The 144,179-nt window shown below is 42.3% G+C and overlaps 1 protein-coding gene across 1 annotated transcript; it reads left to right on the forward strand.

The window, feature by feature from the left end:
- Positions 1-282: 282 nt before the first annotated feature.
- On the forward strand, positions 283-87,985 carry SLC7A11 (solute carrier family 7 member 11). Its single transcript, XM_014595654.3, has 12 exons — positions 283-1,010; positions 4,529-4,655; positions 9,842-9,957; positions 22,083-22,208; positions 28,066-28,165; positions 31,940-31,984; positions 68,753-68,876; positions 70,219-70,322; positions 70,800-70,896; positions 72,507-72,656; positions 77,176-77,353; positions 83,054-87,985. The coding sequence occupies exons 1-12, from the start codon at positions 734-736 to the stop codon at positions 83,119-83,121; spliced, it is 1,512 nt and encodes a 503-aa protein (XP_014451140.1). The 5' UTR covers positions 283-733; the 3' UTR covers positions 83,122-87,985.
- Positions 87,986-144,179: the final 56,194 nt, after the last annotated feature.

The raw sequence follows: 144,179 nt of genomic DNA on the forward strand, positions 1-144,179 counted from the left end.
AGGTAAAGAAAATAGATTTTTAGACAAACTAACTAGACCTAACAAAACACAACAGTTGAAAACCCTGAAGTATACGGTAGTGAAAAGATAGTATTGAAAAAAAGAATTGGAGAAGACCCAAAGATGACGTATCCTGTTTGATTTTTTTGTTTCTGGCTGAAGGGCTTTGTATTTTGAAACAGGCTTTTGTGTCTCACTACTAGTTCTTTTAAATACTTGGGAGTGTGTTTGAATGTGTCGACATTAGTGTACTACTGCCTGATAGGTTAAGGTTCCTTTTAAGTGAGAGCTTTGTTCTTCCTAAATAGCTCAGGTCAGTTGTGCAACATACCCCTACCGTTTAAAAAAAAAAAAGAAAGAAAGAAAGAAAAAAGTGCTGAATAATCCCAGATGGCTGATGCAAACCTGCAGAATTTGCATCATCATTCAGCACGAGTAACTTGGTATGACAGGAGCTTAAATACAAGTCCACGCGGAAGCAGAACTGGTTTCCAATGACAAGGCAGCACCAGCCTGTGCTGGGAGAGTTCAGATGTTAGGGAATAGCATTTAGATTTCAATGAAGAGTAAAAATACACCTTGAATGGTTTACCTGTGTGTAGGAACAGCTTGGAAGGCATTGGAAAGGCACGGAGAGCAATTAACTACTCACAAATAGAGGAAGAAACCTTGAGCGTCTGCCACAAAGTTTTTTTTTAAAGTTTTGTTTGTTTTGAGTGTGCTGATTGCTAGCATGTTTAGGAAACCTGCTGTACCTACAATCACTAATGGAAGCTATGTGCAGGGGCAATCTAATGGCAGGTTGCCTTCTATGGACAGCAAAGAGCCAGTGAGGGAAGAAAAAGTAGTGCTGAAGAAAAAAGTAACTTTGTTGAGAGGCATATCCATTATAATTGGTACTATCATTGGAGCAGGAATCTTCATCTCTCCTAAAGGAATTCTGGAGAACACCGGCAGCGTGGGAATGTCCTTGGTTGTCTGGACAGTGTGTGGTATCCTCTCACTGTTTGGTAAGTTAGTCAAAGTTTATAATTGCTCCTTTGGGACAGCTGGTGAATTCTTCTCTTCTTATTTTTGCTAGTGGATATCAAAGATCAATCTGATGCTTGAGGACCAGTAAGGCTATGGATACTTATTTGCTATTTGATGGGCTCTCTCAATGGTACAGTTGTGTGCAATCAGTATTGCCTCTATCATGAGCATTATGGCATAAAACTCTACTGAAGGGCTGTATGAAGACCCTAGACCAAACAGTGTTTTTAATGCATCCCTAATATATCAGGAGAGGGAAGTATCCATTACTGTATTGTGAAGTGTGGTATATGTTTGATGTTCTTGTTTTAAATGTATGGATTAGTTTACAGCATGCTTGCAAGCTAGAGAGATGGGCTGGTCATTTTGAACACCTGTGAGATGTTTAAACAGCTTTTCTCAGTTCCCTGCTCATCTGATCCAGTTCTAAGATGAATAACTTCTGGACAAAAACAGTTACTGGCAAGAAATTGAATTAAATTAAAACTTTCTGCAACTGTTTGTCACTTCATTTATCAGTTCACGATATTTTATGAAAAACTGCACCCCCAAAATTGAGGAATTTCGAAACAAGCACATATTGTGAACTTTGTCTTCTGGAATGTATCTGGCTACAATATTTGCACATTTTCATTAGTAAAAGTATTAGAACTCCTTATGAATGCCAGTTTATTTGTCTTGTTGTATAAAGAGCTGCATTCACAATGGATATCAGCACCCTTGATTATGTGGAACAGAAGGTCTATTGACCAACTTAATGAGTTAATCGCAAAAAAGCTGAGCAACTGACACAAATATTGGCTTTATTTAAAATCCAGACTACTTGTCTTCTGGCATGTGGTAAAGAGGGAAAACACTAAGTAGCACGTGCCTGCTTAATAGATGGGACATGTGAATTTTGCCCTGGGTAAATTGGCCAGGATCATTGATTGTTTTGAAGAAATACAAAGAATGAAAAAGAATGTTGAAAAATGTTACTGCCCCTTCTCATCAGAGGTTGAATTTATTTAATTACAGGCACAATATAAGACACAACAGTAATTTGCCATCGAACTCTGAAGGTACTGCCTAAGACCCAAACCTTTTTCTTGAAGTAAACACAATTTGGCATCCAGTTATATGCTGGCCTTTAGATAAAACTAGAGACACACCTTGCCTGAACACAGGATATTTGAAATTAACCTTCATAGTTATGTGGTATACGAAGAGTGATTAAATATAGTACATTCTGATTTTTCCCCTCTGCCTTTACATGTTGTGATAAGATGTCATACATTTTTTCACGTCATACACACGTTGTAAAATGTCATACATTCATGTTGTGATAAAATGTCATACATACTATTTTTCATTACCAGTGGTCTTGGTGATGCTCTCTATGAAATACTGATTACAGCATTACAACAGCTTCTTTCAAACTGATTCTGTCTTACAACCTTCCAGATAAATTGGCAAGAAAAAACACATCAACAGGTTTTTCTAAATGTGACTCTCCAATCACTTTAGGTAGAATATCAGTTACGTTCATTAATACCACACAAAGACTTCAGCAGGGCCCCAAATCGAAGCAAGTGCGATATGCATGGAGTTCTTAATAAAAACATGTTTTAATGGCTGTAGAATACATCCCTATCAATGAAAAAAAATGTATATTATGTAGTGCTTTCTCTATTGTTAGACTATATCACATGCATGTATGTATGTGACCAAAAACACTGGGCATACGAGTGGTTTTGAGTGTTGTGCTGCTTTGAAAAATGTGGTTTATACCTTAAAATGCTATAGCATTATTTACTGAGGGACTGCATCCTTGACCACTGCATATATATCACCAATCATAACACTGCAAGCCATGATTTATTAAAACCATATAGTTCTATTGATTCTGTATTCCTGCATGTTACTAAACCATTTATAACGGTATTTATGAGATACACCTCTCCTTAACTGATGTTGTCCACACATGGAGATGAGAACATTTTATCCTCCTGGCTAAAAGACTTTGCTCTTCTGCAAAGTGGCCATGTCTACATGAGATTAATGTGTGTGAATGATTACTGTGCGTTAATTTAATACTTGCATAAAAAGATAATAAATGTGGAGTAACCCAAGTTACTGTACAGTGGTGCTAGTGAATGCCTTCTTTGTGATGCTACTGTGCCTAATACTACTGCGCAATAGTGTTGCATCACACTTTTTGCCATGCAACACTACAGTGCACTAATATTGGGCTACTGCGCAGTCAGGGTCTCATGTAGACATGGCCACTGATTGACAAATTTGGACAGGAAGACTTATGACTTTTAGATCAGATTGGAAAAGACTGCCTTTCTCTGTAGCATGTGGTCTGGTCTCCTTCTTGTATTCATCCAAATGCATGTTAAGCAATTACTTCTGTGTCATAGCATTAGCAGTAGTCTAGGTTCCTCTATTTTTACTCATGGGATGTTACAGGGTGTTTTTTGGGTTTCTGGTTTTGTACTTTGAAATTGTTTGTGAGGGTTTGAAATGGTCATATTGGGAATTGTAACAGTTTGCCTGAAAATACAGTGGTCCAGGAGACCCCTTTCAGTTCTTTGTTCCTATACTCCTAAGTCCTTATAGTGGCTATCTACCGCCAAATGCTGCATGAAGGGTGAAGAAAGCAGGTGGCAGTCTTAGTGAATGCTCCAGTGGTATGGTACTATTTTTCTCAAATTCATTTAAAAAAGGAACAACCATTCTTGACTTTTGCAGGAACAGGCTGCCACGACACCAATATTGTTTTATGTTTTATTTTATCAAGTGTAAACATGTTGAAGACTGTATTCTCTTATTCTGTTGAAGAAGAGTCCTCCTGTTAAGGGGGCATGAAGGCCCTCTGTGTTTAAGACAGAAATGCAGTTTAGGAGTGCATATCAGACTGTGAAAGTGTTGAAAAATTTGATTTTGGGTGTTTGTTAGCCAGTGTGCATGAGGAATTCATAGATATTAGGGTCGGAAGGGACCTCAGTAGGTCAACCCCCCAGTACTAGCAGTAAATTAACAGTACTAGCAAGTAAATTCCTGTATCAAGAGTGCATGCTTCCTGACATTGTCTCATCAATATGTTTCACAACAAGGGTTAAAAGTGTACAATTTCCAGGCCTTTGTCATTTCAGTAGGGTCTGAACCAATGATGTGTCATCCTGACGGGACTTGTGTGATAGGTAACCAGGCCAGTTAGCATGACACAGCAGTTTCATTTACCTGGTCACTATGAATTGGTTGAGCAATGAAACATTGTATCAACAAATAAGTTATTCAGTGTCTTAGGATCAAATGTAATTGAATACATTACACACACACATTATTTGAGGCTGCTTGTATTAATGAAAAAAAATGGAAGGATATCTAAGATTTAACCAGCTCTCCTATTTACCCTGTTCCTACTGTTTGTTATAAATATTCTGAATAATCCCCATTGATTGATTATCTCTTGTAGTACTACAATGTAATATAAATACATTTTTCATAGGTGCACTCTGTTATGCGGAACTAGGAACATGCATCAAGAAATCTGGAGGCCATTACACATACATCCTGGAAGCCTTTGGACCATTACCTGCTTTTGTTAGAGTCTGGGTGGAACTGCTTATAATACGGTGAGTCTCCTGTAGGTTTTCTTAACCCTTGTTGTTCCAATGTCAGTACATTGAAATGCAGCAAAAAAAACTTGATTGGTGATGGACAGAGATAGTCTAATGCATTTTGACCCTCAGACTTAATTCTGTTCAGATTTCTGCTTCAGAACTGTTTTCTGTTTGGTTTGCCAGCACTGACATTTTGGCTTGCAGACTCTCTCTGTGTCTTCTGGAAAAAAACCCAAATCAAACTAGTTTTCATTTAAGGTCAGCTACAGTACTTGGTTTTACAGCTATGAAGGTACAAGGCTTACCCATATCAATAATATTTCAGGTACCCATGTAGTAAATAATAATAATAAATAATAATAATAATAAATTCAGATAGGACTTCTCTTTGTATCCCCTCATGTGTTTGGAACACATGACTATGAAACTTACTATGGAAGCATATGATCCCCCTGTTCAGCTTTTAATATTTATGCCTACGTCACATAGCGCAGTAATTCGCAACCTTTTTAGATCTGAGGCACCCCTAAACAGACTTCAGGCATCCCTCTGAAAATGTCAGCTCTTAATTTTCGCTTGTGCTTTTTACAACAGATAAATACTAGAATGATAATTCTGTTGCAAAGAACTCAGAAAGACCACAGCAGGGCAGAATGTTTTTGACACTTTGGATTCTTATTTGAAATCTTTGGGTTTATCTTGTGATTTGCACACCTAACAGTATTAACATTATGTGGCACCCTGTGGTACCTTTGAAAGGGTCTCAAGGCACCCCAGAGTGCCATGGCATACTGGTTGAGAATTACTGACATGGCTAGATACAATAAAGGATGAAGAGTCATGAGGGTACATGATCTGACTCCCTAGTGGTAAGGCTCAATTATACCAGATTTATGCTTCAATATTTCCACTTCTTGTTATGGTCAAAACAAGAAATAGCAAAACTGCTTGGAAATTTAAATGCAACAAAACAAAACAAATTAAATGGTAGACTCTGATCCTGGAAAAATGGTGTAACTCTATAATTGAGTTGGGCCAAATCCCAGATTCCTGGAAAGGGAGTATTATTGTACTGATTTTCAAGAAAGGTTTGAAAGATAAGCCAGAATCTTATTGCCCTATAAGTTTGATAGACGTTTACGCTAAAATTTTTGGGTGCCATTTGTTATATCATCACATAGCATTGGGTGAAAGGGGAAAACATATTACATGAACATCAGACCGGATTTAGGGACAGATATTCCACTATTGTTAACATTTCATTCTTCAATTTTTGGGACATAATTTATACGCAAATGCACAAATCAGCACTGTGTATTGCATTTGTAGATTTGTCAAGAGCCTTTGATAGTATAGATAGAAGTAAACTTTGGGAAAAACTGATAAATTATGGGATTGACCCTTCTCTTTTGCATTTGTTGATAAAATATTATAAAGATACATGGGTCCAAGTTAGGTGGGGCTTGAAGGGTGACCTCGCACAAAAAATTCACATACAAAAAGGGGCTGGACAAGGATGTATTTTGGCCCCTTTGTTATTTAATCTTTACATGAATACTTTGGGAAATATGCAGGATGCGTATTTTCATCCCCCAAAATTATAAGCAACCCTGATTCCTATTTTAATGTATTGCAGATGATACTGTTATACTGTCAAGAAGTCCTATTGGATTACACAGAGAAATTACAACTTTTGAGCATCTTTGTGAACAAAATAATTTAAAGATAATTTATGATAAATCCAAAATAATGTATTGAGGAAGTCATTTGATGAAATATCCATGGAATATAGGGGGAACCAAACTTGAAGTTGTCAAAACCTATAGATATCTGAGTGTCTTATGCACAGATTCTCCATCATGGAAGCATCATATACAGTCAGCTAAAATTAAGGCAACCAATTGGCTGTGGCTATAAAGAAATTTTATGAAACCACAGCAGGGCGATCAGTCCAAGCTCTTATATACAAAGCCAAAGTTACCTCTCATATTTTATGTGGCGCTGAATTATGGGGTTATGCCTCTAGTAATGATGTAGACATACCGCTCTTCTGGCTCTTCCTCCCTCAACTCCTGCATCTTTTCTGAGATTAGAGATGGGAATTGATTCTATTTTAACTAATATTATTATTAGAATGGCAAGATTTTGGTTTAAAATCCTTCCCCTTTTACCATCTCATCTGCTTAAATTACGCTACATAGAAGATGTTAATTATCCCCCTCCTCTCCAGTCACCTGCGTTAGCTTTTCTTTCCCGCACTTTTCTACTTTCTGGGATGGGATACTATCTCAAAGGTAATGAAAGATCTTTCTCCCCCATAGAAAAGGTTCGAGCTTTCCACAAGATACGACATATTGCCAGGCAGAATGATTTTGCAGTGGCTAGGGCTACTCGCATTGCCCCTTTATATACTCTTTGGAAATTAGATTAGGGGGGAGAAAGGTATCTACAGTTGGATCTCAATAATAAATGGCAACTCTCGTTGACTAGACTCAGGACCGAACAGATGCCCACAGCTGTTTTGGCTGGACGTAGATTTTCCATCCTAAGGGCTAAAAGATGTTGCCCAGTCTTGTCTAGGAGTTGTGGAAGCTACTGTCCACTACGTATTACAATGTTCCTTATATAATGATATAAAAAGAACCTATTTATTACCGTACTTGCAGAAATTGATACACTTCTCAAACAGAGATAAATTAATCTGGATTTTGCAGCAAACAAATCCAAATGTAATAAACTGTCTCACAATTTTTGCTTACAAGGCTGAGGAGATTAGAGCTAAATATCCTTTATTACTGATATGAGTGATACATTTTAACATTAGACTTGATTTTATTGTCTCAATTGTGGATCTGTGTATAGCAATATTATAGATCTATGTCTTGATTTACTACTATATTTATATTAATAAAATGTTTTTATGTTGGTGGGCTCTATTTTTAGTATAATATTTGTAGTTTGGTTACTTTGTTCAAACTTGTTTATATTATGGGTGTATATGTGTTATGTCATTTTTGGGAGCATGGCATTTAGCCAGAATCCTAAAATAAAGATTTGGTTCAGTCCACAAGATACATGGCAGTTTAGGCTCTGTCATATTTAAACTGATTCAGTATTTCTACAACCAAACTTTTATAGAAAATCTTGTAATGATGAAAGCCAGTAGAAATATGTTAAAGTTAAATAGGATTATATGCAAATTGCTGGAACACTCAATGAAACTTCACAGAATACCATCCTGTTGAAAGAAACTAAATTGCCCCGTGGAATTTAATATAAAATATTCTAGATATAAAATTGTATAGGACAATTTAAAAGTTCTGTGGTAAAGTTACTAATCTCCACAAAGTCTTTTCCAAAAGGGAACTTTGTCTCTGGAAAGAAAAATATTTTCTTAACATTGCAAATCAGCCAAAACGTCACACATCATGTTGGATCAGACTGCAAGAGAGTAAATAAAACTATCTTAAGAACATTTCTGGGTTAGCTGAATATAATAACACGCAGTGCCTGCTTCTCCTCTCACACCAATTCAAACCTGGTATTATTTTAACTGCAGCTAATACCTTATTTACACAGGTGTAAAGAGAGAAAAATAAAGCTCCTAGAATTTAGATGGTGCACCCCCCCAAATAAGCTTGCAGCGGCTCTAGAAAAGTCTTATGAGCTTTCATTTTTTCTGGGGCCTTTGCAAAGAGTTGCAATCCACAAACAAAGAAATCAGTGGATCAATGTTACAGAGCTTTTTTTTTGCATTATATGAACAAAAAGATTATATGAAAAAAAATCCAAGTTCAGAAGAGCTTTTGTTTTCACTAGCAGGTATAAAAAAAGGTTAATACCTTTTGATCAAGGTATAAATAGCATGATACCATGTGAGTGGAAACTTGTAATATGCTGCCAGCACATACCATTTTTCTAAAAACTGGTGCAGCTGGCAGTATGTTCTTGTTCAACTTATGACTGAAAGCCTATTAGCACCTACCATCTTTAAATGCTGTGGTGACTTCTGCATAGTTTTAAAGCTTAGTGGTAACATGGCTCTAGGGGAAAAAAAACTCCCTAATCGCATTAGTGAAGGGAAGAGTACTAGTGAGAAATGTATTTAAACATGATGGTTGGTAGGACCGTTTAAATGTCTCTTAGGTTTGTAACAGTTCCTAAAATGATTGTGAGGGGAGGAAAAGTTTGTTCCTAATTGTGGCTGCTTCAAGAGCTTGTGGGTGTGTTAACACTGCAGTCTCTTACAGGGAAAAGGGCTTAGCTGAGAAAACTGTGCGCAACATTTTTGATTAAAAGAACTAATACACTTACAGGTCTTTAGTTCTCTCAATGGCAGCCAATTAGTTTACAGCAGTGAGAATCAGAAATACAATTCTACACAGAAATTTAGCAATATGGTCCTGTCTACAAGTTATAACAAGTCTGTTCTCTTGGCTGGCTTTCAGATTTAATGATTCAGGGATGTTTTGACATCATTCTTACTCTGTGTTAATATTTATTAGGTGTAAGGCCGGTCATGATGACAACAAAGGTTCTCATGACATCAGTGGGATATTACTTTTAAAAGAAAACCAAAGTTACTTGGTGTTCTTTCTGTCTTTAACCATGTTAGTGCACGCTAGAATGTGTAAACCTTATGCAATCCATTATCAATTCACACGAAGCTTGCACAACAGTGACTAATTTGCTGGTTTGAGAAGTAGGAGGAAACGAGACCTGTAAATCATATTTGACGTGAACGCACGTTTTTGTTATTGTTTTATTCTGCTTTGTTTGTAGGTGAATTGCTTCACTCTAGAGGTAACAGGTTCCCCATTGTCACAGGCAAAGAGTTTCTCACTGTCACGTAATGCTGCAAACACATTCCAAGTGTCGGGGGAGTACATTTGTATTTGATATCTAGTGACTATTTAAAAAAACAATTCCAGTCTCCATAAGTTATAGCAGCTTGTAGATGCCCTAACTTGTTCCAAGGGCCAGCCCCAGCATTGAGGGATGTAGCAAAGTAGCTTCCTGTTTCAGCTATGCTGAGTTTGAGCAAATTTCCTTCCCCAAAACTTTTATAATCTTAGGTACAATTTAATCTGCAATCACAGTCCTGAGATAAAGCAGCACAGTGTTCCTGTATATATGTTGTCTATGCATTGCTATAGATTAACCATCATTTCTTGATTATTTCTTTCTGTCTACTTTAGGCCTGCTGCTACAGCAGTAATATCCCTAGCATTTGGACGCCATATTTTAGAGCCATTGTTTATGCAATGTGAAATCCCAGACCTTGCAATTAAGTTTATTACAGCAGTTGGCATCAGTAAGTATCAAACTTGGGGTTGCAGGGAAGGGTAAAGGTGTTAAAGTAGAAAATAACTGTACATGAATTAGATGATCAATTGATGTGAACCGTTACAGAATTACTTTGCATTCAGGGCCTGCGAGGGTGCGCGCGTGTGTGTTTCCGTGTGCGCATGCCCATGCCCATGGACACTATTGTGAACAAAAAGTATCATGTCATAGGAGTTTCTATATCAGGGCCTGATCTTATTCCAACTTCAGTCAATGGTGAAACTCCTGTCTACTTCCAGTTTCACTCTCTAAGGAAGTAAGTGAGTAAATGGCAAAGAAATGGAGGAGTGATGCCAAGTTGTCAGTGCTCTGTCCAGGTTTTAGGAGATAAGAGTGCAAGAGGGAGGCCAGGAAGCAACAGGCTACTTCTGATTGGTCCAAAGGCTGCATGAAATCATCAACACTGATCCTGCTCACTCCCAGTAAAGCATTCAAATCCCATTACTTTCTCTGCACTTTAGCTAAGTGATGAATCAGATTCTTTTCTTTCAGAGCAGGTGTTTTGCTCAGTGCAGGTATTAAAGAGTAGTATGAATACACAGTAGGAAAAGCTCATCCTACTCTTTCTTATTTTGCAATTGGCACCTGCATTACAGAACTCTGGTTACTTCTTTTGGAATCAGGGTGCTAGCTCCTTAGAAGTGCTTTACAGAATAACTAGTTTGGCAAATTCCTAATAGAAACATAACTATACTGGTAAACCTATGCCTTGTGCTGGCATTGTAAAATCAACTTTCAGCAAGTGAAGCAAGCCTTTATGGTGGTATGCAGATGAGCACAGACATTTGGTTTCATGGGGACAACCAGCAGCAGCATACCTTGTATCGCTGCTACTGTCCCCGGGGAATGCCTGTGCTATGTGCCCTCTGGCATGTGGCAGGTTACCCCGGATGGGGTAGGGGAGGCTGGGACCAGCAACTGTGCTGACCCCTGCAGCCTTACCTGGGATCCTGGGGGCTGGGGAAACTGTGTGCGCCTCCTGCCAGCCAGGCTCCAGTTTTGGGCAGTGTGCGCTGCCTCCACGAGCACCACCCTGCTTTTTTCTACCTGGCTTTTTTTGACCCTGGGATCTCCTAAAACAAATCTCCCCTTCCCCTGCTTCCGGCGCTGCAAGGTAGCAGTGTGGGAAATGCCTGAATCTGCAGCGTGTGGCGCTGCATACTTGTGGCGCTACATATTGCATGGCCACACTCGTTTGGACGCAGCCTATGGTGTCATAAAAGTACCATTTTGCTGGTATGTAACGTTTCATATTTCTACACAAGGGATTTCTGATGACCCAGCCACGTCCATCAGGCATCACACTTCTTTATTCATACCACTGACATATCTACGCTGGCAGAAGTCTATAGTGTAGACTTCCGTTATGTGGCCCTAATAAAAGATTGTTCATTTTAATTTGGGAGCTAATATTTAAGAAACAAAAGTCCTAGAAAAGGGGAATTGGGGTGTGCATAACAATATAAGCCATGCAAAAGGACTCTTATTTTACATAGGCAATTCAGTCAAATAAATTTATTTAAGGTGTGGGATCTGGGTTGACCTTGACAATTCCAGTCTCCAGTGTAATGAAATCTGTCATTCGTGGAAGCTCTTCATTGTGGACATTTTCTCCACCTGGTAAAACCACCCCTCCCCCCCAAAAAAAAGAAAGAAAGAAAAAAAAAGAAAAAAATCCCAACATGACTACCATTGTATCTGTTTTAATTATGTAGAAACCATGGGTTTCATATGGGTAATTGGATTAAGGGCTTCGATGTTTGAGGTTAATAACTTTTTATAGTTACATATGCCTAAAATAGTTCAGGAAAAGATAAGAGTAAAACAGATGTTCAGTAACTTTAAGGTCATTTAGACAGAAGGAATGTTACGTGGGGACTCCAGTAGAGTGTTTTGTTAAGTACATGTAATTGAAGCACAATGAGTGAACAATTTAAAATACAATTTTTATTACTTTTCATTTAATTGAAAATCTGTGCAATAAGCCAGGATTTCACACAGTAATTAATGAAAGATGCAGCTTTGCAGGAGGGTGGAGTTATACTGAAATAATTACGCCCTTAAGGGAAATAGGAGTTAACAGAAAACTGTTGCTATAGTAACTGAAAAAGAGTTTGTGTGGAGCCAGGTAGGATGAGTTTCTCGCTGAAACTAGAGATTCCTGTAGAAAGTCTTGTCAATATGAGCAGTAATGTCAAGAGACACATTGACGTGTGGGATTTAGTTTTTAATTTTGTTCTTTGGATTACACCCTACAACACCACAGCATTTCAAGGTGTGCATAATATGATATGATAGACATGTATAAGGGTCTGATTGCAAGTGCAAATGTATATAATTGTTCTTTATTTTGTTATTATTATTAGTTGCTCTGTGTTTGCAATATAATGCTAGCAGTCAGGATCTTCTTGTGCCATTTTCTGCATTCACTTGGAGAAGGACATACCTTTACAATGGAATTTAATGCTGGAGAAAATAATCTCTGTTTCCATTCAAGAGTATAATTTAGTCTAAGTCAAGCAACAAGTCAGCCACCCTATCTTTTGCCTTTCTTTCCCACTTCTTGTCATTTCTTTTTGTTTGCTGTGATGGATGACGGTGGGTAATAAGAGTGCTTTCTGCAGATCTTGTTAGAAGCATCATTAAACTATGTGCTGGTAATGAGAGAGATTTTGTTCTGTAGCCTTGCCGCATTGGCTTTTGATCTCCTCAGCAAGCGTGATTCACAAGATAAGTAGGGTTGGGCCGGATTAGTACTTGGATGGGAACATTCCCAGTAAAGCTAAGAACTGTGTTAATGATTCAACAAGTGACACAGTTTCCTTTGAAGCAGAAGAGTGCCTGAGCATTGTGTAAGGGCAGGGGACATGTTATTGATGAGAGACAAAATGGACTTCCTAGGCAAAGTGTCCCTTAAAAAAATCCTATTATTATTATTTTACAAAGTACACATGAAATTGCCTTTCCTGCCATGGAAACATTTAAAAGTCCTTGAAGCAAATGTCCTGCCAGTATAATCCATTCCTGTCTACATATTGTGCCCCTACCAGTTGGACCTATCATAAGACTTTAGTGAGGTGATACAGCCTAAACTTAATTGACTCATTATACATCAAAAGTGTATGCGTGGGGATAATCTTTAGATTCCCTCCAAGTCTTCTGCCACAGAAGTGGAGCCCAGTTCCTTATTTCTTTCCACTGTCAGTATCATTTTATCTCAGTTTGTAAGCCACTGCAAGCAAGAAGCCTAGAAATACACATTTCTTTTTAAATGAAATGTAATCTCTTCTCAACATTTATAGGATCCCCAGGTCTACAGTCCCTTAGCTGCAGGCTTTGCAAGACCGTAAGGTCTACATTTTAAGTGGCTTAAATTAAATATCATATTTTTTGCTATGTCCACACAGTGCCTAGTGAGGTGATTAATGTATATTAATATGCTTGGGGATGTATTGCATTGTATAGGTATATCAAACTGTATTGTTGCCATGTTATCTGAGTGCCTATACAGTTTGAATGGAACAAGCTTAATCAGTTCACTGATTTCCATATTAAGCGAGAGAATGTAAACAGGTTTCAGCTGCACCAGGTTGAAAACAGGTCAACATCTCATATATGATTTACGAGTTTTTAACATGTTTGGGTGTATTACTTTGAGTATTTAGCACTAGAGAGAAGACTCAAATTTCCCTTGCCCTTGTGTTCTGTCACAAGAGCAAAAAGCACCAGTGATATGAGACTAGACACAGGCAATTTTGTACTGAGGAAGTGCAGTCAGCATTGCCCTGAAAAACTTCCAGCATTTGCTGAAAAAAACTGAATTTTTTTGTTTGGCCAAGGCAGAATTTTGCATTAATTCAGAGCTTACTTGCAGAGGTGTAGCCAGCTGTTTCAGCACTCCAGGGAGAGGTGATGGGTGAGGAGGGGAGTGCTACTGTCACTCCAGTGGCAGCTGATTCTGCTAAAGCTATGGCTGGAGCAGCATGGGTTTGCATTGCTTCTCCTGGGGAAAAGGCAGCCACATGGGCTCCCTGGGGTCACTCCTGGTTTCTTGTTTGTTTCTTCTCCTTTCCCACAGACACAGGACTGTCTCCCATCTGGAAAAGCCTCCTAGGAGGTGTCATTCTACTCTCCCTGCCCCACAGATATGCTACTGGACCTGGGCCTGTGCCTGCCTGGCTCCTACAGATATGGGGTGCAGGGCTGCCTCTGCAGTGGTTAAGACACCTGGAAGGAGGGAGCCATTCTCTCTAAGTTGGTGCCTAGGGCTGATGCCCCACTCACCAACCCCTAGTTATGCTACTGCTTATGTGATTCCAATTAATACCTTTTTCTCCAGCTTGGTAATTGCCAGTGCCAGAAGTTATGATGCCAGGTATGTCTACACAACACATTGCTGAGTTACACGGATGTACCTGATCTGGATCTGAATGGGCTAGCTCAGGTGCCCAAGGCAATATAGCTAGCGAAGTAGTCTGCCTGGGCTAAAATACTATGCCAACTAGCCTGGGTGGAATGCTGTACTGCATGGCAATAGAGCTTCTGATGCCTGGGGTAGCTCAGATACACTGCATTGTACCATATAGGGTAAGTACAGATAGTCAAGAAGCCTGAGACTGAATTGATTCAGTCTTTGCATGTTAATCTAAGGTGCAGAGATTAAATTGAAACAAAAGTAAACAGACTTTTACCTTTGATTCAGGAAATGCTGCCACATGCCTGCAGCGGCTCAGGTCAGAAGCCAGGGCATGTTAGAGCATGGCCATGGCTCTCTGGCTGTGTGTTCACTTCCTTTTCCTGTTGCCCCCGAAGTCTTTGGAATTTGCAGTCCACAATCACAGCAGCAGGGTTTTGCAGGGTTGCTCATCACTTCTTCCTGCTTCCAGGTACTTCTGAGATTTGTAGTCCACAGTTGCAGCCAGCAGTAATTTTGAGCGGGGGAAGGGGTATTTAACATCCCTCCCTGGCCCCTGGCCCCAGCCCCAAGCCGGGGTTTGCCAGAGGGGGGCAGTCCCTCCCCCCACAGACTGGGCTGCATCCCCAGCTGTGCTTGCCCCCACACCAGCCCTCACTGCTCCAGCTGGGAAGCAGAGGGGTAGGGCCAGTCCTGCTCTCTGGAGCAGACAGCACAGCCTAATCCAGGGCTGAAAAGCATGTTGGGATGCTGGGGGCCTGTGATTTAACTTGAACCAGGAAGGGGTCTGGGACAGAAGATCCATAAACCAGTTTGACCCACATCAGTTAAGTTTGATACTATATTCAACCAGGTTTATCTTAAACTAGGACTGTGCAAAACACCATCATTTCATTTCAGTGTCCATTTCACCATTTTGAAGGGACATTGTTTCATTTCGTTATTTATTTAATTTCATTTTGAAGCACTGTCCTGTTTTGTTTTGTCAAAACTGTTTTGCTGTTTTGACTCGTTTCAACGTTTCACCTATAAGCTATAATGGGGAATCATGAAAATGCCTGAAATGTTGTCATTTGTTGCCTAATTCAGATGCAAATTGCAGGAATGGTAACCCCTTCTGAGGGCATGAAGCCTGCCAAGTTTCAAGGAGATAGGTGCAGAGGTTGCCCAGAAAATACACCTCAAAGTCTTGAAGGCAAAATTTGTGACACTTGCTGGCAGCGACAGCCTCCTGTCATTCAGCATGGAGATCCGGGGGCTCGTACGCCTGGGAGGGCTGTGGGGCTGTGCCGGACTCCTCCTGGGGGTGTGGGCCCCCGGATTTGTGCTGAATGACAGGAGGCTGCTGCTGCTGCCGCCTGGGACCGGCACTGGCTGCAGCCCATACCCAGCCCGGGGGAAGACTAATGCTGCTGTTGGCCCAAGGCAGCAGTGGCAGCCTCCTGTCATCTGGGCACAGATCCGGGGACCCACACCCCCAGGAGGGCTGCAGGGCTGTGCCAGACTCGTCCCGGGGGGTGTGGGCTCCTGGATGTGTGCCGGATGACAGGAGGCTGCCGCTGCTGCGTGGACTGGTGCTGGGCACAGCCCGCACCCAGTGCCGGGCTCCATGGAGTTCAGCCTGACGGCAGGAGGTGGAGCACAGCCCCAGCTCTGCCTGCCTCCTGCCACCGGGCTGCACTCTGTGGGGCTGGCGAAGCCTATTGGAGAGCAGTCCAGCAGTGGGAGGTGGGCAGAGCCCAGGCTGTGCTCCAATTGTCTCTGTCAGCCCCATAGAGTTTAGCTCAGTGGCGGGAGGTGGGGAGAGCCAGGGCTGCGCTTCCCGCTGGGCTGAGCTACATGGGGCTGCAGAGCTGTTCAGAGCGCACCCCAGCTCTCCCGTCTCCCACCATTGGGCTGCTTTGAAACTTGAAACGTTTTTAAACTTTTGAAATGTTTCGAGTGCCCTCATTTAGGTTTGAAGCTGTTTTGATGCTTTTTGTTTTGTTTCTATTTCGCTGTTTCAAGCTCAAAATGGGTCAAAACAGCTTCCAAACTTAACACTTGGTGAAATTTCACACAGTCCTATCTTGAACCAGTTTCAGCCACTTTGAAACTGGTTTATGTGCACTGAGCTTCTGTTCTGTTACAGATTTAAACCAGTTTCTGATCACTTAACCTGGTTTATGCAGAATTTCTGTCCTTAGCCATAGAGACACTCTAATCAGTCCTCTCTGGTAGATTTCAGATAAGATGTATAAAGAGAGAGTCCACTTGGATGTTGGAATTGCAAATCTGATTCTTTTGCATAAATAATCATGTCTTCTGTGTCTTCTTTTGAATTGGTGCACACAGTTATGCAGAAGGGAAGGTCTTTTGGATTATTTCTTATCGCTATCAGTTAGGTCACAAAAGCTGGCAGGGCAGGCTCCCTTCTGTACCAATATCACATATTTGGCTCCTTGCTGGAAACTTAGTCATGATTAAACTCTACTGCTCTTTATTGTGTTGGGATCTATTATACCTTTTATATTTATGACTGTGTGAAGGATCAGGTTGATGAAAGTGACTGGACAAACATGACTGTAGCATTTGACTGTATATTCATTCTGGCCCTCTTGCATTCCACAGAAACCTACTGTCCTGTAAATGTCTGTTCTACCTGCTGTGACACTACTACTTTGGCTTGCTTCTGATCATTATGTTGATTCTGAAGCGGGCCCTCTGCAGTTTGTGTTTCAAGGTGTCTCTGTAAGGCTGTGACATCCATCTGATGCTCACTTAAATCACAAACTGTAATCATGGTGGCAATGATGGGAGGATGCATGTGTAGGTACAGATCACTTTGGTGCTATCATGAGCTTGATCTTGGACTTAGGACATATCCTTATTGTCTCTGGGCTGTATCCAGGAGCACTGCCATGAAGTGTGCTCTGACCACTTGCTCTCTCTCCATATGTGCCAGATTCTAGGAATGAGACAATGTAGCTGCCTTAGATATACACTAATAAGGATGCCCAAGCCAAAGAGCAGCACTTCTATGTTATGGCGTCTACAAGTGTCTGCTACACCTGCTGTGACACTAGCACTTACCCATTTTGGGGAGTGGGTATGTACTGAGTGAGAGTGTGTGGGGGGCAGTGCTTCATAGTGGATTTCCCAGGCACAGTGCAGAGGTAGCATAGATATGCTTAATAGTTTGCACTGGTGCTATATCTCTTTTTCCCTCTTACTCAGTGTTTTTTCCATGACTCTTCTTCTCTGCTGCCTTTCACTGTCTCCTTTCTTCCCTCCTGTAAAATTATGCCTGTGTTAAAACATACATGCAAATATGAATTCCTATAAACATATCAAAGTAAGGGGTGTGCACCAGTGCAAATAGTAAACATTAAAAATAGTTTGTAAAGCTACATAATTGGTTTTACTGTTGAAACCTAAAGCAATTAAACTCCAAAACCAAAAAAAAAATAAAAAAAAAATTACCTAATAATTTATGTTGTTTATGTATTTAGCTGGCCACACCATTTCAGTTTTTACTTTGGCTGAACTCAGTGTTACATAGTCGACATACAAATATCCATGTGAAATTTTACATTCATAACACATGAACTGCTTATGAATTTATAGCTTGTAATTTGTGCATGAACTGGACTTCACAAGAAAGACCACAAAATGCTGTGTGAACCGAAATTAGCATTCTCACAGGGCTATTTCTTGCTGTTTTGTTATGTGATATCTCATACATTTATCAGGAAGCTGATTACTACATTATAAAATAGTGATTATAGCAGAGTTCTCTTTAAGGAGATGCTTGTGCTACTCTTTCCTCAGTAAGGTAACCAAATGTTGGGCATTCAAGAAAACTTGAAATATTTGGATACTGCCACTAGATTTCTTACATAGTCCTGGAAAATCAGCAGTTTAAAATATATTTTGTTGAATTTTGCATTAAATGGCAATTACAAAATATTGATGATCTGAATATAGTAACACAAACTAAGAAATTCAGATAAATGTAGGGGTCTGCAACTTGATTTAACACAGTTGTGCCAGCATAGGCCCGGAGGAACTTGTGATACTTAAATTATATTAAACCAATTTAAAATTAGGGCAACACAGTGGTGAACCAGTCACATAGCTTTTTCTATGTATTTCCAGTTGTACATACATACACAAGAGCAATACATTAAAGACAAAGTATTCTTACCTTTAAGGAGATTTTGCCACAAGTCAGGTGGTTTTGATTGTATTGTGGCTCAGCAGAACCTGTCTTTATTCTGAAGTATGATGAAACAAAGAGCTGGGTGAAAGTTTTGACCCAAACCTTTTTCATTGAAAAATGCAGATATGGGGATATTGAAATGTTTTGTGAAAAGAACATTAAATATTGCTGTTTAAATCATTTAGAAAAAGGCAAAACTCATGAAATTCAAAAAAGCCTTTTTGTTTAGAAGTTTCCTATAATTTTATTTTTATTTAAAAAAATTGTAAATATTTTAAATGGCCTAAGTTTGAAATAAAGTGATGTATTAAATCTTGTAATACTTTTCCATTTGCCAAAGAAATAATTTTGGGATCAAACTGCACTGAATATATCTTGGACTTTACAGTGAACAAAAAATCAATTTTTGGCTCAGCTCTAAACCTTTCTCTATTTTGAGGCCTAAGCGTCATCCTTAAGCTTAATTCCAGCTTGTAAAGACATTTGATGAAACAGCTGTCCTAGCTACCTGAAAGTCTGTGCTGAGCCTAACCTGCAGCACCTGTGCTGGCATTTTCTAAGCTCTAGGCATCAGATTCTGGAGTTGTAATTTTATGAATCTAGTGGCCTGTGAGATAGCTGATTATACAGATAAACCATTGCTGTTAAGGAGGTTTTGAAATACAGAGGGATTCTGATGTGAAGCTGATTCATTAGTTCTGCAAGATGGAAAGAGAGAGATCAATTGACAGGCTTATGCTATCACATTTAACTCTTCCTCCAGCCAGGGAATAACAGCCATTTTCTTCTTTTGTCTGGCAGTGCATTTCTTCACATTATAAATATGCAGTTATTGAAACCTCTTTACATCCTCTTTTCTTTCAGACACATAATTTATATAAGCTAAAATAATTAGGAGCAAAACCAGATGACTCATTGTTTTTATGTTGTGTCAGTCAATGGTCCCTTAAGAGCCACTTTCTACATCAAAATCTATGCCTGAATCTTGGCAGCTCCACAGACTTCTGGAACCAAAAGTAGACTACACCACTTTGGGTTCTAGTTATTGTCCTCTCCTTAACTGCCAGCAGGTTAATTAAGCTTGCTGAGAGAGAGAAAGATTGCTAATTGGCCCAGGTGTAGCATTTCATGAATGTGGCTTTGTCCTGAATGAGAAACATTCACATTGACATGGTGCAAAGGAAGCACTGTGTTGCCCCCTTTCAGGACATACAGCAGGAAGCTACCAGTTATTGTGAGAGTGTTGGGATGTGTGGGTAGGCAGACTAGGGTCAGGATTTCCAGGATCAGTTTTTCAAACTTAGAACAAAAATATCCTGTTTCAGGGCTCTTCAGATACGCCAGGACACAGCCCCCAAATTTGGGACTGTCCAGGACTATTCAGGATGGTCTTTGCTTTAGCAAAGACCCTTCCTTTTCACTTGTGAATACAAGGATTCTTTGCATTTAGGAAGAGTGCTGTAATCTACTGGGTATCATTACCCCCTTGGCAAGGTACAGATGTTTAAAAAGACCAAGGAATCGATCTAACTTATGTGGGCTTCTGTAAGTGGCTTAGGTTAAATTGGTATCTAACAGAACACGTTTGTCTTTTGGGGACACACGGACTGCCTGCAGTGGCTGAGGCCAGCAGGTTCAGGGTGCTCTTGCATGCCTCCCAGCAGGGCTTGTAGGCCCCCCAAGCTGCCAGAGACTGCTAAGCACTGCTGAGCACAGCTGAGATCGTGGGCCACCCCTGATTGGCTACCAGGCACAGGCAAGCACACCCCCAACCTCCTGCCATGTCAGTCCACACCCCACCTACTCCTGAAGCTTCCAGGGGCATCTGCCTTCTTGCCCTAGCTTGGATCCCCCCACATACTCTTAGTACTCTGGGACCCTGTATTCTTTTGACCCTGTGGGTCATAAAAGTCTTATAGCGTCTCAGGTGCCCATGGCCCAGGAAGGCAGTGGCTGAACCATGGAGGTCACAGGGTTGCTTATGTGCAGGCATAATCCCAATGTTCTGCCCCACTGCCACCCCAACCCACCAGAGGTGAGAGCCCATACTGGCTTCTGCTTGGGGGGGTGGGAAGACATGCTGGGGTCCAGGTGGCACGGTACCTGGCTCTAGCCACTGAGATGTGTTGTGTGGGAGCCAGGCTTGTGGTCCATGGGGTTGTGCTTGCACACAGGGGCATGGGATTCCCTGAGTAGGTGTGTAGGAGCCAGGGCTGTGGTCTGTAGAGCTGTGCCCAAGCACAGGAGTTCTCCTGGACTGCATGTCAGATCTGTGTGTACATCATGGGGTGCTTTGCAATGGGGTGTGGGTATACAGTGTTGTGTCCCTATGACACTATAATGCGTCTTATACCAGGCACAAAGTTCAAACCCAGGCCTGAAGGCCTCCGGGTCCCAACAATTGCCTAAGGACACAGGTACCCAGGTGGAGAGGGGCACAGGCACCTCCCTTCCTTCCCCCTCCCCACTGCCTGCCTGCAGCTGACAGATAGTTAGAGGCAGGGCTGCAGAGAGTGTCTGTGCTGACTCTGGGAGAGCTTAGTGGCAGGGCTCCCTGGGTGCTCAGCCAGAGCAGTCAAGTGCTAGTGCACCTCCCTGCCAGGGGGGACAGGTTATGGGGGACTATGAAGGAGCCTGGGATGCCAGAGGACAATGATTTTATTTGAATTGATTGGTGATCTGGTATGGAAGTTCAATTTACCAGTCTAAGCTAAATGAATTAAGTTTGAGTGCACATTGATCCAGGTCTGCCTTAGACTGGGTTCCACAATTTTTAGACCAGTCTATGTGCGCTGAACTACAGTTATGGGTTTAGATCCATTTCCAATCACTTAGCTTGGTTTATGTGTAATTTCTGTACCTGGCCCTTGTTACTGTTTCAATAATGATTCAAACAGAGATTACTCAGTGAGTAGCAGAGTAGGTGGAAATTATATCACTAAGAACAAATATATGCAGTGCTAAATGAGGAATAGAAACTTTAATTTTACTAGTAATGATTGTTGTTTTCCAAAAATGCAAATCGGCAGTCAAATCGACATTCATATGGTGGTCTCAAGTGACAGGAGTTGCTCAATGAAAAATTTAATCAAAGGCGATGCTATAGCAGTTCATCAATTTCTAACAGTTAACAATTCTTGTGCTGAGTAAAAGAGATGCTTTAGTTTTATGCAAAAGGAGCTAGGAGGTAATGAAGAAACTAATGGTCAAAGCAGCATGCCCAGAAGTGGACTCAGACAGGCCTAGAATGTGGCTGGGGAAATCAGAAAAGCAGACAGTAACAGGAGAGAAAAGGTATTAGCGGGTCGTTGTTCCTTTCAAGCACCAGAATCCATTGTTTGGATGATGGGATGCTGGGGAGACTGTGAGTTAATTTGAATCTGGAGGGGACCTGGGACCTCTCGGGCTCAGAGTGTATAGCTTTTACTGCTTTAGCAAGATAAGCACTTTTATTTAACTTTTCCTTCTTCTCTTACAGCTGTGGTAATGGTCCTGAATAGCATGAGTGTCAGCTGGAGTGCCCGCCTTCAGATTTTCCTTACCTTTTGCAAGCTTGTAGCAATTTTGATAATTATAGTCCCTGGAGTTATGCAGCTAATTAAAGGTATGAACTGAAAAGTAAATGCTTTTTAAGTGCTTTTTATCTTTGCCCTCCCACTCCCCCCAAATAATGCTTATACTAGCAAAATCTCTTAATTAGTCTATGACTGTTTAACTTAAGCTCTGTACTGTCATGTAATAGATTAAAAATGGAACTACACTGAGATAAACTGGTATTTACAGTAGCATGCCAATGAGGATATTGAGACCGGACCCTGCATTTTAAATGAAGGAAGACAGAATTGCTCCTCTCAGCATAAATTTTGTTCAGAATGAAAACTCTTGTGAATGGGACAAAAACAGTGTCAGTGGCAAATGGACATATCCTGTTGTTCTGTATGTTTTAATAGACTGGACATTAGGGCTAAGTACAGATAGTCAGAAAGCCCAAAGCGGAATCAATTCAATTTTCACAACTTAGTTTAAGCTGCATAGCTTGAACTGATAACCAAATGAACAGACATTCACTTTTGATTCCAGAAATGCAGCCACATGCCTGCAGTGGCTCAGGCCAGAAGCTGGGGGGTGCTAGATCACACCTCCCTGCTCAGCTGGAGCAGACAGTTAGGGCCAAGGCTAGACTTCCCACCCTGTGGAAGGGGAGGGGAAAGCGGGGAGGAAGGGTTGTGGGAGAGGTACAAAGCGTGCTGGGATGCTGGGGAGACTGAGTTAATTTGAATCTGGAGGGGACCTGGGACAGAAGTTGAATAAACCAATATAAACTAAATCAGTTAAGTCTTATACTACATGCATCCAGGTTTATCTTAAACTGGCTTTGGCTATTTTGAAACCAGTTTATTTGCACTGAACTTCTGCTATGTTTCAGATTTAAATCAGTTTCTGATCACTTATACCAGTTTATATGTAATTTCTGTCCTTAGCCTAGGAATTGTCAGCAAGAGCAAATCTACTCTTTATTGCCATTAACATTTAGCCCTGTTCCATACCGTATTTTTTATGAAATAGCACAGGAAGTTTTAGAATTTTTAGAAAGTCATGAGCATGCGAAGACAAGTGTAATAATGGGAACTAAATTATCACTTCAGCGATGTAAATCACAAATGCTACAATGGGGGTAGGCAACATTTTTTGGCCGGAGTGCCAAAAAACCCCACAATGCCTACCTTGGAAGGTGCCAGAGTGCCGGCATGCCAAAAAAACAAAATGAGGGCAGGGGGTACATGGCAGGATGCCCTGCTTGTGCCCCTTGCCCCCCCACCCAAAGCCTCATGCCCCCCAGCCCTGCTGTCCTGTGCCCCCCACCCAAAGCCCATGCACCCAGCCCTGCTCATGACCCTTGCTTCCCACCCAAAGCCCCTGCCCCGAAGCCCCAGCTCTGTGGCTGCCAGCAGCTAACCAGAACTTGGGCCAGCAGCAAACATCTGCTGCCTCTCTGCCCCGGCCCCAGCCCAGGGCCTCAGGGAGGCAGCACATACTGGCAATGCTCCCTGCTGTGCTGCCCTTGCCGCTTCTGCAAGGCAGTGTTGGAACCCACTGTGGCAGGGCACAGTGCGGGGCGCAGAAAGCTGCCTGCTCCCAGCTCTCCGCTGCCCTGCCATACTTCCCCCGTGTGTACGGGAGCAGTGTGGGCAGCAGCGCAGGGTTGTGCCCCTCACTGCAGACCCCTGTGCTACAATATATGATGCATGTAGTACTTGAGGGACAAACTTAACTGGCCTTTCCAGAAGTTAAAGTAGTACGCTAGTATCTGCAATTATTTGATGCTCACAATTCATGCACCCCTTACACTTTCAAGGGGAAGAATGAACATAAAGTTAGCAGTTTGGGGGTAGTACAAACCTAGTACAAGAAATTTGAAGAGTTCAGGGGTTTGTTAAACAGTATTAAACAGTAACACCAGGAATCAGAGTCATTCAGTGTAGGAAATAGAGGAGCTGCTGATTTTAGTAAGCCAGTAACAGATCCTATCTGGCAAATATTCTAGTGTGCCATTGTGGGGAAGATGGTTTTAAGTTATTTCATATAGCTTCAACTTTGGGTTAGCAAGGTGGTGGCACGTGTACCCCCTCCCTACCCCCTCCCCTCCCAGTAGATCCAGATTTTCTCAAGGTTCCAGATAGCTCAACTTCTTTAATTCTCCATGGTAAGCAACAGTTTCTTAAACAAAAGTCTCCCTTTGTAGGACCCTGATCCCCTAGAAAGATTCTTGGTCTCATATTATTTTAATCTTTTTACAGATGTCGTGTCTCCTCTCTCACATTCAGGCCAAATCCTTGCTCAGGGCTAGATTTTGCCACCCTCTACTCATGATAAATAGTAGGTTTCTCAATATGACTGTCAGCCAGCCTAATGTCTCTATGGCACTGCTGCCTGGTATGCTCAAGAGCCAACAGTCATGATAAGCAGTACTGTTTGAGTCCTTGCATTACTGCTCCTTTTGTCTTTATGCCCTTGTAGCCCCCCAACACAGAGACACCAAGAATCTTGCCTTCAGTTGTTGTGTTTATTTCTTACTTGAACACAATTTCAGGATGAGCGGGAATTTTGGCAAAGGACCAAGTGAAAACTAAGGAAGGGATTTATAATTTTATCCTTAGTTAATTAGGAAGCTGAACAGAATTCTGCTTATAATTACCATTATTCTGCACAGGCTTACAGCTTCCTAGAAAATCTAGGATATAACCGTTTCAGCACAAGCTACTTTATTTCTTATAAAACTACAGCAGAGAGAACAAGAGGACCCCTACTTGAGGGGCATTGCAAAGACATACAACTAAAGTTTTGTGTTCATTACAGCATATATCTGTACTGCCAGATTTTCCCTCCTAGCAGATTGTGTTACAATATTCCTGGCCAGATAGGAAAAAGATATCTGTAACCAAGTCTTTGTTTCACTGTGGAAATTCTTCATAGAATCCTTCAAATATGAAGGTTTATGATATGGGTCGTAAGAAAACCCAACATTGCTAAGATATGAATGTTGATGTCCCTACAGAGAAAATTCTCATATTTTCAATCTCTCTCTTCTTTAACTTTTCCCCCCCTGTAAATTAGCAGACATGCATTCAAAACCATCTTTACAGGAGATTAATTCTACAGGGTAAAGTACTGGAATGATTTGTTGGAAATACAGGCTCATGCTACTTATTACTATATGTAGCCACCTCCTGGGCACTATTTTCAATATATTTACTCCTAAGTGTTTTAGCTGATAGCTGAATAATTTTTGTTTAATATAATGTGATTCATGGATATGAATATTATTCAGTAGGAAATCAGTGGGTGCTAATAGCTTAAATTGTACCAAGATTTTAGCTATTAGGTTGCTTTTTTTTTAAGTGCTGTTTATGAGTGAAATGCTAGTAGTACTCTGTGGGTGTGTTGACATGGTAATTAATGTGTAGTAGTTACTGTGCATTTATTTTAGTACTCGCTTAATGAAGTACTAATTAAATGCTCAGTAACTACAGTTACTGCACACTAGTACCAGCACACGTTTTTTTAGTGGTGTTTACTGCGCAGTAAACTAATACTACCGCGCAGTAGAGTATTAGCACAGTTTTTGCCTGGCACACTACTGCACAGTGTTATTAGGCTACTACGCATTAAGCGTCTCATTTAGATGCGCCCTGCGTGATTTAATTTTATAATCTAAATATATAAGAAAATTAAAAATATTTGGACTCTATTCTCAAATGCAATGGTACAAATCATTGCTGAGGTGTGTGGAATTGCAACAATGAGTAAGCCCAGAATCAGGGGCAGAAACAAAATTAGGATAAACATAGAAGGTCAAGCTCTGTATTTGACTGTACACCTCCCCTTGAAACTTGTTCAGGAGTCATCAGAATTTGGTTTTAAAGCCCATATATTTCAAAGCCATCTCAAAGCTGAGGTCTAGTTAGTTGTGGGTGTTTGATTAACTTTGTTTCTGGTAATGATACAACATTTTTCTCCCTATGTTCATAGGAGGCACAAAGTTAAAAATAAGAACAATAACAAAAAAACAGCCTCTTGATTATCAGTGAATGTGTAAAATCAACAAGAAGAAATACAATTGATCAGTTTAGATTGTACATTCTCATTTAATAGAAATGCGTGAATAATGCATATTCTGTCATTTCTTTGACAGTGTTTGCTTCCTTTTCTGTTTACAGTTTGCAAATACTTTTTTTTCCCAAGCTTCTTTATTTGAAATTGTTCAGCAAAGAATTTCTCAAGAGTATTCCTGGGTATAGCTCGTTGTGACTACTCCATATACTGTCTATATTAGATACATCAGGAAGCCCCGTCCTGGCAAGAGGGGGCTTATTTCAGCCACTGGCCCTGAGAACAGGCCGAGCAGCAGCTGTGGCTGGCCTGGGCAGACCCTGCTACAGTGCCAGAGGCTGAATAAGGGGAGGGGGCCTGCTGGAAGTGAGCTTTTCCCAAGCACAAAAAGGCCACAGTGGGGTCTGCCAGGCCTGGCTGCTGCTGCCGCTCTGTGTTTGGGGTCAACTCCCTTCTGACAGGAGGGGGCTTATTCAGTTGCTGGCCCCAAGCACAGGCTGAGTGGTGGCTGCACTGTGGTGTCAGCAGCTTTTCTGTGCTTGGGGCCAGCTCCCTCCCAGTAGGAGGGGGCTTATTCAGCCATTGGCACCGCAGTGGGTTTGCCCGGCTCGGCTGCTGCTGCTCTGTGCTCGGGGCCACCAGCTGAATAAGCACCCTGCTGCCGGGAGGAGACTGGCCCTGAGCACAGAGTGGCAATGCCCAGGCCAGGCCGACCCCACTGTGGTGCCAGCAGCCTCTCTGTGCTCGGGGCAAGCCCCCTCCTGGCAGGAGGGGGCTTATTCAGCCGCTAACTTCTAGCACCACAGCAGGGTCTGCCCAGCCCAGCTGCAGCCACTGCTTGGCGTGTGCTCAGGGCCAGTGGCTGAATAAGCCCCTTTTTGCTGGGAGGGGATTTGCCCCGAGCACAGACTGAGTGGTGGGGTCCAAGCCCTGCCCCTGCCCGGAAGCTGGAGCAGTGAATAGTGAGTGACTGTGATGGGCAGCAGTGGGGCTGCTCTGCGGGGCCAGCAGAGCTGCTGCAGAGCATGGCAGCGCAGTGGGGGGCTTGCAGGGCTCTAGCCTGCTCCAGACCCCGGTGCTGCCACGCGCAGCCCGCCACAGCTCTGCCAGCACTCACTCTGTAGGGCCCTTGTTGGGGGAGCTTCTGCCCCCAACAAGGTCCCTGCCCCTTCCTGCTGCAGTGGTGGGGTGGAGGCATGGCTATATGCCAGCCAGCAGGGCCCCTTGGGGTGGGGGTGGGGCAGGGACAGGGATTATTCCTTCTCCCTACATCATCCAGCAGGGTGCCTAATCCGGGGCAGGGAGAGTGGCGGTGATGGCAGGTAGACCCAGCTGCCAGTGGGGGTAGAGGGGAGACTAACTCTCCTCCCTGCCCCCCTTTGGGAGAGTGCCCGGCAGACCTGGCTCTAGTCTCTGTCAGTGGGATAGAGGGGTGGGGGTGGGAATTAAACCTCTCTCTGGCCAGTTCAGCCTGGACTGGCCATGCCCCCCCACCCCAGCTCAGCACAGCTTCCCTGCTCCTGGCTTGAACAACTGCAGATATGTGCTTGCATTGCCTCAGCCCAGAGAAAATGTTTGTCCTCTTTCAAACTGGTTCAGCCTAGGCAGGTTAGACTAACCTGCAAAGGTTGAATCAATTCAGGCTCTAGCTTTTTGAATGTCTGTCCCTAGCCCTTGAGACTAACGGTAGAATCTGAATTCAGTGAAACTTCCCCATAATGTGATTTATTTATTTATTTATTTTGGAAAGGGGATCAGGAAGTCACAATCTAGCCCTAAGCAAACATGATTAAATCTCTAAGGAATGTTTCAGGAGTTAGGATTCAACATAATTTCTATTTACATTGCAGGGGAAATTCAGCACTTTAAAAAAGCATTTGAAGGGACAAATACCAGTGTTATGGGACTACCTCTTGCTTTCTATTCAGGAATGTACGCCTATTCAGGCTGGTAAGTTAACCAAAGATATTCACTTGCATTAAAGATTGTACTGGAAATGAACATTTATTTTGTAAAAAGCTATTTATTGAGGCAGTAAATTGACTGGCACATTCTTAGTCTTGTTTGGAACTACATCTATTCAGGAAAAAAAATCTGCCCCTCTTAGTTATTCTGTAGTTACTCTGGAAGTAGCCACAGTGAAGAAAGAGAATCATACTGTAGGGACAAGAAAATAAGCATGGCAGAATCTGATCTAAATAATCATTGGTTTATATTTTTGGCTTCAAAGCTAGAACTGAAGTGAACAACAAGGAAGTCATTTTAAGTTTTATGGCTATTCTTAGAATATATATAATACAAATTAAAAAGCTCTTTAATGAAAGCATTCCTTTTGTTAAATAAACGGATAATTTTCAAGAAAAAAATGTGGTCCATGTGGACTTGAACATCTACTTCATGAAAATAATTACTAAGTGCTTAAATTTACTAATAAATTTGAGTAGGTCATAAAGTAATGCCATAAGAGTAAATTCTATTTTTTTTCTTGCTGGGCACATCTACATGAGATGCTAACAGTGCAGCAACTGAATCATACTGCACAGTCACAGCACCAGCAGTGCTAATATGCCACTGTGCAGTTTTAGTAGGCTACTGAGCAGCAGCAACCCTTAAAAGTGTTCACCAGCACTACTGCGCAGTAACTCCAATTACTGCACATTTATTTAATACTTGATTATACAAGTATTAAATAAATGTGCAGTAACCACTGTTCAGTAGCTTGTTGTGTAGACATGCCAGCTAAGTAGTAAATTACTTGATGGGCACATCTACACGAGATGTTTACTGAACAGTAAGCATTGTGCATCTACATGTGCGGCCTTATTAGGCCACAGTAAAATAACTCTGTAGCAGGATAATACTTGTAAATGCAAGTATTACTGTGCTGTGGAGTTACTTACTGTGCAGCAATGCACATGAAGACACTGACCTGGTTACAAATTGTGGCTGGTCAGCCCAGCCAGCTGGGGGCCACACTCCTGTCTGCTGCCTAGCCAAATGACTCAGCAGCTGCAGCAGCCTTGTAGCCAAGCCAGCTCCTCTGCCACTCAATGCAGTCACCGACTGCCTGGGCCTGACCCCTTGTGCCCCCTGCCAGCCTGGGGCTGACCCCCAGACCCTGTGCCACACTGCTGCCATCAGCCAAACCACGGGACTGATCCCCATGCCCCCTGCCAGCCTGAGGCTGGTACCTGGAGAGCTGTGGCCAGAGCCTGGAGCTCCCCTTGACTGCTGCAGTGAGGCAGAGCAGAGCAGGAGCAGCCCTGGCCTAAAATGCTCCTCCCTGGCTCAGTTTGCTGCTGTCCCAGGTGCACGTGTAGATGCTGCTCTCAGGAGCAAATTGCTTTGCAGTTTAGTCATGCACATTAATTGCACGTGTACACATGCATGCATAAGTAGTTAACATTTTTTTCTATAGGAGTAATGTACTATTCAATGTGAACTGCAGGTATCTTCCTCAGCAATTTTCTTTTGAGTTCTTTTCCCTCCTTGTAACTAGCTCCACAGTTGCTGGCTTGGAACAAGTTGATGTTCTGAGATTCTTCCTTACCATTTATTCATGTCTAGTCAGTGCTTCCCTTGTGCAATACAAGCATACTTTAGATAATACTACAATATACAGACTGGATTTAGTTTGAGAGATCTTTATTTGTTAGCCTTCTTTTCCTTTACAGAGTGTCCCAGGTAGAAGAGCACCTTATTTTATATAAAAGATTAGAACTGAGTGCTAAGTTTTATTTATTTATTTATGAAGCAGTCATGTAGTAGAGTTCTCTGTTAGCCTTTTATTCCTCTGTTGCAAGGGAATTACAACTTGCACTGTGAACAAAACTGTTTTAGAAGTTGTACATGGGACATCCAAGAGGGTTCATGGCCTTTGCCTGTTACTTTATAAAATGGAGTTAACATCTTTAATTAGAGCAGCTATATATTTGCAAAACAAAATTCTCCATTTTCAAGCTTTTGGGCACACTTGCCCTTCCTCAGGCATAGGAGAATGCAGAGATTGTAAAATTTCTCCTAGGTGGAAGTGAAAATTCATATTTCACAAGAGAACTGAAGGTGTTATAAGGTCTCCTGGTTTGAATAGTTAATTTTGTTTTGCAAATATCTAGTTAGTCTAATAAAAGCTATCACCTCTGCTGTGAGTTCTGATTCCTTTTCCATGTAGACCAATATGGCTACAACCTATGTCCTTAAAATGAAGGTGGCATATTGACGGCTCAGAGAAATCTACCTCTTTTATATAGAATTTCTCTCATGAGGGCACATGTGTCTGCACACACACTCACATATTCCCTCTGAGGCATATATATGCAATAAGATTAAAATACATTACATCTACATTAAAATACTTTGTCTTACAATCTATTTTTATATGTAATGCCATTTTGAGAGTCCCTTGGTTCTGCTTAGTCAGTACTGGAGCAGAGATTGCAGACAGTGAAAGAGGAGGTCTAAAAATATGATTTTAGTCATGCTCTTTTGTTCCATCCCAGACAACACACTGATCATCTTAAAACTTATGTAATTGTTTTTAATATTGAGGTTTGCCCTTCTCACTTACAAATTTTCAGTCCAAGTTCCTCAATGGCCATTTGCAAAAGTAATTAAGATCTAAAGATATACAACTTTTGGCAGTGCTTCTCCCAACCTGCTTATCTCTCTGTCACCAGCTCAGATTGATTGCTTCAGAACAGGACAGTCCACAGCACTAAATAGCATGTCAATAACTTTGTTCAGTCAATTGCTACTTTAAGGAGCACAGAAAAATGTTGTGCTTTGTTTCATGTTACTGGCAGAATTTAGCATGCGCACTATAACGTAACATTAAAATAAGGAACAAAAATAACAGGGATATTTATTGGCTGTATTTGTGGTTTATGTAGCAAGAGCAGTGTATATAAGTGCCAGGTAGAATGTGACAATTAGGAAAAGAGTCTACATGAGGAGACAACTGCGTAGCAGCAGGAATAAGACCTAAAATATGAGCTTAAATGGCAGTGCCTTACTAGTCATAACCAGTATCCCCACCTCACTTCCCCATCCCTGTTATGCTCTGCATACTTCAAAGTATAGGAATAATTACCACTTAACTTTAAACTTACTACTGTTCATAGCCTTGCAAATAAATATGCACCACACTGCCTTGAGTGCAGCCTGCTCATTGGTCATGCTGACAATTGTGCCATAGCTTATGGGAAGAACATCCTGGGTTGCTGGTTCTATACCTGATATTGGCTGTAACTTCCGGTATTGACTAAAATTTTAGATGGATTTTTTTGAGATTACTTTTAACCTGGTCTCTGTGAAGCTGTGGTCAAGGTTACTGGTGTAATCTTTTTATAACATTACATTAAATGCAAGCTTAAGGTCAGGGCCTAAGTCTTCAGACCTAAGGTAGTTGAAAAGGGTTTTTAGCTACACTTATTCAGTATGTGATCTTGAAAAGAACTTAAAGCACAGTGACACTGTGCCTAGAATTTTGTGGTCTGTTTTATGACAGATAGAAAAGAAAATCTTCCCTTCCAAAATGTAAGGGAGAAGAGTGACCAGGTGTGATTTGTTCTCTTAATATAACTGTAAAGGTAGGGCTATAAAGTGTGATAATTGACTGGCCTGTTAAATGAACCAAAAATACCCATAAGACTCTTTGAAAATGAATCTAAAATGAAAATGTTGTTTTAAAACAAAACCCTTTATAATATTTTTTTCTGCTTCTAGGTTTTACCTCAATTTTGTTACTGAAGAAGTAGAAAATCCAGAGAAGTACGTATGTTATTTTTTCTCCTTTACTTTTAAAAACAAATGTAACAGTCAAAATGCAGCGAGAGAAGCAGAGATCTTTGGAAATTCTGCATTCTAGTCAAGTTGCTTGCTTTTCCAGCAGATCTGGTATCTATTTGAATTGCTACTGCTTGAAGATTTGCTATTTTTGGCCTGTTGTGACCTTGTTGTGTATTCCGCTTTTATGTGCACAGAAAGCAGAAAAGTAAGTAGGTCTCTAGGGTTCTGATTCTCTGCTTCAGGATACAAGTAACCATCAATGGCTTCATTCTTGTAGTCTTTCGGGGAAAATCAGACCCAAGAATTTTTCTGACTGCTCCATTATGTGCAAACTTTATTATTACTTAAATATTGGTCTAAATACCTAATTCTTCTTGTTTCAAAGTTAATGATAACTCATGACTTCAGAATCAGGAATGCATCTAGATCAACTTATTAACTGACAAAGGTCAGGAGAGCATGAGAGCATGACAGGAAGGTTCGTTACAGACCTTATATAGGGGAACATAAATTACCCCTTAAATACCTATTTGTAATGCGTGTGAAGGAAACTTGGAAAACTTGCGGAACTTTGGTTTGGGAGATGTATGCTCTAGGTCCCAGTAGTACCTCATTAGAGTTTAAGTCTGGTGGATGACTGAAAACAGGTTTCATCAAATAAACACAAGTTCATTCTTTGAGGACAGTTTAAAAGTTTACTTGATAAAGATATAATATGCTTAGACTTCACTAAGATGTTTGACTTACGTAGTGCCAAAAAATACCGATAATTTAGAGCTATACAATATCAGTATATTTCATCAGTTAAGGACTAATGGACCATGCCCTGATCCCTGTACCTGGGGCCCAATCCTGGCACATGAGGGCCAGCGGAGGCCATGCTGGGCCTGATCTGTTCCAAAGACCAGCCCCCATATCACTCATCTGGCCTGTACACCCTAAAGATTGAGCACCGGTGATCTTGAAGCTTTGCAAATTAACATGTAACTGTCATTAGTACATATGCGCTGTTCTACACAAATACACAAGTAGTAACTTAAGAGTAAGTTACTGATAGTTTTTGTTTTGGAAATCTTTGGAGGGCAATCCTCTCCTGTTTATACCAACAGAAGTTTTCTGCCATTAACTTAAATGAGTGCAAAATCATGTGGAAACCTACATATTTTTGAGCATGTGGGTACATGCAGACATTTGCCACACCTGATCTACAATTATGTGGTTTACTTTAAGATGTGTGATTGTAGATCCCAAGCAGCTTATGACCACATTTGCTAGTACTGGAAGCCTCATCGGGAACCCAATCTAATAACTCAGGGTAGGGGGAGTGGTGGATGGGATTGGAGGAGTCAGTGGGTCCACAGGGAAGTTTGGTGGGTGGGGGGAAGGGGAGGTGTTGGGATTGGGAGCAGTTGCCAGGTTGGTTGGTGTGGGGGGAGTTGTTGGGTGTGCAGGGTGATTATCCACCTGGAGGTGGGAGGGCCAGGGGGCTAAAAATAATCTTGTCAGAATGGGTGGGTGGGTGCGTGCAGATGTTTGGTAGATCAGGCTAACCCTTTCCCAGTCTAACATAGTCAACTGCCCCAAACATCTGCATGGATTGGCATGTAGAACAATCTAACCCTAGTTAGCTCGATCTTAACGTAATGTCCACATGTACTCTCCAATGCTTAGGACATATGAGCCATTGTTTTTATCAACAAAGTATATTGCATTACATGCTCTGGATTATATCCTCATGTTCAGCTGAGATGTGTTTAGCACACCTGGGGAGGAGGTGAATGCCAAGGTGGCTTGTAAAGCTGCCTCCCTTGGGAGTATCCAGTCTAGGATTTTCTTTATCAAAAGTGAGTGCTTAGAGAGCTGGTTGAACTGTCTGTCTGCACTGCTGGAGCATATCCAAGAAATGTGAGAGGTATGCTACTTCAGATATGCAAAATAGCAGGGCCCAGATAGCCCATCAGATTCAGTGTGTTCCTTTAAAAGGTGTTGTCATAATTAAAGGCTCTTCCTTGCATGGGTAATATTGTTTCCTCTTTACTACAAAGCTGTTGAAGCTTCAGTTCATCACTCTTTCTGTTTAGGATGCTGATTGAGAGGGAGATAAAGGAAGATGCCCTGTGTTTACAGTGCATCTGAGGACACATTCTTCAGATAAAGGGAGAAGTGGATAAGAGATCAAGGTTTCCAATGCATTATTTAATAACTCACAAAGCATAATTGGACTGAACGAATTATTACCTGCTATGCTGAATGAGACCTTTGTGCCACCAATAAATCAGGTTTTCGACTCCATTAAGCAGTCCTGAAAGAGAAGCAGTTAAATAAAACATTGGGCATTTTTTAGTTCAGTTGCTGCGTTCAGGTTCTGTTGGAAAGATTCTGCTAAGGCAGATCCTGAGAGAAATTTTGCATTATAATAGGAATCTCACTGGAGTTAGAGCTGAAACATAAAACTGCCTAACTAGTATAGCAAAAAGGACTTAAGGATAGCATAGACTAATTCTAATAGGGCCTAACCCAACTTCCACTGAAATCAGTAGGAGTCTCTCCATTAATTTTAATGAGCAGTGAATCAGGCTACTAAGTGGCATTGGTGAAATAGCCATTTAACAGGCCTCCCAGTAACATGGAGATTCTTTGGGTTGAAATACTGACTTTCCTTTTCATATGTATTATGTTAAAGAACTCATATGGTAAAGCTGTGTTAGATTTCAACAAGAATTAGGGAAATTGCCCTAACAGTTGTAACTGCTCCAGGTACGTAATTTGTAATATTTTGTAAACAGCTGTAGATGCAAATTCCTTTGAGGAGCCAAGGAGTATGTAAAGATTCCTTCTGCATTATGATGTGTCAAGGCATGTGTTTGCTTCACAACCCATTACAGTTGTACATTTGCAGGTGTGTTGCAGTATATTAAATAACTGGCAGCTGGTACTTAGCTGAGTGATCAGATGATTCTCAAACAGCTTTAAACCAGTCTTCTCCAAACCCACAGTTAATATGTACTCAAAAAGTTAAGTGGGGAATATATTTAATTGCATCACTGGGGATGCAGAGATGATCTATCACATAGAGTACTTGCAGCAAGCTGCCAGGTGCCCATCTTTGTTGAGACTTGTTTACTTCCTTTTTAACCTACTGAGCCTCTGAATCCTTTTGCTCAGCTAAATTGTGAGGGGTGATTAGTATGGGCAAGTATGCTAGAGATTGTGCAAAAGAACACAAGGGGAGTGTCTACATGAGAAGCTAAATGCGCAGTAGCCTAATAATACTGCACAGTAGCGTGTTATGGTAGAAAGAGTGCTAATATGCTACTGAGCAGTATTATTAGGCTACTGCACAGTAGTGTTATTAAGAAGGCATGTGGCAGCACTGCCGCACAGTAATGCTGGTTACTGCACATTGACTTAGTACTTGGTTATATAAGTACTAAATTTAATGCATAGTAACTACGGCACATTTATGAATATGTAGACATGCCCAGGAAGATCAAGACAGCCACTGGATTGTCTCCTATACTTTTAACTTTTCAAAGCAAGGTTGGCTTTATTTTAAGTGTGCCATGTATTAGGAATGCTGTGGGGGTGTAAAAAAAAAAAAAAAGAGTAGAAATGCATTGTAACTAAGAATAATAAATCAGATAATACATAACTCAGAAAACTGAGCTCCACAGCCCTGACCAGCTAAAAATGCTGTGTGTCTCGGTGAAAGTCTGCAAGTATCCTTGGTTGGATTGCTGCATCTGCACAAAGAGCCTTGAAGTCACCAGGACTCCATGTGAATGCTACAGAAGGCCCAGGCACAACAAACTGCAGGATCAGGGCTATAAATAGGGAAAACAGTCTGGGGATCAGGCACTCAGATGCCATCCTGATACAGAAAGCTAGAACTGAGAGAGAATGCACAGCTGCTGAAAATAAGTGGAGGAAAAAGAGGCTATAGGACTTTTGGGGAAAAGGCAAAATACAGAAGGGGGAAAGTCAGAAAATGAAGGAAAATGTAATATATGTTTGAAATTGTATTGCCTTTTGGGAAGATGGCTGAAACCTGTTTTGGATATGATACAGTCTTGTCCAGAAAAGTGTTTACATGTATCACAGTTTATCATAAGTGTAAGAATAACTGTGGGTCTTCTACTAAAAATCTCTACATTGCCTCATTCTCATGTTTGGAATTAATTTCTTTATTTCTTGTAAGCACAAACTTAAAGAGAAGATATTTTCAAGTACTAATGAGGCTTGAAGCAACGTGGAGGTTAATGTTAGTTTCTCATAGATTTGAAGGTTGCAGAGTTTAGCTGCTTTGGTATGCAATTTTTTTTAATAACCTGAAAAAGGTGTTACTAAGCATATATGCAATTGCAATGCAATACAGTAGTCATGTTTTTTTTTCCAACTCTATAAAATTAACTTCTACATATGCGTGGTTGAGTCGATAATGATTATTATTCAAGAAGAAATATTTGAATAACCCTTAAAGCAAAACTTCATTAAAATGACTTCATGTAGTCATGCCAGTTGGAGCTTTGATCTTTTCAGTTCTCATACATTATTATAAGGATTAGGCCTTGTCAGAACTTGGATGATATGATGTATTGTCTGGAAAACAAGTTAATGAGCTAACAACCAGTAGTTTGAAAGAAAGAAAATAAGTTTGAGACTTTGGGCAGCAATATCAGGATGTGAATAGAGACGACTGGAACTGAGTTCACTGAGCTTTCACACTTGTTTCTAATATATAGTCTTTGGATTTACCCTGAGGTTCAGGGGAATTATGTTGCCTCACTGTCCTTTCAGCCAAGACTACAATAGCAGTTCTGATGTACCTGTTATATCTTGGCTTCTCTTGAGCGTGGATCAGATTCCAGGATTGGGACCTTAGTTTGTAAGGAATATTTAGGATCCCATCGTCTGAAAGAAACTGTATATATTATTCATAGATTCATAGATGTTAGGGCCAGAAGGGACCTCAATAGATCATCGAGTCCAACCCCCTACATAGACAGGAAAGAGTGCTGGGTCTAGATGACCCCAGCTAGATGGTTATCTAACCTCCTCTTGAAGACCCCCAGGGTAGGGGAGAGCACCACCTCCCTTGGGAGCCCGTTCCAGACCTTGGCCACTCGAACTGTGAAGAAGTTCTTCCTAATGTCCAATCTAAATCTGCTCTCTGCTAGCTTGTGACCATTATTTCTTGTAACCCCTGGGGGCGCCTTGGTGAATAAATACTCACCAATTCCTTTCTGTGCCCCCGTGATGAACTTATAGGCAGCCACAAGGTCGCCTCTCAACCTTCTCTTGCGGAGGCTGAAAAGGTCCAGTTTCTCTAGTCTCTCCTCGTAGGGCTTGGTCTGCAGGCCCTTAACCCTACGAGTGGCCCTTCTCTGGACCCTCTCCAGGTTATCCGCATCCCTCTTGAATTGCGGCGCCCAGAATTGCACGCAGTACTCCAACTGTGGTCTGACCAGCGCCCGATAGAGGGGAAGTATCACCTCCTTGGACCTATTCGTCATGCATCTGCTGATACACGATAAAGTGCCATTGGCTTTTCTGATGGCTTCGTCACACTGCTGACTCATGTTCATCTTGGAGTCCACTAGGACTCCAAGATCCCTTTCCACTTCCATGCCACCCAGCAGGTCATTCCCTAGGCTGTAGGTGTGCTGGACATTTTTCCTTCCTAGGTGCAGCACTTTGCATTTCTCCTTGTTGAACTGCATTCTGTTGTTTTCTGCCCACTTATCCAACCTGTCCAGGTCTGCTTGCATCTGTTCCCTGCCCTCCGGCGTGTCCACTTCTCCCCATAGCTTTGTGTCATCTGCAAACTTGGACAGAGTACATTTGACTCCCTCGTCCAAGTCGCTGATGAAGACATTAAAGAGTATCGGTCCAAGGACCGAGCCCTGCGGGACCCCACTGCCCACACCCTTCCAGGTCGAAACCGACCCATCCACCACGACTCTCTGGGTGTGACCCTCCAGCCAATTCGCCACCCACCAGACTGTGTAGTCATCCAAGTCACAGCCTCTTAACTTGTTCACCAGTATGGGGTGGGATATCGTATCGAAGGCCTTCCTGAAGTCTAAGTATATGACATCCACCCCTCCTCCTGTGTCCAGGCGTTTTGTAACCTGGTCATAAAAAGTGACTAGATTGGTCAGGCACGATCTGCCTGCCACGAACCCATGCTGGATTCCCCTCAGCATAATTTGTCCTGCCGGGCTCTCGCATATGTGAGCCTTGATAATTTTTTCAAAGATTTTGCCAAGGATGGAGGTGAGACTGACTGGCCTATAGTTGCCCAGGTTCTCCTTCCTCCCCTTCTTGAAAATGGGGACCACATTGGCCCTTTTCCAGTCCTCCGGGACTTGGCCCGTGCACCATGAGCGTTCAAATATTCCCGACAGTGGCTCTGCAATGATGTCAGCCAGTGCCTTCAGCACCCTCAGATAGAGCTGATCCGGGCCTGCCAACTTAAAGGCATCCAGTTCTTCCAAGTGACTCTGCACCATCTCAGGGTCTACGCATGGAAGTCTGGCACCTTGCTGCTGCCTCTCTACAACCCCAGTGAGAGACTTGTAGTGTCCCTCGCTTAGGAACACTGGGGCAAAGAACTCGTTGAGGAGTTCAGCCTTGTCCCCCCTGTCCGTCACCAATTGTTTCTGCCCATTTAGTAGGGGTCCTATTCCTCCCTGGGCCTTCCTTTTACTCCCTATGTATCTAAAAAACAATTTCTTGTTGTCCTTTACTTGGGATGCCATCCTCAGCTCCATGGTAGCTTTGGCCCGTCTAACTGCCTCCCTACAAGCACGAGCAGAGGAGGTATATTCGTCTTTGGTGATCTCTCCCTGTTTCCACTTTTTATGTGCTCCCCTTTTGGCTGCCCTGGATTTCTGCGGTCAGCCAGGGAAGCCTCCTGGCCCCTTTCCCTCTTTTACCCCGCTCGGGGATCATCTCACTTTGTGCCTGAAGGATCATTTCCTTAAGGCACAGCCACCCTTCTTGGGCTCCCATCATTTCAAAACTCCTACTCTGCAGTGCGTCCTTGACTAATCGCCTGAGTTCACTTAAATCAGCTTTCCTAAAGTCTGGTACTTTCACCCTACTAGTTACCTTACCCACTTGACGTCTTATGGTGAATTCTATTATTAGGTGATCACTGTCCCCCAGATGGCTACCGATCTGTAGTTCCCCTACCATGTCATCCCCCGTTGCCAATACCAGATCCAGTATGGCATTCCCCCTAGTGGGACCGTGTACCTCCTGTGTCAGGTGGAGGTCTTGTACACAGGTTAGAAACCTGCGTGAGTGGTAGGACTTTGCCGTCTGTGTCTCCCAGCAGATGTCTGGGTAGTTTAGGTCCCCCATGACTACCGCCTCTTTAGCTTTTATGGTCTCCGTGAGCTGCCTCAGGAGCCCCACATCTATTTCTTCCCCTTGATGTGGGGGTCTGTAGCAGACCCCTACCACCAAATCCCTTTCTCCTTGCCCCCCATGTAGCCTAACCCACAATCCTTCTACTTCCTCATCCTTGGATTCCGTCATGATGAGGGTTGATGTATATTGCTCATTGACATACAGTGCAACCCCTCCCCCTTTTTTCCCCACCCTGTCCTTTCTGTACAATCTATAACCCTCAATATGTACCGCCCAGTCGTGGGACGAATCCCACCAGGTTTCCGTTAGCCCTAGTAAGTCGTAGGTGTTTTGTGCAAGCAGGAGCACTAGTTCATCCTGCTTGTTCCCCATGCTCCTAGCATTAGTATATAGGCACTTGAGCCCTGCGACTGGTGCCTTTGATGCCCCCCCGTTCCGAGTCCCAAGGGGCCCCTTATTTCTTACCTTCTCGTTGCTTACCTGTGCTGTGGTGCTGGCCGCCCCATGGCTTGCAGGTTCCCAATGTTCTCTTTCTTCAGGCTGGGCTGTCCTTGTGGATGCGACATGGTTTGCTGGTCCACAGCTTCCTCCGCCCTCATCTTCCCCTCCCCCTGGCGAGCCTAGTTTAAAGCCCGCCGGAGGAGATCCGCCAACCTAGAAGAAAACACACGCTTACCTTTGGGGGACAGGTGAAGCCCATCCCAACTGAGCATGTCCCTTGTCGTGATGTGCGGGTCGTTGTCCAGGAAGGTCATATATATATTAGTAGTATATATATTTACATTATAGTAATCCCTTGAAACCCAATAAAGATCAGGGCCCTATTATGGCAGATACTGCTCAAACATCTGATTAAGGCAGACCTGTTGCAGCTGGGGACTACATGGTGCATAGGTCAGGGGTCCTGGGCGGTCCACCATGTAGGCTGCATGCCATGGGGGCTGCCTGGGCTTCCCAGAACTACCACCATGTAAAGTCCCCTTTTCCACACATGTTCCCCCACTCCAGTCAAGCTGGAAATTAAAGTCATCTTAAACTATACCTGGAACTCTTGAATCCAGGTTTAGGCACAAAATTATCCCTGTTCTCTGGAAGTATAAGCTATTTTTTGCTGTTATTCTTACATTGAAGAAACAAGTCTAGTGTAATGCCAACATAAAATGATGAAGAAGAGATATTTTAAAAAGATGTAAGGTCTAATAACAATTTATACAAATGTCTGAAGGTGGTAAAATCTCCTGGTACTAGGAAATATTGTTCCTCTGAAATGGTACTGTTAGAAGCTGTGATTAAATATATGTGGCATAATCTCCTTTTTTGTAAATGGGGTCATTTTATTTGCAAATATTCTGTTTCTGTTTGTAAAATAACTTTGGCCCAACCCAGGCAATCTATCATTGTTTAAAAAGTTACACAGTGCAAAGAACGTATTATTGAGATGTATAGTGTTTATTAGCCTGGTCTCAGATTGATAAATCATGTCTTGTGCTGTTGAAAAGCCAAGAAATGAATTGCTTTGCTATGACCTTGGGGTCTGAGATTAGTCAGTTTGTCTATTAGACTTTTCCAGTGTTCTTCTCACTTCATTTATTCCTTCTTTTCTAAGGCTCATAGCAAGTTACCAAGTCTTGCAATCATCAGTCATTTTGGAAAAGCAGGGCATCTAACTGCTTTGTATGATCTGATATTTCTTTTGTATTGGGTTTAAATAATCTGTGCATCATGCTTAATTGATGTATTGTCTGCTTTCAACTTATATGAATTAAAAACTGAATGTCACACTTGTGTCATGAAAGCTAAAAGGGAGAAGTGCTTTGTGTGGGGAAAATAGCCAGTACTTTCTGAGCATGATAGGGATATAAATGAATGCAGAGACAGTACCTCAGGAATATCTGAATAATTCCAACATTTCAGTGGTTTGTATTTTTTTTTTCCAATTTTTGGCATTTTTCAATGGAATCCTGATTTAAATCAGTAACTTAAATCACACTGTCACTAACAATTCAGATTGGGATTCCAAATCTGTCAGTCTGCCTGCTAACAAAATATTCATGAAAATGAAAATATTCAGTGTTTATGATCAGGAAGCAAGGCAGCACCATTGCTGTATCCTTGCTGCTTTGTTTATTTCACTATTTGATGCTCCAGAGACTAGTTCTGCTTCTTGAAGGAAAATGTACATATTATACATATTGCTTCTGCTAGTTATCAGAAAATGCATTAAGCTATAACTATGACCTGAAAAAAAATTCTAACATAGTTGGTATTTTTGAGTCAAGGATAATAATGTTGTAGGTAAGGCACTAGGTTGAACTGGCCTTGGTTAAATTCCTGGCTTAGCTACAAACTTCCTGTATAAGTAGAAGATATGTTATTCTTTCTTTTTCCCTGGATTGATTTTCAGATGTGGTGATGTCATTTAATACATTTAAGACTGACCCTTGGCATCAAACCCAGAACCTCATGACATAACTGCATGAACCTCTATAACCTGAGCTACAAGATACAGTATGTTAGTGCAAAGCTACAATGGCCTCATAAACCTTAGTCTTGTCCTGCCATTAGAATGTGACAAAGCAAGCATGAGTTACAGTAAGCACCCACTGGGAACTGTGGCTGCCCAGAGCTGATGAAAACAGGATGCTAGAAATTCATTTAAGTGCATTTGATTACTGTACATGTGCCCTGATTTAAACATTTGGGTCTTACCTTCTTTGTTCCTTAGTTTCCACTTGTGGAAAATGCAGATGATAATATCTACTTCAGGTTTAGGGCTTCAGTCAAGTTCTATTACCTTGAGATCCTTAGATGGAAAGTGTGTAGGAGCAGAAAATGGGGGTGGGGGGGTGTTGAATAGCTTCTAACTCTAACTTTGAAAACATAATTTGTATTTACAAGCATTATTTTGTAATAGTTCAATGGAAAGAGATGCCTTTTCCCTGTTAGGGCTCCAGTCTGATAAAGATTTACACAGGTCCTTATCTTTATGCCCTATTAATGTAAGCATCAATAGGACATAAGTATGTAAACATGCATGCAAATGAGCAGAATCAGTGTCTAGGACCATTGGCATATATGAAATGGGTCAGATGTATTCCAAATGTATTTCTAAGCAATCTGTCATCTAGTGCAGTTGGGTACTGGTATTTTTCTTTTCTTTAGAAGCTGCCCTAGACTAAGGCATTTTGCCTAAAGGAAGACGTAGAGCAAATACCTCTTGTTCTGCTTCATGCGTACCTAAAGAATACATTTGGCTTAAAGTCAATTTGTTCATGTAAGGCCAAATTGCCAAATACGTGGTGCGTAAATTATAGGATTATATTGTAATATTTTATCTGGAGATTATCAAAGGTGAAAAATATTAATCCTTTACACGTTCTGCAAAGATTATTTGCTCATGTGAATTTATAAGGTTTGAACTCTCCTTAAGTAAAATAGGAAGTAACTGAGCATATAATTTTTTCTCAGTGTAATTTGTGGTTCCTTGTGATATTTTTTATTTGAATATTTTTTCTTTAAAATCAGAGTATACATTTTTAAAACAACTATTTCAAAATAACATTTTTCTAAAAATCTTATTCCTTCTAAAATCTAGGGTCACAGACGGTAATTAGCATCTTTAATGCTCATTATCTCCTACTGAGCAGACCAGGCTATTGGAAAACCCTCCTACACAGTGGGCAGGGCAAAGCTTTAATAGTATCTTAAAAATTCTCTGGATAAAAAAGATTCTCTGGACCTTAAAAAATTCCAGTGTTGGCATGACAGAGATTATTGCTCCTTTATGCACAGTGAGTGAAAATGTTATATGTAGAGTTAGGACAGTGCTCAGGTTCCACTCTCTCCATGGCCCATGAAAGAATGGAATAATCACGGAGCTTCAAAGACTCATAGGCCATGTCCAGATGAGCGTGGATGTTTGGTTCCCCGAGGAGAAGTAGCAGCGGTGCACCTTGAGCCACAGCTACTTGTCCCCAGGGAATGCCTGTGCCATGCACACTTTGGTGCACGGCAAGTCACCCCAGGGGCAGTGGCGTGCGCTGTCCGTGCATGCACTGCTCCGTTTTCTTTTTCCATGGGCTTTTTTTACCCCTGCATATCCAGATTCCAGAGCCCCCAGGGCCTGCTGCACCTGCATTCTTCTCCTACACGCTTAGGCTGTAGAATTTGTAGTAAAACCTGGGGTCATTTGACCCTAGCTGACTTTCTGCCCCTGTGGCAGGGGGCTGGACTCAATGATCCGGTAATTCCCTAATCACGAAGAGAATGTGCTGAGCATAGAAAACAAAGCAAATTAATTTACCAGGTAGAATTTCCTGCTTCATAAAGTCTCTGAAACTTCAATGAGTAGTATTCTGTAATACACACATATACTATGCGTGTGTGTGTGTGTGTGTCTGCACTTGTGGGTGGGGTAGGACGAAGGGAGGCAGAGAGAGAGAGTTGCTAAGCCCATAGGAAGTTGCCTTGCCCATACAAAGATTTTCCTTTATAAAATGAATGTTCCTGTTACCTTACTTTCATTCAATAAACATGTCGATTTTTCGCTCTGCATCTCTCTAATTAATGATATGACTTTCCCTTATGTTCACCTTTTATTTTTGGTGATTTTTTTTATAAATTGCCAGTACACTCCTTTCTGAAACCTGGCCCCTCAGTTTTGGACAGATATTTTTTAACTAAATTTTTGAAGAATAAATGTATATGCCCAGATCTTTGACAACTGAGAGTGCAATTAAAACAATCATTATTGCTTTCAGGAGATTTTTAGAGCTTCTGCAGCTTCAAAATAGTCTCGTTATTAAGCCAATAGCTTTCAGGTCTTTTAATCTAAAATGCATTGGGGTCCCTTGGGTATATGGGAAGAAATCAGCTGAAAAACAACACAGTAATTTTTCCTTAGTAGTTTGCTGGCCATTTGCATGAATTCTAATTAGTCTGAACATGATCTTTAAACCTTAGCATATAAAGGGTTACATAGAGAGCCCAGATTCCCTCATTGTTGGATGAATGATCTGAGATGGGTTCTGCAAAAGAACAGGGGGAAAAGAGTTCCAAAGGGAACTGTTGTAGAGAATGGGCCTGTTTCCTTCTTTCCCTGCTTCTGCAGCCTGGAAAAGCCTCTTGATGATGGTTCTCTGAGGACAGGAACAGATGTTTCCTTTCATCACCTTCCTACCACTATAAAAATGTTTATGATGGCATAAAGGCCAGTAGGACATCCATGCCCCTTGTTGCACAGCAAATAGTGGCTGTAACAAAGGTGGTATTGATTTGTGCCCCTATTTAGCAGTGGATGTCTGTTTACTTTATGATGGAAGCGTGCTGGTGCCTGGAGCTGCCCATGGTCTCCATCCACCCCAGGCAGGTGCTCCAAGGGCATGAGGGGTTGTCCATTGTCCCACAACATCAACAGGTGGGACAATGGATAACCTGTGGTTTGCCCTATGAGGCTGATCAGCTATGCTGGGGGACATCCCAGCACAGCTGATTTGCTTCATTTGGTGATGTGTTACAAATTTGAGCCAGTTCCTGACAACTTATACAAGTTTATGTGTAATTTCTGGCCCTAGCTGTGGTGAAAACATGGAAGCCCTGACTTGGATTCTGTTAAAGTTCATTGAACCAGAAGTGATTCAGACAAAACATGTTGGCTAAGTACAGACAATCAAAATGCCTGAGGGTGAATCAATTCACTCTTTGCAGGTTAGTTTAAACTAGGTTTGAACCAAGAAGCAAGTGAACAGACATTCACTTTTGATTCCAGAAATGCAGCCACATGCCTGCAGTGTCTCAGGCCAGAAGCTGGGGGGTGCTAGAGCACACCTTCCAGCCTTCCAGCCACTGCTAAAGGAAAGGGAGGGAAGCTGGGAGGGAAGCTCTTCAAGGCTTTTCCCCCATCCCTGCATGAGCTGGGAGAGGGGAAGAGGGGCATGGCCAGGCCCAGGCCAGCCCACTGAGTATGTTGGGGGGATGGGGTTTAAACCCCACCCTGACCTGCATGAGCCCCAGCTGGGGTGTGCTGGGTGGGTGGGGGAGAGAGGAGAAGCATCCTCTGCAAGGTTTTTCTCTTGTTCCCTGCTCAACCAGAGGCCTCACCTGGGCCAGCACATGGAGGGGGGAGGAGAGAGAATGGGTTTAAGCCCCAGCTGGGGTCTGCCTGGCAGGGGTAGAGCAGCCCCTGCCAGACTTTTCTCTTACTCTAGAGGGGGGAAACATCCTGTCAGGGGCTGCTCTACCCCTGCCAGGCAGACCCCAGCCGAGGTCCTATCCAGGTAGGGGAGGGGGCTTAAACCCTCCCTCCTCTCCCCTGGTGTGTCCACCCAGCCCAGCATCTGGCCTTGCTCCTACTATTCACTCAAGCAGAGAGCAGGGGGAAAGCCTGGCAGGGGCTGCTCTGCCCCTGCCAGGCAGATCCCAGCTGAGGTCCCCTTCCCCCTCACCTCAGTGTGTCAGCCTGGGCTGGCATTTACCTACCCTCCCCCCAACACTGCTTCACCCCAACTATGCAGGCCCCAGCTAGGGTCCGGAGCCAATTTTTCCCCCTCAACCCCTTCTCAGCCAGCCAGAGCAGTGATAGTGCTCTGGTTTGGGAGCAGAGGTGGGACCAACCCTGTTCCTCTGGAGCAGACAGTACAGTTCAGGGCTGTGACATATCCTGGGATGCTGGGGGACTGTGAGCCAACTTGAACTGGGAAGGGGTCTGGGATAGAAGTTCCATAAGCCGGTTGGACCCAAATTAGTTCAGTCTGATACTATAGGGGCTGTCAGCCAGGGATACTTGAGAAGGCCCTAGGGGTTACTTGCGGGTGGGTGGGAACGAAGCACTGCCAAACACCATCCCATGCAGGTGTCACCCACCCAGCTGGATGTGGGGCAGGGGAACCTCGCACATGGCAGCTGCCATTGATCTACATCTGGCCATGCGCCACTCCCCTCCCCCCGTGCCAGATATGGCCACGTGTCACCCCCCTTGGTGCCTGGCTGTGTACCACCCCCTCACCCTTGCCTGCCCCCCTGCCTCCTCCCCCCCTCTGCATCTGGCTGCTGGGGATACACTTCTCCGTGTCTGGCTGCCGGAGGTACACTGATTGAAAAAGATTGAAAACCCCTGTGATGCTACATCCAACCAGGTTTATCTTGAACCAGTTTCAGCCATTTTGAAAGCAGTTTAAGTGCACTGAACTTCTGTTGTGTTACAGATTTGAACCCTGTTTCTGGTCACTCAAACCAGTTTGTGTAACTTCTGTCCCTAGCCTTTTGGGTTTAACAAACTGGCATTTTGTTGAAAAATTTCCAACCAGCTGAAGGTGAGGACAAGAGAACTTGATTTTATAACTCAGGTTAGCAGCTAGAATTCAAGCCCAGAGGGGAATTAGCTGTTTTGTTTTCATTGCTATTTTAATTAGTTGGCTAATTCAGATTACCTAACCTGAACAAGAACCCTTTTCCGTTTGCAGTGAGGACTGTTGCACCTGCTGAGGTCTCTTGGAATACTGGGTTACCTTGCATAACACCATCTGTTTTATCTCCTACCTACAACATGGCTAATTGGCAATGTAGACTCAGGCCTCTAATTGTAAATTTCTTTAACCTTCTTTGTTTAAGGCAAACCCCTGATACTAGCTATAAGGGACATGCCCTTCTCCCTCCACTGTGGGTATAGTAGGGTTGTTGAACAATACGGGTGAAGTGAGACAATATGGGAGAGACAGAAACACTGTGTACCTGTCTGTGTGAGAGGTACAGGCCAAGTCTCAAAGAATCTGATGTGCAAAGAGATTTTCAGATTTGTAAGTCAATTCTGTGACTCCTGCATATGACACATGTGCTTATTCTGTGACCAAATATTGATTTGAGTACAACTGAAGGGTCTGTTGAAGGAGTGAGCGGGGCAAAGAACAATGAATCAGTACATGGGTTCATTTGTCACCTGGAGTAGGTGAGAGCAGTGTAGGCTGCTGCATCTGAAGGAGTGTACAGTAAAACCTGCAGATTTGTCGGGGGATAATTCTCCCTTTTCACCTCCATGGAGAAACCCAGAATGCCCCGGTTTGTTTGTGTTTTCCAGGATGTGCCCCTTTTTAAATGCTGCACATTTAGAAATAGACTATCCCAGAACTATCAGCTCAAACTCAGTGTCTGTAAGAATTCCTAATATATCCTCAGCATGGTATTTCTTTCCCCCTCCAACTTTTTTTCACCTGTTGAAACAGTCTTTTTTTTAATATTTTGGGAAGATACCTGTACAGAGAGTCATTTGCTGTAATGTTATACCATGGGAAATAGAAATTATCTCTCATTGAAGTTTAAGGCATTTGTAATCTTTGCCACGGGAAACTGCTTTCCGAAAACCTATCTGACTTTTGAATTGGTTTTCTGAGAAGACAATCCAATAGTACTTTAAAATCAGATGACTTTCTGGCCTCCTGTCTCCTATTCCCATAGCATTGTCATTCTATTTTAATGTAAAAATTACAGAAGTGTGAAGCTCCATTTAACAGGTTGGCTGCCGTGAAGAGCTATCTGTGACAAAGGTTGAGCTGGTATGCCAATCAATGCATGTGTATATCAGTCAGGAATGGAGCTGATCTAATCTGTAGCTTCTATAAATGCTGCAGAGATATATTTTGCCAGTTGATTAGGACAATGACGATGTCTCACAAAATTATGGTAAAAAGGCTAATGCTTTAATTCACTGTGAAATAAAAAATATATAAGGTTTCATCTACAGTTATAATGGGGCAGAATCCCACAACCGTATCTGGCTACCCATACTCACACAAATAGTCATATTAAAATCTGTGCATGGCAGTACTCACATTAGTAAAAACTGCAAGATTGGACCCTGAGGCTTTGAGAACAAACCAGACAAAAACTTCCTTGGCGTAGGCTTTATATTTGATTTTTGTTTTTGTAGTAAGAAGTACTATTCCTGCACAGTTGATGTTAGAATTAGAAACCCTTTCATATCTGGACAGCAAAGGAAGAAAAAAGGTAAAAATTGGAGTGGGAAATAAAAAATAAATACTTTAGCTCAGGATTGTCTTTAGCAAAATCACTGCCATGAGTGTACAAGTAGTACTAAATTAATACAGAAGTTTCAGCAGTTTTTTTTTTTTTTTTGCTTCATCTTAATAGGCTGCTGTAGTAACTGATCTTAAATTATGCTAGCTTGTTAGGCTAATATTCTTTCTTGTTTTAAGAAGGTAGCAAAGATGTTTTAAAAGGGTGTCAGCACAGGAATAACAAAGGTGGTCACGTATTGTACGAATAAAAAGGGTGTGGAAATTATAATTGGCAAAAGAATAGAGAGGGAAGAAAGAAAAATTGAATTGCTGTGGGAGAGGCCATAACATTATATAGGTGTAGGCCAAGATATAGAGTATGTAGTATTTTTTGGGTACTCTTGGGTTTTAATTATCTGCGTTAGCGGCTTCCAAACTACAGTTTGCTAACTTTTGGTAATCTTTGGCATACTTGATTACGGTTCCTTCACGGAGAAGGAACAATCCTGGAGATGAGATGTTGCTACCTAAAAAGAAAGGGAAGAATAAATGGAGGTATTCAGTCTAGAGCAATTCCTTGTGATAATTTCAACTGTGTTGCAGGGTGCCACTCAATGTTAGCAGTTTTAGGTGTGTAAGCATGATTCACAAGATAAAGTAAAGGATTTCAAACAAGAACCTGTAGTGTTCAAAACAAACTGACCTGCTGTACTTTTTCTGAGTCTTTGCAACAGAAGAATTGCTCTATTATTTTTCTGTAGTAAAAAATGAGCGAAAAATAGGAGTGGTTCCTCAAGCCTAAACATGTTGAGAACCACTTGTTTAGAAAAACCATGGAGAATAGAATCAGTTGCCTGGGCAACATGTCTGGGTGGAAAAGGAAACCTAAGAACTGAGGAAATGTGCAGAATAAGAGAAGAAAGTTATTTGCTGATTCAAGGAGGAGAAATCTGGTATTTCATAAACACAACTAAAAGTCTTTCCCAATCTTACCTTCTATGTTAACAACCACTTTAATTACCAGAAACATGTTGTGAGATTGTGAATGAGTGGAAAGGTGAGGAATTCTCTGAGAGGAGATAGTCCATGAGATGACCTCTCAGCTAATATATGGTCTATATTATGAAAAGCCTTAAGAACCAGGTCCCTCTATATGGGTGTATCTACACAAGACACTACATGTTGCTGCTACTGTTCAGTAGCATCGGAAATGACCTGAGTGGCACTGGGACTGCGCAGTACCAACTGCACAGTGGGAGGGATGCACGTGTAGACATGCCCCTATGTTTATATATCATCTGCTGCTAAAAGTAAAGGGCCTAAACTGAAATATGAACATGGCTGACCTTGCTGGGAAGTGGATTCTGAAAACAATTCAAACTTTAGAAATTGCTGGCACTTGTAATACAGACACTTAAATCAGATGACTTTCATTTAAAGCATGAAAGTTTCACCAAGGTACTTCTCATTGGATGGGAAAATGTGTTCCTGGTGGTTGACTAGTGCTATCAATAGCCAAGCAAGAAAATACAGTGTGCTGACATATGGATATTCTGTTCCAGTCAGATCAGATACATGGCAAGTCCAGTGTCTTGCACACTACAGTTTTCCATGTGGCTGTTCCACAGGAGTTGAAACAGTTTGAAGCTGCCAGCATGTGCCATGCTACCAAGGGGAAGGTGGGGATAATCAACAGACATGATTTAGTTGGCCACCTGTGAAGATTAGAGAAGGAATCCCGATGGGTTGTGGGAGGGAAGAAGCGGGGTGGGGAGGGAGGGATGAAGGGTATGGCTCTTTCCCCTTACTATGGAACCCAAAATGCCTTTCTTATGACAGGGCAGAAGACAGAAAACTCACTGAATGGAAGTTCATAGTTGCCTGTTTCTCTGTTTTCACATGAGTTTCTGTGTGGGAAGGACTAATCACATTCTAGCTTTGGAGCTGCTAAAGCCACTTGGAGGAAAAAAGTTTACACTGAAGTTTGTGGAAGACTTTTACAGTGCTTTGCTGGTTTAGTGGCTCTGTGTCTGAGCATCATGTTTTGTGTATTTATTGTTCGTGCAGTTGTTGGGAGTTGACAAATATGGCTTATCTCTATAATTCATGTTTTGTTTGCATGGTCTGGTGTTGCACTGCTGTAGATCAGGTTACTTTGTATCAACCTTGAGCACCTCATCTAGTGATGTGATAATTTTTTGAGCGCGAGGTGTGTTTGCTTTTTGCTTTGTTTATTCCTATGAGTCATGGTTAGTAGAAATCACCTTGCTCAGAGAGGATTTTGCTCATAATCCACCTATTTGTCAAGATTTTCATCTCTGCTTTATGTCACTTCAACACTTAACAATGAAATAATATAACCCACCAGTCTCCACCTCCTTTGCTTCCTTCTCACGCATCACATTAGTACCTGACATGCATGACAATATTCGTGTATTTTGACATTTTTAAAAAAACCTTTCACTAGCGTATATACAGTACTGAATCTGTAATAGTGCTTTTTTAGCAAGGAATTTAGTGGCTCACTGGAACTTACACTGCAAGGCTGGAATTCTGTTGCAGAATAGGTAGAAAGTTAAAGTTTCAGGAATGTAGGAAGTATTTTACTTGAAAGGTCATAGGAAATATATTATTTTACTTGAGAGATCATGGCTGCTACCACCACATTGACCATGGTGGTAGGGAGGTCTAGTTTAGCCTGTGGCACAGGCTGTTGTGGCTGCATATCGGATAAGAGGAGAGATCAGGAGTCATAGTCACTGTCTCAAAGATGGCAGAGGGACTTCTAGCTTCCCGTGCGTGAAGCAAATGAATGTGATCAGGCCAGACACACGTAAAAATGAATTATAATACTTTTGAGGATTTGTCGTCTTATGTAATGAATCTTCATCCTGAATGTGAGAATGAGTCATTGCACAGGGGTCAGTCACTCTGGGCAGCGTTTTATACAGAGCAATAAGACACTGGTGGGTAGGAACAGCGTCTTTGACCCAGGAATCAGAAACATAATCTCAGTTTCTTGGTTAACATTTACTGCTGATGGTAGCATATTGGTAGTTAGGTTGGAGAATGTAACTGCATTAGTGTGTTGCCTGTGAGAAAATCTCTCCATTTCCTTTTCCCCTCTTCAGCCTTTTAATAGGGCAGAACTGAGCCCTAGGAGTAGTCAACTGCATAACACTAAGCAAGCACCACTCTCGTATTATTATGAATGATATTATATAAATTGCTATTGTTAATTTTTACAGCATGACTTAGAACTTGCTCTAGGTTGCAGCTTTGTGTTTTGATGGGGCAGAAATGTGATGATTTTATTATTTAAAATGATAAAAGCAGTCGAGTGATGATTTAAATTTTTATTCAGTGTAAAACACCAAGGATGACATGAACTACAGAAACAACAAGGACAGCAGGTTTTCTATTACACATACTTTTATTTTGTTCAACAAGGAACTCTACACAATATGAGCCAGTAGTTGCTACCAGGTCTAGTGCTTTCAGGCTGAGAGTAGCATCACTGACGTAATACTTTCATTATGATAGTAGACCCAAAGGCTAAGTACAGACAGTCAACAAGCCCAAGTCTGAATCAGTTCAATCTTTGCATATTAGTTTAAGCTGCACAGACTGAATCAATAAGCAAGTGAACAGACATTTACTTTTGATTCCAGACATGCAGCCACATGCCAGCAGTGGCCCAGTGGCTCTGATGAAGCAGACAGCCTGGGCCAAGGCTAGCCTGCCTACCCTCAGAGAGGGGTTTGCAGGGAAGGTGCAAAGCATCCTGGGATGCAGGGAACTGTGAGTTAACTTGAATCTGGAGGGGATCTGGGACAGAAGTTCAATAAACCAATTTAACTTAAATTAGATAAGTCTGATGCTACTTCCTTCCAGGTTTTTCTTAAACTGGTTGTTGCCATTTTGAAAGTGGTTTCTGTGCATTGAACTTTGGGGCTACGTACAGACAGTCAAAAAGCCTGAGGCTGAATAGATTCAGTCTTTGTAGGTTAATCTAAGATGCACAGATTAAATTGAAACAGAAGTGAATAGACTTTTTACCTTTGCTTCAGGCAATGCAGCCCCATGCCTGCACTGGCTCAGGCCAGAAGCCAGGGGGCACCAGAGCAAGGCTCGCTGTCTGTGTGTTTACTTCTTCTTCCTGCTGCCCCAGAGGTCTTTGGGATTTGCAGTCCAGACTTACAACAGCGGCTGGACTCTGCAGGGTTGCTCATCACTTCCTCTTCCTGCTTTTAGGTGCCTCTGGGATTTGTAGTCCACAGTTGCAGCCCACAGTAAATGTGAGCTGTGGGGGAAAGGGTGTTTAGCCCCCCTCCCTAGCCCCAGACCCCAGCTGGGGTTTGCCCGGGGCAGTCCCCCATCCCCCACCCCTATAGACTGGGCTGCATCCCCAGCTGGGCTTGCCCCCCCCCCACACCTTTGTCAGCCAGCCCTCACTGCTCCAGCTAGGAAGCAGAAGGGCAGGGCCAGCCTTGCTCTCTGGAGCAGACAGCTCAGCCCCGGGGTTGTAAAGCATGCTGGGATGTTGTGGGACTGTGATTTAACTTCAACCAGGAAGGGGTCTGGGACAGAAGTGTCATAAACTGGTTTGACTCAGATCAGTTAAGTCTGATGCTACATTCAACCAGGTTTATCTTAAACTAGTTTCAGCCATTTTGAAACTGATTTACGTGAACTGAGCTTCTGTTCTATTACAGGTTTAAACTAGTTTCTGACTGCTTAAACTGGTTTATGTGTAACTTCTGTCTCTAGCCCTATGCTACAGATTTGAACTGGTTTCTGATCACATATACCAGTTTATGTGTAAGCTCTGTCCCTAGCTAAAGTGTCTATACAGAAGAAAAGGCACCTCTGTTCAGCCTGGGTCAGCTAATGCAATAAGTTATTCAAAACATTTCACATTTCTGTTTTCAGATAAAATATTCAGCAAATATGTGCTCTGTATTCACTCAGCTTTAATCAATAGTTAAGCAGCACTGTAGTCATGACCAGATTGCAGTCAGATCTAAACAAATATTATTTGAGCTAGTGTTTTCTGTTTTTAGATATGCCTATACATTGTGCATGTGTGTTTACTGACATTTTATAAGCAATCAGCTTGCGGTTAGACCTATACTTTGGTATTTTTTGTCTTAGAGAGTACAAAAGCAGAAGAACTTTAAATCAGGAAAGGTTATTGCTAACTAACATTACATAAGGGTTTTCATCATTTAAATGACATTACAGTCTGTATCCATGAACTGTGAACTAAGAAGATGTATATAAGATTATAATGGTTCAAGCACAGCTATAGAGTGAATAATCTGCATTTTATATATTTTGTGACTGTGATCCATTATGTCAGCTCTTATTCACTTCTGCAATTTGTTGTTGTAGCAGTGCTATTGCTTACATCTTTATCTTATCATTATTGTATTCATTACACAGATGTGTAAAAGAATGCTGTTTAACTACCACAAGTATAATGTGAAAAGGAGTTCTGATTGGTGCCCATCTTGAAAAGGGATACAACAGAAAGAATTGACAGATGGGTAATGAGAATGATTAGGGCCTGGGAAAATGCTTATATGAAGAGAGATTGAACTCTTGATTGGTATTGTTTCTCTTAGAGAGGAAACGTATAGTAGGAGCATGATAAAAAGATACAAAATAGGAAATGTTATGGGAAAGGTATATTGGACATTTACCCTTATCTACATAGTACAAAAAAATAGTGTAACTGTATAGTCACAAGTTCAAAGCTGATGAAAACAAATACTTTCCCACACAGCACTCAGCAAATGTACATAACTCCTTGTTTCAGGATACCATTGAAAGCAAGAACTCCATATAATTCTGAAAAGAATCAGATAGTCTTATGAATATGAACTCCTGCTCCCATCCTGGGCCATCAAAATAAGTATTTTTTTTCCAGTTTTGGAAGGGAGAAAAACCTCACGTTTCAAACAAAGTTTACTTGTACTATCTAACTGAAGTAGAAACTCTCTAAATGTAGCCATAAATTCTCTCTAGAAGCAGATTATTTCACATGTACCTGCTGCAGGATTTCTGAAATTAATTTCTGAAATTTCTGGTATTGGTCACTGTTTTAGCCAGGATACTAGTTAGATGAGCCATCACTGGTCTGTACCCGAATGACAATTCCTATGTTCCTATGAAAATGGTTTTCCATACCAAGGCCCCAGTCCTGTGAATCTGTTCTATATGTATTTGAATTCCTTGAGAAGAAACTTTTTGTTGTTTTCTGTTTGCTGGTTCATGCACTTCTTTTAACAGACTTAATATTGAGCAAACTGTACATCCTAAAGTCAAGCAGAAGGCAGAGCAGGGTGAAACCAGAGTGACTACCTCATTCAGAAAGTCATATGCTTTCATAGGCTATAGTCTAAGTTGTTAGCTGCTATGAAAGCTACTAAAGTCAGTAAAGCAACATTTGAGATGAAGGCAGTTTGTTTAGGGCACTAAAATGCATAGCATTTTGTGTACTTTGTTTTGTGTTGTCATAATTGATATCTGTACACTTACAAAGGAGTGTTAATAGTGCGTATATTGGGTGGGACTAGAAAGGATGGATTTGGGAAATAAATCTATGCTTATTTTGCAGCAGAAGTTCCAGAAGCATAGTGGGTACAATGAAAACTACATCTATTGTCTCTGTTTATCCCTCACAGTTTTTACTCTGTTATTCAAGTACCAGCCTGTACAGGGTTAAGCCCGCTTGGCTTTAGCCTGTTGGCTGCTCTTGCTGTAGCCAAGCTCCCAGCCTTCCTTGTGGTCTTGCTCTGTGGGCCCCTTGGCCCTGTCTTGCTTGACACCTAGCCCAACCCTGGCATCTTTGACACAGGCAAGGCTGCTTGTGTCCTCTGTATCAGCCCCTGTGGTTTTTGACCCAGGAGAGGATGCTTTACTCTCTGTACCAGCCCTCCTGTGGTTCCTGACCCAGGCGAGGCTGCTTGCACCCTGCTGTGCTAGCCTCTCCATGCAGTCCTTGATCTTGTCTGGTCTGTATGCTGGGTGGTTCTCTATCATTCATGTTAGCCACAGTCGGTTCTCTGGTGTCAAGCTTAAATTACAACATAAGTAGAAGCAAGTGTTTCATAACTAAAAACCTCCCCATCTTTGGGTCACTGCCTCACTACAGGCCATCAGTTCCCCTTGGCTCTCAGCAGCTTTTTGAAACTGCTTGGGTGCCTGCCAGTCTGTTGGCTGCAGGCGTCTCCCTCCAGAGCTCCTCTTCCTGCAGCATGCAGGCAGGGCCAGACTGCCCTGCTAGCTCCCAGGCCCTGGTTTTATGTACCCCCAGGGTTGCACCCCTTCCTGCCCATTGGCTCTCTGGCTACACTCAAGGGTTGCATCTCTGGCTGCTACTTAGCTGCCCTGCCTCCTACAGCCTAGCTCAGTTGCTTCTCTTTGTTGTAATGAGTCTAGGCTGTTCCTGCTCTGCTGTGTTCCAGGGTCCATAACAACCTTGGGGGCTGTTTTCTTGCTAAGGCTGGCAGTTGTAGCTGTTGGCCCCTGCAGGTTACTTATGTCTTGCTCTCTATTGCTGCTAACAGGGTTGGGGTTACACAGAGACAGTAAAAAAGAGACAATTGCCAAAGAATTACGAGATTTTTAAAGTACTGATGGTCATTTATTCATCCTTCTGAAAGTGAGTATTGATTCTGAACACCTTCTTTTTGGATGCTTAACCTGGCTGCTTACTTTTTAGACAAAGTTGAAAGTTGGCTTACTAAAGCCCTGTCCATTGAATACTCACCCCTTCAATGCATGGACATCCAAGAATGAGGTACCCAGCATCACTCTTCTCCTCTAACAAAACCCCACACAAAATGGGCCATTTTCTACTAATGTTTACTTTACACAAGGTCATAAAGAACATTAAAATGCAAAGTTGAAAGTCCTGTTTGAACTAATTTCAGGTGAGACTTGCTCAGAATTAAGTCTGTTAGAAGTGTATGAAACAGCAGTCAAATGGAAAACAAGAAACTTGGGTCCTGCTCAAGGAACCAATCAATGTTCACTGAATTACATTTTACATCTTATGTGGCTAGACTGTGCTTGGAATTTCCTGGCTTTGGTGTGCTGTGAGAACTTGATCATTTTTTGCAGTGCCTGTTTCAAAGTGCTGCATAGAGCATGCAGTATACATACACAGTTATCTGCAATATTTCTAGAAAAAGTCTCATTTCTTTGCTCTCTTGGGGAAAGGGTTATTTACAGGCTGGATAAGTCCTTTCATTGCAATACAATATGGTTAAGGCATTTCCCTTTAATTTTCAGTAAAACCACTCATAGTTTTAAAAAAATATGAACTAATTAATATCCCTCAAGGCACCTGCAGTTACTGTTCTTCTCATTTTAAATTCCTTCAGTAGAAGATCCTTTGTTGGTAAATGATATTCTAGTTTCCATGGTGCTCCTTGTTACAAGTAGCTGCTCTTTTCATCACTGAATGGTGCAATTTCAATTCATGCCGAAATATCAATGGTAACATACAGCAGCAAATTGTTCCTTTATGATCCTTGTCATTGTGGAAACTCTCCTGTTAAGAATTAAATGTCAGAGAATTTAACAAATATGAAAAGCCTGGTGCCTTTTTTTCTTTTTTCCCCCTCAGTGGATCTAGGAATTCATCCTTTGTTGTTACCAAAATAGGTTATTAAAATGCTAACAACTATGCTTCCCAAAAAGTTCAGGTACAGGAAATAGGGGGCACCATTTCCACACCCCCTAACCTTCAGCTGCATCTGAGCATAGTGTTTTGTATTCACACTGCCTGTTACAAGGCTGTGAACTTCAGCAGTTCATTTTCACACTGATAGCAGCCTAGCTGGTCTGCTCCATTACATTACTCAGCGTGTCACATTGCCATTTGCTATTACATAAATCAGAAACATATGTCTGCAGTATAGAGGATAGAAATACATGCAAATAAGAATTGTTTCCCATCTTTACCTTAAACCCCTCCACTGTCAAAATGCTTGCTGAGGGGAGTCTAGCAAGTGGTATATTTCTATATGGGGCAGTCCTCTTCTCCTTCACCATCATCCTCCTACAGTGATGGCATTATTGTTATGTAGGAGTCAGTCCCTACTGGTTCAGACTTTCAGACCCAATTTGTTTCTTTTCCTAGTTTCAGTTCCCTTTGTCTGTAACTCTAACTTCCACACCAGTTCTGCCAGTTCTTTGCCTAGTGCTCTACTCACACTTTATGGGAAAGCGTGCACTCACATACGTCTACTGCTAGTTTGATATTATATCTGACTTGAACTCCAGGAGCCTCTTTTTTTGGCCTGGGGACTGTATGCCTCCTGTTCTTAAATCTGGTGTTCACAGATTTAATTATGCGGAATTCACATGAGAGCTGGGTTCAATAAAGGATTTCTCTTTCTGTTTTTTTTTAAAGATACAACAACCTTTCTCCCCTCATTATTTTTGTGTTAAGCCTTTCAGTGTATGTGTGTGTGTGCATGTGTCCTATAGCAGGCGAGTAGAACTAAGTTCAAGTGCAGTATGATCCAGGTTGGATGGATCAATGCTTTGAATCTGATTTTTTTTTTGTTTCTGCATTTTTATGTATGAACCTGATAGAAGCTGATGTTATAGTTTTAGAATCCTATCACTTGGGGTTGAGTGGTTCATGGTGTCAGGACAGTATTCCTGATTGCATCCATGGACCATTTACTGACCCTGAGCTGGATCAGGCTATGGAATGACCCTTAACCACTCCTCTGGCCTATGGGGGGAGAAGTTTGAGCACCAATGAAATAAAGCAAGGATGGCAATACACCAACATTACCTGGAAGCATGGAAGTGGTTTCTCAAAGAGTTACTGAGGGTCCAGCAATGATGAAGTATTTGCATTTTGGCCATCCTAGTCAGTTGGGCATACAGGATCCCTTTTGTTATGTGAAACCAATTATAATCCAAGCAAGTAAGTCAGTAGAAACAAAGCAAGGGATTTAAAAATAGCAGAAGAATTGTGTCTCTTGCTAGGAGCAAAGTGTTTAATATGGCTGTGCGAAGCTTCAGTCCCTGATTCAGTTCAGCGGAGATTCAGCCCGATATGCGGTCGAATATCTGAATCTGAATTGAATCAAAGGACCCTTTAATCTCTCCAAATCGAATTGGAGCCCTCCGAATTGATTCGGAGAGATTCGGAAAGATTTGGAGATTCGGACATAGATACAGCTTTAAATGTTTTTTCTACATACCTCTAGCTAGCAGGGGCTCGTGAGTGCTGTGATGCTGGGGCACATGGAGTGTCCCACAGAAGCAAGATGGGCTCCCCAGCGCGCTCCACAGCGGACCCAGAAGTGGACCAGATGCACTTCTGGTCCACTTCTGGGTCTGCCGGGGAGCGTGGTGGGGAACCCCCACGCCTCCCTGGCTCAGTGACTGGTGCCTCCTGGGTCTGGGAGGGGGGCACCCCAGGTCTCCCTGTGGCTGATCGCCAAGACATGGGGGACCCCACAGTGCGCTTCCTGGCAGACCCTGAAGTGGACCAGAAATTCTTCTGGTCCACTCCCGGGTTCATCACTGAGCATGTGGAGGGGCCCCCTGCAGTCCCGTAGGATGCTCCATGTGCCCCACTATCACAGTGTTCATGAGCCATGTCTGCTACCTCAAGATATGTAGAAAAAACTTTTCAAGCTGTGTCTATGTCCGAATTGCTTTTTCTCCAAATCAACATTGAATCTTCAGATTTGGATTTGGCCAGACCGAATCAGGGACAGTGATCCGAATCAACTAATCGAATCACTGTCCCTGATTCAGGCTGAATCTGAATCGAATAGGGCCCTCTTTGCACACTCCTACTGTTTAACTATGGCCTGATTCTAGACTATTAAACCAGTGTTTGCTTTTGTATCTTCACTGATGCCAGTGACCTAGCCACGATATATAAAATGGAGAATCAGGCTCTATGCTCTCATTGTCTCATGACAGTGGCAACATCTCAGATGTATGTGGTGATGTAAATGAATCAGTGGCTTAATGGCTTAGTATTTCCCCCCCTAGAAAGTCATAATAAAAAGAAGTTGAATAGAGGTCATCCTCTTTAAGGCTGTGAGCTGCAAGATCATAAATAACAATCCTAGTTTACAACATACGGATGCTAAGGCTGAAACATTTTGATAGACCAAATTAAAGAGCACTGATATTTTTCTTTAATGTTCCCAATGATAATCAAATTAATAATTATGGTTTAAGACCACAAGCCTGAAAAAGTAATTCCCTTTAGCATATCCAAATATGCATATGAGTGATCTGCAGCCTTGAATCCCAGGGCTGCAGAACCACGGAGCGCACAATATTCACAGCTTCCAAGATGGTTTGTGCTTGGTTGTGGGGAAGGGCATTTGTTGTGTTCATTTTACTCACTTTCCCATTAGAGAAGATTAAGACCTTTTCAAGCGGTACAGGAGAGGTGGGAATTATTCCATTTTTCCTTCTGCATAATAGGCTGTATTGTGTGCTCTCCTCCTTTGTGGAAAATCTATGGAGCTGGTGAGTTCATGCTAACTGATCTCTGGTAATAGAGTAGATGTTACATCATATCACCTTGTTTTATCACAGGTGGATTGTCAGAACATGCAGTGGGTGTATTCACACATACAAGTGTGAAGCTCTTTGTCTATTGATCTAAAACCTCACAGATATAAAGTCTAGTGGGGGTATCTTCTATACTTTGCTGAACCACTAGCCCCTTTTAAGAATCTGAAGCATGACGACTCCCTTTCTGTGCTTCATTTGGTCCATTTCTTTGTATGCACTACATAGTATTTGAAAACACTTGCAGAATAAGTATCATGGAAACCTCTTCAACTAACCAAGTTCCACAGGGCCAAATGCAATGGCTGATTACATTTTAAAATTGCTCAAATTTGGAAGCAATGCACTCAGGAAACTACTCTGGAAAGATTTAGCAGATTCCCAAAGGAATATGTCATTACATAAGGCAAATTTCTTGAAAGACTTAGGAGCTCCTATGTTGATAAATATTCAGCCCACCAAAGAAAAAGACAGTATATACACTATTGCATAATGAAAATCAAGCATCATTTATTGTCACTGCAGCCACATGAAAGAAATTAAGATTTGCTGATTAGGGTTTATCCAGCTGTAACATTAACTGCTTTCACCATTAGTGCAACATAGTTGGCTTATTAGTCAAATTATAAATTAATCTGTTTTGGAAAGTTTTGTTTATTTTGGTACGCTGGAGTAATTCTCTTATTTTTTGCAGTTAATTGGCCCTTTCTTACTCTATTGGAAATCAAGAACAAAACTACAGTTAATTTTGGTGAAAGCATGAGAGAGCTTTATATTAGCCTTGCAAACTGCAGCTTTGCTGGGAAAAGTACACATGGCTGGGAATCTGATTTATATTCAGGGAATAACTGTATTTCACAACAGAGTGTATGTTTTATCAGTGAATTTAATATGAAAAAGACCTCATATAAGAGTAATGCAACCTCATTAAATGGATAGTATATTGAAGAAATACTGGTGCCTGGCTTGTATCCAGTCCTAAAACTGAAGTGCCCATTTAATTTCATTGCTTTTACTTCTCAACAGATTACCTACATAAAGCCATTGCCTGGGCTTATTTAAACTGTTGCAAACCGCTGGGTGTGAACTTTCATTTCCTTTTTAGAATCACTTCTGTCAGTTCAGAACCTGTTCTTCATTTGCTTAAGCTAAACCTGAACTAAGTCTGGTGTTAGTGAAAATTAGAATGTTTGCATAGCTTGCACTCATCACAATAAAAGATTTAAAATCACACCTTAAATTAACTCAGTACTACTCAGTAAGCCTTTGGTCAGTTTTCTGAGTGTATTAAGTTATTAACAATCAGTAAGCATTCTAGTTTTTTTAAAGATCTGCATATATCCTTGGGATTTATTTTTATCCCATGGTTATGACTCCTCATTGCAGTTTTTGTTTTTGTTTGTGCTTGTTTGTTTGTTTGTTTTTTACATTTGTGTCTTTGGATTTATTAAGCCATCTCCCCTTTTATTCTATATCTCTTCATTTCTGACCTCTTCTTGCTGTCCTTATAACCTCATTTATTTGGATTATGTCATTTTTCCAAGGCCAGTGGACTCAGATTGGGCTTTACTAAAACCCAGATTTAAGTGAATACAAAGAAATGATTTTGGCATGGCCACTGAACAATGAGGGATGCAGAGACAACATACTTTATGCTTGTGAAGTCAGCTGAATCTGCCGAGAATATTTTGAGTGTGTGCCTGTCATTTCACAGAAAGATCAGCCTGCAGTGGTCACAGCTCTTAACGCTTGCTGTTTGTTGTTATAAAACTTGTCATTAAGCTGGGATATGAGCTGTAGACCTCTGGGAATGTTCATAACCTGATTTATTGAAGTTGTTCTTCCTATCCCCTGGTTCTCTTCTTTTCCTCACTGTGTCTTCCCTATATGTTTTTTCCTGAAAATATTTACAGTAGGTAGTAAAATAGTACAGTCTGCCAGAGAACCTATGATTCTTTTGCACATAAGGCCAAATTCTAAACCCAGCATACAGTCCAAATGATTGGGCTGTACCCTGGGGAGGTCTGTAGGATCCAAAAGGAAGATCTTCTCTTCCAATCGCTAGACTAAAAGCAAATCCTAAAAGCATCTGTAGTCAGATAGCTTTTTGGATCCACACAGTCACAGGAGTGTAACTATATTCTTAACTCTTAATATTCCTGGGCTGCTACACTATAACTATGTAGCATAGGAAGGGTATGTCTCCTCTTCTGGCGCTTTCATTCCTGTACTGGAACTGCCTCATCTGGAGGGCGGGAAGGCAGGATCTGGTTCTGTATGATGGTGATGGGTAAATCTTAAAAAATGGATAGAGGTTCTATTTGAATAAACACTCTCATATTTAAATGTGGTGTAAACTAGCTAAGTTTCTTGGTTGATATTAAAGCTTCCTCCCATTTATAACAGTGGGGCACTATCTTGGGTACCTCTAGGGATCACAGCTGTAACATCATGACACAAATGCATCGTGCACCAGACCCCTAGCACTCTGGGGCAGGTGTCATATGCAGTGTGGGTCTTTGGACTGGCCAAAATGGATGCCAGTGGCACTGTGATGCCCCACTGGAGGACACATGATCCTTCTCCCTCTGATCCCTTAGGATACCCTTCCCTCTTGCTTTCCTGCCATGCCTAGATGTTATTCCCAAAATGGGTTGGGAGGTGTCTCCGAGGGTTCCAGAGTGCGTATAATCTGCCTTCAGGCAATCTGACATGGCCCTTCTGGCTCTATTAGTGTCCTGGGACACCTGGTGCCTTAGGGGCTGTGTTTGTGGCCACTGCCACCCTATAGCCATACACTATGCCTCACAGGTGTTATAGGTTACCACTTCAGTGCAAATGCAATATTTGGTCCCTCAGACCTGAAAGTCTTTTTTGAAGCTTTACCCCCTCCCCCCCCCTTATCTCCCCCTTTCTGAGCTCTGGGCTTCTGGCCCTGGTTGCCCTCATTGGGCTCTGGCCTTGGCCCTCCTGGCCTCAGGCTGCCTCTGTTGCCTTTCTGGGCTTAGGCTTTGGCCCTCACAACTCCCAGCTGCTTGTGTCTTGTACACTGATGCCTGGCAGGGCTCAAAAGCACACTTTCCCCTTGGGCATGTCTGTGGTCTCCTCTTCACCCCTTACAGCCACATACATACTGTAAACTAGAATGAAAAGGCAAGCAACTACTTTAAAAAAACAAAAACCAAAAGCCTCCCACTGCATTTGGAGTAAACCAAATATTTGGTCAGCCACCACTCCACAGGCTCTCGCTTCTCTGTCTTCAATGTGTTTGGTGCATGCCAGGGTCTCTCAGGCCACTTGCCCTACTGAGAGTTCTGTCCCTTTTAAACCACCAGCCCTTCCCCCTGCCTTTCTCCAGGCACTGACTTTTAATGCTGCCCTTTAGGTCAGGTGACTCTCTAGCCTTGGCACAGATGTTCCTCTTTAGGTTTAATGGACAGATTGCTCCTCCAGGTTGCAGCTTAGTGTTGTTCCAGCTGTCTGCTTATCTCCACAGCCCAGCTAGCCTGCTGTGCTTTTCCCTGTCTAGTAACAGGAGCTTTTATTTTCCTGTTACACATGTGATACACATCCCAGATTGGCCATGCAGGATGCTGGGTACAGCAAAGTCCTGTAAAAGTTTTAAAGATTTAAGTCTGGGTTAGAATCAAGAATTTCAAAAGTGTCTTTTTCCCAAGAAATGTGAGAGAGGCCCATCCCAGAAGAGCTAATAGCTACCTCATGGTAGGGCACTCACAGGCAACATGGGACACCCAATTTCATGTTTCTGTTTTGCTTGATTCAGGCCATGGACTTGAATTTTAGTCTCTTATCCCAGGTGAGCATCTGACCACTATGCTATGAACTATACTGATGTTTGCTTTTGACTGGGAATTCTGAACTGGTTGGCTTTTGAGCATGAACCTGAACAACCTTGCCTGGTGAAAGTTGCATCAGAATTGATATGTTTGGGGGAAATGTTTCAGCTTCAGTGAACTGGCGTTTTCTCATGAAAAACTTTAAATTCCAATCAAGTCTACCTAAAACCTCCTGTGGATCACTGCAGTCCTTGCAACAAAGTATGGTTTTTATTGTAACAGTAAGTTGATAGGTCAACTATTTCTAATACTCAAGGCTATTCTACATTGAGCTTATTTAATTTATGGGGAGCAGAAGCAAAATAAGTTAAATCTTAGAGGTGGCAGTTTGGTAGAGAATTACATTTGGGTGTTGCTTGTCCTTTCTGAGGGACAAGAATACCTAAAATAGAGAAGAAAAGGTTATTTAGGTAAATGTGATATCTTTTATTAGACCAACTGAATAGTTGGAAAAAATGTTCCTTACAAGCTTTCAGGCACAAGCACCCTTCTTCAGGCATAGGGAGAGGCTGCTGGTGTTTGTCTACTCTCTAGGGTCAAATAGAAGTGTAAGCCAATATGCAAAATGCAGGTCTGAAAATGCAAATGCATGGCAGAGAAGATCAGAGGGGGATAGGTGTTAATGGGTGTGAGACAGGTAGGTGGTGGTGGGGAAACAAAAGAAGGAATGTTGACTGGTGATAAAATAGAGCTGGTAAAATGTAGAGAAGTTACCTGGAGTTATTGGATGGCAGGCAGGTTATAATGTGCCATAAATCCAATGATTGTCTATATGTCCATGATTTTTTATATCTAAAAAATCCACTTCAGATTTATGAAGTGAAGTTCGTAGGCTCATCTACGAAAGGTGTTTTGTAAATTCCCTTTGAGGATCAGAACTGAGAGATTGGAGAGAGAGTGGTTGTGTTGTGAGAAATGTGCACTCACAGAAAACTGGGTATTTTTGTCTTTGATAGATTTTTGGTGTGTGTTCACTCTAGTATGTAGTTGTTGTTTGGTTTCTCCTACATAGTTTCCATCAAGGCATTCAACACACTGGGTGAGATATATTCCATTTCTGAAGGTGCAGGTTTAAGATCCAGGAATGGTGATGGTTCTGTTGTAGGGCATAGTTATTGTGGGAGTGGTGGAGATGTATTGGCAGTTTTACATTTCTTGTCCCATCATGGTCTGGATCTAATCAGTGTGCTTTGGGCCTTAGGAAGTCTATAGGAAGTAAAGAATAATTTTTCTAACTATTCAGTTGGTCTAGTAATAGATAAACTTCGAACACCTCTGAAATAGAGAAGAACTTATGAAAAAAGACATTGATAAGGTGCTCCTATAATGAGTGTAAATACCTTTCTGTAAATACCTGAAGTAATTATATGTTGTACTTTGAAAACTGTCTCTGAGGGGATAAAGGAGAAAGACAAAAAAAAAAGGGGGGGGGGAAGGGAGGGGGGGACAACACATGTTACAGTTTTATGAAATTAAACATTTTGCAAGTTCTTCTTAATATTTTGGGCAGCTTTCTGCATATGAAAAAACATTCTTTTCAAGCCAGAAGAAAGACCCTAGCATTACACAAAGTATCCTAACCTTTTCAGTGCCTTATAGATATCATATCCCTCATGTGACCTTATAGATAAATGGTACATCATCAGTCCTGCAACATGTAGTGCTTAAATGTTAGCCTCCTAACATGGGTTCAGATCCATTATATTAGCAGTTAATTAACTTACTTCACAAGGACTGCTCACTTGTGATATTGTATTACAACTGCAGTCTCTTCTTTTTGCATTAGAATTTGTAGCTCGCGTAAAAGTGAAAGGATTAGGTAAGGCAAATAAAGGAATCTTATTACAAGTGGAGGAGGATCATTTCAATTTAAGTAACAGAACAGACCTTTTTAGAGCACTTTTATAGTAATTTAACAAAACTTTCATATTGGCCTTGGTGTGCTGTGAGTGGATCTGGTGACAAAGTATAACTCTAAACTGAAGTGTCAACAAGAAGCAAGATTATTCATCCCTAAAATCATGGAACTGCCCCTTCGCTTTTGTCTAAACTCACCTTTTGTAAGCTCTATCTCACACTTACTGGTGTTACATGTTAATGTATTACAAGCCCCCTGATCATGTTGGGAGAGAAAAGAAGGTATTGGTGGAGTGCTGCTTTTACAGAAAAGCACTCAGGACTGAGAGGTCACAAAACCTCTTATTTGGCTCAAGGCTTTTGGGAACGTGATAAGTCCCAGGCTTCAGGCTGTATAATGAATAGCACTTGCTGACTAGTTATGTTTTTTTGCTATCAACAGGGGTTAGTACTGCTCAGCATAACGAGCCAAGACTCAGTGTGTTAAGTATGCTCAGGTTTGAAAGTGCCTTTTTCCTCTTTGGTTTTGAAATGCAATTTTATTTTAAAGGAAATTATATTAAAATGAGGCACCCTATGGTGCTAGATACTATAAAGGTTGATAAGTACAAGAGATGCAGAAGAGACAATCTTAGCTCAGGGAGTTAAAAGTTTAGGTTGCCTGAAATCAAGAGAGTAGAACACGGATTATACCTAGGGTATAAGGGGCACATGTATGGTGTTAAGAGTTAGAGTTGGGTAGAATATTTTAATGGATAGTAAATATGCTAAAATGTGATTTCAGTCACCCGAAACTATTTAGAAATCCAAGTTGTATTCAGCTGGGAATAATTTTCCAAAGTCATGTTCACAGAACTCCTGGAAGCATTCCCTTTTACTGAATAACTTATTAGTTATGGAACTTGCCCATAACATTGGACAATCAATTTCAGTTTCCTACTGTGTCCTAGGAGATTCAAACTCAGATGTCCCAAGGTCTAGGAGAGCACTCTAACCATTCAGGGGCAGGGGGAAGGGGGATCTCAACCTCTCCAATGTTAATAGCATTCCATGTTGTATAAATAAACATTCATTTGAGCAGGGCGAGGCTCCACTATCATATCTTCCAGTGAGCATCCCGATCGCAAGGCCAGCACATAATTTTCACTCTCTATTTCAAAGAATGCTAGGTATTTTATAAAAAAGTGGGATGGCTTCAACAGGAACATATTGAGGAAAAAGTTCAGAATAAGTTATTGGCCATGGATTGGGGCCTGGAGAAGACACTGACCCTGTTTTTGTAGCTTTGTAAATTTAACTCTTCATTGCCATTGCAGTTCTTACAAGAGAACAAAGTAAAATATTCAGTTTTAGGTCTGATAGTACCTTTTATGTCAAGCACAGTGACATTTTTCATTTAGGTTAGAGCAACACCAAAAAAACCAAGCTAATCTCAATTTGATGCCATCTCCTCCCCATATGGTTCATCATCATCATCATCATCATAAAAATATTTGCACAGTTGTAGTAACAGTGTATGATATTATAACACTATAGTACTTGCATATATTGCATGCTCTCATCTTTGTTTTTGCCTCCCACATTGAATGAATGACACAACCAAATGGGGTCCTTCCTCCTGTTACATGAGACGGTGGGCCTGAAACAGCACTAGGCTTATGCAATAGCATCATGTTCATCATGATGTGGTGTTGCATGACCATCTTAACTATTTATCTATGGAGCACTAATCACCCTGATTTCTAATGCAGGCAAGAAGTGGCGCAGTAACACACCAATCTCATTTTCTCCATCTTATTCTGTAGCCTCATTTCCACTTTAAAATGCTGTAAAGGCATTCTATTAGTGAGGATCTGTGTGAAAAATGAGAACTGGCTTTCAAGAAAATCCTTATTACATTCTCATCCAGGAATGGCACTATAACTCTTAAAAATTACAGCAAGTAACAGATCATTGTGTTGAATCCCATGGGTGTTCATGCTGTTTGAGATGGCTGACATTTTCCTTCCATGGTTGTGGTAGCATTTTCTGTTGGAGTGTCTAGAACTCCCCATCTTTCCTCTTATGTCCCAGAGTTGACATGTCTTCTGTGTCTCACAGAAGAGTACCTACTTGTAACATCCTTTTTTTGCCCATGAAAACCACTTTTGACTTTGTCAGCTGGGGGCAGACAGTAGTATAATAGTGATCTGGACACCGGCCCTGGGCATCCACTTGGGGCACAAGAACAGCAGCTACTGCTGCTGCTATGGGTGGCCCAAAACCTGCTGTTGGCCTGGCCCCTGCTACAACCCCTGTTATTCAGGGCACAGATCCTGGTAGTTATGCTTGGGGAAAATAACCATGATGCATTGGTCAAGAGCTCCCTTCTCCAAGAGAATGCTAATACTGGATCTATCATGCTGCTTCTTCAGAATTACCTGTGAATCCCTCAATGGACTGACCTAGAGGAAATCATTACAAGAGTGGCAATGTGATCTGGTGGACAGATCACTGCACTGGGATTCAGGTCACCTGATTTCTTGTCTTAGTTCTACCAGCTCTTGGGCAAGTCTCCTTGCCTATTGGTTCCTTGTTGTTGCTATTTTAAAACAGTGATAATGGTGAAAAAATTCCTTTTTAAAGCACCTTGAGATCTAACAATGGAAGGTGCCATATAAGAGCTAGGCATGTACTATTATTAATGTTGTTCTTTTTCTGCTAATACTGAAAAGATAGCAAGGTTTTCATGCTTCTTTTGCTATCTCTGAGGCAAATTCTGTTGGCATGTATCTTCATAAAGTCTAGGACATCATTGTGAAAGATAAACAGAATTAAAAAGTATTTACTTTTTCCAGGTTGCTCAGTTTGGATGCTTGAAACTGATGGGTTTTGTTGTTGTTGCTGCTGCTGTTGTTGTTTTAACTTAGAGCTTCTAATTGCAATGTACTTCTAGATCATCACATGTATGCATGCTGAGCATAATTTTTGAAGTATGAATGGCAGGGATCAAAAGGCTTTCCCTGGTGTTCTTATTTCCTTCATTTTCCAGGAATGGCTAGCATATTACAAATAACAAACTATTTTGTGTATTTCAGAAATATACCCCTCGCAATAGGCATTTCAATGGTTACTGTCACAGTTGGCTATGTATTAACAAATATCGCTTATTTTACAACAATCAGTCCTGAGGAACTGCTGAGTTCAAATGCAGTGGCAGTGGTAAGTGTTGAAGGATAAAATACAGATCTATAGAGCTGGCTATAACAGATTTAGTTGTATTTGATTTCTTCTGAAAATAAGGATAAAAAGAGCAGGAAATATACAATCAGATTTTTTTGTTCAGCTTCTCTTTAAGGCTCTGGTTTCACAAAGCTTAAGTTTTTTTTAATTGAAATAGATTGTTTATTGATTAATAGGTTTTGGGGGATCTTAGAAAAAACATTAGCTCAGGTAACTTAAAAAAAAGCCAGTGGGACTTAAGCATGTGCTCAATGTCTGGCAAATAGTTAAATGGTGGTGATGATAATTTTTCTTCTAATGGCTTCTGTATTCTGATCAAGTAAATATATTCACATGCACATCCTGGTACAGTGTACTGCATTCAAAAGCTGGTAAAATTTCTCCCAACCCTGCAGTTGGTCCAATAAAAGATACCACCCACAAAATCCTTGCCTCGTACATATTAAGAATGTAGATTATTTTAGGTTTTGATCCATTCAGACTAAGTCTCCTTTATAGAATGCAAAAAAACTCTCGATAACAGGTTTTAAGCAATACATATTTAAACAATATATAGGCCAGCGTTATCACTTTTATGCCATGTTGATTTTAATTATTTAACCAAATCAACTAGCCCTTGTTATTAACCATTCCTAGCTGAGAACAACACATTTAGGAATGATGGGCTTCTGTACATGTGCTCTGGGTGTGGGGTTGGGTGCTTTAATTAAAGTGTCCACTAGAGACTCATGTATTCAGCACCCTGCACTTCAAAGTGGCAGCAGGGGCACTTTATCTAAAGCTTGCTTGATGAGCTTTAGTTAAACTACCCCTGCTGCCATTTTGAAGCACAGGGACTCTGAATGCATGTGATATGGAGGCTTCTGGAGTGCATTAATTAGATTAATCAAGTCTGCTCCAATGCAGTAGTGCTTCAAAGCATCTTCTCCGCATCTCTATAGGCACCTATTATGGCTAGCGTGTCAAGCCATCTTTTCCTCTTTAGTCTGAAAGAGTAGGCACTCATTTACAGCTGGGTTGACTGGGACAGTCTTCATTATGTGTGGAGAGCAAGCCTCCAACTCACATCTGTAGGTTGTAAGATGACTTAACTATTCAGGCAATCTGCCTTGGCTTAATTGGCAAATAGACACAAGTAAATTGCTTTCTAGTCTATGAGAGTGACAGACTCCAATTTTAACAAGAAACGATGACAAATGTACAGCACAGTATGTCAGTGAATGTTGCACAACAGGATATGATTAATGCTTAAAAAATAATATTTTTGTCTCTGTTGTTTTTGGGTAACAACAGTGAATTCATGTCTTTCTCTCTTTACCAGACTTTTGCTGAACAATTAATGGGAAGATTTTCTTTAGCTGTCCCAATTTTTGTCGCTCTTTCCTGCTTTGGATCTATGAATGGTGGCATATTTGCTGTCTCCAGGTGAGCAGATATGAACATGATTAAAGAGAATATGGATGGAAGGGTTAGGACAGGACTCCAAAGCAAGAATAGATGAGAGCAGGATTTGTTCCTTTAAATATTGTAAAACATTGGCTGCTAGAGTCTTTATTGTCTGGGGAGCTTTACCATTTTGCCCACATGGGCTTTAATATGTTGATAAATTATTGAATTGTTTTAAAAAGCAATCCCACTTGAGGATAGTATCAAATTAATTATTTCTTTATCTCATGTGATGGGATAAATAGTAAAAAAATAGTACAAAATTAACTATGTGTTAAAGACTGATCATGTGGTATACACACAGTGCAGAAACTTTTTGCTTTTGATTTCTGAGTGTGACTTCTCCAAAGATACTTTCAAATCAGAATTAGGGGTACTGCTATGTTCTACATCTCTGCTGTGGCTTGTCTTTGTAATAAGGGTATTTAAAGTCTCTCCACATTTATTTCCCATCAGGATGTTCTACGTTGCATCCCGTGAGGGTCACCTTCCAGAAATTCTCTCCATGATTCATGTCCGCAAGCACACTCCTCTGCCAGCTGTCATTATTTTGGTAAATCATGCAAACAAATGTTCCTGCCCAAGATTGCATATTACAGGCTTGTGCTGGAGGAATCAAGCAGAACTTGGGCTCTGTTTGAGTCTTGCTTATTTATTCATATTTTGGGGTTTGGTTAGGGGCAGAGGGGAGTAAACACAGGAACGAGACTCTGAAGTGATCTATTCTATTGCCTCCTCCTCTGCATCTTGCTGGTAGCACTTAACTCTCTGTGCCTGGTGTCTAAATCATGTCTCATTATGCCTTATTTCTAAGGATTTGGAAAGGAAATTATTAGCTGGTCCCCTTTCAGAGAACAAATTCTCATAGAAAAGGGTATAGAGAAATAGAATTCACATGCACTTAATTGAAAGTGCACCTAAACACTACTGTCTGAGACCACACTAAAGACTCATTATAGCCACCTTACACTGAAAAACGCAAACAATTATATGCAAAGATAATGGAGTGGGAGCCCTCATCAGTGCAGTGCATATGTGATTAAAAAGTCAGAGAGCATGTATTTAAAAAACAGCTATCAGAGAAGTAACTGTGAAGGGGCAATAAAAAGGGGAAATGAACTGGGCAGTATGGTGATGGGTCTGTTACCAATGCAGTGTCACAGCTACAAGTTGGCTCTGTGTATACACTGAACACTTATTTTTATAGAAAAGTGTTAGTTTTGGCTTATACCTCAAAGATTTGTCATCATATCTTGATGGACCAGGGATATGAAAAGATTAGACCTTCCAGCCAATGAAGCTATGCTTGCACAACCCCTGTTGTGGGTACAACTATGCCAATAGAAGAATGCTTCTATTACACTGACTCCCCACACAGTGAAAGTTAAGTAATTCCAAAGGCAGAAGAAAATCTTTTGATGGCACATGCCACATCTCCAGTAGGGGCTTGGACACCATAGCCATGGGATCAGAAGCTCCATAGCCCTGGTCTATTTGCAAAAGATCACATTACTTCCTCAGCGTAGTTCTCTTGACAAACCCCACAGTGGGGTACAAGTACAAGCACAATGTGATTCCTGCCAGCAGAACTGCCAAGGTTCCTTCATTCCAGAAAAACATAAGTTGAATCTTTTAAATTAGGCCTCAAAAACTGAAGGCTCAACTTTATTAGATGTGTTTACCTTGAGCTGACTAGTTGCCAAATAACTTGTGATACTTAATTTGTTTGGAATGTCCCTTGCTTACCCTTATATACACTTTTGATCTAGGGTACAAATGTTTATTTCTCACCAAAATCCTTGGGGTAACGAAAAAAACATATTTAGAATTCAGAACAATTGATTAACTCCAAGTACAAGTTTAGGCATGCAATAAGTTCCTTTCTGATTTATGCAGACATTTAAGATCTTGGTGCACTTTTTTAAAGGGAAGCTATTTTTCTTGATGATGACCAAAATTTCCTCTGCTCTTTCTGCTGCACAGCCTCTTGTGTGATAGTTAGCTTCTGCTCTCTAGCCAGAAGAAGATGCATTTTGCAAGTGTGCAGAATGTGTATATTTTGTGAGTGCTTTTGGTCTAAAGAGCATATAAATAGAAGATGATGATGCAGATAATATAGGTTGGTTGATTAAAATTCTCCTGCTCTTTGAATTTCTTTTGCAGCATCCTCTCACAATGATAATGCTCTTCACTAGTGAACTTGAGGATCTCCTGAATTTCCTCAGTTTTGCCAGGTGGCTTTTTATTGGACTGGCAGTTGCTGGGCTGATTTATCTCAGATATAAACGTCCTGATATGCCTCGTCCTTTCAAGGTAACCTCCACAATATTACTGTTTTACACAAGATTCTCTAACCTGTACCTACCTCTGTCCACAGCCTGATGGCAAAGGAGTACATATTTTGGAATAAAATATGAACCTCTTGGCGGAAAGATGAGTTAATAGCAAATGTATTCTTTAACACTAAGATTAAGATTCCCATCGTGCCTGTCTTTAAGAACTCTGATGAAGAGCAAAAATGCTAATCTAGTCATGTTTCTCTCCAGAGGAAAGAAGTCTTTCCTACTTACTGTTGATGAGGTTAGAAGAGGAGGATTTATAGATTATAGTTAGGCAGCTGTGTGAAAGTGAAGATGTTTGATCATTTCACATATGCACTGGGTGGAGGAAGTGAAGCACTAGTGCTCCAGCAGGCTGTATGAAAATACTTCCTAATACTACACAGTCAGTCTCAGGGTGGTATGCATTGGCCAGGGTTTCAGCTGGTCCTCAATGTGTGTTTTGCTTTTGTGTAAATAATTGCACTCACATTTCTGGAACCAGAATTTGAGGCAGCCACAAACATTAGTAGTCAAACATCTAAGGCAGCAGTCTCTGCATTTTTTCTAATAATTTCACATGATCAAGGTAACCATTCATGTGTCTGAAAAAGCATTAGATGTCAGCTGCAGCCATGGCTGGGGATGTGCCATTGCTCCTGCTTCTGCTGGGACCACAACTTGGAGATTCCTGGTTAGAGGGTCTTGCCCCTCCACTTAGGGTTAGACTGATCACTACATTGGGATCAAGAAGGAATTTTACCCCATGGTCAGATGGATAGGGACTATGGGCATGAACACCGCCTGCCCCCGGAGGCTGGGGGGGCATGGCAAGCTCCCACAGGTGGCATTGGTGCTGTCGGCAGTGGGAACATGGCGACAGCAAGCGGGGCGCTCCCACAGGTGGGGCTGTTGGTGGCAGGGGTTGGGGGTTGTAAGCACAAACTGGTGGTCGGTGATCACCCGCAGATGTCACTGACAGCGTCAGCTAGTCGCAATCGCAGACCGCCTGCAGACGCCTCCAGTGGTGTCGGCAGCAAGGGGGGGGTGGCAAGTGGTGACTGCCTGTAGGCACTGCTGGCAGTGTCGATGGCACCTTTTCAGAGGGGGTGCACTGCCATGCTCAGGGGGTGCATATGCACCCTCATGCACCCCCTGTGTGTCGCCAATGACTATGGGGGTATTTGCCTTCCTCTGTGGGAAGGGGATGGACCTCTGCTTTGGATCTCTTGAATTGATTGTAACAACCCTCGCATTGTCAGGACACTGGACACTGGCAGCCCTTGTTCCCCTGCTTTACCTGTGGCAGTTTAGGGTGCTTTTGGTGTCTTTGGGCAATGTGCCTTATAGGTGTGCAGAGGATTGAGTATAAATTTAGGAACTGGTTAGAGCAGGATTTATATGGGATAGTTTGGATTGGAATGATCCTGTTTTGAGCAGAGGGTTGGACTTTTCTGTGATTTAACAGGGAATAGGGTTTAACTGTTTTTAAACTGCCTTGTGGTAACTGTTTCTGTCCCTAAAGTTACCCCACAATAGGAGCTGAACTGCAGTAGTTTATGCCTGAAAGAAACAGGACTAAGTTGCTTTGATTTAGCTGTCACCAGGCACATCTACACATGGTAATTTAAGGTGCATTAGCCATTTTTAAGGTGCATTAAAGGCACGGGTCTAAATGCGTGTGCCCTTAATGCACCTTAAAAATGGCAACTTTAGGCAAATCATGCCTAAATTTAATACCTGCATAAAGCAAGTAACAAATTTAGGTTCGATTAGTTAAGGTGCCTTAACCCACATTTAGATGGTGTAAGGCACCTTAAAGCTATGTGACTGAGTGGGCTGAAGCTGAGTGCATGGGGCCCTGTGCTGCCACTGGGCATCACCAAGAAGAAGATGTGGTGGGTGCTGTTCTGTAGGGGAAGGGGGCAGTGCAGTGTGGGCAGGACTTTTGCTAGTGGCTCCCCTGTGCTTCTCTTGGGGCGTGTTTGCTGGCTGGGCAATGTAGCCCTGCAGAAATGGGACAGGTGCCCTTAGAAGTCCATGCTGGGGCTCCTGCCTGGGACAGCAAGTGGTCTGACACTGTGTCTGCCCCTACCACCTGGCATGGCTTTCCCTGCTCCACCCACCTCCATCCCAGGCAAGTGCCTGGCCTCTATGCCAGACACTGTGGGTGGGAGAGATAGTGTGAGCTCCTGGGGGCTCTGCACAGCTCAGCCCAGGCAGGCTGGGTGCAACATGGGTGGGGGCTCAGCCTTAGATCAGGTGTGCCAAGGAGAGAGCTGAACCCCCACCATCATTGAACCCAGCCTGCCTGGACTGAGATCTGCAGAGCCCTCAGGAACTCATGCCACCTTTCACTTGCAGTGCCTGGCATGGAGGCCAGGCACTTGCCCAGGACAGAGATGGGTGCAGCAGGGAAAGCTGTGCTGGGCGCTTGGGGTAGACGCAGTCCCAGCCCATCTGCTCTCCCGGGTGGGAGCCCCAGCAGGGGTTTCTAAGGGCACTTGAATCCTGGGTAGGCAGTTAGATGGCCCACTCTGGCAGGGCTGCATTGCCTGGTCAGCAGATCTGCCCAAGGGTGAGGCACAGGGGAGCCACTAGAAAAGGCCCTGACCATGCTGTACTGCTCCCTTCCCCTGCAGAACAGCAGCCACCATTTCTTCTTCTTGGTGATGCCTGGTGGCAACATGGAGCTACATGGGCTTGGCTATCACTCACTGTTGTCCAATGCTGGGGAGGCAGGAGTATGCAGAGGTGGTTAGAGCCAGGGCCAGGGCCAGGCTGACCATGTCTGGGGGGACTGGAGGTTCCCACCCCATCAACCAGTGCTGGGCTGCACTGCCTGGCTACTGGGCTGCTGCAGGCTTCTGGGGGCTGTCCAGGGTGCTGACCAGGGCTGCTCAGCATGCCATGTTAAGTCATCCACCTGTAGATGTGTGCCTAACTTGCTTTAATGCACCTTAGGCTAAGGTGCGTTAAGTTTAGGTATGTGTAAAATCACGTGTAGACACACCCACCATGCAGCAATTATAGTCACAGGTACGGTTATCACCAAGAAGCTGAGGCACATCAATACCATTTGTCATTTGTTAGCTTGGGGTAATTGGGTGCTTTTAAGGTATCAGTTTTTTTAGTTAAGGAACTGCTGACATAAGGGATGGACATTTGGTTTTGCTTTTTCTTCTTTTCTTGATCTAGATATAGATCCTTAATTTTTGCCCATCACCAATTCTGGGTACAAAAAGGTAGACAGACTTTTAACTGCAGGTATTTGTGCTCAGAATTATAAGTGCAGTAATCAGTAAACACTAAATTGTACCTAGAACATAATGCTGAAAATCTGCCCCATGTTGCAGAGTAGTCACTGACTTGGATTTCACCACGTGTCCTTCTGTAAGCGATATTCAGTATGCAAGTAGTACCTTACTATGGGAATAGAGCTATTGGGATTATCTGTGCAGCAAGATGGTTTGTAATGTGAGTAAAAGTGGCAGACTCCCTCCCTATTGAAATAAAAATTCAAAATTTGCTTTACAGATAAAGCTGTGTGTGTATGTGTGCATGCGTGTGTATGCATGCGTGCATGTGCCTTTATTGCATTCTTTTAGACACACATACAGAGAATGTCAACTGCTTGGTCTATTTTTCTTTGATTTCATTTTTAAAACACATTCACAATTCACAGTATAGAAACGGTAATGCTTTTAGGCATTAAAGCAAGGGAGAAATCTCTAGCGAATTCTCCATTACACCAGCCATCTCACTAAGCAGTATGAGGAGGCACTTCCTTCAAAGAGGTGTAAACGCTGTGATTACAGTGCTTGCAAATTGAGAGAATTAATTTGATATTGCTATTTTTTCCACTTTCAAAATGGCACTGATAATGTTATCAGTCATGTTGTCAGAAACAGTACTTTCCAGTAGCTATCAGTTGCATAATGCTATCAAATTTTTTTATCCGCAGTCAAATGGTGTTTAATTTGCCCTCCTCCTGTTAGATTTTGATTTTTACCTCTGGAAGAAAATCAATGTAATCTTAATAGTTTTAAAAGATAGTTGGTGACTTTGAGCTCCTTTCTGCTTTTTCTTGATTCTAATTGGTAATTATCAAAGAGGAAATCTTTACCATAGTTAGTGATGCCACTTCTATAATGGAGGCCTGGAGAAGGGACTTTTGAGGATGTAACATATTTACGACCCTTCTATTTTTTAAGGCTTGAAAGTACTATAGTGTTTTAGTATGTAATTAAGAGACATCTACGGTACTTACTGTATAACACTTTGTTTAATTTGCTTTCTTTAGTTATTGTCACTTCAAATGCATGTTTTAAACACCTGTATTTCTGCAGAACCATTTGATTTGATTTACATTTCATGGTACATTAACTACCACTGGCATCCGATAGCCAAGTTTTACAGTGTTTTACACTGCTATACACTGACTTTCTATATATGACCAATATATATAGGTAATTTGTACAAAGAAATATGTATCTTTTTGATCTGTGTTTCAGGTGCCGCTATTTATTCCAGCACTGTTTTCCTTCACCTGTCTCTTCATGGCTGCACTATCACTTGGCTCTGATCCTCTCAATACAGGGATTGGTTTTGTGATAACCCTGACTGGAGTTCCAGCTTACTACCTCTTTATCATATGGGATAAGAAGCCAAAATGGTTCAGAAAGATTGTAGGTAAGCCCATGGTGATGTGGGACTCTTTTGGCAAGCTTTCTGTTGCCCAGAATCCTAATTTAATGGATTCTACAACGGTCGGTTTTGTTAGTGACAGCAATGCAGCCTTCCTCTGCAGTCAAATGCTGTAACCACAATTTCACCAGTTAAAATAAATACCAACTAATTAAAGGGCCATGTTTACAGCAAGGCCATTCTTTAAAACAATTAGCCTGTCAGGCATTTTTCTGAAACAAAAGGCATTTCAAATAATTGAATTCCCTTTCCTCCTTCCCCATTTGACTCCATTTTACTCAGGCCATTGACCTTCCTCCCCTAGCCATTTGCCTATGTTAATAAATGAAGCATTTCCTTGACAGAACAACAGATTTTTGAAAACTAAAATATCATTGTCATGAACATAGGTCTGCTTCTGTGTTCTCTATGCAAACAAAGGTTAGAGCATGCCAAGATCTCAAGTCCTTTATTAAAACAATATTCAGGTATATGATTATGAAGAACTATTGAAAACAAAGCTATAAGTTTAGACGTATTGGTCCTAATGAATTATTCTGACAATTGATACATATTTTTATTGTAATAGCTTTCAGCATATTCTCCTGCAGTAATTTAGCTTTGATATGTTTGTTTGAAACAAACCAAGGACAATAATTTAAATACAATTTTTGGATGTTTCAAAAGTATTTGGGAGGTTTTCACCTATTGAGGAACTGATACAGTAGCATAACTTAAGGAAGGAACCTGGGCAGCGGCCCCAGATACTTTGTGTGTGTGTGTTGGGGGGAGGGAGGGAGTACAAAAAAAGCTGCGACCACACTGATGGCTAATTGTTTCACTGCGATTGGCACTGTAGCAACTGCCATGGCCCAGAGCCTGGAACTATATGCTGCTATGCCTCTGAGAAGATATCTGAAGTACTTTTGATTACAAAGAAAAATAATTAGACCAGTTTGGTAAAAATCCCTTTCTCCTTCTGCTGTTAAAAATTGTGCCTTGTGAGGAGCAACCACAAAAGAAAGTAAGTTTTTGGAAGTGCAAGCTGAAATATAAGCAAGATTTCTGGAGAGATTTGAGAAATGGTTGCTGATGGTTAATCAAATGGGGGGTGAGGGGGGAGGGGGCGACTTGCTTTCCCCACCCGAATTATAAAAATACTATTTAAAAAAAAAATCCATGAAAATTAGATTTCAACAACAATTTTGTTTTCCACTAAACTTTACCAGATGAAAAGCAAAGAATGTCCCCATCTCTGCAAAGGCTGTATGCATACAGCCTACTTGTGATAGGGCCAGATTTCTTCCTGATAACTGAGGCTGAGTATTCCTCTAAATCTGAGGCATTCTCTATGAAGTCACCTGGGTTTTTTGCAGGTTAAGATGCTAGGCAATAGACTGATATCATAATGTAGTCCTTAAAATAAGAAGTTATTTATTGGATCCTATGCCATAATCCTTCCTTTCTTTCTCTATTGTCATTGCTTGTGTCACGGACCTGTTCTGAAAAAGCACTTGTTGAGATAGAGCCAGTTTTATATAACAGGACACTGTGCCAAACAGCAATCAATCAGCACTGCTTTTAATAGCTGATGTCTGTATTAGCTTATCATGTCTTAGGCTTGATATTTAGGAACTAGAAAGCTTTTCCTTATTTAACCAGCAGAATTGTGTGCACTGAGTTTTGGAACACAGTTACTTGAATCTTTGTGGCCACAGGATGCCAGTATTGAACTACATTATGAGGGCAAAAGAAAAAATATTCTCTTTAAGGTAGACTGGATATATCTGAAGCTTTTTCTGTCAGCTGTGTTAGTGTAGATGAATCTTCTAGCACTTTGGATAACACAGGATTCTCATGTCACAAAGCAAGCCAGATGCTGGTCTGACACCTTCAGACACAGTGCTGTTTCAGCTGGAAGAGTAACAGACACCACTCAGTGGGTGAAACAGCTTGTTCATGTTGACTTTATCATTCCCATAATAACAACTGTAGTTCTAAATTACCAGTGCTGACAGCTTTGGGGTGAAGGGGAGGTGGGAGCCCACTCATTAAATAGTTTTTTTTTTTTCAGAATAAATAGTAAGCAATATCCTTGGAGTAAAAAAATGATATTGGGTGCATCTACACGAGATGCTACTGCACGATGGTTACTGCACATTTATTTAGTAGTTGTATTAGCAAGTACTAAATAAATGCGCAGTTACCTGACTTACTACTCAGTAGCGCCAGTGAACATTTTTTAAGCACTGTCCATGCTGTGATGCGCTACTGTGCAGTATTATTCAGTGGCTGCACAGTCAGTCTCTTGTGTAGACATACCCACTATGTAGGAGTTGATAGTGCTGCGCTCTAAGAAAAAAGAGCATTTTTTCAAATGCACGATATAAGTTAATTTAGGAAGTTATTCTGAGATCTAAGGGTGGGGCAAGAGACAGGGAAAGTGATTCAGACAAGTAGCCTGACTTCAGTAACATGCAAGGGCATCAGAAAAAAAAAGATGAAAAGAATAAAGTTATGGAGGTAGACGGAAAAGATGAGAAAATGCAACATGGGGTTACCAAAGACAGATCATGCCAGACTAATCCAATAACCCTTTTTTGACAAGGTAAGTGATTTGCTAGATGTGGGGAAAATAGGATCTAATGTATCTGGAGTCCTGTAAAACATGATATGGTGACACATGGTACAGATGGTGATTAGTATGACAGTTGTAAGGTAGAGACTGGCTAAAGAAGAGATGGTACTGGATTGTGTCGCAGGGGAAGTATTAGTTTGGAAGGAGGTTACTAGTGTACTCTCCAGGGGTTTGTCTTAGAATAATTTATTGTTAATGTTTTCCTTAATGACCTTGGCTCACAAAATGGGTGCTAATTAAATGTGTTGCTAACACGGTGTTTGGAGGCATTCTTAATATAGAGGAACATCAGAATGAAGAGGCAGAATTATATGACTGTGAGGACTGGAGTAATAGAAATGGGATAAAATTCATTTGTACAATGTGCAAGGTTATGCACAAGGGGAATGACAAGGTGGAGTTCTGTTATAAGCTGATAGCTTATTAGTTAGAAACAACAGAGATTGAGAAAGACCACGATGTAGAAGTTGATGGCAGTGGCAAGAAGCTGCCAACCTGATACAGCCATAGAAAACAGTATACGTGTTTCAGGTGAGTTAGGTATTTATGCCATGTTCAAGAAATATAACTTGAACTGGAAAAGGTGTAAAGTTATTAGGATGATAAGGGCAAAGGAGACCTTGAAAATAATCTAAATAAAGTAAAAGATTTGTTTAGTTTAGCAACACAAAGGATGAGAGAGAATATACTACCTTTATATCCAACAGAGAGTAAACATGAGGGTGGGAGAAGAATCCTTGAACTAACGGACAAAGCACCCACTGAAGTGGGTGTCTGCAGTAGCAGGTGACTGCAGGAGATGACCCAGGAAGTCATTCCAGTAGAAAGTTCCTGTATTCTATTTACCTAGAAAAATACATTTAGTTGATGTCCCACTGAGTGTGTCGTGAGTAGTATACACTATGAGTGTACAAGCATTCACTTAGTTTCTTCTGGGGAAATACGCCCTTTCCAGGAGAAAAATCTAGGTGTCCAACTGGAAAATCTCCTTTGCAAGAGAGAATATTTTGCAAGAGTGAACACTTAATACATTCCTTTCCAGTCTGGTCCAGGATGGGGCTGGAGCAGTGGGGCAAAGCCTCCTACCTGCTCTCCAGACCAGAGTCCCCAGTCTGGGGAGTGGGTGAGGGGCTTTGTCTTGCTTCTTCCCTACCCTGGGAGAGGAGCAGCAGCTTCTTTCTCAAACTGGGCTTAGGGCTTTGCTCTGCTGCTGCCTCTGCAACACACTGAGACTGAGAGCCAAGGAAGCTGCTCCCCACCTGGTCCTCAGACCGGAGTGACCCTGGTCCAGGGAAGGCTTAGGCGTTTTCCCCTTCTGCTTCACTCCCCTGGTCTGGTGAGGATGCACAGAGCAGGAGAGAGTGAGGAGCTGCAGGTTGAATACCTGTATGCTCTCTCTCCCAGAAAGATTTCTATTGTTGGAATTTTCTCAGGAATCAGGATATAGATATGCTATTCATATAACAGCTCTTACTTTAACAGCCATTTCTAGACATGGGTGCCATTTGCTCATTCAGGATGTGGCAGTAATATGTGTTCACTTCATCTCTCCTCATTATCTTAATGAAGTTGAGCTTCATAGGAGATTTATGCTGTCACACACATGTTCTGTCACATACATGTCCAGGAAATTGCTGCTTCTGCTATAAGGTTTCCTTTCTCTTCCCAGCCTTTATTCTGTGGTTATAAATATCAGATCAGAGCTCCTGTATAGGCTGTCCATATGCTCAGTTGTCGACAGCTTATTTGAACTGAGCCCTGTACTGGAAGTGAAAAAAGGGTTTTAAAATGGATGCAACCAATCAATTTTATTGCCAGAGGGCTGTAAAGGGGGGGGGGGGGTTGTATACACAAGACCCAATATTTCCAGCCACTCTTAAGAATTAAATACTCTGAGTATTTAATGCTTACAGCTTACTTCTTTAATCCAGGCTGCAGATCAAAGCATTTCTTGTGGAAAATCTTCCTACCCTAACCATAATATACATAACCACATGCATATACACACAGATGGGAAGTGCAGTATGGAGAGAAATTGAGGGTGATTGATTATTTGATTATCCACAGCCTTGTGCCATGGACATACAAAACAGTTATATTAGTATGAAGTGGCAGTGAAGGGGATTTTCTGCATATCAGACTTATCTGTGTAGATATTTTGTGGGTTTTTTTGTATTCTTCAGTACGTGGGAGCTGAACTGCAGTAATTTAGCAGCTGTTTTATTCAGGGGTAAACTGCCCCAATTTTGTTTCCACCTATGCAGGATAGAGCAGACATATAGAACAATTGTTATGGATCAGCATCGTCTATTCAGAAGCAGTAAATCTTCCTCCTCCACGTTTAGTTTGATTCAGTTGTTTTGTCTGTCCAGGTCCCCCCCCTTTTTTTCAAGGGTGCCTGACATTTAAGGTGGAGCTTGAACAAGTCAATGTTTCTTTGCAATTAATTATTTTAATAATTTGCTCCTATTTGTGATATAGTAATGTAATTAAGAAAGCCACAAAAATGGCCAAAGGAAATATCTTGTGCATTGATAGCTCTCATCTAACAGCACAAGTTATAAAACAGAATGTGCTATTACTTCTTGGTGTCACATCAGTAAATTAGTGAGGAAGTATTACAAGTCCTTTCCTTTTCCTTTTTTTTTGCCTTTTTCTTGTTTCTTTTTCCTTGATAAGTGCATTTTAGCACAAAATATGGGTGACATTCAATATGTTTGAACTCCTTTGGCCCTTTTCAACATTAAAACTGGTTGTTTGAACTGAGCAGCTGGGCAGAGAATCACTTTTCCAAAGTATTGTTTAAGTTAAAAATATGGGTGCCCCTTTTCAATATTCAGAGTACTTCTACACTTAAAATTGGAAACATAGTCATTTTGGATCAGAGTTCAGCAAAATGAGGTTAGAAAAGATAACAAGGGTGGAATGCTTTTAATTAGACGTTATATGATGCTATGACAGGTACATCTAAATGTTTCCATCAACACACATAATTGTGTGGTTCTACTGAGACGATCTTTCTGATTACTTCCCGCATTTCTAATTTTTTTTTCCTTTTATCTTTGCAGACAGGATAACTTTGACATTGCAGATCATCCTGGAAGTTGTCCCAGCAGAAGATGGCCAGAAATCATGATCTTTTATCTCTTGAAGAAACATGTGTTTGTCTATTGCCCCATTTCAACTTCAGGTGGGAGTGTGGGGCATGTCTCCACGCTTCCTAAAGTTCAGTGAATGACAGGATCAAACCACAGTTAAAGTAGCCTGAAAATGAAAGTTTCTAGGCCTGGACTTTTCAAATATTCCTAGGCCTTTGTGAAGTTAGTTTGTATGTAAAAAGTAGGTTTGTTTTTTGCTACAATAAGAACAGAAAGCACAAGTTTCTTTTGGCTGTTGTACACATGTATTCCCTCTTAGAGATGGGAAATGAGAAGAAAGGATGAAAAAAATCTCATTAATGCTTCTCCTTTTAAATATTCTATTTAAGTAAACCCTTAGTACTTTAAATTGGGGTTTTTACTGCATTGTGAACAGACATTTTGGAAAAGTTTATTTTTGTCAGATATATTAGGATGAATACATTGTACACCCTGTTCGTGATGAACCTAACGTTTATTAATGAAAACGGTCAGATAGAACTATGTAGCTAAAGGCTTTGGTCAAGATTATTCTTTTTCTCACTCCATTTTGTACCCATACCTGCCCTCTCTTCATCTCATGAGTAGTAGCAGCACAACCAGAGCCATGGTGGTTTCACCTACGTTTGTGAGGTGGCTTGGTAGGACTCATTTGGATTAAGGAGAAGATAGTTCTGTTTCTAGAGCTTGTAAAAATACAGAAAATTAGAATAACTTCTGAGGCTTAATGTTGGTTTTCTGTAAGAGGGGCACTGAAGTTTGTCTGGGATAGTAATTCCTTGAAGTTATAATTTCCCAGTAGTCCTGAAGTCATGACTAGTTCTATCAGAATTGCTTTTTATTTGTACAGGAAATATCTCAAGCTTAGGTAAATGCTTTCAAACTGTTAGATGTGCAATTACCATTATCACTCAGGCAAAACTCCCATTAATGTTTCCTATGACAGTTGGTTAGCAGAAGCAATTGACAGGTACAGTATGGACTGTAGTTTTGGACCAAATGTAATATTTGTAGGTGAAAGGCAGACTACAGAAGGTTCAAGTTTCTGATTTAGATACAAAGATAAAATATGGGAAGTTTATTAAAATATATTTCAATGTTTTTTGGAATATCCAAGGCCTAAAATCAGGTGTTTCTACAAAACTTTTTTCCTAGTTTCCATCTCCATTGAAACTGGAATTTGAAGGAATAAACAAAAATGTGGGGAAGAGAACAAACAGCACAGCTTGTTTTGATGTTGAAAAAGTTTTACCTTCAGTTAATGGTTTGAATTAAGCTATGGCTGAGTTGTGACATACTTTTGTCCTCTCCTATTAATAATACTTTGGTAATTGACACTGAAATATTTCAAGTGCCAAAAGGGTGGTTCTGTATTTTAAGATTGTTCCAATCTTAGGGTAAGTTTTTATTCGTGTTATGTTAAATATGTATTGCTTAAATATTTAATACACTACTCGTAAAATTATTGCCTATTCAGAAGATCACACTACTTTAAAACCTTTGTTACAAATGAATAAAAATTGAAGAAAGTGCTACCACTGTGCAAGCCACTATAAGGAATACTGTCAACCTGACACAAATTCAATTTAAAAAACAGCATAGGTCAGATCCTAGTCTATGTATTAGGCACCTGTGTTGGCTTAGGCATCTAAAAGTCTTTCTGTTCTACCCTGCTTGAATCTAAAAAGCAGTTAGTGCCAATAATAGATGGATCCTCCTGATTGCTGCTTTTTGTGATTTAGTCTTAAGGCTAAGATGATGGCATGCTACAAAAGTAGGCATGTTAAGGTATTTTTTCAGGAACTTGACTATCATGAAATATGTGTACACTCATTAACTTAAGGTCACTTGGGTAGAATACAATTTGGCCCAATGATTTTAAAATTCCTTCACAACCTGCATGTATCTTTGAGTTCTCTTGCCTATGTTTGTGGGTTTACATATGTTTGCTATGTTTGTAATTATCTTCCTCTCGTGTTTCTATGCAAAAGACCCATAGAAATATGAAGTAATGTAACACTGTTAAAAAGTTAAAAATTTATAAGGGTTACAAAGTTTCTTTTAGTAATCACTTTTCACTGGCATTAATTTCACAGAAGCAGTTACTTTGTCCTAAGAGAAATCCTATGATTCATTAATTGTGCAATTGTATATTTTAGGAGCAGGAAAATAATTTGTAAAATAACTTAATGTGATTTAAAAAAATGTACTGGGGGGCTTATGATTTTAATTAATGATTCAATTTAATGAATTTATACAATGTTGATAGAAGAAGTATTTAAAAGGGATTTTCACTGACTTAAAAAACATCCAAACTAAGGACATTTATTAGGCTCTGAAGTATAAAGTCTGATGCAAAAGAAGCGGAGGCATTGGGTCCTGTAAAATGCATAGAAAGCCTTGCAATGCTGCTGTTGATCTTTTCTGAAGCGCCATCTTCAGATTCTTAAGTCACAGTCCCCTAAAACATTATAATAGGGCAAGACAATGGGACTACGGTTGTGTGTAAGGATTTCCAGGTTCAGGCCGTCAAACTTTTAAATTCTTTTTTGACCCTCATATCTCTTTTTTGACCATCTCTAATTGGGAAGTATTGCTTAATCCTCTCTGAATGTGTTGGTCTTTTCAGGGCTGATTCTTGTACAGGCAGACCTCCCACTGAAGTAAAGGGAATAGCATTTCTATCTAACTAGAGATGTCAGATGAAACTCTATTTCTCTTAGATAAACAGCAAAGAACTCAGAGGCCAAGAACAGGGACCCAGGGGGCATTAATCCACCTTTTTACTCTTTCTATTCTAGACCACTTTGTATTGGCACTGTGCAAAATCGCGCGCTCTTAGTAACAAGTCTAAATCATGGCAGTCTGTGCAGAAATGCTTTCTAGGATTTCCATAATGCTATAGGAGCCTGGCCTGCTGCTGGTATGCCTTTCTCATCATAAGCAACTACCCCTTTCTCTCTGATCTTGGCTGAAGAGGTAGAATGGGTATACAAGATCCTGAAGCTGCTGTCCTGCACTAGAGCCTTTTCCTTTGCCTGGATCCAGGTCTTTTATATCCCCATATTCTGCTGCAGTTTGGAGAAGCTAGAATGGGTGTGAGAGAGAGAATTTCTCCCTTCAAGAACAGCTCCCTCAGGGCCTGATTGTCGAAGTACAGCTCTATCAAATTAGAGCTGCAGTGCTTCATTCAAAGATTTGCACTTGCTTTACACAGGCATAAATGAGGTGAAGGAGGTGATTGATAGCTGAAACACCCTAAACTGTTATGGTTTCTGTAATGGTTTGTTACACACTAACCAGTGGGCGCACACAGTTTGGTGTCAAATACAGATATTTGTATATGATTACTTACTGCCTGCACTGCCTAGGGATAATATGCTGTCTAGCTTTCCAGTCAGGGTCAGAGCCCTATTGTACAATGCTTTGCACAAACACATAACTTAATGACAATCCCTATGCCAGACAGGTTAGCGTTTAAGTATACCAATGTATATCACTGGTGTTTAGGTACTAAGATGCTAAGGTCCATATACAGTAAATTCCTAAACCAGTGGTCCTCAACCTTTTTAGACTCAAGGCACCCCTCGTTGGACTAGAGGCACCCCTCTATGCCTTTTGTGAATTAATCAGCATCCATTTAAAAAATAGATTTACACCCTTGAGAAGTTCTCACAGCATCCTGGTTGCGACTTACTGTCCTACGCAGACATAGTAGACATTACTATCAACTTTGAAAATTAATAAAGACTTCTAGTGCAGGATAGAGAGTACAGAGCTTGGGACCAACCCTTTTGGCAGGTATTTTCCAAATTAGCCCTGCATCCTCCCTGAGTACTACTCTGGTCATCTTATTCTGCCTAATCTGTTCTACTTTCGCTTCCTGTGCTGCGCTTCCTGTGTGATATCCTGCTCTGCTTCCTGCCTTATCTGCTGTTGTGCTGTCTGCCCCTTCCCTGGTCTGCCACATGCGGCAGACAGGCTGCCTGTGCCACTTGTGACACCCCTGGTATAGAGGATGGAAAAAACTTGGGGCTTGCTGGCAATCTTGCTATTTTTATCGAAAATTGGAAGTCTGTATTTTAAATTCAGTTATGTTTTTCCCATATTCAAAACCAGTTCCAGCATACATGTATTCAACCTCCAAAGTCACACCTAGATCTTTATTAGAGAGCAGTAAATGTTTATAAAAGTTGTCTGTTAAGAACTATTTTTGCTACATTTTGAGCATTTCTAAAGTAAACTTAAAACCTATTTTCTATATTTTTCAAACACCTACTTTCTATTATGCAACCCAAATCCTGACTGGAGTATATTTTGCATATAGGTGCTGTTTTAAAAGCATATCACGTGTACTGTAAATGTATATGTATATGTGTGCATATATATTTTCATGGTTCATACATTCAAATAATATTTTAATGAATAGACTTTTATATCACAATAAGACTACCAGAAAAGGAAACCAATTCTATGGCATATTTCTGTGTATATTTTTATATGATTTTTTAATGTCCTTGTGTACAACTATTTCTTTGTTTTTACTTTAATTTGTAGGTATCACATACTGGTTTTTGCTACCAGTACATAGTAACAAAAAACATATAATCTGATCTGATGTTGTTGGCATCTATGCTTCAGAAATTACTTTCAAACCATGCATTAAATGATTACTGTCACTATAAAAAGGGATTTGTAAGTATTTCCATTTAAACACCATTGTAACCTTGAACTTGACCTGGCATTTTAAATATGTAATTAGTCCACAGGAATATTTATATATCAATTTACTGAATGTTTTGACTTAAAACTGACTATAATTAAAAATAAATATCAAAATATATAAAAAATGGAAACAGATGACCCTTTCCTTATAATGTTCTCTTTTTTTGAACAACCTTAGACAAGCTTAAGATTTTTGAAGATTTCATTATGTTATTAACATGTTTCATTTAAAAAAATGGATTTTGGAATTAAAAAAGAAAATATGAAAAAATGATCTTTGTCCACTCCTTTGAACAAGTTCTAATGCATTTTTTATTTCAACAACAAGCAAAAAACAACCAACCAAAAAAACCCCAAACAACAAACCAAAGTATTTTGGCTGGTTGCATATCCAAACAAAAATCTGCCTCCATTTTAATCATGAAGTTGTATTATTATCTTCAAGGAGGGCCTATCTACACTTGTACTCTGCTGCACAGTAGGCTAATTCACTCTTCAGTACAACGCCACCATCTACACATGCACAGCAATTAGGCCAGTGTAGACTAATTTACTGCACCATCAGATAGTCCCATCAGACACGAGTACAATTCGATGGTGTAGTAAATTACTGCACTTAAAAGCACATGTAGATGTTGACAGGGCTGGCTGAGGCATGAGAGTACTTCAGTGTGGGCCTAGCTGGCAGGCAGCCCACATACTGAAACACTCTCATGCTTCAGCCAGCCCTCTGCTGCACATGGAGCCCTGCTGGAGCATCTCTAGGCTGGTAGGCTGACCCTTTGGGCCCCTGCCAGACTAGGCTGCTCCCACTGGGGTCCATGTACTGTGCACAAATAAACTCCAGAGCTAATTGTTCCAGAGTGTTTTGCTCCTGGGTGCACATTCATTTGGCACACCTGGGAGCAAAAAACTCCAGAGCAATAAACTCCAGAGTTTATTTATGCACATTAATTGTACATGTAGATGCACCCAGAGAGATGTGAAATTACTTATATTCACAAGGTTAGGAGTTTAATTTTCATAATATTTTAATGCAGCAAAATGGAAGGGGGCCTTTGCCTTCTATCTAATAACCCCATAATTCCTAATCAAGCATCTGCCATTATATCAGGATCTAGCCAAGTTTTGATCAATAAGTAGACATTAGAATTAAAATATTTTGTAACTTGTGCTAAGTATACATTAAACTTTTTGTATTCAGTGGTCTATACTAACTGAAGCATATGGGAATGGGTAGGAATAGAGATTTAATCTTGTTTAGTTCCTTTAATTAGAAGTGACTAGAGCAGCCCATTGAGAGCAAGAACTGAGCACTAGAGGAATCTTCTTCCATTATAAAGTGAATGAATTAAAATTAACATATATAAAAATCAGGCTGATTTTACCAAACATAGGAGGTTCCCCTCAGGAACTGTGGTGCTTGAAGGGCTTAAATCTAGTGAAGACAGGGCCATTTACATTTAGGATGGATGTTAAACACAACCAGGATTCACAGTCAGTAAGATGGGATCAACAGAAGTGATACATGGCACGCACCAACTACATAACAAGAGAGTATAAATGAACTAAAAATGAAGCATAGTAATTGCTGCTGAAGATACCTTTCTGTCTATGAGAGTGCCAATGTCAAGGGAACACATAACTGCCAAACATAGGCCATTTACATGCTAACTCACAGGACCACAATAGCATATGTAACCAATATGTACAGGCTTCCTGGAAAAAGCATAAGCTGTGAGCTACAGATAGATTATTTGGTAGTCACAAAGTTGCTATGTGCTGTCCTAGTTGTCTTAGAACAGGTTTTGGTCCCAAGGGAGACAGAAACACATGAAAACACATTAAAAAGAGTTTATCATAAGAAAGAAGCAGAAAGTAACTCCAGCACTGACATGGGCTAGTAGGGCAGTGTGGAATAATAGACAAGACACGATCAAAATTAAACCTCACTGTATTGTTCAGTGGCTGTTGGCATTGAGGACACTGTCAAGTCCATTTTTGATTATCTAAGAAAAAGGTGCATCTTAGATGGGGCTGTTTATTTCCTAGCAAAGAAATAGCATAAGTGTAAAACCATATGGTGTACAGTTTATTTTATATAGCAGTTTCTGTTACAGCTTGGCCTGAGCAGTTTTATCACTTTAGGTTTGTATGCTGTTAGCTTGTTATTGTACTTAGATTCAACTAGAGAACTGCTACTAAGTGGTTTGTTGGTGCAAATGAGGCTGCACTATTGTCAGTGTTGTTATTACATGGAGCATGGGTTAGTGCCACTCATGGGTGACTGGTAAGGGGTGCACAGGGGGTGCATGTGCTCCCCCATGAAGGGGCCAGTGCCCCTCCGATGGCCTACACTGATGCTGTTGGTAGGGCTGGTGGGTCCCCTGACAGGGCCACCACCATTTGCGGCTTCTGCAGGTACCCCCCCCAGATTCAGGAGGCACCAGTTACTCATGGTGCCACTTATGTTGAGGCCCATCCTTTTCACTCAGTAGTTAATGCATGCCCTCAAAAGCTTGATTGAAACGGAGCCCAGTAATTTAGGTTTGCTGGGTTTGCCTTTCTTTTCAATCTTTTCTGGTTGCTGGGGAGGGACTGTATGTTAGGAAGGTTGGGGTCACTCTAGGATGATAGCAGGATTTGGGTATCAAAATGCCTAGATAAGAAGAATGCTGTGCTAACTATGAAAGCTCATTTTTGTTTGGCATATTTAAGAGGAAACTTTCTTGCATTGTTCCACTTGGGTTTTTGTAGTGTTGGTGTCCTGGCAATGACTAGCCTAACATTATTTAATCTGGATAGGATTTGCTGAACTAACACTTTCATTTCTTTCTTACATGCAAAACCCTGATTTCTTTTTCTTTAGTATTTTTGGCAATCCTTTGGCACTAGAGCTCTCATGAATTAGCTGACAACTATATGCCATGAAGCTGTACAACATTACTATTCATATTATTTGAATTTGTGCTAAGAGTCTATGTTTGTGAGCTGGGATTCAGCCCATCAGTACATACTGGGGCATACTTGAATATATTCTTGGTTCACTTAAATTTTGTTAATGTGCAATATATTTAAAAAAATCACTTTGAATCTTACAATAGGCAATCAATTCTGTTGTTACAAAGCTTTGCTTGTCCATTTCTGGATTTTACTTCTTGGCAAGGAAATGCAGAGGAGCATAATTACAATTGACTTGTCAATTTCTGTTTACATTTTTTGTTCTTTTTTATTAAAAAGATATTTCATTTAAAAGCTGGAGGCTGTTTTTTTTCTTTTTTTCCTTAAAGCACGGTGGGTGGGTGTTCTGTTCTTTTAAATGTCTCAAATGGCTAAAATATGGTTCTCAGTAAAGGCTTGAATTGTAAATGAACCGGGAGTTTCAATTCTGTTTAAATTCTTTATGACAAGATTGCCCACAAAGTTATGTTCTAAAATTGGGCTTTGATATGTACAATCTGTCATATTTGCGGGGCTCTAACATTACTATAAAAGATCTGTAGTGAGGGCTAGCACTCTATGCATATCCCACATTCTCTTTCTTGCACGGTGAGCTACAAAACACTCCAGCTGGTATGCATTTCTTCAGACCTTTTTCCACTCCCAAGAATTCAGCTTTATCTTTGAAGATGAAATTCCACCCTTTTCCTTTTGCTTAATGTAGGAGGATCCCACCATTGAGAGTTACCACATGTGGGGATGTTATCTATTGCAAGTGAGCTTTAAGTGACAATACCCATAAATACCTTGCTGGCCTAGTTTTGCTTGGTTGAAATTTGATCAATTTTTGAGTTCTACAAAGCAGCTGATTTTTAAAACCACCAGTTGTAATTGTATTTTTACAAGTTCTATAAAGATGTGTGCTATGAATTTTGTGTGATTTTTTTTTTCTTCTCCCCATAATTGATTTGAATGTTATGACCTTGAGAATGGGAAGTGAATTTAAATATTTTGGGATGGTTTTTATTTTTCCCTCATGCCATTGGCTTTGCATCAGGGAAAGCCATTTAAGGTAGTTTTAGCTGCCAATAACTATCCACTACTCGGTCATTACAGTGTAATTGAATCTAAAATACATTGTATAATTTGCTTTGCTTGCCTAATTATGATATCCAGCTGATTTCCAGAGATACTAATCAACATATGCATAACGCACTAGTTGAGAACTATACAGTGGAGTGATAATTATTAAAGAAAACTGGCCCTTTTCTAGTGTCTACACACAAAACAGGCATCTTTACTTGAGCTTGGGGGTGGGCGTAGGGGGGCCATTAAATTAGAGCGGGTCTCAGAATCTGCTGTAATTAAAACACCCTCAGTGTCTCATGCATTCAGTGTCTCATGCTTCAAAATGGCAGTGGGAGTGCTTTAACTAAAGCTCGTTCACCGAGCTTTAGTTTAAGCACCCCCAGCACCATTTTGAAACATGGAAATGCTGAATACATATCACGCCCAGGCTGCTGGAGCATTCTAATTAGAAGAATTGAGTCTGCTCCGATGTGTTCTAATTTGGATGCATTGGATCATGCATCTGGCATGCGTATAGATGCTCAATGGTTTTAAAGTATTGAGAAGAGGTATCAGATTTAAAATGAATATAATGCTTTAAATGTGCCATACTAATGTAGCACTGGAAACTGTGTTCTATGTCTAGATGGCTTGAAGTTCTTCAGATTGTGAATTTTTGTGTGCATTTCTTAGTCTATACATGGCAAACATTTTTTAAAAGCAGTAGGTATATATTTTATGGGCATGAATAAGTAATAAATCTTTCAATTAGAATTATTCTACTCATGCTTACTTAGAATCATTTTATTAGGGGCAACCATTGTGATACTTACAGCAAAGCAAAGGGTAGGAGGGGATGAATTATGCTGAATGGGAGTTTTACCCATTCACAGTCTTGTTTTAAGAATTCTAGCAGCTATTGTATTGGAAAATAGTTATAGTTTTCTTTCAACTTAAGGCTTTGCCCTTGCTACATTGTTTATGTCCTGTTATGTACTTTTTCTTTCTTTTACATGTTCCAGATGTACTCTGATTTCAGCTGAAGATTACAAATATCTCTCCCATTAAAATAACTTCTTCTGGTGTTGCACCATGAAGTTGGTATTAGGAAGGATACACATTAATCTTGCCAATACGTGTCCTATTTTTAACCATTTTTTCACATTTGAGAGTTGTCATGTCAAGACAGCAAACCCTTTTTCTATTAAGTTAAAAACTGAAGCAGCTGGGCTTAAACTAGAATTTTTACACTGAATGCATGATTTCAAGCATTCCCATACCAGCTCTCCCCTTCTGTCCCACATTGTTTTTGTGTAGCCACATGCATTGCAAAAAGAGGATGCTAAGAATTTTTCCTACCCAATAGCAAGTCTTTCCAGAGTACCTTGGATGTGTTACTGCACTTTAAATTAATTATCTATGTTAACATAGCTCGCTTATACATGATAAAAGTATACCATAAAAGTACTTCACTAGGACCTGAAATTGCTGATACTAGGAAAACTGCAAATATTAATACTATAGATATTATATATTTTTTAAAAATAATTTATAAATCTATACATAGATATTATTACACTTGGCTATGCCAAACAGATGTATGTGTGCACAACATCCATTGTATATGTTCAACAATGTAATTAGACCTAGTTTATTTCCATGTGCAAATGTAGTTTTGGCAGGCTCGGTCAGGCATACATTCATAGGCTGTGTTGAGGGCAGATTTCCCTTCATTTTTAAAGGATGATTTAGAATATACTGCAGTTAGAAGCTGGGAGTATTCAGTATTTTTAACTTTTTCAGGTGTTTGGAGGGAGACAGCTTGGGGCAGGGGAATTCTGCTGCATTTTTAGTTGGCACATTGCATAGTGCAACTCAATATTCATAAATTACCTTTGGCTGCTGTTAGTATTTTATAGCTCAGCTTGCTAATTTGTATGCCAGATATATTAAAAATGAATCATTTAGTGCCATGAGATTTGATGTTTGTCCCACATGCAACAGCTTACTGTTGAACAAACCTGTAGGACTTTTTACTGATGCTAAACCAGCTACCTTTGATTTTGTAATAAATATGAGTCAGAAAAAGGCAGGATAGATCAGCTCCTATGCTGTCAGCTTGGCAGCAATGATTGATCATACCTTTCTGACATGGCTAGATTTGACTGCAAACCTCATACAGTTTGGCTTCTACTTTAGATCACACAAAGGCATTTGAATGATGAAAAGCAAGCTAGCTTAGAAAATACCATGCAGTGTTGTACTGGTGTCATATTTATCTAGCAATATGTGAACTGTGAAGTGTTTCAGGTTGTATCTCGTGCTAATAATTACATCTTACGATGAATCCACCTTGACCCATTTTTATTCCTTCACCCATATTTTAAACAAGAAATGGTTTTTCAAATTCCTTTCCAAAATCTTAAAAATAATCTAGTTTAAGAGCAATTTACTAGGCAGAAAATGTAAAACGTTTATCTAATGCAGACATATGTGAGTAATAAAATGCCTACTGTCCATGTTCATTCACAATCACTACTTTTAAAAATGAAACAGCATTACCCACTGTGCAAACAGTTTTGTGGTTAGCTGAGTACTCTCTTTATTCCTGGCTTAGAGATATTTACTTCCAAAAATATAGGTATCTGAAACAAGCCTGCTCCAGATTAGCTTTGCTGTGTTGCAGTTGGGTTTTTAATAATGATGACTGCATCAAACCTTAAGTGCTTGAAATAATATTTTCTAGAGCTAAACAACTTTCTTGAACGAAGGGTGAAGGAGGAACAACGATATCAGGCTTTTCCTGTATGTATTTATGAGCAATTTATGTAATCATTGTAACACTGTCACTCATTGGAGGAATGTTGCAATGGTGGCAACCGTTATGTGTGTGCCTGTGTACAAAAGATAGACTGGTGCAATATAATGTTCTCTCTCGCATGTGTTGTAATGTAATGTCTTTGAAATGTATTTATAGTCAATCTATAATGCTTTTAGTTAACTTCCTGTTGTACTGTACATGTGGTTTTGAATATATATATTAAGGCTATTTATGTAGTAGTGCATTTCTATTGGGAAGCGAAAAAACTCAATAAAATATTATTTAATACAGCTTTGTTATTTAATATTATTTCTAGGACAAATCATGAATGGGTACGTTGCTGATGTGCTTTTATGTACTGTCAAAGTTTCCATCCCTGATATGCAGAAACAAGAGTTGACTAGAAAACCTCGTAACCACTCACCACTAAAAAATCAATTCATGTCGAATGTGTAGATCATTAGATAAAAGCCAATAACCCAGAAACACTGGAAAGCTTTGTGCACCACTGCAGCAGCACAAAGCAGGCATAAACCTAGACTGGAGTTACAGAAACCAACCAGTATGTACCGGTAAATCTGGCCCCAGACAAAGAATGATATCATTTAAATTATGTTTTAAACAGTGACCTTGTAAAGCAGTGTGTAATAAATCAACAATACACTCTTTCAGGTTTTCTATAGGGAAAAAGCAATAGCAGTTCTAGTTTCTTCTTAATATCTTTGAGATAACTTCTGTTCTCCAACATAAATGGACAGAAAAGATGAACCCTATCTTTCTCATACATGACTGGCTGAAACATAAAAATAAATGAGTCCTTCCCTCCTTTATAGCATTAGTGATTAGATGCCCCTCTGAGGGGGTACATGTTAGTCGTCAGCAGCTTGTGATCTTTTCTCCCTTGTAAGCAGAACTGCAATTTTCAATCTATATCATTCATAGATTCATAGATGTTAGGGTCGGAAGGGTCATCGAGTCTGACCCCCTGCATAAGCAGGAAAGAGTGCTGGGTCTAGATGACCCCAGCTAGATACTCATCTAACCTCCTCTTGAAGACCCCCAGGGTAGGGGAGAGCACCACCACCCTTGGGAGCCCGTTCCAGACCTTGGCCACTCGAACTGTGAAGAAGTTCTTCCTAATGTCCAGTCTAAATCTGCTCTCTGCTAGCTTGTGGCCATTGTTTCTTGTAACCCCCGGGGGCGCCTTGGTGAATAAATACTCACGAATTCCCTTCTGTGCCCCCGTGATGAACTTATAGGCAGCCACAAGGTCGCCTCTCAACCTTCTCTTGTGGAGGCTGAAAAGGTCCAGTTTCTCTAGTCTCTCCTCGTAGGGCTTGGTCTGCAGGCCCTTAACCATACGAGTGGCCCTTCTCTGGACCCTCTCCAGGTTATCCGCATCCTTCTTGAAGTGCGGCACCCAGAATTGCACGCAGTACTCCAACTGCGGTCTGACCAGCGCCCGATAGAGGGGAAGTATCACCTCCTTGGACCTATTCGTCATGCATCTGCTGATGCACGATAAAGTGCCATTGGCTTTTTTGATGGCTTCGTCACACTGCCGGCTCATGTTCATCTTGGAGTCCACTAGGACTCCAAGATCCCTTTCCACCTCTGTGCCACCCAGCAGGTCATTCCCTAGGCTGTAGGTGTGCTGGACATTTTTCCTCCCTAGGTGCAGCACTTTGCATTTCTCCTTGTTGAACTGCATCCTGTTGTTTCCTGCCCACTTGTCCAATCTATCCAGGTCTGCCTGCAGCTGTTCCCTGCCCTCCGGCGTGTCCAGTTCTCCCCATAGCTTTGTGTCATCTGCAAACTTGGACAGAGTACATTTGACTCCCTCGTCCAAGTCACTGATGAAGACATTAAAGAGTATCGGTCCAAGGACTGAACCCTGCGGGACCCCACTGCCCACACCCTTCCAGGTCGAGACTGACCCATCCACCACGACTCTCTGGGTGTGGCCCTCTAGCCAATTTGCCACCCACCGGACTGTGTAGTCATCCACGTCACAGCCTCTTAACTTGTTCACCAGTATGGGGTGGGATACCGTATCGAAGGCCTTCCTGAAGTCTAAGTATACGACATCCACCCCTCCTGTGTCCAGGCGTTTTGTAACCTGGTCATAGAAAGAGACTAGATTGGTCAGGCACGATCTGCCGGCCACAAACCCGTGCTGGTTTCCCCTCAGCATAATTTGCCCTGCTGGGCTCTCACAAATGTGAGCCTTGATAATTTTTTCAAAGACTTTACCAAGGATGGAGGTGAGACTGACTGGCCTATAGTTGCCCGGGTCCTCCTTCCTCCCCTTTTTGAAAATGGGGACCACGTTAGCCCTTTTCCAGTCCTCCGGGACTTGGCCCGTGTGCCACGAGCGTTCGAATATTCCCGCCAGTGGCTCTGCAATGATGTCGGCCAGTGCCTTCAGCACCCTCGGATGGAGCTCATCCGGGCCTGCCGACTTAAAGGCATCCAGTTCTTCCAAGTGACTCTGCACCATCTCAGGGTCTACGCATGGAAGTCTGGCACCTTGCTGCTGCCTCTCTACAACCCCAGTGAGAGACATGTCGTGTCCCTCACTTAGGAACACTGAGGCAAAGAACTCGTTGAGGAGTTCAGCCTTGTCCCCCCTGTCCATCATCAATTGTTTCTGCCCATTTAGCAGGGGTCCTATTCCTCCCTGGGCCTTCCTTTTACTCCCAATATATCTAAAAAACAATTTCTTGTTGTCTTTTACTTGGGTTGCCATCCTCAGCTCCATGGTAGCTTTGGCCCGTCTAACTGCCTCCCTACAAGCACGAGCAGAGGAGGTATATTCATCTTTAGTGATCTTACCTTGTTTCCACTTTTTATGTGCTCCCCTTTTGGCCCTTAGGCTGCCCTGGATTTCTCTGGTCAGCCATGGAAGCCTCCTGGCCCCTTTCCCTCTTTTGCCTCGCTCGGGGATTGTCTTGCTTTGTGCCCGAAGGATCATTTCCTTAAGGCACAGCCACCCTTCTTGGGCTCCCATCCCTTCAAAACTCCTACTCTGCAATGCGTCCTTGACTAATTGCCTGAGTTCATTGAGATCAGCTTTCCTAAAGTCTAGCACTTTCACCCTACTAGTTACCTTACCCACTCGATGTCTTATGTTGAATTCTATTATTAGGTGATCACTGTCTCCCAAATGGCTACCGATCTGGAGGTCCCCTACCATGTCATCCCCTGTTGCCAATACCAGATCCAGTATGGCATTCCCCCTAGTGGGACCATGTACCTTCTGTGTCAGGTGGAAGTCCTGTACACAAGTTAGAAAACTGCGTGAGCGGTGGGACTTTGCTGTCTGTGTCTCCCAGCAGATGTCCGGGTAGTTTAGGTCCCCCATGACTACCGCCTCTTTAGCTTTTATGGTCTCCGAGAGTTGTCTCAGGAGCCCCGCATCTATTTCTTCCCCTTGGTGTGGGGGTCTGTAGCAGACCCCTACCACCAAATCCCTTTCTCCTTGCCCCCCATGTAGCCTAACCCACAATCCTTCTACTTCCTCAACCTTGGATTCTGTCTTGATGAGGGTTGATGTATATTGCTCACTGACATAAAGTGCAACCCCCCCCCGCTTTCTTCCCCGACCTGTCCTTTCCGTACAATCTATAACCCTCAATATGTACCGCCCAGTCGTGGGATGAATCCCACCAGGTTTCCGTTAGCCCCACTAAGTCATAGGTGTTTAGTGCAAGCAGGAGCGCTAGTTCATCCTGCTTGTTCTCCATGCTCCTAGCATTAGTATATAGGCACTTGTTCATCTATCCCCCATCATACACTCTCTAGTACTCACCACCATTGGCAGGTAATTTTCCAGCTACATAAGTGGAAATTTTAGAACTGAAACAGTCATGATTCTATTACCTGTGCAGGGTGGACACACAAGTATTCATACAGTTACTGAACATGTGCAGTAGGTTATCTGCGACTGGTTCCTTTGCTGCCCCCCCGCTCTGAGTCCCAAAGGGCCCATTGTTTCTTACCTTCTTGTTTCTTACCTGTTCTGTAGTGCTGGTCTCCCCATGGCTTTCAGGTTCCCAATGCTCTCTTTCTTCAGGCTGGGCTGTCCTTGTGGGTGCCACATGGTTTGGTGGTCCACAGCTTCCCCTGCCCTCGTACTCCCCTCCCCCCGGCGAGCCTAGTTTAAAGCCCACCGGAGGAGATCTGCCAACTTAGAAAACACACGCTTACCTTTGGGGGACAGGTGAAGCCCATCCCAGCTGAGCATGTCCCTCATCGTGATGTGCGGGTCATTGTCCAGGAAGCCGAAGCCTCCCTCGAGACACCACTGCTGAAGCCGCCAGTTGGTTTCTCGGATGCAGTTCTCATGCCGTCTTCCTCGTCGGCTCACTGGTAGGATGGAAGAGAATACCACCTGTGCACCGAACTCCTTCAGCACACCGCCCAGAGCACTGTAGTCCGCCATCAGGTGATCGGGGGTTCTCCTGGCCGCATCATTAGTACCGACATGGACTAGGACCATGGGGTAGTAATCGGTGGGCTTGATCCTGGCCTGGATTACCTCCGTCACATCCCGAATCTTTGCTCCAGGGAGGCAGTATACATTCTACATTTTATACATTCTACTACACTGTAGAATGAATATTTGCTCTTGTCTTTCATCCATCTATATGGTTTGACTTTATAATCCAATTTGCTGGCTCCCTGCATCATCTTTACTTAAAAACCTCTAATTGACTGTGAAATTTTTTGGGACACACAAAAACACCAGAATGCTTTGCAAAGTATATATACCAGCTCTCCTGTTTTGATGCAACATTGTGCCAGAAGCATAGGCTTGTTATGTTGATCTTCAAATGAGTAGATCCAAGATGGCAGAAAGAATTTAAGAGGATCTAGAAAACTGTAATACCTTTTCTATACAACTATTTATGGCTAAACATGTAACCCCCATAAGCATATGAATATTGGTACTTAGAATATGACTGGAGGCACACAAAAGTTAATTTACATATCAGGCAATAGTCATCAGAGCAGCTGTATGCATCCAGGTGCTGGCTATATTTTACATAAATAGCTGTGAGTTCACTTGTACAAATTCTGAGGCCAGCTGGAAAATGCCACCCTTAATGTACTGTACTTATTAGTCTAATATTTTTTGCAATGTTAAATAATGCAATAAGGTTTCTATCCTGCACTTGTACAATATCATATTTTTCAACACTGGCATGTAATGTACGACAACCATCTGCTAACACCTCATCTCTTTCTTTTTTTCTTTCATTTCACAGTTGAAATTAAAGTTGATGAAGGCAAGTACTGAACATTTCAGCTAATAAAAAGGGAACTTTTTTTACTCTAGATCAATGATTTCAATCAAGACCATGTTAGCAGTCATTGATAGTCATTACACTGCCTTCACAATTGGCAGTATATGGCATCCTTGTTGGAAGACTTTGCAGGCACTGACTGGTAGTAGAGAGGACCCAGTCCACAACATGTCTGTAATCGTTTTGTAGTCAGTGGGAATGCTCACATGCTTAGAGGTAGGCAGAGGTGTAATTAGTTTGCTAGATTTTATCCACAGCTCATACTTATTTACAATAAAAGGGGATCTGTTTAGAATAGTTTTGTGCTTTGTTGGGAGAGCAGTATTGGAAAGCAACCTAGGCTATGTATGGTCTTTGTCAAAAAGGCGGCTTCATTCGCCAAGGCCATCAACCTGGGTTCTTTTCATGAATGCTACTTTCATCTACAGAAATTCAAACCCAATAAAAATATTTTTTGTGCATAAAATGATAGCACGAGGAAAGCAGCTGAACTATAGTTTTGCATTATATGCCCTTTCTTCCACATCAGAGGGATGTTTTAGAAGTAATATATTGTAAACATTTTAAAATAAAACATAATCCTTGAGACTGATATAAACTTTTTTTTCTTTTAACAAAAGTGGAGCTTTTGTGTGAGCGAAGAAAAGAATGATGCCGGGGAGGGGAGGAAATAACGTACAAGGAGCAATGCATAGTTCACCAATTCTGAACTACAGGCAAGATTGCACATGGAAAATTATGCTATCAGACCTTGCAACAAAGATTGTAATGTTAACACTTTAGCTAATGGACTTATTTCCTATTTGTACTACTGTTGAAACATTCTTTTGAAGCAATGCTGCAGTAAAATCTGCAGAAAAGCTTCCTTATTCCTGGCAACCTGAATGAAACTAGACATACAGTGTAGAAAGCAACAGACAAATAAATTAGGGCTCAATTTTGTATCCACTGAAATTAGTGGGACATTTTCAGATTAATTCAGTGAAAACAGAATTAGGGCAAACCTTAGAAAATCCTACCCCCAAATAACTTTGAGATAGATGTGAAACATTGAATCATGGAAATTTTGAAAACCATGTTACTGGTGCTTAGTGGATGCTATGGGCATATGGAATATTTAAAGAAGCTCTTGTATCAATGAAATAAGGGGTTTCTGTATTGTTGTACTCTGGTTCATTGAGGGGATAATGAATGCAAATCATAAGGCAGGTAAACAAGTCTGAAAGTCTCACCTCCTGGGGGCAAGTGCATATGGCTTACTCTGGTTCAAAAGGCTGGACAAACAAAGTCAAACCACAGCCCACATCTGAGGTCAAAGGGATGTATTTGTGGAGACACAGCCAGGAGCAAAGAACTGGTAAAGTAGTGTTTATATTTAGCAGGATCCCATGTGGAGGCTGGATATTACCTGGCAAGCTTAATATGTAGATTATTTTAGTACACATTTTTTCTGCAATGCTAAAAATAAAACAATTCTGTGCTGGCTGATCACTCCACTGCTATTCCTGAGAGAGACCATGACTGCAGGTGCTAAACTGAGGACAGATCTGCTGGGAGTAACCATTGTAAACTGCAAGGAGACAGCTGTCTCAAGTCTGGCTCCATGGCTGGTGCAGGGCTTTTGGCAGCAATGATGGCACTGAACCTCTTCTCCCTTCCATGCTGGGTCCCATGTGCTGAGCCGCAGAGGCCCCGGGGGAAAAGCAGCAAGGCAGGGAGCCCTGAGCCCACAGCAGGCAGCCCACATCCTCCTCTGCTCTGCGTATAAATCGGGGGGGGGGGGGGAGGGGGAGACATGTGCCCTCCCCATGCTCCCTCCCTGAGAGTGCATTGGGGAGGGTGGTGCTGGAGCATGCCTCTCTGCTAGGCTGGAGCAGACTGCTTGAATCTGGAGCGTATCTGGGACAGACGTTCAATAAACTGATTTAACCTATATTACTTACGCCTGATTCAATATCTATCCAGGTTAGTTTTAGCCATTTTGAAAGTGGTTTATATGCACTGAACTTCTATTGTGTTACAGATTTGAACTGGTTTCCAATGACTTATACCAGTTTATGTGTAATTTCTGTCCCTAGCCCTGAGGTCTTGTCCATATATATTGCACAGTTAATGCACATGTGCTTATTACATTCAAACGTGGATTCTTTTGGCTGGCACTGATGGTTAGGAACTGTGCCTTTGCCCTAAGCATCTTCCTACGCTAAACTAAGGGCATAGTGGGTAAAGAAATGCCTGCAGCAGGAAGTTGGAACTTGCAGTGTTTGCACTTCACTTACTGTGCAGCCTTTTCTCTCTTATATAAATTGTTTGCAAATCATTAGCTACTTAGCAGCAGGTAGTCATCTAGGTTGTTTAATTTTTTAATAGTGTTTCTTTTTTTCCTTCTAGAAGGTGAATTCTTTGTTGTGCCTGAGTTTGTATTAGCACTAGTTGTTTTTCTGAGTGAAGATTTCCAAGCTTTTTTTGCAAAGCAATAATGCTTCTTAAGGATGGGTGTAAACAATCCTGGCAGTACAAACAGGGCTGTAATGCAGGACTCGCTCCCACCTGTAGGTGAAGTGCCCACTGAACTGAATGAGAGCATTGAAGGCTGCCTGGACTGTTTATGTATTTTACATTAACCAGCTGTTGGTTTAAGAATGCCTAAGTGACCAACTGACCAACTAACTGAACCCTGACAGCTAGAGGCTAGAACCCAGAGCTCTGTTTTAGGAAAGTGCTGTAACTACTATAGTGTCATACTTCTGACCCCATGAATTTTGCCTTCTTCCTTGCCTAGCGAAATGAGTCTCAACCAGGGTGGCACAGCATCCTGGGGGTGCCTTGAGGTCCTTGTAAGGGTGCTACACAATGCTAGCACTGTTAAGTGTGCAAATGTGATTTGCAAGATAGGCCCTGAGATTTCTGATCTGGTGTGGTCTTTCTGAGTTCTTTGCAACAGAACTGCTCTATTATATTTTTACAGTCAAAGCATGAGTGAAAGCTAAGAGCTGGCATTTTCTAAGGAGTACCTTGAGTTTAACAGGAGGTGTCTTGAGTCTAGAAAGGTTGAGAACTACAGTTCTGGTGGGTGAGCCTCAACAGAAAGAGCAGAGAATGCCTCCCTACCATTCAACATAGACCATAACCCAGGGGTGGGCCCTCTGGAGGGGCAGTGTTTCCCAGTCAAAGGGTAGACTTTCTGATGTCAGGTACTGTGTAATGGTCGCAGGGGATTTTGGGACCAATGTGGTGGCCAACATGGCGGTGAGGGGGGCTGGTTTTGGGATTGGGTGGGTGGGCCTTCTGATGTCATAGACCATGTGATAATGGGGTAGGGGACTGTGGGGCCTACATGGTGGCAAGAGAAGTGGGGTTTGGTGCTTGGTGGGCAAGACTTAATGTATGGACCATATAACAGGGCAGGACTTCTAGCTCCAAGACCACAAACCACTCTCCCAAAAGAAGTACTTCTGGGGCAAGAGGAGGGACTTCCTGTGGCAAAGGTCAGGGATTTAGAGGCAAGTCTTCTGATTCCAAGGTGGTGGGTAGGGGGCAGGGCACCTGTCAAGGGGTTGTGCTTAACAGTTTGATAAGAGTTGTACACTTGCAGCCCTTGACAGCTCACCAAAACTCATTAAGTGGTCCTCCAGCTGAAATAATTGCCATCCTCAGCAGCTGCAGCTCAGAGGCACTATGGGGGGCTATGTGTCCAGAGAAAGCTCCCACAGCAGGTGGTTGCCAGGTGCTGGACCTGCTGGTGCCTTTGAGCTGGCCCGGGTAGTCTGCTGCCTGGCCAGCTGCTGCCTCTGCACATCGGGGCAGGCTGCTCTTACTGACAGTGCTCTGCTTCCCTGTTACTGAGCTGCAGCTGCTGAGGAGGGCACCATCCCTGTGGCCCGGCCTAGCCCTGCTGTGCAGCTGTCTCAGCCGGGGCTGAGCGGGACCACCATGGGCTCTGGGGTTAGGATCCTCCCCAGCAGCTGCAGCTCAGCGACAGCCACTTCCTGCACCCAGGCTGGGCTGGGCTGGGCAGTGCTGCACAGAGTCCCCCTCCCCACTCCACGGTGGTGGTGGTGGTGGGGGGGGGGGAGGATGGGGAAGAGTTCCCCTCCAACATTGCACAGAGCTTCCCTCACTGGAGGGGGAAGAGTTCCCTTCTGGGGCCAGGCAGTGGGCAGTGGAGCTGTGTGCCTGGATTGCATCTGGCTGTCAGGGAGTCGCTGCAGTGGGCAGAGCTCTCCTCTGCCTCCTCCTTTCCCACCACAGGGGCCTGGCTATGTCCCCATCTGGCCATGCTCCCTCTTCCTTTACTGTCCAAACCCTGAAAGCCAAGGTGGAGGTTTAAACCCTTTCTCAGTCATACTCAAACCTGCTGGGGTCTGCTTAGACTAACCTGCAAAGATTGAATCAATTCAGGCTTGGGCTTTTTGAATGTCTGTCTTTAGCCTCAGTATGATCTAGTGCAACCCCCTGGAAAGATGCTTTCATAGACAAATGCTTGTCCAGCCTCCTCTTAAAAAACTGCAAGGAAGGAGATTCTGCAACTTTCCCAGGAAGCTTGTTCCACTGTCCTTTTTTGGTTTTACCATTCAGATCTTTTTTCAAAGATCTAATCTAAATCTGCCTTGTTGCAGTTTAAACTCATTGCTTCATGCCCTACCCTCTGTAGCAAGCAAGAAGAATCTCCTATTATTTTTCTGGGGCAAGGGTTTTTTTGTGATATCTTTATTGGACCAATTGTATAGTTGGGATACTTGTTAGACAAGCTTTTGGGCATCAAGTGCCCTTCTTGAAGGTCACAGTACTTCAACAGCACTCCAACCAGTGTCTCTATGGCAGCCTTGCAAATTTAAAAAATTGTTGTTGGTTAAATTGCCACAACCAATCAGACTTTTGCCTAGTGGTAAGACAATAAGTGGGAAAGTTGTCTTATCACTGGGCAAAAGGCTGCTACTATTACTATGACTATCATCTGTGTTCAGAAATGAAGGTGTGGCACTATGCTTTATACTGAAATAAGTACTGTTGTCGGTAAGACATTTTGGTTCAACTGAGATGACAAAAGTTACCTCCACTGCAGGCCTTAGGACTAACCTTTGAAGAGGATTGGGAGTTCAGATACACTGCTGTCTCCTCGTGGCTAGTTATAGGTACCTTCCTTCTGAGTGACTAGGTAATCTGGATTTCCCTTGGGAGGCAATTAGCCCACTATCTGAGCCATTAGATACATGCTTCTTTTTTCAGCGTTCCCTCAAATGCCCTTTCTAATTAGAGTGACCATATTATTTTTAAGGTAATCCAGGACACTGCCCCCCTCCCCCTCCCTGAAGTCAGTGGTGCTGCTGCAGGGAGAGGCAGACAGGGGCATGGGGCGCAGTCTGACAGAGAGGTGGAGCATCATGGTGAGCCAGGCAGGTGGGCACCACTGCTACTGTGTGAGAGCAAGGCAGGTCGAGTGGAGCAGGTACCACCCCACCCACACGTGCCTGACTCAGCTCCTCCTGAGCAGCAGCCGGAGGTAAGAGGTGGACTGGGCACTGCTCCAATCCACCCGCCTTGCACCTACACAGCAGCAGTGGTGTCTGTCCATTCACCTGCCTGGCACACCATGCCACTCTGCCTCTCTTCTGGACTGCATCCTGCACCCCTGACATGCTGGGAGTTTTTCACCACCTGGCTGGAACCAGCCTATGAAGTCTGGGACTGTCCTGGCCAAACCAGGATGTACAGTCACCCTATTTCTAATACATGCTTTTTTATGAAGATGGGAGATCTTTTAGACCTCACCCAGCATTCTGGAAGGAAGTAGTCTCAATTTCTTTTTAAATCAAGCCATGTATTGATATGTGTTTTCTCAAGAAGGGTTAAGTTAACCTATGCACATTAGATGTACACTAATGTACAAAATTAAGTTATAAATTCATGGTGTTGGGGACAGAGTGAAAGGCCAGGTATTCTCATGTGGATTTTCACTTACATTCAGTATTGAGGGATGTCTCAGTATTAGAGATCTGAACTGCCAGAAACAGGGTTCAGTATATATTTTCACTTTAGCACTGTGGAAGCCTTGTGATCTGATACTGATTTTGGTAGGGCTGTCTTACAATCATGTGTCTTAGATCTCCGGTGAAGGGCCCTGCCAAAACAATCATTGTGAGTCACTGAGTGAAAATATATGTGGAGAAGCACTTTAGGAAAAAGAAGAAATTATTTATTTTATTTACCTTGCATATTTACAACTGTGGTTCTTCCAGATCCATATATTTTTTATAACCTGCTTTCCTTCCCTGCTGCAATGGAGTCTGATTTTGTATTGATGAAGTAACTGAGGAATGCTTAGAATAGAGTCATCTTTCTTGCCTTTCATTAGGCATAAGTACTGACAAAGTACTGGCTGAGATTAACCAAACATGAGCACAGAGAGCACGTATATGATAAATGTGGAATATATGTAGACAACAGACCTTGAAGAACCACTGCTAATGTAAGGCAAAATAAGGGTTTCCTTTAATATTAGGTATTTACCTAGAATTTAGGTATTTACTGTAGAATTTTCTACAGATGTATGTGATTTCTTCCTAGGAGGTAAAATTCCTCCACAACAAATTTTTGGGGAATAATTACGCCTGAGCTGTGGCCTGGAGATCAAAGCACAATGCTGAGAAGTTGGAGAGATGTAGATTCAAGCCCCTTCTGAGTGAAGGGGACCTAGGCCCTAGAGCTCCCACTTCCTGGATGAGTGCCCTAACCTGTTCACATACCAGGGCTCAACACATGAGAGGCTTCACTTCCTTGTATTCTCGGTACATACATACATAGCTGCATACCTGCTTGGCTGGTGCATAACCTACTGCACATGTTCAGTAACTGTATGAATACTTGTGTGTCCGCCCTGCACAGGTAATAGAATCATGACTGTTTCAGTTCCAAAATTTCCACTTACGTAGCTGGAAAATTACCTGCCAATGGTGGTGAGTACTAGAGAGTGTATGATGGGGGATAGATCGCTCTAGTTAATCCCTGTTCATATATTTTCCCTCTAAAGTATCCACTGTCAGAGACAAGATATTGGGCTAGATGAACCATTGGTCTGACCCAGTACGGTACGTACATTTTTATGTTTCTTACATTCTTGTTTTATTTAATGTCTCTAGTTCAACAAGTGTAGATTTTTTTTTTAATAATGAACTTTTGACGCTCTCCCTTTACCACAATGTACCAAAATATTTTGCCTGGTAAATATTTGGAAACATCATTTTCCATTATGTATTATGAACTATGAATGTATTACATAATATTGATAGTGGGTGTCTACTACAGACTGCCTCACCAGGGGCTGATCTGGACCTGGAATTCTCAGGTCAGCTCACAGAGGCTGTAAAGTCAAGGGATGTGGTTGTCATGGGTGACCTAAACTACCCAGACATCTGCTGTGAGGAGCAGTCAGCCAGGTCTGACTGCTCATGTAGGTTTCTAGTCAGGATACAGGACCTCCACCTAACCCAGGAGGTGCACAGTCCCACCAGGAGAAATGTCTTGCTGGACTTGGTCCTTGCTACAGGCAATGACCTGGTGAGGGGTCTGCAGGTACTCGACCACCTGGGTGACAATGATCATCGCCTGCTGGAATTTACTATCCTGCGCAGGGTGATGAAAGCAAGCAGTAAGGAAAAAGTCCTTGACTTCAGGAGGGCCAACTTCAATGAACTAAAAAGATTAGTAGGAGAGGCACTGGGGTCTCGGGACAGGCTTGACAATCTGGTGATTGCAGCCAATGAAAAATCTGATCTCTTTAATGAATTCTTTGCCTCCATATTCCTGAACAGGGACTGGGACATTTTCCCCACTAGGATTATGGACGGACCCAGGAGAGGCACCGCCATGCCTAGGATCAGGGATGACCTAGTTAGGGAATTATTGGAGGGACATGTTTAAAACAGTAGGTCCAGATGCTCTTCACCCGAGGGTGCTGAGGGAATTGGCGGGGGTCATAGCGGGGCCCCTGGCATGGCTTTATGAGGTCTCGTGGGGCTCTGGCCAGGTACCAGAGGATTGGAAAAGGGCTGATGTGTTCCCCATTTACAAGAAGAGAAGAAAGGAGGACCCAGGTAACTATAGGCTAGTTAATCTCACCTCGGTCCTTGGGAAGACCCTTGAGAAAATTATCAAGGAGCACATCTGCAAGGGCTCAGCAGGGGAGGTAATGCTCAGGGGCAACCAATATGGGTTCATTGAGGGCAGATCCTGCCTGACTAACCTGGTTTCCTTTTATGATCAGGTCACAAAGTCCCTGGATGAGGGTGTCAAGGTGGGTATTGTCTTTCTGGATGTTAAGAGCCTGAAAGCTTGCTTAAAATTTTTTTTCCAGCTACTTAAGTTGGTGTAATAAAAGATATCAGATTCACCCAAAGAACCTTGTCTGGACTTCAAGAAGGCCTTTGACACTGTTTCCCACCACATTCTCTTAAAAAAACTTGGTGACTGTGGCATTGATGCCTATACAGACAGATGGGTGGCAAATTGGCTAGATGGTCACACCCAGAGAGTGGTGGTGGACAGGTCATTCTTGACCTGGTGGGATGTGGGCAGTGGAGTCCCCCAGGGCTCAGTCCTGGGGCCTATACTGTTCAACATCTTTATCAGCAATCTGCATCCAGTTCTGGGCACTGCACTTCAAGAGGGATGTGGCTAGCATTGAGAGGGTCCAGAGGAGGGCCACTCACATGGTCAAGGGGCAGCAGGGCAGGCCCTATGAAGAGAGGCTAAAGGGCCTGAGCCTATTCAACCTCCAAAGAGAAGGCTGAGAGGGGATCTGGTGGATGTTTACAAACTCTCCAGGGGGTACCAGCGGGAATTGGGTGAGGCTCTGTTCCGCCGGGCACCACTGGGGGTTACTAGGAATAATGGCCACAAGTTGTTAGAGAGAAGGTTCAGGCTGGACATCAGGAGACATTACTTTACAGTCAGAGCTGCCAGGCTCTGGAATGGGCTCCCAAGTGAGGTGGTGCTCTCTCCTACTTTAGGGGCCCTGAAGAGGAGGCTGGACAGATATTTGGATGGGGTGTTATGACCCTGCACTCATTCATGCCCGGGACAGGGGATCAGACCTGATGATCTGTTTAGGTCCCTTCCGACCCTAAGCACTATGACACTGTGAAATATATTATAGCCTACATTATGAATATATTTCTTGCTATATTTTGTTATAAGAAAGATGATGAAATAATTTATAATGAGTGACTTGCCAGATTTATCCCTCTTATCTGGTCAGGTAATGTCTGTGACCAGATTGTTGTTTCCTGGGATTCAGCTGCAGTTTAGATTTATTGGATGCATATCTTTTTAAATTTCTAAATATGAACATTGTCCATTAATTGTGGTTGGTTAAATAAATTATATGATATTGTTCTAGGCATTTTGTGTAGTTTACTTTATTTTTACAAATAGTCATGCTAGGAAACAATTTTACTGAAATTTTCATAATAGCTCAGCTTTTATTTTTTTCCTATGAAATTATAAATTAATAAGTGACAATAATATATATATATTTTAAAAATGGCCACTGAGTTTAACTGCCTTAATTTTGGGATATTCAAGCTATTTTAGATCTGCTTATTGGAGCTAGGTACCAATTCTAATTGGAGCTGCAGATCTCATTTGTGAAAAAGAGACTGCTTCTGGTCTATCAAACTGAACACTTTAAGCAGAGACTTCTAAAAGCAAACTGAGAGTTTTGGCTGTGAAGTCTGTCATTGAAGTCCATCACTGTAGTTTCAGAATAGGGCGAGTACTATCATTTACAAAACATGCCTTTGGTCACTGGTGTATTTTGCACAATTTATGTTCCTTGCATCTGTGGTAATGTTACAAAAAGACCAAAAGTTATCCTTTCAGAGACAACCTTGTAGCAGTGTGAAATTGAGGCATGAGAATGGATTTTACATTAGCAGCCTATTGTGTAGAAACTCTTTCCTTTTCATTAAGAAAACATAGGACTGATTTGTATCATATTGCTTCTTGTTGATTTATGTTTCTGGTATTTCAGGAATTGATTACTGTAACTCTGTTTTACCTGGTTTTGCCATGTATAATAATATGCCACACTTAATGGGTTTTCCAAACAGCAGTTCATGTTCAGCTGTTGTTATGGTTCAGGAAATTCCTTCTCCCTTCAGTTTTGTCTGGCTTCTGCACATGCAGCAATTGATAATGTTTAAAATTCTGTGTGTGGTGTCGAATTGTCTTTCTGTCATTTATCTTCAGTTTTATTTTAATTTGCTTGCTAAATATTCTCTTTCCCTGTTCTGTGGCCCAGGTATTTCTTCAAGGCAGACTAATACCTTGCATTAGAAGAATTCCTTCTTTAGAAAAAATTGCATTGTGAAGTCTGTCTTCTCTGAGGTATGTAACTGGACTTAAAATTTAACTTAATGAATTAATAGTCAAAAATAATAATTTCTATAATACATTGATTGATATTATGCTATGTTGAAGTGTCATTATTATTTTACTCGTATGGTTAAGGGCTTGCAGGCCAAGCCCTATGAGGAGAGACTGGGGCACCTGGACCTCTTCAGCCTCCGCAAGAGAAGTTTGAGAGGTGACCTTGTGGCTGCCTATAAGTTCATCACGGGGGCACAGAAGGGAATTGGTGAGGTTTTATTCACCAAGGCGCCCCCGGGGGTTACAAGAAATAATGGCCACAAGCTAGCAGAGAGCAGATTTAGACTGGACATTAGGAAGAACTTCTTCACAGTTAGTGGCCAAGGTCTGGAACGGGCTCCCAAGGGAGGTGGTGCTCTCCCCTACCCTGGGGGTCTTCAAGAGGAGGTTAGATAGGCATCTAGCTGGGGTCATCTAGACCCAGCACTCTTTCCTGCCTATGCAGGGGGTCGGACTCGATGATCTATTGAGGTTCCTTCCGACCCTAGCATCTATGAATTTATGAATCTATGAATTTTGTATTTATGAGTATGCTGAACATTTAGTGTTTATATATTCCAGTCAACTCTGTGGAATGAGAAGTCTCTAAACTACACCAACTTGCAGCTTGTAGAAAAAAAAAAGCAGAGGAATTCAGAACTGATGAGTCTAAGTCAAAATTATTTAGTTTTCATGACAAACATTATGCAAAAACAACTTACAAGAGAATGTCTATCCAATGCTGGAAGTCTGTCCAATGCAAGTGTGTGCAGTGGTTCAGAAATTGCTTGTAAATATGAACATAATATGGATAGACAAAATGGCAGCAGGAGCTTTAGATAAAATGCCCCACCACCATTTTTAAGTGTGGGGATGCTGATACATGAGATGCAGGAGGCAATTGCTGTGCTCCAGCAGACTTGATTAAAAGAGTTTGCTCTGACACACTGGAATTCCAGCACATCAAAGCAGCCTCCACACTTGTGTATAGGCACCTTTAGATACTAACTTGTTTGGTGAGGCATATGAGGCATAAGTTTTCATAGGCGGCAACACACTGTGTCAGATGCTATGCGTGCTAGGCTATGCCTCAACAGTTTATGTCTTTCTGACCAAGTTAGTTACTAAGGTGCTATCCTGACTTGCTTTCTGCCTTTTCTATGCATTAAATCATCTGTTACATACTATAGCATTCCATTGACTTATGCATTTTCTGGCTTTGTATTGCTGTCAGCTGGAATAGGGAACAGGTAAAGCTGTGTCAGGTCTGCCAATAAATGGCTTAATTTTTTTTTCTCCCAACTGTATGTAAAAGAAAGAAAATAGGACAGAACAATTTACTGCAGTGTAGGCTGCAGCAAAACAAGCAGTGATATGTCAACTGCATGCACCAGCTTCTGGGGAAAAGGAAAGCCTTTTCACTGTTTATATCCCTGGGGGTGAAATATATTCTCTCCATTGACTGATTCCTCAAGTTAGCTGCAGACAAGAGAAAAGGGATGGAGCTGCACTACCATGGAAACGTGGCAGCCACAACAAGGCAGAATTGGTACAAATCTCAAGGCTTTCATACAGAAGCTTCTGGCTTTAGCCTTTTCACTTGGACATAGTCCTTGATGCTGCCAGTGCCTGTCCTGCAGTTGCGTTATGGGGCATGATAAGGATCTGCCATTCACATTTAGGCAGGCAAATTAGGCTATGACTTATAATTCAGTGCCAGGTAGCGATAACTAAGATCTGAACAAGCTAACCCAGTACTGTTACTGGAAACATTATAACTTTTATTTGGAATAGAGAATGGAACTCAGGTCTTTCAGGTGAATAGCTTAACTGTCAGGCCAGAGAGTTATTTATGCCTGTCAATATTAATATAGTATATATTAGGGCTCAGTCAATATCAATATAGTATACAAAGTGGAGCAAATTTCAATAGACAAGAATGATAGAGATCTACTGATCCACTGCAGAGTACCATAGATCCTAGTGGTTAAAGCGCTTTCTTAAATCATGGGAGACTTGTGTTCATAACTCTACTTCAAATTAGAGGAGGGGGAATATAAATTTGTATCTTCCACAGCTAAAATGAGTAGTCTAATCAATAGATATATATTGATTAGGTATATTTGTATAATGTCTGAATCAGTAGTTATGCTGAAGATACCTACCAAATGGGGCCAACCAACAAGAAAAGCAGGAGAACGCTGAGTCTGTAAATCCTAACAGGATATAGTCCTGTGCTACTAGGCAGTACTGGAACTTGATAGGTTGTTCACATGCCAAGAGATGTGTAGGCACTTAAGAGACATTTTTGGCTAAAACTTAGGCACCAGAGAAACTTAGGTGGTGGTTGAGTGAATTTGAGAATCTAAATTTTAGACTTGAGTGCCTAAAGTGAAAATTAGGTACCTAAGTACTTTTGTGGATCTAGATCAGGGAAAATGTCAGTGTACAACAGAGTCCAATAAAGCTAGACCACTGGTTTTAGATTCTGTGTATGAAAGGCCCTGATATTAGTTTTGTCCTTGGTGTATTTTAATTTTCAAATAGAAATATCAGTTCTTGTCTTGCACAGATTTATATTTGTAAGATTTTTATGGCACTCAATTGTTTGCAGACTTCAGCATTTTATACCCTTCAGTAATTTTGCACATGATTTAATAACATCTCTCTCCACAAAATGAGTGAAATTACTAACTGAAAGATGAATTGTCTTGTTCAATATGTTGTGAAGCTGGACTAGCTTGGGAACTGTGAAGTAGGCTTCAATGGCTCAATGCAAAGTATTGTTCAGGGCAAAGTGGGGCAGAATCTTGTCCCATTAGGGCTTATTTGCAATACTGTGATGAGTGTTTGAGAAGGATATGCCTTGCTTGCCCCCAGCTCACCCTAGTCCACAGGCACAAAAGTTTACCAATAAAATTTTGCTCCAGGCTTGTTCCCAGTTGCCTTCTCTCAGGACTGAGAACACGTGCTAGGAATGAACCTAGAACAGCCTTGCTGACATTTCTGGTTTAGAGCTTATCTGGTAAGCAGGGCATGCTCAAGCCCTTCAGTGCTGGGATCTTCCACAGCTCCAGTGTAGGCAAGTTATAAAAAATTATAAAATTTGTCTTATAAAATTATCAGACATTTGGAAAAAATGACCAAAATTCCTTTGGTAAAATGTAGAAAAGCAGAATTGAAAGGCTCAGAGTAGGGATGAAAGAAAAATCTACTTTCTGTATATAAAAAAGAATGCTTTGCAGGCTTAATCCATTATTAAGGGTGACCATTCATCCTTGATAATTGGAACAATTTGTGCTGGAAATTTAGTCCCATACATGTGAATTGGAAGCGATCCTATTAGTGTTTTACTACATCAAGTCTGATAAACTCCCCAATCCATTTCAGTTAAGCTGTTATTGATCCACTTAAGAGATCAGTTTGGCTTGGTTCGATTATTTTGTTGGCAGATTTTGTTTGGCTCAAATCTGAAAGTAGGAGAAAATTTAATTTATAAATGTAAACATATATAATTATATATATTTCCCTCTGTGTGTGTGTACAGATATATATTCTTCTTCATATCCTCACCAGGCACTTCAGTTTCAATGTACTTTGTTGTTCTGTAAATATATTATATTTCAACCATTGTTTATCTGGGTCCATATACAATGATTGAAATGTGTACACACACACACACACGCGCGCGTGCGCACGTATGTATGTGAGCCAGAAGAGCCCAGATGATGGTTTGATTTTGCACAGTTGATTTCTTAGTTCTTAATATGGTAGCTGGGTCTATGTATAGTGGTTGAACTATATAATGTAGTTACAGGTTATGACATCAGAATAAAATGGAAAATAAGTATGTCCTGAGTGTAGTTGTAATGATAACTTCATCTGGAAGTAGAAAAATGCTGAAAGGTACAAGTGTCTACAAACTCTTGAAAGAGTAGATGTGGAGACTGATAAAGAACACAGCAAATATACAATATTTTCCAGCAGGTGGGACAAGCCCATAGTAAATGTACAGCAACTGCGGAGAAATGAGTGGCCAGAAGACAGGATAGGATTGGGAATCTTTTCCTTCATTCTTTAATAAAATGATAGCCAATGGAAATACACATGACCCACATGAGGGTGGGTAGAGACTAGAACTTCAGCTTGGAGAAGGTTGAAATATTCACTAGCATCAGATTAGACCTTGCCTTGCTTACTGTGGTTAAGTCCTGGTGTGTGGAGGGCTAGGCGTTTTGTAGCCATCAAACTAATCATAAACCAGAGCATTTGGTGACTGACTTAAATTTCCTCATTTGTACCCCATCTACGTAATCTTCAGCAACATGTTTAACCTGAAGAACAGGAGGCTGGTTTGTAATGTTGTCATAAAAATATGGATTTGACTAATTATTGGGAATATTTGCTGTAAGAATACAACTGTAGACTCTTCCTCTGCCTGAAGAAGGGTGTTTGTACTGAAAGCTTGCAAAGAACAATTTTTCCAACTATTTAGTTGGTCTAACAAAAGATATCACATTTACCCAAAGAATCTTGTTGGTTTTAAAAATATGTGAAGATTAAAGAAATTAAGAAGCAAATGTCTAGGGAAAATATACAGAAAAGTCCCTGGGATACATTCAAAGTACCCTAGTCCTGTTCTTCATACTGCTTGGGAGGGATATGACATATTTCTGTACATCTGTCTATATTTATATCATACTACAAACTCCATTTCATTCTGCAAACACCATTTTGATTGCATCTTACCTTTACTGTTGTTTTTTAGCCTTTATGCTGATATTCCTAGAGGTGTTAGCACAACCAAACAATGCAGATCAATCAGGGCAATCTCCCATTCCAAAGGAAGTACCCTAGGGCAGTGGTGCTCAACCTCTGGCCCACAGACCAAAACTGGACCACAGAGCCATATTATACAGTGTGGGTCTCTTCATGGGTCCAGCAATTTGGGGGTGGGGGAATGGTGTATTAATTACCACTCCCTCATTGCCAAATATCTGGAGCCATGGGCAGCCCAAGGGACTGGATGCTGTGGCCCTGTGTGCTAGATCACAATGGCACATAGGGAGGCTGGTGCATGGGGTCACTTTGCAGCCAGATCTGGAGTGCAGGGTCAAGCTGGCATGTGGCTGGATTTGGCATGCAGGGTTGGGCTGGCATGCTGGCCTGCACCCATAGTCCAATCCCATGTGCCAGCCCCCCACTGGATCTGGCCCATGGACCAATCCTGTGCTGCTCATATGGCCATGGAGCTGGAAGGTTGAGCACCACCTCCCTGGGACAATGAGCTAATTGTCACCTGGAGGAATCCATTCTCCCAAGTAGATTTGTAAACTCATGGAACACCTAATGAGGGGCTGGAATCTATGAAACAGAGTCACCCGATAAGGGAAACTTGTACCTTGTATAAAGTCAATCTCACAGGACAGTTTAGAGAGGAAGAAGAGACCAGAGGTATAAGGATGGGCTGTTTAGGAGGTATCACTGGCACACTGGTCAAACCCAAAGGTTTCTTAGAGAGGTGAGGGTTTTGTGTGCAAGTAGCTGGTATTTTTAACGTTATGGTCATATCTACACAAGATGCTGACTGCACAGTAGCTCGTTACTACTGTGCAGTAGTGTTGCATGGCACAAAGCTTGACGCGATGCTATTGCGCAGTAGTAACAAGTTATTGCACAGTCAGCATCACCTAAAGCTGTTCATTTAGTACTCTGTGCCCTCTGTTCTCACTGCCACAAAACCCCTGCAGGGGAAGTGGTGACTCAGAGTCCAAAGCTTTGGTAGGTTTATTTACGCAGTCTGCCTGGTACTCTCAGCGTGGCTGGTCTTGAACTCAACCTGTACATTTGCTCACGCATGCCAAAACTAGAAAAGCAGGGGGAAACCCTCCTTGGCTGCTCTCGAGATTTCCTGACTCATGTTGGGTCAGTGATCCACCATATCTGGTTTCTTCATTGCTGTTTGAAGTTTGTAATAGAAAAGCTGTGAGTCACTGACTGCTGTATATCTTATTTGTAAAAGGAAGGAATGGCAGAGATATGGCTAGTTAAAAGTGCTGATGAAAAAAGATTGGTTGAGGGAATGATTTGAAACATAGGTGCAACATAGGTTTCTTGGAAAAGTAAGAAGTTTGGTTTGATTATGCTGGAATTGAATCATTTTGTTTTGTCTTTTGAAAGCAAAAAAAAAAAAGTTTTACTATTACTTTTTACCCCCTTATTTCACTGTGTTTCTCCCTTCTTTCTCTCATCTTGCAATAAAAATGTCAGGAGGGAAAGCATGTTAAGAGGGGGAAAATTTAAAAAAACCCACATTTTGTTTTCAACTTTTCAAAACTGAAATTTTACTTAACTGATAAGTTAGACATTTCAATGAAAAATTTAAAAAAAACCACTTTTAATTTCTTTTGGATATTTTTCCTTTGCAGAGGATACATTCTTCAGCTCTAGTTAGAGAGATGCTAAGAAAGTGTGAGATGAGGATAAATTATCCTATAAAGGAAAAAAATTAAAGGAGATTTGGCTGAAGTAACCAAGTTGTGGAAGTTATAATGAAAACCTATCAATCTATTCTTTTTACTTTGTACCTCAATGACCATAAGGTGATATTCTGCTATATCAAAGGGCCATAAATGGTAAAAGCAATGTCAGGAGCACTACTTTATGTAGCATAACTCTAGTCCATAGAATTTTCTGCCTTGGAAAGTCACCACCCTGGAGAATACTGGGAATCTGATGCCCCTTTATAGTTACACACTGGCACAATTTCAGTGGATAGGATTTAAGACACACTTTAGTCCTCAGTGTTTTCCTATTGGCTAGATAAGGCAGCTCCCTGTTCAGTGTGCTAGCTGTTGAACATCCCATGGCTATACACTGCATAGAAAATTTAGGCATCTAACTAAAGTCTGGACACCGTGGGAGCCAGACACCTAAGAAAAACAATCCAATGTGCTGCTGAGCATCTCAGTGCCTCAATCACTCTTTCTGGCTCTAGCCCTTAGTTTCTCTGAACACAATTTTTAAAAGCGGCAAAATGTGACAGGCCCTCAGCTCCCACTGATGTCATAGGTTCATAGATTCATAGATGCTAGGGTTGGAAGGGACCTCAATAGATCATTGAGTCCGACCCCTGCATAGGCAGGAAAGAGTGCTGGGTCTAGATGACCCCAGCTAGATGCATATCCAACCTCCTCTTGAAGACCCCCAGGGTAGGGGAGAGCACCACCTCCCTTGGGAGCCCGTTCCAGACCTTGGCCACTCTAACTGTGAAGAAGTTCTTCCTAATGTCTAGTCTGAATCTGCTCTCTGCTAGCTTGTGGCCATTATTTCTTGTAACCCCCGGGGGTGCCCTGGTGAATAAAACCTCACCAATTCCCTTCTGTGCCCCCGTGATGAACTTATAGGCAGCCACAAGGTCGCCTCTCAACCTTCTCTTGCGGAGGCTGAAGAGGTCCAGGTGCCCCAGTCTCTCCTCGTAGGTCTTGGTCTGCAGGCCCTTAACCATATGAGTGGCCCTTCTCTGGACCCTCTCCAGGTTATCCACATCCCTCTTGAAGCGTGGCGCCCAAAACTGCACGCAGTATTCCAACTGCGTCTGACCAGCGCCGAATAGAGGGGAAGTATCACCTCCTTGGATCTGTTCGTCATGCATCTGCTGTTGCACGATAAAGTGCCATTAGCTTTTCTGATGGCTTCGTCACACTGCCGACTCATGTTCATCTTGGAGTCCACTAGGACTCCAAGATACCTTTCCACTTCCGTGCCACCAAGCAGGTCATTCCCTAGGCAGTAGATATGGTGGACATTTTTCCTCCCTAGGTGCAGCACTTTGCATTTCTCCTTGTTGAACTGCATTCTGTTGTTTTCTGCCCATTTGTACAACCTGTCCAGGTCTGCTTGTAGTTGTTGCCTGCCCCTCCGGTGTGTCCACTTCTCCCCACAGTTTTCTGTCATCCGCAAACTTGGACAGAATACAATTTACTCCCTCGTCCAAGTCGCTGATGAAGATATTGAAGAGTATCGGTCCAAGGACCGAGCCTTGCGGGACCCCACTGCCCACACCCTTCCAGGTCAATACCGACCCATCCACTACGACTCTCTGGGTGCGGCCCTCCAGCCAATTCGCCACCCACCGGACTGTGTAGTCATCCACGTCACAGCCTCTTAACTTGTTCACCAGTATGGGGTGGGATACCGTATCGAAGGCCTTCCTGAAGTCTAAGTATACATTAACCCCTACTCCTGCGTCCAGGCGTTTTGTAACCTGGTCACAAAAAGAGACTAGATTAGTCAGGAACGATCTACCTGCTACGAACCCGTGCTGGTTTCCCCTCAGCATAATTTGTCCTGCTGGGCTCTCGCAAATGTGAGCCTTAATAATTTTTTCGAAGATTTTGCCTAGGATGGAGGTGAGACTGACTGGCCTATAGTTGCCCGGGTCCTCCTTCCTCCCCTTCTTGAAGATGGGGACCACATTGGCCCTTTTCCAGTCCTCCGGGACTTTGTCCGTGTGCCACGAGTGTTCAAATATTTCCGCCAGTGGCTCTGCAATGATGTCGGCCAGTGCCTTCAGTACCCTTGGATGGAGCTCATCCAGGCCTGCTGACTTAAAGGCATCCAGTTCCTCCAGGTGTCTCTGCACCATCTCAGGGTCTACGCATGGCAGTCTGGTACCTTGCTGCTGCCTTTCTACAATCCCAGTGAGAGCCTTGCCCTGCCCCTCTCCTAGGAACACTGAGGCAAAGAACTCGTTAAGGAGTTCAGCCTTGTCCCCCCTGTCCATCACCAATTGCTTCTGCTCATTTAGTAGGGGTCCTATTCCTCCCTGGGCCTTCCTTTTACTCCCTATATATCTAAAAAACAATTTTTTTGTTATCCTTTACTTGGGATGCCATCCTCAGCTTCATGGTAGCTTTGGCCCATCTAACTGCCTCCCTACAAGTGCGAGCAGAGGAGGTATACTCCTCTTCGGTATTCTCTCCCCGTTTCCACTTTTTATATGCTCCCCTTTTAGTCCACAGGCTGCCCTGGATTTCTCTGGTCAGCCAGGGAAGCCTCTTTTTCCTCGCATCAGGATCGTCTTCCTCTGTGCCCAAAGGATCATTTCCTAAAGGCACAGCCACCCTTCCTGGGCTCCCATCTCTTCAAAACTCCTACTCTGCAGTGCGTCCTTGACTAATCGCCTGAGTGCATTGAGATCAGCTTTCCTAAAGTCTAGCACTTTCACCCTACTAGTTACCTTACCCACTCAATGTCTTATGGTGAATTCTATTATTTGGTGATCACTGTCCCCCAGGTGACTACCGATCTGTAGGTCCCCTACCATATCATCCCCCGTTGCCAGTACCAGGTCCAGTAAGGCATTCCCCCTAGTGGGACTGTGTACCTCCTGCATCAGGTGGAGGTCCTGTATGCAGTATAGGAATCTGCGTGAACAGTGGGACTTTGCTGTCTGTGTCTCCCTGCAGATGTCTGGGTAGTTTAGGTCCCCCATGACTACCGCCTCTTTAGCTTTTATGGTCTCTGAGAGCTGCCTCAGGAGCCCCGAGTCTAGTTCTTCCCCTTGGCGTGAGGGTCTGTAGCAGACCCCTACCACCAAATCCCTTTCTCCTTGCCCCCCATGTAGCCTAACCCACAATCCTTCTACTTTCTCCTCTTTCAATTCTGTCTTGATAAGGGTCGATGTATATTGCTCATTGACATACAGGGCAACCCCTCCCCCTTTCTTCCCCACCCTGTCCTTTCTGTACAGCATATAACCCTCAATATGTACCGCCCTGTCGTGGGAAGAATCCCAGCAGGTTTCAGATAGCTTTACTAAGTCGTAGGTGTTTTCTGCAAGCAGGAGCGCTAGTTCATCCTGCTTGTTCCCCATGCTCCTAGCATTAATATATAGGCACTTGAGCCCTGTGACTGGTGCCTTTTTTGCCCCCCAGCTCCGATTCCCAAAGGGCCCCTTATTGCTTACCTGCCTATTGCTTACCTGTGCTGTATTGCTGGCTGCCCCATGGATTGCAGGTTCCCGATGTTCTCCTTCTTCAGGCTGGGCTGTCCTTGTGGGTGCCACATGGTTTGGTGGTCCATGGCTTCCCCCGCCCTCATCTTCCCTTCCCCCCAACGAGCCTAGTTTAAAGCCCGCCAGAGGAGATCCGCCAACCTAGAAGAGAACACACGCTTACCTTTGGGGGACAGGTGAAGCCCATCCCAATTGAGCATGTCCCTCGTCGTGATGTGTGGGTTGTTGTCCAGGAAGCCGAAGCCTGCCTCAAGACTGTGGTGGGCCAGTAGGGGGTGCTCCTGCATTGAGCCACCCACCTCCCTTCGCCCGCCCACCTTCCAGGCTCCGAGTGCCTCCCTTGGGGTGCCTCACGTCCGGCCGACCCATTCTCTGGAGCACACCCGCTAGCCTGGGGTTCCCGCTGCCACCATCCAAGGCTCTGGACTCAATTCTGGCTCTGTGCACCTTGGAGAACACAGGCTTGATAGTCCAATAGGTACTAGACCCAATATAAGCACTTGGGGCACTTCCCAAGTCAGGGGCTGATTAGGGAAGCCTCCCTTAGTCCGCAGACCTAAGGGGCCTCCTTGGCATAATTTAGACCCACCCCTCAAGAAGTCTCCCACACCGGTCACAAAGGAGAACTTTATTGATTACAGGGGGTAGGAAAGAAACAGGGTAAAAGGTAGAACAATATCAGAGGAATCCCATAGAGCAAACCAGGGTGGCTGAGGTAGCCATTTAAACACGCATCTGAATTACTGTAAGCTAAATATCTAGTCGGATCTCGAGTAGCTTACTCACACGCATCGTCCAGAGGTGGTTGGAGTTCTCTCTGGAGGCAGGTCACTCTTGGAGCATGCGGTGATGAGGAGAGAGCCAGTTTCAGATTCACCTGGATGACTGCATGGCTAATGGCTGCCTTCTTCCTGGACCAGGCCCTTTTATCACCTCTCTGACCTCAGCAGCCTGGTCCTAATCAAAGCTGCCAATACTGGCCACAAGCCAACCAATCTACCAAGCATCCCTGGCTACCTGGGCCTGTGCGCAGGGCTGGGCTTTTCCCCCCTGCCCAGGTGACCAGAGCATCCGCCTCCCAGGCACCAGGCTTTTGTCATGCAGACCAGGGAGGGAGATCCCCGCCCTGAGGGATTCAACACCAGCCTCTCAAGCTGGCAGAGAGAGGTCTCTGGAGAGGGGCACCGACGGTGGCATTTCTGCCACAGAGACACCATTGCCGAAGCCGCCAATTGGTCTCTCTAATGCAGTTCTCGTGTTGTCTTCCACGTCCGCTCACTGGTAGGACAGAAGAGAATACCACCTGTGCACCGATCTCCCTTGTTAGGCCCCAGCTCAAGTCTGGGTTCGTGCCCGGTATGCAAAGGCCAATAAAGATACTGGGGTGAAAGTATAAAAAAGATTTATTGCTAGCAATAAAAGGTGCAAGCGGAATAATCTCACTGAACAAGCACACTAGATATGCAATACTAAGCCCCTTATATACAAGGGTTTGAATCTTCATAAGCATCCTTGTTTGCTAATTGGTTATAAAGGAGTGACGCAAGGAGTTCTTTACTGAGCATGTCTCTATACCTGTGTTTTAGCTATGTATCTCATTAACATACATATATGTTTCATTAGCATATATCTTCCCCGCCTAGGGGTGTGATTTTTAGTATTTTAATGAGCTCTTTGTCCCAGTACCTCTGATTCTCTTTTTGTTTTCAAGCTTCCTCTATCTAAGACTGTCTGCTCCTTATCATTGCAGATGGGCATTCATCACATAACATTCACTTTTGCTTAGGCTTTGCATAGTAGTTTCTAGGTCGATCCTTACACCCTCAGCACGTTGCCCAGAGCATGGTAGTCCGTCATCAGGTGATTGGGGTTTCTCCTGGCCGCATCATTAGTACCCATATGGACTAGGACCATGGGGTAGTAATTGTTGGGCTTAATCCTGGCCTGGATTATTCCCGTCACATCCTGAATCTTTGCTCCAGGCAGGCAGTAGACCTCTCGTGTTGAGGGGTCCTGGCGACAGGTGTACATTTGTCAGGTACATTTAATCAGAGGATTTCTCAAAATCAGTTTTGTTGAATCATCATTTGCTAACAGAAAAGTGTTACAAATTATAATTTAAAAGATGATCCCTAACCAAGGAGACTTGAGTTGGTAAATGGGAGCTGGTCCATCAGTTAAGTAGCTAACCAGTTTTTAGTCAGAGACAGGCCAGTTTGGGTCTACAGGGTCTGCATACTGGTCCAGAATAAAACCAGTTGTATTTTTCTTCTCATTCATGTATGCCCATGTTTACTGAACCTGGTGTGATCTCTCATCTACCATCCCAGATAGCCATCTGCATTTGACTTAGGTATGTGGACCCAGTTATAATCAAGCAGCTTTTTAGCCTTAAGTTTCTCATTTGTGCCTTCCAAAATCCCATTAATTTGTGGACAACTAATTTGGCTTTAGCATTTTGCACGCAATTCTGAAAACAGGGCTACATTCATCATTGTTGTATATATTTATTTAACACTCACATTACAGTAATAGATTCATAGATTCATAGATTTATAGATGTTAGGGTCGGAAGGGACCTCAATAGATCATCGAGTCCGACCCCCTGCATAGGCAGGAAAGAGTGCTGGGTCTAGATGACCCCAGCTAGATGCTTATCTAACCTCCTCTTGAAGACCCCCAGGGTAGGGGAGAGCACCACCTCTCTTGGGAGCCTGTTCCAGACCTTGGCCACTCTAACTGTGAAGAAATTCTTCCTAATGTCTACTCTAAATCTGCTCTCTGCTAGCTTGTGGCCATTATTTCTTGTAACCCCCGGGGGCGCCTTGGTGAATAAAACCTTACCAATTCCCTTCTGTGCCCCCATGATGAACTTACAGGCAGCCACAAGGTCACCTCTCAACCTTCTCTTGTGGAGGCTGAAAAGGTCCAGGTTCTCTAGTCTCTCCTCGTAGGTCTTGGTCTGCAGGCCCTTAACCATATGAGTGGCCCTTCTCTGGACCCTCTCCAGGTTATCCACATCCCTCTTGAAGTGCGGCGCCCAAAATTGCACGCAGTACTCCAACTGCGGTCTGACCAGCGCCCGATAGAGGGGAAGTATCACCTCCTTGGATCTATTCGTCATGCATCTGCTGATGCACGATAAAGTGCCATTGGCTTTTCTGATGGCTTCGTCACACTGCCGACTCATGTTCATCTTGGAGTCCGCTAGAACTCCAAGATACCTTTCCACTTCCGTGCCACCCAGCAGGTCATTCCCTAGGCTGTAGGTGTGCTGGACATTTTTCCTTCCTAGGTGCAGCACTTTGCATTTCTCCTTGTTGAACTGCATTCTGTTGTTTTCTGCCCACTTGTCCACCCTGTCCAGATCTGTTTGCAGCTGTTCCCTGCCCTCTGTTGTGTCCACTTCTCCCCATAGCTTTGTGTCATCTGCAAACTTGGACAGAGTACATTTCACTCCCTCGTCCAAGTCACTGATGAAGACATTAAAGAGTATCGGTCCAAGGACCGAGCCCTGCGGGACCCCACTGCCCACACCCTTCCAGGTCAAAACCGACCCATCCACCACGACTCTCTGGGTGCGACCCTCCAGCCAATTTGCCACCCATTGGACTGTGTAGTCATCCAAGTCACAGCCTCCTAACTTGTTCACCAGTATGGGGTGGGATACCGTATCGAAGGCCTTCCTGAAGTCTAAGTATACGACATCCACCCCTCCTCCTGTGTCCAGGCGTTTCATAACCTGGTCATAAAAAGAGACTAGATTAGTCAGGCACGATCTTCCTGCTACGAACCCGTGCTGGTTTCCCCTCAGCATAATTTGCCCTGCTGGGCTCTCACAAATGTGAGCCTTGATAATTTTTTCAAAGATTTTGCTAAGGATGGAGGTGAGACTGACTGGCCTATAGTTGCCCGGGTCCTCCTTCCTCCCCTTCTTGAAGATGGGGACCACATTGGCCCTTTTCCAGTCCTCCAGGACTTGGCCCGTGCGCCACGAGCGTTCAAATATTCCCTACAGTGGCTCTGCAATGATGTCGGCCAGTGCCTTCAGCACCCTCAGATGGAGCTCATCCGGGCCTGCCGACTTAAAGGCATCCAGTTCTTCCAAGTGACTCTGCACCATCTCAGGGTCTACGCATGGAAGTCTGGCGCCTTGCTGCTGCCTCTCTACAATCCCAGTGAGAGACTTGTCATGCCCCTCGCTTAGGAACACTGAGGCAAAGAACTCATTGAGGAGTTCAGCCTTGTCCCCCCTGTCCGTCACCAATTGTTTCTGCCCGTTTAGCAGGGGTCCTATTCCTCCCTGGGCCTTCCTTTTACTCCCAATATATCTAAAAAACAATTTCTTGTTGTCTTTTACTTGGGTTGCCATCCTCAGCTCCATGGTAGCTTTGGCCCGTCTAACTTCCTCCCTACAAGCGCGAGCAGAGGAGGTATATTCCTCTTTGGTGATCTCTCCCTGTTTCCACTTTTTATGTGCTCCCCTTTTGGCCCTTAGGCTGCCCTGGATTTCCCTGGTCAGCCAAGAAAGCCTCCTGGCCCCTTTCCCTCTTTTTCCTCGCATCGGGATCGTCTCGCTTTGTGCCAGAAGGATCATTTCCTTAAGGCACAGCCACCCTTCTTGGGCTCCCATCACTTCAAAACTCCTACTCTGCAATGCGTCCTTGACTAATTGCCTGAGTTCATTGAAATCAGCTTTCCTAAAGTCTAGCACTTTTACCCTACTAGTTACCTTACCCACTCGATGTCTTATGGTGAATTCTATTATTAGGTGATCACTGTCCCCCAGATGGCTACCAATCTGTAGGTCCCCTACCTTGTCATCCCCCATTGACAATACCAGATCCAGTCCCTAGTGGGACCATGTACCTCCTGTGTCAGGTGGAGGTCCTGTACACAGGTTAGAAACCTGCGTGAACGGTGGGACTTTGCTGTCTGTGTCTCCCTGCAGATGTCTGGGTAGTTTAGGTCCCCCATGACTACCGCCTCTTTAGCTTTTATGGTCTCTGAAAGCTGCCTCAGGAGCCCCGAATCTATTTTGTCCCCTTGGTGTGGGGGTCTGTAGCAGACCCCTACCACCAAATCCCTTTCTCCTTGCCCCCCATGTAGCCTAACCCACAATCCTTCTACTTCCTCATCCTTTGATTCCGTCTTGATGAGGGTCGATGTATATTGCTCATTGACATACAGCGCAACCCCTCCCCGTTTTTTCCCCAACCTGTCCTTTCTGTACAATCTATAACTCTCAATATGTACCACCCAGTTGTGGGATGAATCCCACCAGGTTTCCGTTAGCCCTACTAAGTCATGGGTGTTTTGTGCAAGCAGGAGCGCTAGTTCATCCTGCTTGTTCCCCATGCTCCTAGCATTAGTATATAGGCACTTGAGCCCTGCGACTGGTGCCTTTGATGCCCCCCCATTCCGAGTCCCAAGGGGCCCCTTATTTTTTACCTTCTCGTTGCTTACCTGTGCTGTGGTGCTGGCCGCCCCATGGCTTGCAGGTTCCCAATGTTCTCCTTCTTCAGGCTGGGCTGTCCTTGTGGGTGCCACATGGTTTGGTGGTCCACAGCTTCCCCTGCCCTCATCTTCCCCTCCCCCCGGCGAGCCTAGTTTAAAGCCCGCCGGAGGAGATCCGCCAACCTAGAAGAAAACACGCGCTTACCTTTGGGGGACAGGTGAAGCCCATCCCAGCTGAGCATGTCCCTCGTCGTAATGTGCGGGTCGTTGTCCAGGAAGCCGAAGCCTGCCTCGAGACACCACTGCCGAAGCCACCAGTTGGTCTCTCTGATGCAGTTCTCATGCCGTCTTCCGCGTCCGTTCACTGGTAGGATGGAAGAGAATACCACCTGTGCACCGATCTCCCTCAGCACGCCGCCCAGAGCACTGTAGTCCGCCATCAGGTGATCGGGGGTTCTCCTGGCCGCATCATTAGTACCGACATGGACTAGGACCATGGGGTAGTAATCGGTGGGCTTGATCCTGGCCTGGATTACTTCCATCACATCCTGAATCTTTGCTTCTAGTAATGCCTAGAGGTGAACCAGGTCACTGCCTGATCATACCTGGTGCTGTACAAATAAATAGAAAATGGCAGTTTTTGCCCTTTAAAGCCTACGTTATAAAAGACAAGCCATAACATGTGGATGAAGTGAACAACTGACTCAGAGTGGTTGATAGGTAGAGATAGGGTAAGGTTACTAAATAATTGGACACATACGTTTCATACCTAAACAGTGCCTGAGGCTCTGGCCAGGACACTATCTACACTCATATAGGAGGAGAAAGAGGTAGTTACAAAGTTAGTTTGAAGTCAGGTAAAAGCCAAGGTAGATGTGCACCAGAAAAGTCAAGCAAATGGGATACACCCTGGCCCACACCATACCATTACATATTCATAGGTCAACATAATGTGTTTTCTACCAACCTCTCACTTTTTTATGTCATTGACCATTTAATTCTGATAAGCAGATGAAGAAGCAGGTTTGGAATAATGCTGAGAGCACAGGATTGCAGCTTTCCTATTTTCTCTCAGATCTTCATTTCAGAACTAGTTTATTGGCCGGCTCTAGCATGCCTCCTCCTAGTCTGCCTCTGTCTGCCATCAGAGCGTAGTTTGTAATGACTCTTCTCTGCCTTTCTGATGCCTTTCTATATATCAAAGATATCTATTTCCTATCTCTATATAAATTTCAACTCACAAGCACATGAATCTATCACTTAACTAGAGCTGTATGTTTTACTTTTGCCATAGTCTTTGCTTCACCAATGACTTTGAAAATCCTTACTTTGCAGATATGATCTATTGCAATTATACTGCGCTGTATTCAAGGATGAGGACTAAAAGCATAATCCGTACACTCAAGATACTATTGCTTGCTCCCTCACTGAATCTCTAAAGATTATTCTTCTCCTGGCATGAGAAATATGTACAGGCAGCTGTATAAGCATATCCAAAGTGGCTGGCCTACTGGTGGAAAATAACATTCCTTTTGGAAGATTACTTTATGTGCATTTTGAGGAAGCAAAAATAACCAAAATTTGCCTTTGTTTCTTGTGTAAGAAATTTTTGTGCTTGGATTTTTTTGAGTGATCCATTGAGAACTATTTTGTATACATACAAAGGAATATGTATAAAATATGTATATTTTGTATACATACAAAGGAATACGGAGTATGGACTATGGAGTATACATAAGGAGTATGTATAAAATATGTATATTTTGTATACATACAAAGGAATATGTACAAAGCAATATAAGAGCTGGATTTCTGGATTTAATTTAGTGTACTAACTTAGTCAGGAATTTTCTGGCAAAGCAGGTTTTCATATAACAATGCCACCCTGTGGCATAGGAGGGTCTTAGCATAGGATTGTCTAGATTCCAGGTGGTGCCATAGCAGCTAACTTTGGCACCCAGGGCAAAGCCCATAATGGCAGCCTGCCCTCACCCTGTGCACAGATCTGGTGGGTACACGTCCCCCCATGTTTGCCCAGGAGTGCACACAGTGGCGGAAGCCATCCTTCCCCCATCCATACGCCCCCCCAAATGAGCCACTTGCGGCTCCATCCTGCACCCCGCCCCGGCTGGGCAGTGTTTCTTGCTGCCCCTTCACTTTGGTGCCTGGGGTGGTTCCCCCTCTTTGCCTCCCCTCTGCCCCCCCCCTTGCTACGGCACTGATTCCAGGTATCCCACTTCCTGTGTGAGTAATATAACTACTAAGGCAAAAAGTACACAGTTGTATTTTTATCCTCAAGTTATGTTTGAGAATGAAAGTGGCTGTGTGTGCTGTCTTGTGATCTCTGTCCCACTATGAGTGTACATTAGACACTATGCCTAATTATATGCCTATGATTTTTGTTCAGAGTTGATGGAGGCACAGAGTAAAAAAGAATTCTGCCCTGTACAGATCCAAATGGAAGTTTTCCAGCCACATAAGTGGCATTTTTAGCACGTATGCATAGAATGTGGTGCTATTACCTATGCAGTGTAGGCATGCAGGTATAGATTGAGCATGCTTAGTAGGCTGTGCATTGGCTGGTCATGTACATAGGTATATACATGCATATCATAGGCCCCTGGAGAATGAAGAGAGCTGTCCTCACATGATTTAGCCCAGGAGCTGAGTGGATAAGGCACTTGTTCGGGAAGTAGGCAGATCAAGGTCCCCTTCATTCAAAGGAGGTTTGATCCTCTGTCTCTTCAGCTTCCCAGCACAATGTTCTAACGGCTCCTCCACAGGTTAGTATTATCTAGTCTCTTCTCCAGCACTCCTTTTGAAGCTGAGCTAGTGCCCCTTGCATTTAACATACACTGGATAAAATGCATAGAGAGCAACGGGGAAGTTTCTGTCTCAACGGATGTAGGAAGCTAGGTGGGTATGGAGCCCAGTGCGTGTGGAGCTTAACAACTGCTTTCTTCTAGAACAGCATCCGTTTTACTGAGCCATCTCTGAGCATATTCTCTTTCTCCTGGTTCCATATATTTCCCTCTTTTAGCTGCCTAAGGGCCTTGTAACATGTTAATGTTAGGTGGCTCCTGGAGCTGTTGGCCTCTGCATTGTCTGCACATTAACACCTGAAACTAGTTTTAAGCACTTGTTAGGTGGCTCAAAGTTACACCACTCCAGGTTAGGTTTCTCTTTGATCTTGTGCTACACTAATGTGTAACCACTCTAGGTGACATATTAGTGTAAACATCACACTTGCTCTCTCTCTCCCTCCCACCCGCCTCTGGTCCAGATCAGGACCACTGCCCCCCTGCCCTCTCCAGCACCCCAAGTCCCTGCTCACTGCCCCCCAATCCTCCCCTCACTTACTTGTGGCTGCCTGAATAGTCTGTCCCAGGGAAGCAGGCAGGGAAGAGTTAACCTGCCTGGTTATCATTACCCCCTGCTGCTGCTCCCTGGGCCAGGCTCAGCCCACAGAAGAGCAGCAGCCCAGCAGCAATGTGGAGGGGACTGGAGGGCAGCAGGCGGCAGGCAGGCAGGCTAACTCTTTCCTGCCTGATCCCCCAGGACAGACAGCATGGGCAGCCACTAGGGTTGCCAACTCTGACTGAAGCTGTTCCAGGAGATTGTTTTTTTCCAACATGATGTAATGTCATGAATAGGGGTGCACCAATGGAGATTTTTTGGGTTTATACTGATGGCTGATTTTTAGCGAGCCATATCAACCAATACTGATCCGATTGCTGATATGAAGCTGGGCAGCTTGGAGAGCAGTGTCTGGCTGGTAAGTCTGTTATAGGGGAAGAGGTGAGGAGGGGGAAGGGGTGTTGGAGGGCAGATTGAGGCCCCCATGGTGAGGGAGGGAGTGGGGCTGGGGCAGGGGCAGGTGCTGCACAGCCAGGGCAGAGTGCAGGATGGAGCCACAAGCTGCTCATCTGTGTGGGAGGGACAGGACAGGGAGGCAGCTCCCACTGCTGCACACACCCTGGGAGGGCCTTTTTCTGGCAGGAGGCAAGGATGGGCTGCATTCAGGGTAGACAGCAGCAGTGGTGCTGGGAGGGGGCTACGGGAAGTAGGCAGCTGCAGCCACCTCAAAATTTGCCATAGCCCCTCTCCCAGAGATGCCCACTCTGAGTGTAGGCTGAGCCCAAGCACCTCTCTGGGAAGAGCCCACCACAGCCTGCAGCAGCAGCCTGCTCTCACCCCGTACACAGATCCAGGGGCACATGCCCTCCGTGCCGTCCTGGGGTGCATGCAGTGGTGGGAGCTGCTACCCCCTGCCCATGTCCCCTGGATGAGCCTCTCGCAGCTCCATCCCACACCCAGTCCTTGCTGTGCAGCTCCTGTTGAGCCCCAGCCCCACTGAGATGTTTTTCAAAACACTGGGAGAATTTAGCAGTAGCCATGCATGGTTTCCACTGATTAAAAACCCCCAGAAGTAATTATTCCTACTAATTATATGCATCTCTTAGGTTGGGGTGCTCAACCCCTGGCCTGCAGGCCAGATATTACTCCTGGTGCCATGTCATCTGTCCCATGAGACTCCCCACAGGTCTGAAATGTGGTAGTGGGGGAGCAGTGGTAGCATTTCTCTGCTGCCAAACATCCAGACCCATGAGGAGTGTCATGGGCTGAATGGCATGGGCCTGTGTGCTAGATTGGGTATGCAGGGTGTTGTGTGGCCTGATCCTGGTGCATGGGGTCCTATCTGGCCTCAGATACTAGCTCAGATTTCCTAAGAGGCCTTAATATATACATAGTTTACAAGTTTAACCCCCAGCTGAGCAGTCTGCTCCTGCTCAGTAACACTTGACCATGTCATATGACAGTTAGTCATGTGCTCTAATGCTTTTCTGAATAGAGATGAACATAAGCACATACATAAATATTTTGTGGAAATGAAGAAAATTCTTTTGTATTCAAAAGTAGCAATACATTTTGTTCCATATACAATTTGGTGTCACCTTTCACACTATTCATCTGAGGTTGGAATTGTGTTTTTCCTACATTACAAGGCATGTTAATACTGGCCAAAAGAATAATGCTTCAGTACTCTGTTGTAGTTATATTTATACCTTGCAACCTTGAAATCTTGGTTATCAAAAAATTATAGATTAGGAGAACATATCTGAAGAAAGAGTCCTAGAACTATACAGAGATAAGTCATACACAGCAGTTATGAGAGAGGAGATCTCTTGTTGAAGTGTCAAATAAAAAAGAAAAAAAATCAATGGAATCAATTCTAGCAGCCACATAGTCCCTCTAGAGGAGAAATTATAGCTTGAGTGCAGCTATTTCTTCAGTCTCTCGTCTGTGAGAAAGGTGAAATTTCAAGCCATGGTATCCTTCAAACATTATTCATCTCATTAGTCATCTTACTGCTATATTTGATATGTTAAGCTATGTGCCTGCATTTCAGTTTTTACCTTACCCACAAGTGAACAAGAATAAGAAGTTCTTCTGTACCTGACTTTCCCTCTGTGAAACAGCATCAGAAATCTAAATGCATTTTGTGAATAGTTCACACTTTTTTTCTTTTGCTTTTGAAGACTTTTTCTGGCTTCCATGTAATTGGCAAATGGGACCCAGAACCAGGAGAATTATTTTATGTTTCACTGTCATGGTTGTAAAGTAATTTGAAACTAGCCGCTTTCAGAAGGTGGAAAAAAAAAGCCCAGACGTTTGGGCTTCAAAGGTGTTTTGGTGTTTTCCCTTACACAAATGTAGTCACAAACTTGACTGAGGATGCACCAGCCCCAAGCTCTGCTTTGGCATGAGAGGAGTGTGAAAAAAGCCACTGCCACTGTTAAAGGCCACTTTCTAAGCCAGTTCCTGTAGTTAGGGTGCTTGAAGTCTCCTGCTTGGGGCTCCTGAACTACAATCAAAGATACGAGTTAGCGAATGGGAAATGTATAGAGCTGTCTTTCTCTTTGGGATTAATAGGATTCTCATAGTTATGTGATGGACACACATGGGTTGGGCAGTTCATACTAAGGATGAACCTTGGCACCCTGCCAACTAGGACTGAGCAAATTTGCTTCCAGTCAGCTGGGCAGCAGAGGGCAGGAGATTGCTCGTAGCTCCTGGGAGCTGCCTGCTGCCAGGGTGGGCTCAGCCACTGGAGCCCAGGTGGGGATAATGTCCCCTTGTCCTGGCAGCAGGGAGCTCCCAGCCCCCACCCCGCTCCCACCCTGGGCAGACATCTACACATGCACCCATTTGGGAGCAGATTTACTGCTCCTAGAAGCAGCAAGCTCCTGCTGCTTCAAGCCCTGCACCCTGATTTAGTAATTTACTCTGGAGTAAACCCATCCAGCAGCATTTGCACATGTAGCTGTGCCCACTGAGTACAATAATCCAACCAGGTGTCTGGCCACCTTACAGTATATTTATCTATACTGTATTTTGTTAGCTTGTTAATGAGAATGGTATGAGAGAGAGTGTGAAAAACCTCGCTAAAGTCAAGATATATCACATCCACTGCTCCCCCCTCCTGTTACCTTAGAATAGAAGAAAATCAGGTTGATCAGATCCCTGGCTGTACTGATCACTTGTCTTCCTCTAGGTGCTTCACAATGGGTTCCTTGAGGACCTGTTCTGGTCTAACTAGTCTGTAATTCCCTAGATCCTACTTGTTCCCTTTATTATGATGAGATCCCTTTTCCAGTCAACTGGGACCTCAGTGGATCTTAAATTACTTCAGCCAATCCCTTCACTACCCTAGAGTACATCCCATCCAGCCCTTAGCTTCTCTAAGTAATCCCTAACCACTTCTGCCATTACTGTAGGCTGTTTATCTCCTTCCCTATCTTTGCTGACTACTACACTTGTCATCTGGTAGTTATCCCTTTTTGTGAATACTGAGGTAAAAAATGAATTAAATACTTCAGGCTTCTTTGAATCATCCGTAACTAGATTGCCTTCCATATTCAGTAAGGAACCTATGGTTTCTCTGGGCTTCCTCTTACTTTTGATGTACTTGTAGACTCCTTTTTTATCCTTTATGAACCTTGCCAGCTGCATCTCAAATTGTGCCTTGGCTTTCCTAATGTTCTCCCTCCATGCCCTGCAATACTCCTATACTCTTCCCTTGTACAATGACCAAATTTCCTCTTGTTATAGGATTCCTTTTTGACTTTCAACTCATTGATATTATATTTAAAGTGTGGTTCACTTAGGAGATAAAATGAGTATAATATATTCTAGCTAAACATCAAGAGCATTCCTGCCCCACCCCCAAAAAATTAATGTATAAACAACCTGCCTCTGCAGTTGGCAGCGGTGGTGCATGGCAGCAGCAGCTCCCCCTCATCGACGTGCTGCTGGAGATCCCCCTCCCCTGTTCGTCAACCAGGTGCTATGGGACTTTCCCCACCTCGCTCATCCAGGGGGTACAGTCCAGGAGGGATACCCATCGCAAGGGGTACACTCCTTAAAACAGGTTGACATCCCCTGAAGTAGATGAAAGTTCCTTCCCAGGAACAAAAGATAGGAAAACACAAAGAAAATCAAAATACACACAATTATAGGTACACAGACACATACCAACCACATACACAAACACTTTAACTCGTTGATATGCACCCTAGATCTTAAGTCCAAGTTTCTACTGGGAAGAGCTGCTCAGTAGACTGAAAGGATCTTGACCCTTCAGCCTTCTGATTCAATATTACGACTCACAGAAGCCTCATTGTGTTTTAATGTACAGACAGCTCTCCTAAACTTCTTTTCCCCTCATAGCTGCCTATGAGGGGATTCTGCCCACTTGGTCCCCGAGTTTGTTAAAGTCTGCTTAAAATAATAAAGTCTGCTTTTCTGAAGGCCAGAGTCCTTAATCTGCTGCTCTCCTTTGAACCTTGTACTCTATCATTTCATGGTCACTCTCACGCAAGTTACCTTCCACCTTCGCATTCTCAACCAATTCCCATCTGTTTGTAAACAATAAAGTTGAGGAGAGTTTTCCGTCTAGTTATTTCTGACATACTTAAGGAATTTGCTGGACTCCTTGTGCATAGCTGTTTCCCTTCCAGGAAATACCCCAGTATTAAAGGGTGCCTGTAAATGTGCTGGGAGGCTTCTCCAACACATAATTACAGTATGTTGGAGTAGACTCGAATAATTGAGTCTACTAAAGTGTGCTAATTAGCATGCTCCAGCTGTTGGCTCTGGATTTAGGACCCAGAGGCCTTGTTCTGGGGGGGAGACTCACCCTCAGACCAACCATGACCTCTCCATTCAATAATAGGCAAATTTATTGATACACAGTGATAACAGAAAAGAAGCAATACAATCAAGCAGTTCTATATATCTACCAAATCCTAGGGCTGTTGTCAAAGTACATCTAGCCAGGATGCAGTCTTCACTCTGAGGCTTTCTTAAGTGTCAGATGTCAGCATGCCAGCAGTCTGGTGGTGGGATGTCAAGGCCCACACCCGCCCTCTAGTGGGGTGGATGAGAAGGGCTGGTGGCCTTCCCTTTGTTCATGGTGGCCTTGGGAACCCTTCCCTGGAGATGGAGACAGGAATGGGGACCCTCTCAGGGAGCAGGATGGAGAGGAGGAGGAGGGACCTGGGTAGGAACAGGGAGGGAAACCTTTGTTACTCTCAAGTCTCTGCTTTTGTATTCTCCTATCCTGATGACTCTTCATCTGTGGCTATCACAGGTTGGTCCGTCATTGTGGTCACATGTCCATGTAGCTTTCTGGGCCTTCTCTTAATTTGGTCTGTTCCCCCAAAACCAGGACTCGGGCCCTCCTGGTCCGGGGCCTTGTTAGTTGGTATCATTTGATCTTATGTTATGGGCAGTATGGTACATACTCCCTCTGATCCCAGACTGTTTTCCAGACTGTGTGTGCTTGTTGGCCTTGTTGCGTTAAACAGCCTGTTTGCAGGCTTCTTGGGGCCATAAGAAACTGTGTGGCCCAGACACTTAGAAATCAATTAACTCCTGCTGCCCATCCTGAACCATTCTAAGGCATATATATATATATATATATATATATATATATATATATATATATGTGTGTGTGTGTGTGCATGTGTGTGTGTGTGTGTGTGTGTGTGTGTATGTATACCTATAAGCCAATTCCCAAAAAGCAAACCTTTAAATACCATGTGTAAGCCAACACCAGCCAGCCTCTGCATCTTGTGTATCAGCATCCCCATGCTTCAGAATGGCAGTGGGGGAGCTTTAACTAAAGCTTGGTTGAAACTGATACTCAGGGAAATGGATACATGAGATGCTGTGGGCACTTTAGTTAGAGTGACTCTTGGAGCCGCTCTAATTAAAGCATTCCTCCACCCCCAAAGCATGTGTAAAAATACCCAAAGTTCCCCATGAGAACCAACTCCTATGATTTAGAAGTATATGTCAGTTGTTTAAAGAAGATCTTGTCCACCTCTTCCTCTTTGTTTGAGAGCCCATAGCAGACACCCACCATGACACCCCCACTGCTGCTCTCCCTTCTAAAATTGCTATGAAGAATTGTCCTCTGCCAAGCCTTTTTCCCATCCAGGGCAACTGCCTATCCTTGGAGCTACCAAGTAGGTAGGCTGTAATCAGGGAAGAACCTGGGGCCTTCCACTACTGGGGAAGGTGACAGTGCTCCCAGATTTGGGGTCCAGGTTTAGGGTAGGGGGGTTCCTTTTGATCTATGGCTATTTGGCAACTAGTGATCCCTTAGCCAGGCTTAGTGTTGGGATTTGGGAGCTTTACATAACAGTACCTGTAGTGGATCTGCTCAGGGTCTCCTCCCTGGGGATACTGGAGCAGCCCAAGTTAGTGTTAGGGTTAGAGAATGGTTTAGAGCTGTCTTTCTTCTTGGGATTGATAGGACTTTCAGAGTTATAGTTAGTAGATAGGTGGGTGTCCTAACTAGTAAGCAGGGTGGACCCTGAGGCCTTTTACCTGCAGTGGGAAAGTCCCCAGCAGTGGGGTTAGGGTTTGGGATTTGTATGGGTTGCTTTTTTTTCAGGGCTAGCAAGGGATATCTCAGCTGGCCTTACTAATCAGATTTGGGGCTTTCCAAGTCAGTTTCTGTAGTCAGTAGCCCAAGCTATGGTTAGGGTTAGAGTTAGGGTTAGAGAATGGGAAAGATTTAGAACTATTTTCTATTTGGAGTTGTTAGAGTTCCCAGTGGTATATTTTGGACACATGGTAATAGTAAGCAGGATGGACTCTGGGGCCTCTCACTTAATCTTGGGGCTGGCTGTACCCACATTGGTGTGGTCAGGGTTTGGGGTGGGAGGATTCCTTTTGTTCCATTGCTGTTCTCACAGCTAAGGCTTTCCCAGCTGGACTTACCAATTGGGTTTGCGAGCTGTATACAGTGTGGAGTTGTCTTTTTATGTCTTTAAATTCATCATCATCTTAGACAAATAAAGTTATCTTTGGTTATAAACTGAAATGTACAACTTAGAGAAAAAATGAAAAAGGGCATATAAAGATAAATCGAAGTGTTATAGCTTGAGTAGGTGTAAGCACTATATTTGAGAGATGTAGTTAACTGAGTTAGTCTGAAGTCAGTAGAAGGCAGGGCAGAGTTGCACTTTATAGATGAACTGACTCGGAGATGCATAAGCTTTTGTGAGCAACAGGTCACTTCACCAGATGCTATGAAAAGACATGCAGAAAGCAGGCTATTAAATAGAAGAGTGATTTGAATCCAAAATACAGAGAAGGTGGAGGAAGAGCAGGAAGGAAGGGGAAAGGGTATGGCTGAGAAGCAAATAGGGTTGAAGAGAAAAGCAAAGCAATAAAGCAATAGGGACACGAGGGGTCATAAAATCTAACTCAGGTAACATGATAAGAATCCCTAGTCCCTGTTTAGAACATACTTAACACAATGCAGTCTGTAGATGATTTCTTGGCCTGCAATTTCACATTCAAGTGTTTTTAAACCAGGACAGTTCTATCCTATTTTAATTAAAATTGCAAAAAGTTTTCCACAATAATGATCAATTTATAATTGCTTATAATTATCTGAAACTTTCACCTTTAGGTTTCAAATCTTAATGTTTCCAATTGGAGCTACTATTAGGTTTGATTTAAAACTCAACGATGCTCCTGTGAGTCTTAATACTAAATTAGTAGGTTGAAGGGTTAAGATCCCCTCAGTCTACTCAGCAGTTCTTCCCAGTGGAAACTGAAGATGTAGGGTCCATATCAACAAGTTAATGCGTTTGTGTACATGGTTGGTATATGTCCGTTTACATATAACTATGCATAGTTTGATTTTCTGTGTGTTTCTGTGTCTTTTTTTCCTGGGAAGGCACTTTCATCTACCTGATGAAGAGGTTAACATAAAGTGGTGAATTAAAGGTTTGTGTGCAGCCTTAGCTTTGGATTTTCCTGACTTAATTCTACAACTTTACAGTCGTGTATACATTAACTTTTGGGGGTGGGGGCATGAATGCTCTTGATGTTTAGCTAGAATGTATCATACTCTTATTATCTCCTGAGTGAACCACCCTTTAAATATAATATCTTAAAAACTGGAGTGACATATACTCAGTAACACTATTTCTCCCCCATACTGATTTAGAACTGTGATGGTCAACCATTTGGACCCATGGACCATAAGCAGCAGGGATTTGATCTGCATGCCACATATCATGGGCAGTATTGATTTGTGGGTAGGATCCCATTTGTGGTTGGCACTTGGGGTTGGTCCATAGGCACAATCCAGCACTGATGCAACCCCATGTGCCAGCCCAGAACTGTGCACTGGACCTGACCGTGCAGTGTCCCCATGTTCTGACACGATCCAGAGAATGGGGCTATGTTATCTGAACCACAGGGCTCATCATTGGTCAAGAAATTTGGCAATGAGGGATCAGTGGCAGCATTAGTTGCTGCAGCTTCCAGATACAACTAGTAGAAACTGTGGCAATTAATGCTGTCACCACTCCCATGTTGCCAAATGTCTGGACCCCTGGGATGCCTTATGAGGTGGATGACATGGCCCCATGGGCTGGATTCATCCCATAGGCCAGAGTTTGAGCACTACTGAGGTAGAATGCTTGGCTTTCAAAGCTGAATAGAAAAATGTAATTTGAGTTGTACACCTAATTAAGTCACCTCATAATTTGAAATCCATTTTTCTGCCTTTCATATTTTTTGGATTATTTAGATTTCTTTTCCTGTAAATATCAACATTTGGTACATTCATGAACAATTGAATGTATGTATTTTGTTGCCAGTTTTTTAAATGTAGAGCAATGAAATAAAGTGTTACCCTAATGTTGACTAAGCAAAATGTATTTGCAGTGTGGGCAGAAGAGTGCCTTGTCTATTTTCGAGGGGAAGAGCATCCTATCTAAATTAATATAGTAGAATTGCCTCATAACTCATCTCTACAGTGGCAGTGTACCATACTAGTGCGAGAGCAGAGTTCAATACTGTACTCATTTTGCAGATGTAGTACCTATTCATCTATTTTGGTTTTTCATATCATTTCAAGCAGTGAAGTTATAATGAGACTCATATTAAGAACCCTACCTGAAGAGCACACTAAGTAGACCATAAACCAATTGTAAAACTTGAGCAAACCCTTCAAGAAGGTATCATAATGCAGAATAAGCCTGAGGCTGAACAGTACTTCAGAAAACAAGGCACGGTCAGTTTTGCTAGTGAAAAGTTAAGAATACTGTGTATTATACCATGAGAAAAAATGTTAGCCTGGAAAAAATGGATGAAGCTGTATCTTTATTGGTAGTTGTTTAATCTCTTCGTTTTTGTGTTTACAGGATAATTCCTCGAAAATAAGACATTCAAATCTGGTATTTATATTTTAAAGCATATGTTTAATTAGTTATTCTTTCTATGTCTACACACAAAAATTATCAAAGAAACGTCCCTTAGGGTTTGAACCTTCTTTTGAAGCATCTGTCATGGAATACTGTCAGACATGAGATACCTGGCTAGAGATGATCAAAAGTTAGAATTTCTCATGGGAAATTCCACTTTTCTAATATATCTATATCTATATATATAAATAATTATATGGAATTATAGAATAGAAGTGTGTGTGTATGTGAATGAAATGTTTGAAATTTTCTGCACAAGAAAAGTATGAAAAAAACAGTGTGACAGTCTGCATAGTATGTCTATCCAGGACTTGAGGATCATAGAAGCAGTGAGATCCTTGTCTCTAAGGTGGTTTTCCTAGTTGGGGTTTCCCAGTGTCATGGACTCCTGTGACTCACAAAGTGATCCAACTGAACCATGCCTGTCTTTCATTAGAAGTCCATCAAACCAATACATTTCTGCCAAATATGTTGTTTTGAAGAACTGCCATATTCTGATGAAAACTAGTTCATCGAGAAAAAAAAAATCTATTTGGCAGTTCTGTTGGAGTATCCTCATCTATGGGAATTATATTAAGACGCTTTCCCTATCATTCTTTTTAAAACTGTGCTTTTCATTCCATTGTGATGTTAATTGCAATATAACAGAGACACATACCAAAATGTTAATTATATCATAAAGGGGATGAATGGAATGAAATAGTTTATTTAATCTGGGGAGGACTGTTTATCTGTATCTGATGGGTATTACAGTGGGCTAAATGTAATCAGACACAAGCAACTATAGAAACAGAATGTGATTGTACACTTAGGAATACAAGCTTGCAATTGCATCTTGGTTTAACAAATACAAGATTCACTTGAGAAAGGAAACTATGTGGTGAATGCATTAGTTGTAAAAGGCATTACTTTTGTAGGATATAAATCAGTTTCTCATGAGGATTGCTTCACTAGGGTTTAGTATTTTATTTTCTAGGGCAGAGGCCCTTGTTTTTACAAATGATACTTTTTTGAACATTTCTAGACAAATGCTTATTCTTCCTGCTAGCAGCAGAGAGACAGTCAAGGCAAAGAACACCTCAGCATGCTGTGGCAAGTCCTGGAAAATCACAGAAATGCCCACTCAGTCTCCTGAGCATCCATCTGAAACTAACACTTCTAGCACAATAGCACTGAATATAATGCTATTGCTGTGCAATAGCAATGCTTAAGACAAATTGTGACAAAAGACAAAGTTGGACAAAATATTCCTCAGAATCTTCAAAACAGTCTTCCAAATGGCCTCAGGCTTGTAGACCTGGCTGTTGCATATCCGGTACTGTATATGCTATTTTGAATATGGCTGGCCTTGAGGCAGCTTTTTCTCAACTAGCTGAGTTGCTAGACAAACAGAGGAATATAGATAATGAATGAAATAAGACAAAAATGACACCTTTGTGTAAACCCAACACATGGACTAATTTTAGTGCCCTGGGTAGTCCAGTTAGCTGTATTAATAAGTGGTTGAAGAAGGATATCTAAAAAAGTAAGATAATGGCAAAAAACTAAAGTGGAAAATTAAATAATGATGTTATGAAGAAAGGCTTTTGAGCATCTAAAGCTTGAATATCTTTAAGCTTGGAAAGAAGGTGGTGGAGAGGGATCTAAATATACATATCCTGGAGGAAGTTCATGTAAGGATCTGAGATGGATCCATAATCCATAGACCTACTTTGAAACCAAAAGAAGTTCAGGCGAAGCATTCAAAAATCCTTACTATTTCTCTGAATTACATTGATAGACATTATTAGGCTAACAAATGAACTAATTAGGAAGCTTTATAGGATTTAGGAATAGGATGAATTTCACAGATTCACAGAAGTTTAGAGCTGGAAGGGACCTCATAAGATCATCCTGTCCAGCACCCTGTTCTAGGCAGGAAAGACTGCTGGGGTCAAATAACCCCAGCAAGGTGTGTGCCCAGTCTGCTTTTGAAGACCCTCAGGGTAGGTGCCTGCACCACCCCCACTGGGAGTCTATTCTAGAGTCTGGTCACACGAACTGTGAAGAAGTTTTTCCTTATATCCAATCTGAAAACTTCTTCTAGGAGTTTATGACTGCTGTTCCTAGTTTGCCCCTGTGGCGCTTTGGTTCATCTAGTCCCTGAAGCTCTCCCCTGATTTATTTGTAAGCTGCCATCAAATACCTCCAGAGTCTTCTCTTTTCAAGGCTGAGCAGTACCATATCTGTTAGCCTTTCCTTGTATGGCTTCCTCTTCAAGCCTCTAATCATTCGAGTGGCTCTTCTTTGGATTCTCTCAAGCTTCTCCACATCCTTTTTGAAGTGTGGAGCCCAGAACTGGATGAAGCACTCCAGCTGTGGTCTCACCAATGCTGAGTACACTGGGAGAATAACTTCCTTAGTTTTGCTTGAGATGCATCGGTTGATGCATGCCAGTGTATTGTTTGCTCTGCTAACTGTAGCATCACACTGGTGGTTCATTCATTTCATGGTCAGTTATGACCCCCAGGTCCCTTTCGGACGTGGTGCTAGCTAGCGTAGCACCACTAAGCCTGTAAATTTGTTGTGGATTTTTCCTCCCCAGATGGAGCACTTTTCAGGACAAGAGAATGCAGAGTGACCATACTTTAACTCTGGAGACTATAGAGGAAATATCACCCATTTCAAATGGTGAGTTTTAATGAAATGGGACCTTTTAAGGCACTTCTGCTCTCCTGCAATAGGTTGCCAGACTATGCAGAGGGGAGAGGCAGGTAAATGTATATCATGCCAACATCTGCAGCCCCCTTCCTTCATGAGAACTATGTAGTATCTCTCCTGTACAGAAGTAAACCCATGACTAGCAGGGAAGGCAACAGCATTTGGTATGTTGCTTAACTCCTGCAGCAAAAATCTGCATAAGCTCTATTAATATCCTTTATATAGCTTCCAGGGACTAGCAGAAGGAACGGGAGCACACAGCAGGTGGTGGAAAGCCAGTGTTGGAAAGGCATGCCAGCCAGCCATTCTGTTTGTGGCTTGGGTAGAACTATGATGCATGCAGATGAAAACAGGCATCACATGTTTGGCCCCTAATCCAGAGAGTTTGGTTCATGCTTTTCCCATACTTTCCTGACCTGGGCACTTTCCCTTGGCCAAACCTGAAATCCTTTTTTAAATAAATCTCATATTGCTTTAAGGCATATTTTCCTGAATAAAGTATCAGGACCAAGGATTTGGGCAAATATTTTTCAAAACAAAAAGCATGGAAAGACTTAATGTGTGAGGCAAAACAATGGACTGATCCCAGCCTTTTGAGTTTCATTAGTAGTTTTGTGGGTCCCTTGGGTAGGTTGATTAAGAATGTGTGTGTTTCCCTCTGCAGGAGTAGGAGAAGAAGAGAATGAAGAAGCATGGCATATGTGCATTGCAGTGCTGGCTCACACTTCTGGAATAAAAGTTGGCACCTGCTAAGTAGTCCCTGCTGATCCCGGTATTGTTATGCATGACTCGCATGTCCTACAGGAAGCAGGGGGCTGGATGGAATATCAAAAGGGAAAAGCAGGGCACTGCCAAGATCTTCAACAGAAGGCTGATTGAAAAACAGTCTTGTTGACAAGCTTACTTTTGTTTGACTGCAATGACTGTCTTTTATATGGTAAGGTTAATTTGGATTTTTACCCCTCAGTTCCACTCTACCTTGTTATTAGGTAAACCCACTTTTTCATTCTTAATACTTATTATCATATGGGAGTACAAAGCATAGGTTTGGCACATGACACAAATAGAGGTGCTGTTGCTTGCCTGAATAGTTTGAAATACAGCAGTTTCACATGAAAGAAGATAATCCAGCATGAAAATCATATAGGGGCCTCGTCCTTCTCTCTTTGAAATCTGTGGCCAGAGTTCCAACAGAAATGAGTTAGGGCCTATAGTAAAACACAGGGGACTGATGAATGTTTAATAAACTATAAACAGATTGCCATTGTATCAATATAAAACTGCTACAGTATTTGCTAGATATTGCCTAAGACAGGGGCAGATAAGGATAATAAGGAATATCACACATAAAACAGTAACAATATCAAGTGTTGTCTGCCTTAGGGATTTGCACTGATTTCTACCATCGGTATAGCTATACCAGTGCAAACGCACAGAACAGGGAACTGTGTATAAAATCTCCCTCAAAACAGTGAAACTTATCTCCGCTTGAAACCAAAGTGAGTCCGTTGGTACAAACTTCACCTTGCCTTATCTATATTAGAAAATGCACTAGTGCAGCCTTTTTAGGTGTCTGGACACTAATGGCAATCCTTGATAAAAGAAATGCCCTAACTGGAAAATACTTTGAATTTCAGAAGCACTTTTCATATAGCATCTCAAGTGCTCACGCCATATCAGTGTATTAATCTACACAACACCATGGTGAGTTAGGGAGTCATATTATGAGACTAACATATATTAAAAGTATAGAACACCCACACCTCAGTTTTCCAGCTAAGGTTGTCCTGGAGTATTTTAAGCTCACATGGTGGTATTGCTAGTTTATACAGTTCCCCAATGTGTGCTGGGCTCTTTCCAAACAACAACAACAAAAAAATAGCTTTGCCTGATACAGCTGCCAATCAAAAAAGTAAGAGCAAACAAAATGGGGTAAGATGTGGAGAGAGGGAAAGTGAGAAAAGGGCTGTACAAAAATGCAGTGTAATTATTTAGACATAAATAATTCATCTTATAGGGTGAACGTATTGATGATTCCACTATGTATATCTGTAATATATGTAGTTATAACATCATAAGGATTGAGTCTTGGGATATTCCCATTAGACATATTGTTTCACTGTGAACGTTAGTTATTCGAATTTTGGAAACTGTAGTCAGACCAAAGAGCCCTGAAGCTGAATTTGTATTGTTAAGAGGCAATATATTTTTTTTCTTTTTAAGATATTTAATTAGGCCAAGCAATCAAAATAACCTTATCAGAACAATGACTGATTAACAAACACCTTGAGAAGTGCAAAGACTATGCCATTAAATATTAAACTTCACTTTATAGGGTGTGTTAGACCCCGACTCCATGCGGCACCCAATGACTAGGGAGATGATGATCCAATCGCTCATGAATCCTGTTACTCGTTAGCAGAGCAAGCAGGGAGCAAACACTACTTGCATACATTGCTTGCGACAGCTTTATTCAGAATGGAGACAGCTTCGGACAAGGGTCCCTCACAGACACACAGCCCATGAACCAGGGGACCTGCATTGGACATTAGTTCTTTTCACATTTTATACACCTTGGTTCATACATATTAACATTTACTCCGCCTATGTCCCTCCTTTGGTTCCACCCATTTCTCCTCCCAGTTCAATCTCCGTCACTGTTTACTCTTTGCTTCCTTAGCATAGTATTGCCTATGCATTTCATTCATTTACATGCCTCTCTGCTAAAAGTGCATGCATAAGGCCATGAACTAGGGTACTCTCGGTTAATCGCTGGTTTTTTCTGGTTCTTGCTGACTCTTTCAGCTCCAAGGTC

The sequence above is a fragment of the Alligator mississippiensis genome, chromosome 2 (genome assembly GCF_030867095.1).
Source record: "Alligator mississippiensis isolate rAllMis1 chromosome 2, rAllMis1, whole genome shotgun sequence".
Lineage (NCBI taxonomy): Eukaryota > Metazoa > Chordata > Crocodylia > Alligatoridae > Alligator > Alligator mississippiensis.

What these genes read in the sequence shown, in the direction of transcription:
- SLC7A11 (XM_014595654.3), top strand. Translation starts at nt 734, where the DNA reads ATGTTTAGGAAACCTGCTGTACCTACAATCACTAATGGAAGCTATGTG. An exon ending in ATATGCCTCGTCCTTTCAAG is followed by an intron (nt 72,657 to 77,175) that starts GTAACCTCCACA and finishes TCTGTGTTTCAG; the next exon opens with GTGCCGCTATTTATTCCAGC. An exon ending in ATGGTTCAGAAAGATTGTAG is followed by an intron (nt 77,354 to 83,053) that starts GTAAGCCCATGG and finishes TTATCTTTGCAG; the next exon opens with ACAGGATAACTTTGACATTG.